Source organism: Sarcophilus harrisii, chromosome 1 (assembly GCF_902635505.1).
Source record: "Sarcophilus harrisii chromosome 1, mSarHar1.11, whole genome shotgun sequence".
Lineage (NCBI taxonomy): Eukaryota > Metazoa > Chordata > Mammalia > Dasyuromorphia > Dasyuridae > Sarcophilus > Sarcophilus harrisii.
This window is the reverse complement of record NC_045426.1, coordinates 650,902,587-651,046,765: the sequence shown is the minus strand read 5'-3', so window position 1 is coordinate 651,046,765 and position 144,179 is coordinate 650,902,587. Positions and strand designations below refer to the sequence as shown.

General features: G+C 37.5%; 1 protein-coding gene across 4 annotated transcripts; it reads left to right on the top strand.

The window, feature by feature from the left end:
• The first annotated feature begins 54,700 nt into the window (after positions 1–54,700).
• Positions 54,701–130,775, top strand: LOC105749625 (adhesion G protein-coupled receptor E1). Of its 4 annotated transcripts, none has more exons than XM_031947719.1 (24): positions 54,701–54,863; positions 68,417–68,461; positions 74,746–74,874; positions 78,349–78,504; positions 85,402–85,536; positions 88,956–89,111; positions 93,909–94,073; positions 96,465–96,599; positions 100,601–100,729; positions 100,861–100,980; positions 104,808–104,954; positions 108,004–108,092; positions 109,670–109,759; positions 111,180–111,357; positions 112,576–112,701; positions 115,086–115,285; positions 116,322–116,492; positions 117,808–118,002; positions 120,777–121,012; positions 123,286–123,352; positions 124,603–124,694; positions 126,824–126,992; positions 127,097–127,201; positions 130,627–130,775. In XM_031947719.1, exons 1-24 carry the CDS (start codon positions 54,836–54,838, stop codon positions 130,630–130,632), a joined length of 3,069 nt encoding a protein of 1,022 aa, XP_031803579.1. In that variant the 5' UTR covers positions 54,701–54,835; the 3' UTR covers positions 130,633–130,775. The 4 variants fall into 4 exon arrangements, with proteins under 4 accessions (XP_031803579.1, XP_031803578.1, XP_031803580.1 ...); XM_031947718.1 differs by having other exon boundaries at positions 100,601–100,756; XM_031947720.1 differs by lacking the exon at positions 88,956–89,111 and having other exon boundaries at positions 100,601–100,756.
• Positions 130,776–144,179: the final 13,404 nt, after the last annotated feature.

Here is a 144,179-nt window from a genome sequence, read left to right as displayed (position 1 = left end):
TAAATTACCATTTCATCCTTATTATATATTATTCTCTTTTACACACATGATTCAGCCAAATTGGCTTCCTTATGTTTCAATTTGTGAAAATCTTTGAGACAGGATCAAGATTAAAATTGCTCTCCCTTTCATCACTGTGAAAGGTGCTTAACCTAGTTTTCTTTTCATTTTTAATGATATGACCTTTTATATACAGCTTGAGTATCAGTTTTGAGTTTATTGTTGTTCAGCTAGGCCCCAATTAGTGAGAATAATGAGCCCCATGAAGTAGTCACAGTTTTCTAATTCAAACTCCATATTTTCATTGGGCTGGAAGCAATTAACATATTTTACATAATTGTAACTCTCAATAGTCCAAACTAGAGTGCAGCTACCACTTCATAGGATTCATTATTCACATTGATTATGGTAGGAGATACTGACCTAATTTGGTTTCCCCAGATTTTCTTCTCTAATATGGAGTTCTTTGGTCAGCAGTTTTGGTGCTTGGATTTATCAAATGCTGATTATTGTTTTTTACCTGCTTTTTCTTTCTTACTTTTAAATAAAATAGCCCTTATCTAATTTTTTCTGGGATTTTGAATCCAGTACCAAATAGTTTTGATAATTTTGTTGTTCAGTAATTTTGGTAGTGTGTAACTCTGTGACCCATTTTTGGGTTTTCTTTGCAAAGATACTGGAACAGTTTGCTGTATCCTGTTGGAATCTTTACAAAGTGTTAAGCCATTAGAGTTGATAGAGACAATAATTATCTAATTTGGCATGGTTCAATGATTGATTTGATCTTGGAAGGAGCTGTTTTGGTCCGGAACTTGAAACAAGGTACTAAGTACAATTGATAGACAATAATGCTTGTGTTCACAACTCCCTTGAAGTTCTTGGGGCCAGAGAGCACTCTGGGAGATAACCCAGAATCCCATTCTCTCTAGAAGGAGGAGTTAACCTTTGGGAGATCATATATATTTACATGAAACTCTTAGAGCTGAAAAGAATTTCTCCAGAACATTGACTAGTGTTGGAGAGGAGCACTCTGGGAGGAAGCCCACAAGCCTCTCTTTGAGGCAAGAGAGATTCATTGCATCTTCCACCTTGGTGCTGGCTGGAGTCTGAAGGACAAACATTTGGATTTGGAGATATTCGGAGGGAGCTCTTGGAACCAAGCAGAGAGATAGGTCTCAACTAACCGGGCTATTTTGGAAGGAGAAAATAAACGTTTTGCATTTTTACCAGCTGGCTGCATTTTGTAGTAATTATTGATTGTAACTGAAAGTAAAGCTGCCTCCAGAAAATCTCCCCAGAAACCTGCTTTCTCCCAGAGAGAATTTTCATATTATTATTTTAAAGAAGAAAAACACCAACAGTATCTTTCTCCAGTTCATTTTACAAGTGAAGAAACTGGGGTACACAGGGTTAAATGACTTCCCCAGTGTCACACAGACAGTAAGATTTGAACTCAGGAAGATGAGTCTTCCTGTTCAGGTATACCACTGGTCCACTGTACACTTAGCTACCCTAATTTAGATAATCACTACCTTCTAAAAATAGTTTGAAGTCTGTTAATGCAATCTAGGGCACAAATCTTTTTATTTGTATTTTTTCCTCATTATTTCCATGGAGACTCTAATGCATTTTATTTTATCTAATACATAATGTTCTTATTTTGTCTAGTTTTATACAGTAGCTAGCTCCTTAGTACCCTGATTAGTATATCATTAACTGTAAATTAACTTAGGGAATATTTTCATTTTTCTTGTTTTGGTTTTTATTTCTATTCTGCCTTCATGCAAAAAGAAAAAAAACAAAACTGTGACAGAAAGATTAAGTGACTTTTCTATAGTTACAACAGCTAATAAATGTCACCCCACGCTCTGGATACCTCATTTTCTTTTTGTTTTTTGAGTTGGGTAGGGCCTGCCAGAGTTTGTTGAGTAATCAGGGTTTCCTCTACACCAAAAGGCAACATCAGAAGAAAAGTTAGCTTAGTAATGCCAGCTTCATCAATCTACAAGTATTTATCAAGTACCTACTGTATTCCCAAACACTGTACTAGAAATTGTTAATGAACATACAAGATATGAAATAAATCTTACTGGCTAAGAACTTACATTACAATGGAAGAGATGACAAGCATATTGAAAAATGTATACAACATAAATAAAAAGTAAATAAATAAATACAAGAGCAGCTAGGTCACACAGTGGATAGAGTGCTGACTCTGGGGTCAGGAGAACCGGAGTTCAAATTTGATCTCACATACTTAGCTATGTGATCCTTGGTAAGTCACTCAACACTGTTTGCCTCAGGTCTTCATCTGTAAAAATGAGCTTGAGAAGAAAATGGCAAAATACGTCTGTGTCTTTGCCAACATAACCCCCAAAGTAGACACAACTCAAAACAAAACAAAATAAATACAAATATATTAAGTATAAAGTAATTTGGGGAAGAAGCTGTTGGGATATAAAGACCCCAGCAAAATACTATGTTCCTGGCTTTAACACGGTATCTAAGTGGGACCCAGTGAGAAATGCTAGCTCTTATCTCCTCTTGATCTGGGAACAAACTCACCTTATAGAATTTCTTGTTTTGAAAAAATTTTATCTTATACAGACAGAACTACTTTGTATCAATGCCACAGTAACTGTATACATTCATGAAGTCAAGCTATGTATGTCATTTTTGAAGGCTATCTCACATAAACCAGATCTAAACTATCATATTCTGTAACTTAATTGACACAACTAGTATAGTTAGCATTTTTTGTTTAGGGTCTTTTCTCGTAAAAAATTCAACTCTAACCCTAACACTCCCCCCCCTCCCTTTTTTTGCCCATTCATTAGAACTTTGCCTGCTTGCTAAGCATCACAATAAAATTATCCTCCTCCTCTCCATGAGCACATCAGCTTCCAATGCCATAAGAAGGGCTACTGGTCCTCCCAGTGTAAACAAGAAACTGGAGAAGGAACTGTCTCCAACTTGGGAAGGGTGGTCAAACTGCCTCCTCTTAGTAACTTGTATTCCACTCTACATTCTATGATGGGGTCTGAGGTCTGGCCAGGCTCCCTCTCTTATCATCATCGTGATTGAACCCAGGGCAACTGTGGATGGATGTGGTAGGTAAGACCCTCAATTTTCTCTCTTTCTTTTTCTCTCTCTTTTTTAAAATCAGTCTTATTTTTTTATTAAAGCTTTTTTATTTTCAAAACATATGCGTAGATCATTTTAAACATTCATCTTTGCAAACCTTGTATTCCAAACTTTTTTCTCCCTTCCTTTCCCCTGCCCCTGGCCCTAGATAGCAAGTAATCCAATATATGTTAAACATGTGCAATTCTTATTTCCACAATTATGCTGCAGAAAAATTATCACATCAAAAAGAAAAAAAGTGAGAAAGAAAACAAAATGTAAGCAAACTACAATAAAAAGGTGAAAATACTCTGTTGTGATTCACACTCAATTCCCTCAGTCTTCTTTCTGGGTGTAGATGACTATCTTCATCACGAGACCATTGGAATTGTTGAGGTGTAGACCAAATGTTGAGGTCTAGATTTCGGGTACCTAAATGAAATTAGGGTTTAATTGAGGTCTAGTGGCAGGTTTGGGGTACAGGAAGTCAAACAGAGCTCCTCTGCAACCCCCTTGGATTCGGCGCAAGGATACGGCGGTATATGAGGTCTAGTAGCGGCATGGAATTCCCAATAAAAGCATTTATTGGCCCGGAGAGCTAGATTGATATAAGAGGTTTATTATTGAGTTTAGAAGTAGGGGATAGGTGAAGGTAGAGATAAGGAGGGCACTGGACAGAGGGTCCAGTGGACAGAGCGTCCTCACATGGCTACCATATTTGGAATCTCTGCAAAGAGGGGGTTCCCAGCGTGGCCCTTTTAAATTGGAGACTTAGCTCGAGAGGCTTTGGGGTGTAGCCCCAAAGTTGGCTCAGATCCGGGTGGGGCTGGGACAGGTCCGGATCTTCTATTGGAATTCAAAGGGACCAGGATTTTTTGAGTAAAGGATAATTTACATTAACTAGGGGGGGTTGGGAATCAAAGATTGGAATCTTTCCTGCATCATTACTGGCCTGAATCATCTTGCTGTTGAAAAGAACCACATCCATCAGAACTGATCATTGTACAATCTTGCTGTTGCTCTGTACAATGTTCTCCTGGTTCTACTCACTTCATTCAGTATCAGTTAATGTAAGTCTCTTTAGGACTCTTTAAAATCATCTTGCTGATTGTTTCTTATAGAACAATAATATTCCATAACATTCCTATACCATAATTTATTTAGCCATTTTCCAACTAATGGGCATCCAATCAGTTTCCAGTTCCTTTTTACTACAAAAAAAGGCTACTACAAACATTTTTGCACACGTGCCCTTTTCCCTCCTTTAAGATCTCTTTGGGATACAGACCCAGTGGAGACACTGCTGGATCAAAGGATATGCACAATTTGACAACTCTTTGGGCATAGTTCTATATTGCTCTCCAGAATGGTTGGATCCATTCACAGTTCTGCCAACAATGTATCAGTGTCCCTGTTTTCCTACATCCCCTCTAACATTTATTATCTTTTCCTGTCATCTTACCCAATCTGAGAGGTGTGTAGTGGTATTTCAGAATTGTCTTCATTTGTATTCCTCTGATCACTAGTGAGTTAGAGCATTTTTTCACATGACTAGAAGTTGTTTTAATTTCTTCATCTGAAAATTATTCATATTCTTTGACCATTTATCAGTTGGAAAATGACTTGTATTGCTATATATTTGAATCAGTTTCCTATATATTTTAGAAATGAGGACTTTATCAGAACCTTGGATATAAATTCCACCCCCATCCCCTCCCCACCTCCCCACCCCCCCCATCCCTGCCCAGTTTACTGCTTCCCTTCTAATCTTATCTGCATTGGTTTTGTCTGCACAAAAACTTTTAAACCTAATATAATGAAAACTATCCATTTTTGCATTCCATAATGTACTCTAGTTCTTCTTTGGCCACAAATTCCTTCCTTCTCCCCAGATCTGAGAGGTAGAATATACTTTGTTCTTCTAATTTGCTTATAGTACACTCTTTATGTCTAAATCAGGAACTTATTTTGACCTTATCTTGGAATAGGGGTTAGGTGTGGGTGAATGCCTAGATTCAGCCATACTAATTTCCAATTTTCCCAGCAATTTTTGCAAAAAGTGAGTACTTTCCCAGAAGTTGGGAACTCCCAATTTTCTAACTGATACAGGAGCCACTTTGTATATCCTACTGCAGCATTTTAACTTTCCTGAGTAATGGGCATTGAAGGGACACTAAGGGAGTATTCCAACTCATACTCCCAGCCTTATCAGTTTAAGGATCTGTTGTTTTTAATCACTCCTTCCTAGTCTTTTTTTTTTTCCTGACCTGCCCCCTTGATGGTGAAATTGGGCACTTAATTTCCTTTACTTAAGTCCTTTACTTCCCTTTTGCCCCTGCTCACCAGACCCTCCCTTGTTCCCCAGGAAGTTTAGGAGATAGTTGAGTTTATTGTTTGGGATCAGGGAATCCTCGGATGAGCTACTCATGTAGCTCTGCCTGTGTCTGTCTTAAAGATCCTCACACTTTTTCCCATCAACATCACACCCTATAAAACCCAAAGCTTAGAAGGGTTTACAACCTCTGTTTTACAAGTTTCTTAACTGTGGTTTCCTTGTCTCTTGTCAGTCCCATCTCTAATACCTTCATTCTTCCTAGGGAGCCAAATGGGGATTATTGCATGGTTCAAGATCTCAGGTCTATGTGAAGACCGTGTATTTTTAAATCAGCAGGAGTCAGGAATTCAGGTTAGGGGAAAATCAGTCTTTATTCTCAGTGAAGAAGGATCGGAGGTGGAAGAGAATCAGCGATAGCAATGTGTGTAGCTGAGTCAAGGAGCTAGCTCGACCAGCAGCCACAGGACCAGCAGGTAGGAGTATGGAATCAAGGTCAATCTCTCCCAGCTTCCCTTCCTGTCTCTCTGTCTCCACCCACCAAAATCATCATTTCCTATACAACACATCAGGACTTGCACAGAGAGTGGGCAGGGACCATTCTTTATCCAGTCATGTATATTAATAGAGTATAGTCCCATTACTATTTAGCCTCATGTACTTGGGACCTCAGTGCATCAACTCAAACCTCAGCCCATTACAGTCTATTAATGAAGCTGTTATTCCTATTCATTTCATAGTTCCTATTTCCTACACCACACTTACCTAAATCCCTGGGAATACCCAATGGTTTTTCACTTTGAATCTTAAAAATACTTTCTTTTGTATACCTCTTCAAGAGTATTCACAATTTAGTTTTGCTTTTGAGTGGGCATGCTCAGGAAAATCAAAGCCATGCCAATTGATGTGGACAGTTTTGCCCCAAGACTTCAAGGATAGCACCCATTTATTTGCTTAAGTTTTGAGAAAAGACTTAAGGGAGTCTAAGACAGTCTAATACAATATGTGGATGATATTCTTATCTGTAGCCTGATTTGGGATGCCTCTCTGGCCACTTTCATTAAAACTCTCAATTTCTTGGGCACCCATGATACAACAGAGGTCTAAATACCTCATCACACCATGAGTTATTTAGGCCATGACCTAACTTCCACCACTTGCTTCTTAATCCCAGAAAGGAAACAAGCAATTCTGTCTATGCCTCTTCCAGTCACTAAAAAGTACTTACGTACCCTTTTGGACATGGTTGTAGACCTAATCCAGAGTAGACTCTGGATTCCTAGTTTTGGTCTTTTTGCAAAATCCTTTTATAATTCCACTTTGGGCCCTGCATACCCTTTAGACTGGGGGTCTGACTAGGCTGAGACTTCTAAAACCACATTGACCACTGCCCCCACAATAGTCCTTACTCATTTAGAAAAATCTTTTACTCTCTATGTTGGTGAAAGGAAGAGCCAAGTCTTGGGAGTTTTAACTTAGCTTCTGCAGCTGAATCTCAGTCCTGTGGTTTACTTTTTTAAACAACCTGTTTCTATGGCCTCTGGGTAGCTTTTGTGTCACAGATCAATGGCTGCTACAGTCCTTTTAATTGAGGAAGCCTCCAAACTTAGATTTGGCTAACCTTTAGAGGTTCTAACTCCTCACCAAGTTCAGAGCATACTGGAAGCAAAAGATCACCAGTGATTGCCTAGTGGTAGGCTCATTAAATAGTAGACTCTGCTTTCAATTTAACTCTGATATTCATTCTCTTAATCTGGTGACCCTCTTCTGGACAGTGCACAATTGTACACAATTACGGGGAGACCTTCTACTCAGACTATTTTGGTTGGCCTGGTCTTAAGGATCTCCCACTTTCTGATCCTGATGAGTTCAGCTTTATTGAAGAAGGAATGAAGAGAGCAGGGTATGCAATATTCAGGCTCCACTGCACCACAGAAATCAAATCCTTGCTTCCTCCACTCAGAAAACAGAATTAATAGCACTCAGAGCTCTAGAGCTAGGGAAAAACAAAAGAGTGAATATTTTTACTGATTCAAAATATACCTTCCATGCTTTGTATGCCCATAGGCAATCTGGAAGAAAAGAGGATGTCTAATAGCAAAAAAACTCCCCCATTAAATATTCACAGAAAAATTTAAACCTCCTCCCGGCTATTCAGGAACCATTCAAAGTAACATATTTTGCAAAGACCACTAGAAGGGACTGATGACTCAGGCAGTAGAAAGGAAGCTTCCTGCCAGCCAATTACACTGACACCATTACTCCCACAACTCTCTGAATCCTATAAGCCCTACTATATTACCCCAATACAGATTTTTGCTAAAGGAAGACAACTTGTACTTTCTGCCTCTGGATGGTTTCAGACACCCTTAGACAGACCAGAAGGAAGTCAGTGGAAACTTCTTCTTGGCTTATACCAAGCCACACACCTGGGAAATAATGTCCTCCATTCTCTGGTAAAGTCCAGCGTCATTGGCCACAAGCTGGGAAAAACTACCAACCTAGACCGCTTGGTTTGCTGGGCTTGCCCAACTTGTGCCCTAGTGAATGCTGAAGGGGCTTTCAGATCCTGGCCCCCTCTTTTAAAACCTATTTAGAGGAGGGGTACCTATTCAGCAGGAGAAGATGGGCAGATTGTCTTTACATACATATCCTATACAGGAGTTTCAAATTACTTTTAGTTTTTGTTGCCATCTTTACTAACTGGGAATTTCCTTGCAGGACTGAAAAGGTTCAAGAGCTATCAAAGTTTCTCCTAAAAGACATTAAGCCTCACTTTGCTCTATCTAGCTCTTTACAGAGTGACAACAATAATCCAGTCTTCACTTCACAAGTAATTCAGGGAGTGGCAGAGCACTTAACATTACCTATCATCTTCACTCTGCCTGGCACCCCCAGTCCTCTGGGAAGATTGAAAAAATGAATCACATCCTCAAGGGAGTCCTTCTTAAACTCTGCTTAGTAACTCAAGAGGGCAAGGTGAAAAATCTCCTGATTGGAGAGTTTAGAGTCTGTATCACACCCTAAACTTTAAGTTTAGCCCGTTTGAGCTGCTCTATGGGAGATCTTTTCTAATCTTTGATATGCTTATAGACCTAGAACGGTACTTAGTCACTCAATTTGCAACTCAGTTTGGAGCAGTCAACAATGCCTTAACAAAATATGCCAACAGAAATCTTCTGAAACTTTTGGATAAGAAAAAGGAAAACTTTTCTCTGGTACAGCCAGGAGATTGGGTATACTTAAAGTCCAGGAAAATCCCCAAAGGGGAACACCTTGGATGTCAACTGGAAGGGACCCTACAGAGTCATACTCACCACTGCAATAGCAGTAAAACTTGAGGATCTCACCAGATGGATTCATAACTCTAGGATTAAGCTTGTGTCACCTCTTGCTCCCCCCTGTAAACTCTAGGATGTACCTGTGAACCCACAAAGGAACTCAAACTACTGTTTAGAAGAATTCCAAACCCCTCTGACAAACAGGTAGATAGAAAGAGGTGAAATCACATTCGACATTTTTCCTATTATATCTTAGCTTTCCTAATGTCATCTTTCATTTTTTTAGAGCAACAGCCTTCTTTCTCCTTCTTGGATCCATTTCATCTATGCCAACAATGATAATACTACTTTTCATCTTTCTTTCTACTGATTTTTCAAGCTCCTGTGGCTCTACAAGTGGTAAGAGTACTCTTCAATCAAACTGGGAAACTCAGTAGTTGGGTGGGGTAGGGGGCAGAATTGTTGGGTATGTCATACATACCCACAGGGTAACTATCATCTCCCACCAAATGCAGTTTTTTGCAAAAAACCCTCTCCTTAATATAATCTCTTGGAAGATCTTTGCTTCCCCACTTGTGCTGGCCACTCCTTTATGAGCAAATCTTTCTGTTTCAGCGCCCGGTTTCTTGACAGGATTTTATCCTTTGCTTGGGAAACAAGCTCCATGGCCACTGAAAAAGTTAAGCTACCTCTTGGATGGGGGAGGGGAAGGGAGGTGTGTTTGTGAATGTCTCTATTAGCCTTTTGAGTTGTACTATTTGTGTACTACTAGTGATGAGCATCTTGGGCAGCTGTAGCAATTGCACTGAAGAAATGCTTCCTATTTGTGCCTATCACCATATCTCCTCTGCTACTTTCCTAGTGGGATCTCTCATTTTAAGCATTACCTCTGTGTTAAATCATAATGCCTCAGTCCCCTCTCATTATAAAACTCTTATTGATCTTTTGAAAACATCCCTGTCAGGGGAGTGGAGCCAAGATGGTGGAGAATAGACAAGTCTTTCTTCTTGGTTTCTTCTGGTTTCCCTCAAATCAACACCAGGTCAAGCTTCTTGAATGGGATAAACTGAGTGAAGACCTCTCAGAAGAATGTAGCCTTGACTTTTACCCTAATTATAACTTGAAACTTTCCAATAACAAATTGTGCTATAGCCAAAAGCCTCAGGTGTTTGCTTATCTTAGATAAACATAATTTCTCTCCTGTTCCTCCCATCCTTTTTGCCACAATTAGCATTAAATTCCTAATATGGTAAAGAGTATGTTATTGGCTGGTATTCTTTGTCTCTGGGTAGATTTTTAGTTTCTGGGTAGATGTCCATATTTAGAATGGTAAGCCTGGACTCCTCAGCAAATGACAGGAAAAGTCAAAAGGGGATGGGGGCTTCCACATTAGAGTCTATATAATCTTGTGTTTTTCAGGTTATGCTTTGCAGTCCTATACCAACACTGCTGTCACTGTGAGCTGCCCTTTCTGGTGACATTGTAAAAGTTCTTCTTGCTTTTTACCTAGAGAGTTTCTGATTTTAATTTGGGTAAGAGTCACTGTCCTACACACTCTGAACGAGTTTTGGAGTGTAATAAATTTCCAGCAAAGATATTTTGGAAGAACTTCAGGAAAGGTCTGTCTCAATTTGGCAGGGGGGAATACAGTCCAGTGCAGGTTGCAGGGCAGGGCAGGGAGACCCAGGGCAGAGAGGGATCTGAGTGCTGGGAGAATCTAGTTGGAAGCTCTTAGTCAAAAGATAGCAGTGTTGGTTACCCTGTTTTGGTTCAGAACACATCCCTCTCTCAAGGGATCCTGATATGCTATTTTTCTGATCCCTAGGGCTCTTATACTCAAAGCATTTCATGAGTTAATACATCTGTGTCCGAAAATTCTGGGGAAAAGGTGAAATAAAACAACTATCTGACAAAATCCTAGACTCACTGTTTTAGAAATCCAATGTTTACCACTTGAGAAAAATTTTAGTGTGTGCACTCTTGGATTGTGAGCACCTCCTTTTCCATTTTTAATACCTCAAAACTTAGAAGCACCACTTTGAAAATGGTAAAACATGGGTTCTGGGGAAATGCTGTTTCCTTAAAAGGGAGAAGAATATCTTGTCTTGGTATAGACACTTACAACATGAACTCATTCTCTCTGACTTAACAGAGACCATTCACCAGTTGGCCGTTTGGGGAAGATTTCTTGTTCTTGACTCCAGTTTCTATCATACAGCAGGAAGGAACCTAAGAGGTCAAATTCCATCTCCTCACTTTATAGTTGAGGAAACTAAAGCCCAATGGAGTTAATGGATTTCCCTGGAAAAGACAGTTAAGCAGTGTCTGAAGCAAAATTTGAATCCAGATCTTTCTGACGCCAAGTCCACTGTTCTTATCCATTATGCTATTATGCCTTTTTCCTTCCAGATCATAAAAGAGAATGTTCAGGGACAGTCATGAATTAATTAAAAGAAAATATTTGTTCTGGCAATAATCAAGCAAACATAGTAAGAGAAAAATGTGAAGGAATTTCTTATAGCATTGAAGACAAAAACCCCATTGAATGAGATGGGGCAGTGATTTCACTGCTTTTACAGACAACATTTTGTTTATAAGAACAAGACAATCCTTATAGGTATATGTTTCCAAAAGGAGATGGGCTAATAGTATCTCAGGCACAAGTTTAGAATGCTGGCAGTAACATATTTCTAAAAGGAGTTCAAAGCTCACATGGCTGCCTTTCCTATTCTCAGGCTGTCACATAATGCTTCAGCCCCTTATGAGAGAGATGGCTCATACAACCAGAAGAGGGGGATGGGAAATCACGGAATCACTCCAATTAACTTGACCATAGTGGTTAAATTCTGTACAAGTCAACATCCGAGTGTTATGTAGAGTAGTATCAGGACACATGAATTCAAATCCTGTCTCTGACCCTTACTGAATGTATTCCCTTGTACATATTCTCTCTGTACATCTATTTCATCAATTATAAAACTGAAAGGGGGGGGAGAGCTCTAAGACCCTGTGAAGTTGGTTCGTCTATTACTGCTCTATGGCGTTCAGCTGAAGTGTGAGTCATGGTTCATAGTTTGAAAGAATTCAAAGAGACTCTCTTATAATCACAGAAGAGTTATTTATGCCACAGCTAACAGATTAGTTTCTAAGAGAGTCTAACAATTAGAAAGAGTTTTGGGAGACTTTTATGCATTAAAAATTTGAGGCTTAGATAGCAATCTAATAGCTTACATGATTGCAAATTATAAAAGAAAGACAAGGAAAGATCGAGGAAGAAGCTTTTCAGTCAGGTAAGGAGAGAGAATTTCTTTTAGCAAGGTATTGTCAATCAGATATAGTGGAGTTTTTACAGGATACATATAAGAAGCAACAGATAAGAGATTTTATTGCTCCACAGTCCTTAGGTTAGATATGTAATTTTGAGTAGACCTTGGACTCTGACCCTATATTTTCCCCCTTTCTTTTGGGGAGAGGAAATTCTGGAGAAAAGGGCTGGGACCCATCAATATCACCTCATTAGAGCCTGGACCACTGCCAAAACATTACTTCCTCAGTGTCCTTTTCCAGATTGGAAAAATCTTACACACTACCACCACCAATTTCATTGCTTTAGACAACTTTCTCTATCTAGCTGTTAGCAGGAAAGTGCCCTAAGCTGGGTGACTTTACCTCTTTGTTTTTTTTTTATTTATTTTTTTTTTTTTCTGAAGCAATTGGGGTTGAGTGACTTGCCTAGGGTCACACAGCTAGGAAGTGTTAAGTGTCTGAGGTCAGATTTGAACTCAGGTCCTCCTGAGTTTAGGGCTGGTGGTGCTCTACCCACTGCACCAACTAGCTGCCCCTGTTAACTTTTGCTATTGTCAAATAGTGTGAGCTTGGTGGAGTTCCCTCTCTGTGTCTCAATTTTCCTATCTGTAAAATGAGCAATCTATACTGCATAATCTCCAAGGTCTCTTTCAATTCTGACTTGACATCCAACTCTACATTCTACATTCAATTCACCCAAAATTAATTATTTAGCATCCATTGTGTATAAGTCACATTCTAAATTTCAATCTTCCCTTCCAGTTCTGACATTCTGCATTTGGGGCTCAAAGAGTCCTCCTTGATGCAACATTCTATGTTCATTGAACTAAATTCTCTTCTAACTGACATTCTCTCTACCATAAATCTCTCAACCTTGACAATATATGTTCTGTCCCTCCCAGCTCAGCCATCCTATGTTCTAAGAGCCCCTACAGCTCTGACAATCTGTGTCCTGTTTGCTGGTTCTAACATTCTAACCTCCATACACTCCTTTAGAGTTTTGAAATTTCCCACCAACACTCGTTCCACCTCATGGCATTGACTGGAATTTGACTCTCCCCCTGGACATCGTATCCCTGGCATTCCTCTCCATTAGAGACCACTCCTCTGACTCCCCCTGACTAGAAGATTCTGTACAAGATTTACATATAGAACATTTCTGTCCATTGCCCAGCCTAGCACAATATCTGATATAACAATTGCTTTAATGCCTATTAAATTGAATTATTAAATCTTCAAGAAAATGTTTCTGCCCGGAATTGTGGGAATTGAAAGAACCAAAAAGGGATTATTTATTTATTCCCCCACCTCAGAAAGAAAGAAAACAAAATTATTTATTAAGCATCTACTATGTGCCAGGCACTCATACTAAGTGCATAACAAATATTAACTCTGATGAGGTCCTGGGTCACTGGGTGGGACTGACAGAGAAAGCCTGAAATACTGATATGATTACTTCCTGAGGCAAGTGGGAAGTAATCTTATCAGGTCTGCCTTATGGTCTCACCCTCTGTGGAGGTCCTGGGTGGCTCCACCTCGATGTGTCCAGTAAGAAATCCAAGGTATATGAAATACCCAAGATTAAATTTCCCCAATAAACCTATCCAGCCCCTTTACTGAACTTCTTTTGGGTTATTTCCACCATGACATTCTGCCTAGTGTCTTTCTTCTTATCTCTTCCCCATGCCTCATGATATCTTTCTCCTTACCTCATCCCCTGTCATGTTTGATGGAGTCTTTCTCCTTCTCATAGTTAACCAACTACATGCTCTCCCAAATCTATTTCATATTTATCATTCCTGTTGTCTGTTGTATCTCTTTATTTTATCTGTAACCTCTTCTCTTAAGTAAACCTATCTTTTGCCCAAGATAATGACCACTGTGAATTCTTCACATGACCAACCCCAACATTTGGTCCTGAACATCAATCTCATCATTTGGGTATGAATCCTAAATTCATCCACTCATCTGATCCTTACCACAACTCTGGGAGGTAGTGTAATTATTATTCATATATAGCAGTTGAGGAAGCTAAGATTGACAGAAGTTCAATGACTTTCCTAGAGTCATAAACAGCTAGTAAGTATCTAGGGAGAATTAGAACTCAGGTTTTCCTGACTCTTGGCTCAGTGTTCCAACTGCCTAGAGGATTAGGTTTGTCCTGGTTGGCCCCATAGGCAAGAAGTAGGAAAGAGAGGGAAAACACCAGGGTGAAGAATATGGGGAAAATTTAAGAAAATTTCTCTCTTTCTCTTCTGATATTACTCCAGTATCATCTTTGGCTTCCCATCAGCATCCTGTTTATATGGGACCTTAGCTTTCTGTTTATGGCTACCGTATTGCCTCACAAGAGAAATTATGGTATATATCCTTGAACAATAGTAATATGGAGGGGTGGATATGAAACCAGGGTAATACACTTTCAAATAATGGAAGGTAATGTATTTGGAAAAGTCTCCTTCTCCTCTCTGGGTCTCAGTTTCTTCCTGTGTTAAATGAAATGAGTTTTAATACTTGATCCAGACACAGGCAGTTACCAGCTGGTGATTCTGAACAATTACTTCTTTAATTCTGGTCCGAAACTTTTTCAGTAAATGACATGAGACCTGTTAGATGGCTTCTCACTGTCTAATAGTTTATTCTAACAAAAGCATTTACTCAAGATTGTGCCTCAGTTTTCTCTTCTTAAAATGGAGATGGTAGTAGCTACATGGGCAGCTAGATGGAACAGTGTATAGAGTCCTAGATCTGGAGTCAGAAAGAACTGAGTTCAAATTCAATCTGAGACAGAGACACTAGTTGTATGATCATTGGCAAGTCACTTAACTTATGTTTGCCTGAATTCACTGGAGAAGGAAGCAGCAAGCCATTCTAGTGTCTTTGCCAAGAAAATCCCAAAGACAATATTGATGTGCTCTGGTCCACAGGGACACAAAGAGTTAAACAGAAATGAACAACTGGAGAACTTGAGGGAATTAGGACAGCAAGTGGTTAATTTTGGGAATCAAGTGAACCACAGTGACTCCATCAAGTGACTCAAAGCTCAGCTCCCTTTCTATTTAATCATTATTAGTCTAGTACAATTTCTGCCTTGTGAGAAAACTTTATTCCACTGTGGGAATTGGAAGAAAGGCTTATTGCACTGTTTAGACCTGCATGGCTGTACAGCTGGACCACCACTCTTTATTATTTACACAAGGATCTAGGTTATGCTGACCAGAAACTCTGGCAGATCCAAAGACTGATGCAAATTTTCTCACAATTGTATATCACAAGCAACACTTATATATCTTATCTGAAAACTTCACTCATAGTAATCAATCAGCTATTGTTTCCATATTCCTTTGATTTTATACAAAGATTTGGGAGGAGAGGGAAACCTCTTTTTCTGAATTCAGGGAACTGCTCCTGTTCACCCCCAACTTGTAAAGTCCTTAATCTTTCCTCCAATTAGAAATCAGATTACCTAATGCTGTATTGTTTCCCTTTAATGATTTTGCCTTATTTAATTGCTTTAAATGTCTAAGAATTTGTCTGCCCCTGTACTGGAGTCCAACTTTAAGCTGAGGAAGGGACTTAGTCCTGGTTTGTTGAGCAATGGGCATGCATTGCTTGATAAATCAATACACTCAGAAGATGGAACTTTTGTTTCCTTTGTCATTTCATCTTTTATCAAATAGAGTTTTTGAAAGATCCATCTAGATGAAATTATAATACTGAATCCCAACTTCCAAATAGCACCAGTTTCCCTTGGGCCACCAGGTGGTATAGTGGAGAAAGTGCTAGGCCTGCCATAAGGAAGACATGAGTTCAAATCCAACTTCAGACACTTGCTAGCTGTGTGATCCTAGGCAAGTCATTTAACCCTATTTGCCTCAGTTGCCTCAACTGTCAGATGAATTGGAAAAAGAAATAGCAAATTTTCTTTCTTAAGAAAATTTAAAGTGGGGTTACAAAGAGTCAGAAACCACTGAAAAATGATGCAACAAAAACATTTGTGTCAACCCTTTTTTGTAGTGGCAAGAAACTGGAAACTGAGTGGATGCCCATCAGTTGGACAATGGTTGAATAAGTTATAGTATATGAATGTTATAGAATATTATTGTTCTATAAGAAAGGATCTGCAGGGTGATTTCACAGAAGCCTGGAGAAATTTACATGAATGATGCTAAGTGAAATGAGAAGAACCAGGAAATCATTGTACATGGAAACAAAAAAATTAAATGATAATCAATTCTGATGGACATGGCTCTCTTCAACAATGAGATGATTCTGGCCAGTTCCAATGATCTTGTGATGAAGAGAGCCATCTATACCCAGAGAGGACTGTGGGAACTGAGTGTGGATCACAACATACCATTTTCACTTTTTGATGTTTTCTTTCTCATTTTTTCTTTTTTGATCTGATTTTTCTTATACAGCAAGATAATTGTATAAATATGTATACATAATATTGGATTTAACATATATATTTTAACATGTTTAACATATATTAGATTATTTGCCATCTAGGGGAGGGTGTGGGAGAAGGAAGGGGAAAATTGAAACACAAGGTTTTGCAAGGGTCAGTGTTAAAAAATTATCCTTGTATATGTTTTGAAAATAAAAAACTTAAAAAAAAGAAAAATGATAACAACAAATATGAAAATTCTTATTGGTGTGAAACAGGCATAATTTCTCAAATAGAAATGGAGGACATGACTAAATAACAGAGCTACCAAATTATGCTAAAATATATGAAAATCCAAAGGTCCCAAAATTTGCCTGAAGAAGAGGCCTTCAACTAATACAAGTTTTGGGGAACTGTGTGCAATATCCTTTTCTGTCTTAATCATTTTGATTGTATTTTTTTGTTTCTGTAAAATATAGGATCTGATCCTAAAGGTGAAACGGAGCCATTGGAGTTTTCTGACTGGGAGGTGGGGCAAGAGATGATGTGGTCAGATCTGCTCCTTAGGAAAATCACTTCGATAGCTGAGTGCAAGACAGACTGAAATGGGCAAAAATCTGAGGTGGGCAAGACCAACAAGCAGACTATTTCAATAGTCTTTCAATATTTCAATAGGGTGATGAGAAAATATATTAGAGTGATGGCAGCATCAGAGAAGAAAATGGAACATATTAAAAAATCAGAATTTGGCAATAGATTGGATATGGAATAGGACTGAGAGAAAGATGACAGACACCCAGATTCCAAGTCTTGGTGACTAGGAAAATGGTGATGCTCTTGGTAGAGGGAAGTTAAGAAGAAGAGAGGATTTGAAGAAGGGAAAGTTAATGAGTTCAATTTTCAACATGTGGAATTTATTATATTTATGGCACATATATTTTAATATGCCCAATGGGCATTTGGAGATGTGAAGTTGAAAGAAAATCTGGGGTTATATAAAAAAATTTAAGAACTATCAAGACAGGGAATATAATTTGAACCATGGGAGCCCAATAAAAAAATGGCAGGAGATGAATAATATGCATCCTCTTCATTCTTTAGGATTTGTGGCTCATCATTACATTTATCAGAATTTTAAAGCCTTTCAAATATGTTTTCTCTATAATGTTATTTATAAATTGTTCCTTCAATTTTGCTTACTTCATTCTGATCTGTTCATAGAAGCCTTCCAAGTTCCATTGAAACTATTCATTTCATCATTTCTATGGCACAATAATTTTCCATTACATTCAGATAACACATTTTGTTTAGCCATTCCCCAATAGGAGAATATTACCTTAGTTTCTAGATTTAGACCAAGAATATAAATATATGTGTGTCTTTTTTTTTTACTTCTGATTATTTTGACATAGTTGAATCAAAGTTTAGTTGACTTCAGTGGCATATTTCCAAAATTGTGTTCCAGATTGTCAGGAATAATTCAAACTCTACCAATAGTACCTTACATGTTCAGGTATTTCAGTTATGTCCAACTCTTCAAGACTCCATTTAGAATTTTATTGGCAAAAATCTGGAGTGATTTGCCATTTGGTAAGTGGTAAGTCACAGAGGCAAGTGACTTGCCCACAGAGCTAATAAGTGTCCGAGATCAGTTTTGAACTCATGAAGATGAATTTTCCTGATTCTAAACCCAATATTTTATCCACTGTGCCATCTAGCTGCCCCAACAATGCATTAGTATATCTAATGGCCTCTCTAACATTTGTCACTTTCCTCTTCTGTCATCTTGATTAATTTGATATTAATCTAATATGAGTTAGAACTTCAGAGTTGCTTTTATTTTTCTAGTGATTTGTTATTGAAAGCATTTTTTCGTATGGCTGCTAATAGCTTGAATTTCTTCCTTTGAAAATTGCCTGTTCATATCCTTTGATCATTTATCTGTTGGGGAATAACTCTTAGTTACTTAAGTTTGAATTAATTTCTTATATCCTTTGGATATGAGAGTTTTTGTTTAATTGACTTCCTCCAAAGATTTTTTTCCCCTCAGTTACCTGTTTCGCTTCTAACTACATTAGATTTGTTTGTGCAAATGAGAAAGCACTTCAGAAACAAGATCTGCATTAAAGATACATGAGCATTATTATAGTATGTAATTTGCTATCTCATCAGGAATTCTAGGGAGACATCAATGTTCTGATCATTAGATCACAAAGGGTCTATTTCTTGTTTGAAGAAAATAAGGTACTTTCCACTTAAACTAAAAAAAATGGAGCCAACTTTTAGCCACAGCCCCTGATTGCCATTGACTGATAACCAAATGGGGAACTGAGCCTTCTCTGACCTTCCTCAGATATTTCTTGAGACTATGGGGCAAAGTTCAGTGCATCTCTTAATATGTATCTATTAATTTATCCTTTGTTATGAATATGAACCAAACCTGTGACTTTTTTGGCTTAATTTAATCTTGGAGAGGAAAGTCCATCTATCAATGCAAATTTGTATCTTCCCCACAATTTAAATCTTCAAAAGGTTGCACAGAGCACCAGGGATTTAAGTGCCATGTCCCAGAATCACACAGGCAACAGGTCTTCTTTAGGAGGATAGATTTGCTTTTGAATTTTTATCTAGATGTAGAGTTAGAAGGAACTTTAAAGATCATCTAGTTTAAGCCCTTCATTTTATAGATGAAGAGACCTAGTCACATATTAAGATCACACAAATAATAAGCATCAGAGGTGTTCTCTGACTCCATGGCTAGGAGTTATATCTTTCTGCTATGAAAGAATCTATATAATCCCCACTTTCTCTGATTTCCTCAAAAAATAATCAAAGATGTCCAAAAATGTAGCTGATAAGATGAATGATCACTTTTCCCCCAAAAAAAATTCCTTTGGAAAGGGATCTTGCATCAGGTAGAAGCTTGAACTAAATATCTTGACTGTATCTTCCAGCTTTAAGATTCAATGGTCCTCTAATTTTAAAACATTTGATCAAACTACTATATCATTAAATTTGTGCAATAGAACCCATGCCAGAGTTGTGCAGGAGGCAGCTCTTATACAGATTCTCTGAGAGCCAATTATGAAATTTTCAGCATGAGCATTTACATCATAGAAATCATCCAGCATGACAAAGCAAAGTTTGATTTACTGTTTTGTTGATGATCTGGACTTAAGTGATGAACTAAGGATCAATAAATGCAGATTAAGTTTAAAAGTGTGTCATTGATACATTTTGGGGGTTTTTGGAGAGCTGATTATTAAACATCACTAGCATACAACTAGATTGTCCAATATTAAATTCAGATGTAAAGACACAGGAAGAGCAAACATGGCCAATGCTAAACATACTTACTTATAAACACACATACATTTACATGTACATATGTAAATATTCACACACAGAGAGACAGAGATGGGGAAAAGGAAGGAGAGAGGAGAGAGATTACAAAGGGAGTTGTTGATGTTTATTTTTGAGACATAGAAAAGGATAAACGTATCTATGAAAACATGTGGAGTCACTGGGGACTGACTTATCTAAAAGCAGAACTGCGGTTCCATCTGATAAAATCTGGCCTGAAACTAACTATCTATGTGACATTGGGCCAGTTACTTGATCTGTGTTTGCCTCATTTTTCTCAACTATAAAATCAGATCAGCCATAGCACTTACTTTGAAAGTGGTTGTGGGGATCCAATAAAATAATATCTGTTAAGAGCTTAATACAGTGATACACAATAGATACTGTATCAATGATAACTATTATAGTAAGTAATATACAATTTGATATGTAGATTTCAGGAGAGATACTTTAAGAATACGCATAACAATATTAACAAAAACTTGCCATAATGCAAGGCAAAATTGTCTATTAAAAATGGAAGGTTAGGGGTAACAAAGTGTCACAGTGGAGAGAGCATTAGTCTTGGAGTCAGGAGAATCTGAATTCAAATTTGACCTCAGACATTTTTTCTCCCTGCCCCCCTCCCAAAAAAAAAGTGAAGGGAGTACTTTGATCTAGATGGATTTATAGAGGAATTCTATAAAACATTTTTTAAAAAATAACTTTTTATTGACAGAACCCATGCCAGGGTAATTTTTTACATTATCCCTTGCACTCACTTCTGTTCCGACTTTTCCCCTCTCTCCCTCCACCCCCTCTCCTATGGCAAGCAGTCCTATACATGTTAAATAGATTACAGTATATCCTAGATACAATATATGTGTGCAGAACTGAACAGTTCCCTTGTTGCACAGGGAGAATTGGATTCAGAACGTATAAATAACCTGGGAAGAAAAACCAAAATGCAAACAGTTTACACTCATTTCCCAGTGTTCTTTCTTTGGGTGTAGCTGCTTCTGTCCATCCTTGATCAATTGAAACTGAGTTAAATCTTCTCTTTGTCGAAGAAATCCACTTCCATCAGAATACATCTTCATACAGTATCGTTGTTGAGGTATATAATGATCTCCTGGTTCTGCTCATTTCACTCAGCATCAGTTCATGTAAGTCTCTCCAAGCCTTTCTGTATTCATCCTGCTGGTCATTTCTTACAGAACAATAATATTCCATAACATTCATATACCACAATTTACTCAACCATTCTCCAATTGATGGAGATCCATTCATTTTTCCAGTTTCTAGCCACTACAAACAGGGCTGCCACAAACATTTTGGCACATACAGGCCCCTTTCCCTTCATTAGTATCTCTTTGGGGTAGGAGCCCAATAGTAGCACTGCTGGATCAAAAGGTATGCACAGTTTGATAATTTTTTGGGCATAATTCCAGAATGCTCTCCAGAATGGTTGGATTCATTCACAACTCCACCAACAATGCATAAGTGTCCCAGTTTTCCCGCATCCCCTCCAACATTCGTTGTTATTTTTTCCTGTCATCTTAGCCAATCTGACAGGTATGTAGGGGTATCTCAGAGTTGTCTTAATTTGCATTTCTCTAATCAATAGTGATTTGGAACACTCTTTCATATGAGTGGAAATAGTTTCAATTTCATCATCTGAAAATTGTCTGTTCATATCCTTTGACCATTTATCAATTGGAGAATGGCTTGATTTCTTATAAATTAGAGTCAATTCTCTATATATTTTGAAAATGAGGCTTTTATCATAACCTTTAACTGTGAAAAAGTTTTCTCAGTTTGTTGCTTCCCTTCTAATCTTGTTTGCATTAGTTTTGTTTATATAAAGGCCTTTTAATTTGATGTAATCAAAATTTTCTATTTTGTGATCAATAATGGTCTCTAGTTCATCTTTGGTCACAAATTTCTTCCTCCTTCACAAGTCTGAGAGATTAACTATCCTATGTTCCTCTAATTTATTTATAATCTCATTCTTTATGCCTAAATCATGGACCCATTTTGATCTTATCTTGGTATACTGTGAAGACCGCGTATTTTAAAATCAGCCGGAGTCAGGAATTCAGGTTAGGGGAAAATCATCAGTCTTTATTCTCAGTGAAGAAAGATCAGAGGTGGAAGAGAATGGGCGATAGCAATGTGTGTAGCTGAGTCAAGAAGCTAGCTAGACCAGCAGCCACACGACCAGCAGCTAGGAGTATGGAACCCAGACTCAATCTCTCCCAGCCTCTCTTCCTGTCTCTCTCTGCCTCCACCCACCAAAATCATCATTTCCTATGCAACGCATCAGGACTTGCACAGAGAGTGGGCGGGGGCCATTCTTTATCCAAGCATGTATATTAATATAGTCTAATTACTATTTAGTCTCACATGCTTGGGACCTCAGTGCATCAACTCAAGCCTCAGCCCATTACAGTATACAGTGTTAAGTGTGGGTCCATGCCTAATTTCTGCCATACTAATTTCCAGTTTTCCCAGCAGTTTTTGTCAAATAATGAATTCTTATCCCCAAAATTAGGATCTTTGGGTTTGTCAAACACTAGTTTGCTATGGTTGACTGTTTTATCTTGTAAACCTAACCTATTCCACTGATCAACTAATCTATTTCTTAGCAAATACCAAATGGTTTTGGTGACTGCTGCTTTATAATATAGTTTTAGATCAGGTACAGCTAGGCCACTTTCATTTGATTTTTTTTTTTTTCATTAATTCCCTTGAGAGTCTCAATCTTTTGTTCTTCCATATGAATTTTATTGTTATTTTTTCTAGATCATTAAAATATTTTCTTGGAAGTCTGATTGATATAGCACTAAATAAATAGATTAGTTTAGGGAGTATTGTCATCTTTATTATATTCACTCGGCCTATCCAAGAGCACTTAATATTTTCCCAATTATTTAGGTCTGACTTTATTTGTGAGGAAAGTTTTTTTGTAATTTTGCTCATATAATTCCTGACTTTCCTTTGGTAGATAGATTCCCAAATATTTTGTTGTCGACAGTTATTTTGAATGGAATTTCTCTTTGTACCTCTTGCTGTTGGATTTTGTGGGTGATATATAAAAATGCTGAGGATTTATGGGGATTTATTTTGTATCTATAAAACATTTAAAGAGCAATTAATACCTAGGTAGGGATTGGCCAAGTGCTATATGTTTGGCATGAGTAATTGCCCTAACAAGCAAAAGTTAATATTCTTTACAGCCACTGGCTTATTTCTTCTTTAAGTTTTTCTCCCAGTTCAAAAGACAATAGAGTAAACTCTGGGATATTACTAAAATTGCAGAAACCCTCTCTCTAATCAGACTATCATTCCTAGCCACAACTCACTAAAGCTTAAGCTAGGGAAAATCTCTTTTCCTTTTGACTTAGTATATTTTCTCTCAATATTAAATCACACTCATAAATTTAGAGCAGAATCATGATGAATGGTCATATACTTTAAGAGAAATTTAATATGGCATAAAAACTTAGACAAGTATAAAAGTATAATGAAATGTAATATGACTTGTAACTGAAGGGGGAGTTGAATCTCTCCCTTCCCCTATATATAGTTCTTCTTTTTCCTCGTCAGAGAGGGAACTTGGAAGAAAATGGATACAAGAAGAAAGGTGCTATATGGTAACATCAGCCCCAAGACTAATCTTTATTTCAGGTTCACTCCACTGCTCTGTATAACTGTGTCTTCTCTCATTTGGTTATTTCTTTGCTTCTGCTTCTAGTCTGATCATCTACATTGCTTCTTCCCTTCTATTTCAGGCATGGTAATGGGGAGAAATACCCTATCCCATTTCTCCAACCAGCATAGCAGGAGGAACTAGGACCAAGCCACAGCCAGTACTCCACCTTCTGTGCTGAGCTGAGTGGCTTTCTTGTTTAGTAAAAAAAAATTATTAAGCACCTACTTTGTGCCAGTACATTAAAATTGTATCTCTGACAAGCCTCTTCCTTTCTAGTCAGTATAGTGAGTTTATAAGTAGCCAATATAAAAAGCAATAGCAGGAAATGAGATTGCACAGTGAAACCTGGAAGTCATTTACAAATCATGACAAGGTCAAAAGAGCCTATTTTACAAATTATATCATATATCATCCCAAAGCTACATCATGGTAATACATGCTGAATCAGGAAAAAACTATCTGGGTACTGTTTGTTTAGGTTCTGGTCCTGTGACATGTAAGTTCTAGACAAAATCTAGACCTCTGCAGCTACAGACCAGCAGAACTCAGAGAAGGGGTTGAAAACTTTGAAATGACAACTTAAAAATTTTACTGATAACTTTTAAATGATCTAGTTATGGTAATGAACTAACCCCAAGGGGGCACACATAGTAGTTGATCTATTTCCTCCCTATAAAAAGGAGACCTCAAACTCCTGCTGCCTTTGGGTCCATGCTGCCTAGTGTTCCCAAGTCTAATGCATAGTTACCTGAGAGCCTCCCCCCTCTCCAGCCTCCTCTTCTTCAGGCTTCCCTCCACCACTTCATCCCCAGATAGGCTGTGTGCCTCTGTATCCCTCCCCACTTTTGGCCATTTGTCCCTGTATTTTCTGTTCTATCTGTTCTCATTCTCCTTGTGCTAATTAAAATGTGACTGCCACTTTGTTTTCCACTACCAATTGTGGGCTTTCTCATAGAGTACTCAAAGAACAAGGCATTCTTGCCCCCCCCCCCCATTTCATAGTGTCATAAATTAATTATTAGTTCAATCAGACATCATGCTAAGAGCTGGAGATACAAAGAAAGACTAAAGACAGTGCTACTCTCAAAGAGCTCAAAGTCTACTGGGAGAGGCAACATGCAAACATTTATGTACAAATTAGCTAGATAAATTGAAAATAAATTACAAAGGAAAAGCACTAGCAATAACGGGGGATCAGCAAAGGCTTCTTAAGGAATAAGCACTCAGAAGCTAGCACATGCCTGCTCCTCAGGCACCTCCCTTGTCCCACTCTCTCAACTGAGAACTTTATATTTTACTGATGAAACTGAAGCCATTAACTGTGAGTTCTTAAACTCTCCTTTTCTCCTCATTTCATATCCCCCAGATGCCTTTTTGCCACTCTCTGCTTCTTCACTTAGTCTCACATAATGAGATCTCTTCTTGCCAAAAAAAAAACAAAAAACCCAACAAATCTTCTTCATGCTCAAACAATCCCATTGCATCTCATCCTTTCCAGAAGATTGCTTCCCCTCATCACACTCATTCTTATTTATCTTCAATCTCTCCCTGTCTACTAGCTATTCTCCTGCTGTCTACAAACATATCCTTATCTCCCCCTCCTCAAAAAGTTCTCAATCATCCACCCCCACAAGCTATGACACCATATCGCTCTTCCCTTTTTGGCTAATTTTCTTGAGAAGGCTGTCAACAATAGATGTCTCCACTTCCTTATTTCTCATTCTCTTAACTCTCTATAGTCTGACTTCCAGCCTCGTCATTTCATCCAAACTGCTCTCTCTAAAGTTACAATGATCTCTTAATTACCCAATTTAATGGTCTGTTCTCAATCCTCCTTCTTCTTGACCTCTCTGCAGACCAGTACTGTCAATCACCCTCTTCTCCTTGAGACCTTTTTCTTTCTAGGTTTTTATGATGCCACTTTCTTCTGGTTTTCCTCCTATCCACCTGCCTGCTCCTTCTCTGTCTCCCTTGGTAGATCTTCCAGGTTAACTCTACTAATCTAAAGGATCCCATAAGACTCTATCCTGGCTCCTCTTCTCTTTTTCCTTTATACTATTTCATTTGGTGATTTCATCAGCTCTCATGCATTTATTATCATCTTTATGCTAATGATTCTTAAAGCTAACTCTCTGAGGGCCTCCAGGCTCCTATCTCCAATTGCCTATTGGACATAATAAACAGGATATCCTGTAGATATATTAAGCCCAACATGTCCAAAACTAAACTCATTATCTTTTCCCAGATCCTCCCCTATTGAGGGTACCATCATTCTCCCAGTTACCCTGAATCACCACCTGGATGTCATCCTTAACTTCTCACTTTCTCAATCCTCATATCCAAACTTTTGCCAAGTTTTGTAGACTTCACTTTCATGAGAATTCTCATATACCATTCCTTCTCTCTTTTCACAATGCCATCTCCCTCATGCAGAACTTTATCACCCCAGACTTAGACAACTGCAGTAGCTTGGTGGCCACAGATCTCTCCATCCTCCACTCAGCCAACAGAAGTGATCTTCTACAAGTACAGGTCTCACCACATGCCCCCTGTTCTTACTCAATAAACTCCAGGGGCTCCCTATTACTTCTAAGACTGCTTCTAATGAAATCATCTTTTTGCCATTCGAAGGTCTCCACACACATACATACATTTTCTAAATGTACATCTTAGATTGCTTCACACATACATATATACACACTTAATTTCTGCTATTTGTTGAACCTGACATACTATCTCCCAACTCTGGGAATTTTCACTGGCTGTCTCTCACATTTCAAGAAACCTAGATATACTTTGTATTAGAGATATTTTTCCCCTTGAAGAACTCCAATGGAGGCAGCCAAAGAGAAGAAAGGATCTAATTCAAGTCTCATAGGATCTTTGGAGATCTCAGGACCACAGGCAACAAAAATAAATCTGAAAAGACTAATAAAAAATTAATTTAAAATGAAAAACAAAGCAGAGGTGAAAGAATAGTATATATATTAATTAGAATCACATGAAATGAAAAGTGAATGAGAAAAGGTAGTCAATCAACAAGAAACAAGCATTTTTACTAAATAACTACTATGTGCCAGGCACTGGGTTAGGTAATATGGATGCAAATACAAAAGTGAGACAGTAGCTGCCCTCAGGTAACTTACATTCTACCAGATATTCAATATGCTCACAGATAAGTATACATAGGTTATATACCAAATAAATACATAATGATTAAGGGGCAGGAGATGATTGAAACTGTGAAAATCAACAAGGCCTCTGCAAAGATCTGAAACAGGACTTAGGAATTCCAAGGGACAGAGGTCAATGGGGTGAATATTCCTGGTATAGAATCTGTGCAAAGGCAAAGGAGATGGAATGCTATGAACGAGGAATAGAAGGTACGCTAGTATGACTGAGATCCACATTATGCATGAGGGAGGGCAAAAGTATGTGAAATCAGTCTGGACAAGTAGGTTAGAGTAAGACTGGAATGGGCTTTAAATGCCAGGCCGGGGAGATTGCATTTTACCTTAGGGAAAACTCCCAAGCAGACTGCAAGATGGTCAGACCTGCACTTTAGAAATATCAATTTGAGATCTATGTGGAAAATAAATTAGTAAAGTGAGACCCTCAAGACAGAGAGTGACTGAAAAATTATTCTGATGTTAATTAATTAATTCATTGAAGTGTAAAAAAAAATAAGTTTAGTCAGTTGTTTTGATGTTGAATTTTCTTTCTAAATTTCTAAGTTTCTTTCTAAATGTCTTTCTAAGTTTCTTTTTTTCTAAAAAATTCTTTTTTTCTTTCTAAATTTCTTTCTTTCTTTCTCTTTCTTCTTCTTCTTCTTCTTCTTTTTTTTTTTTTTGATGAGGCAATTGGGGTTAAATGACTTGCCCAGGTTCACATAGCCAGGAAGTGTTAAGTGTCTGAGGCCAGATTTGAACTCAGGTCTTCCTGACTTCAGGACTGGCGCTCTATCTGTTATACCAACCAGCCGCCCCTAAATTATTTTTTCAATAAAATATTATAAAACTATATTATCAATAATGAAAACAACATAATTATGTAACAATCCCTCCAGGTTACTCCCACAACTTGCTCTTCTAATTAAGGATTGGGTCCTCCAAGAGCAATTGATACCTTGGCTTCTAATTTTGTCAGTCTATGTTTCCAGCACTGTAGCTTATAAGCTCCTATTAATGTGTTTTTCATTAATGATCAGTTACTAGATTAAATTAGTTCTTAATAAAGGCATCTTCTCAGAGCAGGAAGGATATTAACAGACTTCTTCTTAGATCACATGATTTTGGAGATGCTAAAATCTTCAGGTGCCAAGACTAAACTGTGAACGTAGTGGAGGATGAAAAAGGACAGAAGTTCAGACCAGATATCCAGATATCACCTACACACATACATATACTACAAGGTGAGTAGAGTCCAATGTTGACCTAAAGTACAAAATCAAGAAGGAGTCTGGGATTGGGAATGCAAACAAAATAAAGGAATTCAAGCAGAAAGAGCTACTGTGGTGACAGGAAAGAACAAGACACAAAAATAGAAGTGAATGGCATTAAAACATCTATAAGCAAAGCTTCAAGGAAAAAATAAGATTGGACACAAGCCCAACAAGAATTCCTATAATAGTTAAAGAAAGAGATTTTTAAAAAGAGGCAAAAATTATCTAAAAATCAAATACAAGTAGAGGGGGAAATGCAAAAAAAAATGCAACCTAAGAAAGTTATGAAAGAAAATTAATAGCTTGATAAGAGAGGTACAAATCTCGCTAAAAAAACAAAACAAACAAAAACAAAAACAAATCCTTAAAAATTAAAATTGACCAAATGGAAGCTAGTGACTTCATGAGACATCAAGAAATAACATAAAGTCCTAAGACTGAAAAAAAAGAAGAAAATACAAAATACAAAAAAAGGAAAAAATCTAATTTGGAAAAGAAACCAGGAGAAATCATTTAAAAATCATTAAAAGCTATGAATAAAAAAGAGTTAGATTTCATACTTAAAGGAATTATAGTAGAAAACTGATTGGATACCTTAGAACCGGAAGGAACAATAGAAGTTGAAGGAACATTTGCAAAACCTTGTGTTCCAATTTTTTTCTCCCTCTCTTCTTCTCACCCTTTTCCCCTAGACAGCAAGTAATCCAATATATGTTAAACATTTGCAATTCTTCTATGCATATTTCCACAATTATCATGCCACATGAGAAAATTCAGATCAAAAAAGAAAAACAATGAGAAAGAAAACAAAACGCAAGCAAACAACAACAAAAGGGTGAAGAAACTATGTTGTGATCCACATTCAATCCTCACAGTTCTCTTTCTTTTCTTTTTTTTTTTTTAGGTACTTTGTGAACTTTATTATTATTATTTTTAATAATTATAACCTTTTATTGACAGAACCCATGCCAGGGTAATTTTTTTTACAACATAATCCCTTGCACTCACTTCTGTTCCGATTTTTCCCCTCCTTCCCTCCATCTCCTCCCCCAGATGGCAAGCAGTCCTATCTATACATGTTAAATATGCCACAGCATATCCTAGATACAATATATGTGTGCAAAACCAAACAGTTCTCTTATTGCACAGGAAGAATTGGATTCAGAAGGTAAAAATAACCCAGGAAGAAAAACAAAAATGCAAACAGTTTACATTCATTTCCCAGTGTTCTTTCTTTGGGTGTAGCTGCTTCTGTCCATCACTGATCAATTGAAACTGAGTTAGATCTTTTCTTTGTTAAAGAAATCCACAGTTCTCTTTCTGAATGAAGATAACTCTCATCATCACAAGTCTATTGGAATTGGCCTGAATTACCTCATTGTTGAAAAGAGCCAATTCCAGCACAGTTGATTATCATATAATCTTGTTGTTGCTATGTACAATGTTCTCGTAGTTCTTCTCACTTCACTTAGCATCAGTTCATGCAAGTCTCTCTAAACCGTTATGAAATCATCCTGCCGATTGTTTCTTATAGAACAATAATATTCCATAACATTCATATGCCATAACTTATTCAGTCATTCTCAAACTGATGGGCATCCACTCAGTTTGCAGTTCCAAAAAGAGTTGCTATAAACATTTTTGCATGTGGATCCTTTTCCCTTTTTAATGATCTCTTTGGGATATGGGCCCAGTAGAGATAATGCTGGATAAAAAAGTATGCACATTGTGATAGCCCTTTGGGCATAGTTCCAAATTGCTCTCCAGGATGGTTGGATAAGTTCACAACTTCATAAGCAAATATAGTAGTGTCCCAGTTTATCCACAACTTTTCCTACATTTATCATTATCTTTTTCTGTCATCTTAGCCAATCTGAGAGATGTGTAGTGATACTTCAGAGTTGTCTTAATTTTCATTTCTCTGATCAACAGTAATTTGGAGCATTTTTTCATGCATAGAAAATTTGACATCCAAATATAGAATTCAAAGTATGAATGATAATTCATATGTGACTAAATAAAGTTAAATTGTTTACATTTCTGAGTAGGAAGATGATACATATATAATCCCTTAGAACTTTAACATCATTAGCTATCACTTAGAAGAAGACTACTTAGAGAGCCTAAATATAGTTTTATTAGGATAATATTATCTCAATTAAAAAAAAGAACAAAAAGGTGAGGAAGTGGAGTGCACAATTGTGGAGGAAGAAAAAGGAAGAAGGGGAAAAGTTGTCTTATATAAATGGAATTCACAAAGAAGAGTTTATGCAAGGGAAGTTAAAAAGAGTATGAGGGCATGAGAAATACTTGAAACTCATTCTCATCTGAACTGGTTCAAGGAGGGAAGACTATACATATACATGATTGGATACAGAAATTCATCTTATCCAATAGGAAAACAGAAGGTAAAAGGTTAAGAGAAAGAGAAGGGAAGAATGAGGGAAAGGATCCATTAAGGGAGACAGTGTGAGAAGCAAAACAGACTCTTAGAGAGAGAATAGGGTAAAAAAAGAGAATTGTAAGTATAACAGAATAGAATAGAGAGAAATATGCATTTAACAATCCTAAATGTGAATCTGAATGGGAGGAACTCACCCATAAAATGGAAGAGGATATCAGAGTTGACTAGATATCAGAAACCAACACTAGCTTGGTTTTAAGAAATATACTTCAAACAGAAAAATACAGATAAAGTTAAAATAAGGTGCTGGAGCACAATATATTCTGTTTTAGTTGAAGTAACAAGAGTATAAGAAGAGATAAACCAAGAAACAGATTTTTCCTAAAAGGTACTATAGACATTGAATTAATATTAATACTGAATATATATTCTGTAAATGGCATTCATATAAATTTTCAAAAGAAGAATTAAATGAGTTAAAGGAGGAAACAGATAGTCAAACTATACTAGTGAGGGTATCTCAATTTATCCCGTTTTAGATTTTTGATAAATAAATCCACTCCAAAAATAAATGAGAAAAAAGTTAAGAAATGGAATTGATTTTTAGAAAATTTGGAACATATTTAATGAGAAGAGAAAGGAGTGCTCCTATTTCTTAGCTGCATGACACCTTCACAAAAATTGACTATGTATTAGGGCATAAAAACCTTATAAACAAATGGAAAAGAGCAAACATATTAAATGCATCCTTTTCTAACCATAATGCAATAAAACTATATGCAACAAAGAGTTTTTGAAATATATAGATAGTTTTCACTTTTCATTCTATAGTAATTCCAGAGACTACTATATAAAGTGATTCTTCCATAATGCAAATTTACCCACAAACATGAGGAAGGGAGAGACGGAAGCAAGAAGAGACCAGCACATGGTTGAAGGACATATGGGGTCCGGGGAAGAGAACTAAGAGCACGAGGGAGATTACATGGGGCTGGAGTCATCCACATGGAGTCTTCGCTAGACCCAAGAGGCAGAACACAAGGGAAGCAGACACATAAATGTCAGACATGGACACAGACAGAAGATAATATGTGACATATTGGAGCTGAGGACAGACAGGTAGTATCAAAGTATGGATAGTAGGAAGAAAGACATGCAGTAGCTAGACGCACAGACAAATGGGTAGAGCAAGACAAAGGTGTTTTCTTTGCCAGAGATTTCAAGTCAACACTTCAGAGGTAGCAATGATGGTCTCTCAGCAAATCCTTTCTTCTGATGTCACTTGGAGGGCTTTTAAAAAAGGATTTTTAAAGATTTTTTTCCTTTGACGGGAGGGTTTGGGAGGTCACAGAACAGAACCAAGACAAGGAACAAGAAAGGAGAGAGAGAGAGAGAGAGAAACACAGACAGACAGACAGATGCATTTACAGACACAGACAGACACAGACAGAAATCAGTACTGTATAGTAAAATTAATATAAGCAGGTTTTTTGGAATGCAGATTTCTTTTAGAACTCTTGATGTAAAGTCAAATTTGTGTAATGTGAATTCATATAAAGTGAGAATCACTGAAAAATGGAAAACTAAATAAACAATTCAAGTAGTGAATAGTTCAAAGAATACATCACAGAAACAATAATTTCATTAAAGTTAATGACAGCATTAACAAAGATTACTGAGGAAAGCAATTTGGGAGAAATTAGACATAGAAAAACATTTTATACCTATACAAGATATAGACAAAATGGGAATATTATTTAGACATAAAAGGCAATATCTTTAGGGGAACAAGGGACATTTTACTTGTCAGATCTATTAATAAAGGAAGAGTTCTTGACCAAACAAGAGAGAAATCACAGGAAGCAAAACAATTTTGACTACATAAAATACAAAGGTTTCATACAAACAAAACCAAAACAGCTAAAATTAGAAGGAAAGCAAAAAATTGCCAGAAACAATTTCACAGCAAGTTTCTTGATAAGAACATCATTTCTCAAATAGCCATATCTTAGAAAATGAAATTAAATACACATTAATTGAACTCTCTAAGCAAAAACTGTGCAGGATCAGATAGATTTATAAGTAAATTCTGACAAAATATTTAAAGAATAAATAATTCTAATATTACATGGACTGTTTCCAAAAAATAGGTAAAGAAACAATTCTTTCAAATTCCTTCTATGGTGGAAATTTAGTTTTGGTACCTAACTTAGGGAGATTTAAAATAGGAAAAGAAAACTTACAGACAAATATCTCTTGTGAATATTGAGGCAAATATGTTAATAAAACACTAGCAGGGAGATTGAAGTAATATATTACAAAGATTATACATTACAATAAGACAATTCATATCAAGAATGTAGGGCTGGTTGAATATTAAGAAAATGTAAGTATTTAATAACAAAAACAGCAAAAAGTTATATATTTCAGTTGATGCAAAAAAAAAAAAGCTTTTGGCAAAATATAGTATCAATTTCTGTTAAAATTCCAGAAAACAGGAAAAAAGCTTTCATTAAAATGATAAAAAAGTATTTATCTAAAACCAAGATTAAGTATTATCTGTAATGGGGATAAGCTAGAAGCTTTTCCAGTAAGAGCAGGAGTGAAGGAAGAATATCTAGTATCATCATTACTAAGTTTGTTATTAGTAATTGAGTAGTCCAAAAGAAGTATTGGAGTAGAATTGTAATGTGATATGGACTCTAAAAAGCAAAAACCATGTAGGAAAAGGTAAAAATGGTAATTATGGCATATGAAACAGGTTCAAGAGCAAGAACTGATGCAGAGAAATTAGGGGAGTATAGCTGATAGTTCTGAAATCCTACTTTTATCAGGAATGGGTTAAAGAGGGAATACACACACACACACACACACACACACACACACACACATTTTAATAATGATATAGAACCATCCAAAATTTATAAAGAAATAAGAGGGGGAGGTAATCAGATAAGGAGGGATAAAAAGGGTATGTAAATTAACAGGAGTGGAATAAGATGTGTATATTATTGGGAAGAAGATAAATGAAGGTTCATTGTGGGAGTAGGGGGAATGGGGTAAGGAGGGCAGGGGATGGGAGGAGAAGGACAAATAATAGCAAGACAAGTTACTGGTAGAAATAAAGTAGAAAAATTAGTAGGAGTAGAAAGCAACAGGTATACATAAACATAATAACAATGATCAGAACTAGGATTTATTAGAAAAAAGTAGGGGTAATAATAAAAAAAGGACAATACTACCTAAATTAATTTGCTTCTTTAGTGCCATACCAATTAAACTATCAAAGAAAAATAATCAAATTGTTTTGGAGAAACAAAAAGTCAAGAATACCAAGGGATTCAAAGAAAAAAAAACAAACAGGAAGGAAGGAGACCTGACAGTAGCAGATCTCAAACTATACTACAAAGTGGTATTAGTAGAAACAATTTAGTATTGGGTAAGAAACAGAGAGGTTGATCAATGGAATAAGTTAGGTATAAAGTATACAGAATCAAATGAGGACAGTAACCTAGTGTTTGATAAACTTAAAATCCCAGCTATTGGGGAAAAACTTACTATTTGGCAAAAAAAAAAAAAAAAAATTGGGAAAACTGGAAAGTAGTCTGGCAGAAATTAGGCTTAGAACACTATTTCATACCATATACTAAGATAAGCTCAAAAAGGTTACATTATTTAAACATAAAGGTGATATCATAAGTAAATTATTGGAGCATGGAAGAAATGATCTGTCAAATCTATGGTTAGTAGAAGAATTAATGAAAAAAGAGAGATTCAGAAGAGGTAAAGTGGATGTTTTTGATTACATAAAATTAAAATTTTTGTAAAAACAGAACTAATGCAGTTAACATTAGAATGAAAAGATGAAAGTGGGAGGGGGGGAAGCAAAAATCTTTGCAACAAGTTTCTTTGTAGGGAACTGAATCAAATTTATAAAAATTAGTGCTATCTTCCCCACCAATGGTCAAAGAATATGAATAGGCAGTTTTCAGAAGAAGAAATCCAACCTATCAATAGCGAAAAAAAAATTCTCTAAATCACCAAATAAAGAAATGCAGATTAAAACAATTTGCTGGTATATTACTTGCTGGTAAAGATTATCAATTGTAAAAAAAACTTAGAAATTTTTATCAATACAATAACCATCACAGTTTCAAAGGAGTCATGATGAAATTTGCTATCATCTCCAGATAGTGTGAAGATTTTTTTCTCTTGCCTTTTCTGGGAGGGCAAGGAAGAGGAAAATAGATAACATGAAAATTTATTTCGGGTAATTATACATATTTGTAATAGAATTTGTTTTTCTTCCCTTCTCCATGGGTGGGAGAATAGGAAGTGAAAGGGAGAGAATTTGGAACTGAAAATAAAATTAAACTGACTTTTAAAAAGAACATGAATGACAAAATCAGCAATACAATATAACCAACATTGAATGCTACAAAAGTATAATGACCAAAGTTGACCCCCCCAAAGAAGAGATATGAAGATGAGATTTCACTTTAAAAAATTACTAAAAAATTTTTTACTGAGTAAGAAAAATTTTTCTTAACAAATTTCATTTGCAAGAACAAAAACTATTACAAGGTAAGACCATTGCTGAAGTATAAAAAAGAATAATTTTGATTATTTTATATTAAAATTTTCTTATATAAATAAAAAGTATATGCCAAAGAACAAAAGGAATGCTGAAAATTGGGGGGGAAACTTTCTTGAACAATCTTTTAGATGAAATGTAATTGGGATGGAATTTTGCTGTAGTATAGGAAATGATAAGCTGGTTGACTTAGTAAAGCATGGAAAGACTCATTGGACTTATGAAAGAAGATGCTATCCACCTCTAGAGAAAAAGATGATAGGAGGAAATAAGCATAGTATAGACTTACATATATGTGTATGTTTGTTGTGTTTATAGATATTTATGTAAATGTGTATGTATATCCAAGCTTAATTATAGTCAAAAAAGGCTACAAAAAAGTAGAATCCTGGTGGGAGGGAAGGAGAAAAAAAATAAAATAAAAAGCCTCTAGCAGAAAAAAAAAAAAAAAAGAAAATCTTGGCAGCTTTGGAAACAATGTGAAGTATTTATTATACAGGTTTTTTTTTTTTAAATGGAAATTTATTATTTTAAATTGAATCCTTCCTTAACGGTCTGCTATGTACATCCATCACAATGTTTTCCCCCCTCTTATTTTGTGTGCATCTACAAAAAAACATTTACCAAAAGCAGAGATAATCATATGATTTCTGTTAGTTTTGTTATTGATTTATTCAATTATTCTTATAGCTTTCCTAATACTTTATCAGCCATTCATTTGTGATATTAATCCCACCTACACACAGTGTATTATCATCATGATAAATTGTTATCACCTCTTTGCTAATATTCTTTGCTAAAAATTAAAAATTTTCAGCAATATTCATTAGGGAAGTTTGTCTATAATTTTCTTTCTCTGTTTTGGCTCTTCTGTGTTTAAGATATTAGCACTATGTTTGTCTTATAAAAAAATTTGATAGAACTCCTTTTTTGCCTATTTTCCCAAATAGTTTGTATAGTACTGGAATTAATTGTTCTTTAATGTTTGATTAAATTCACATGTAAATACATCTAAGTCTGGATATTTTTTCTTGTGGTATTTATTGATGACTTCTTCAATTTCTTTTTCTAAAATGGGGTATATTTGTAATCTTTGTAAATATTTGTTCATTTCACTTAGACTGTCAGATTTATTGGCATACAGTCAGGTAAATAGCTCCTAATTATTGGTTTAATTTCTTTTACATTGATGATGAATGTAACCTTTTCATTTTTGATACTAGTAATTTGGTTTTCTTTTTCCTTTTTTCAAAATCAAATTAATCAAAGATTTATCTATTTAATTATGCTTTAAAAAAATAAAACCAGCTCAGTTTTATTTATTAGTTCAATAGTTTTCTTATTTTCATTTTTTTTTATTACTCTCTCCTTTGATTCTCAGAATTTGCAATTTAGTGCTTAATTGGGAATTTCTAATTTGTTCTTCTTCTAGCTTTTAAAATTTCATGTCTAATTCATCGATTTCCTTTTATTCCTGTTTTTTAGAAATAGAAAATTTCCCTCAGTACTCATTATTGTCATCCTCTTTGATGAAATTATTGGTTATTCCTATGATTTCTTGACTGACCCACCCATTCTTTAGGATTAGATTAGTTAGTTCCCAATTAATTTTTAGTCTACCTTTCCATGGCACATGCAAATTTTATTGCAACATGAATGGAAAAGATGCATTTAATATTTCTGCTTTTCTGCATTTCATTGTGAGGTTTTTATGGCTTAATTCATGATCATTCCTTTCTGTGTAGGTTTCATGTGCTGCTGAGAAAAAGGCACATTTCTTTTGACCTCCTTCCAGTTTTCTCCAGAGGTCTATCATATCTAATTTTTTTCTAAAATTCTATTCACTTCTTTCTTATTTATTTTGTAGTTAGATTTATTTAGTTCTGAGAGGGGGAGATTGAGGTCCCCCAGTAGTATGGGTTTGCTATCTATTTCTTCCTGTAATTCACTTAATTTCTCTAAGAATTTGAATGTTATATCACTTGGTATGTGTTTAATATAGATATTACTTCATTGTCTATAGTACCTTTTAGCAAGATGTAGTTTCCTTCTTATGTCTTTTAATTAGATCTAGTTTTCTTTTTGCTTTATCTGAGATCAGGATTGCTACCTCTCTTTTTTTTTTTTTTAACTTCAGCAGAAGCATTATTGTTCTGTTCAAGCCTTTTACCTTTATCCTGTGTGTATCCTTCTGCTTCAAATGTATTTCTTTTAAACACATATTGTAGAATTCTGGTTTTTAATCCACTCTGTCATCTGCTTTTGTTTTATGGGAGAGTTCATTCCATTCATATTCACAATTATGATTATTAACTGTGCATTTCCTTATATATTATTTCTTCTCCTTAATACTTTTTTTTTCTTTTCACCCTCTCCTCCTTCATCAGCATTTTCCTTTCGACCAATGTCTCCTCCAACCTACTCTCCCTTGAATTAGTGCCTCTCTCTTTTCTTTCCTATTTACCCGTATACTTCTGCTTTCTTCTATTAGCCTCCACCTTTCTTTTCTTCTCACTTCCCCTCCTACTTCCCTATTACAGGATAAGATGGATTTTTTTTTATCCAACTAAATATGTAAATTATTCCCTCTTTGAATCAATTCTAATAAGATTAAGGTTAAATCAGTACTCATTCCCTATCTTCTTTCTCTTCTGTAATTACCTTCTGTAATAGGTAATTTCATTCCTTTTCATGTGATATAATTTATACCATTCTGACTCCTCCTTTCTTCTTCTCCCAGTACAATCCTTTTTTTTTTTTTCATTTTTTAATTAATTTTTTCCCCTGAGGCAATTGGGGTTAAGTGACTTGCCCAGGTACACACAGCTAGGAAATATTAAGTGTCTGAGGCTGGATTTGAACTCAGGTCTTCCTGACTTCAGGGCTAATGCTCTATCCACTGTGCCATCTAGCTACCCCCCTTAAATAATTTTTTAAATCCCATTAAAGTCTACTTATACCCATACCCTCTGTAAGTATATTTTTTCTAACTGCCCTAATAGAGATATAGTTCTTTTTTTTTAATTTATTAATTCATTTATTTATTTAATAGCCTTTTATTTACAGGTTATATGCATGGGTAACTTTACAGCATTAACAATTGCCAAACCTCTTGTTCCAATTTTTCACCTCTTACCCCCACCCCCTCCCCCAGATGGCAGGATGACCAGTAGATGTTAAATATATTAAAATATAAATTAGATACACAATAAGTATACATGACCAAACCGTTATTTTGCTGCACAAAAAGAATCAGACTCTGAAATATTGTACAATTAGCTTGTGAAGGAAATCAAAAATGCAGGTGGGCATAAATATAGGGATTGGGAGTTACATCTAAATGGTCAAAGTATATGAACAAACAATTTTCAGATGAAAAAATTAGAGCCATTCCTAGTCATATGAAAAAAATGCTCTAAATCACTATTGATTGGAGAAATGCAAATTAAGACAGTACTCTGAGATAGTACTTCACACCTTTCAGATTGGCTAAGAACAGGGAAAAGATAATGATAAATGTTGGAGGGGATATGGGAAAACTGGGACACCAATGCATTGTTGGTGTAATTATGAAATGATCCAACTAATCTGGAGAGCAATTTGAAACTATGCCCAAAGACCTATAAAACTGTGCATATCCTTTGATATAACAATGGCACTACTGGGTCTGCATCCCAAAGAGATCATAAAAGTGGAAAAGGAGCCACATGTGCAAAAATGTTTGTAGCACTTTTTATGTAGTGATAAGGAATTGGAAAATGAATGGATACCCATCAATTGTGGAATGGTTGAATAAGTTATGGAAGATGAATGTAATGGAATATTATTGCTCTATAAGAAATGATGAGCAGGCTAATTTCAGAAAAGCCTGGAAAGACTTAAAGGAACTGACACTGAGTGAAGTGAGCAGAACCAAGAGAACATTGCACACAGTAACAGCAAGATTGTGTGATGATCAGCTGTGATGGACCTGGCTCTTCTCAACAATGCAATTCAAAGACATTCCAATAGACTTATGATGGAAAATACCTTCTGCATCCAAAGAAAGAATAGAGATTGAATGTGGATCAAAGCATAGTTTTTTCACCTTTTGTTGTCTTTGTTGCTGCTTTCTCTTTTTTTCAGTTTCTTCACCCTTTTGTTTTGATCTTTCTTGTGCAGCATGATAAATATGTTAGAAGAATTGCTCGTTTGACCTATGTTAGATTGCTTGCTGTTTTGGGGAGGGGGAAAAGAGGATGGAGGGAGAAAAATTTATAACATAAGGTTTCACAAAAGTTAAAAACGATCTTTGCCTCATGTAGGAATGTAAGCAGCTTAACGTTACTGAACACTATGGTTTTTTCTTTCCTATTTACCTTTTTATGCTTTTTTATTGTTTGAAATTACATTTTATGTTCAGCTCTGTTCTCTTCATTAGAAAAGTCTGAAAGTTCCCTATTTTATTGACAGATCTTTTCCCCTGGAAGATTATACTCAATTTTGTTGAGTAATTTATTTTTGCTGGTAATTCAACTTCTTTTGTATTCTTTAATATCCTATTCTATGCCTCTTTATCCTTTAATGTAGAAATTATTAAGTCCTGTGTAATCTTGATTGTGGTTCCTTGATATTTTAATTGTTTCTTTATGGCCAATTGCAGTATTATTCCTTGATTTGGTAGTTCTGAAATTTGGTTACAATATTCCTTGGGACTTTCATTTTATGGTCTCTTTTAGGACATGATCAGTGGGGTTTTTAAATGAATATTTTATCCTCTGGTTATGAGACATCAGGGCAGTTTTCCTTGATTTAAGGAGTTTTCTCTTCTTGGAAGATGCTATCTAGGCTCCATTTTTTTATTTTGACTTTAAGACATTCCAATAATTCTTAAATTCTCTTTCCTCTATTTATTTTCCAGATCAGTTATTTTTAATTTCAGGTATTTTACATTTTCTTCTATTTTTTCATTCTTTTGATTTTGTTTGATTGATTCTTTATGTCTTATAGGGTCATTAGTTTCCACTTACCCAATTCTCATATTTAAGGAATCATTTTCTTCAGTTAGCTTTTGTACCTCCTTTTTCATTTGGCCAATTTTATTTTTCAAGGAGTTGTTTTCTTCAGTGGATTTTTTTTTTCCTTTAGTCAGTGTTTGTGCTTTCTTTTCCAAGCTGTTGATTCTTTTTTTCATAATTGTTTGACAAAACTCTCGTTTTTTTCTCTCAATATTTCTTCTATCTCTCTTACTTGTTTTAAAAAATCCCCTTTGGGGACACTAGGTGGTGCAGTGCATAGAGCACTATCCTGAAGTCAGGAGGTCCTGAGTTCAAATCTGACCTCAGACACTTAACACTTCCTAGCTGTGTGACCCTGGGTAAGTCACTTAATTCCAATTGCCTCAGGGGGAAAAAAAATCCCCTTTAAACTCTTCCAAGAGGACTTTCTGGGCTTGAGACCAACACATATTCCTTTTTCCAACATTATTGTCCTTTTCTGAGTTTATGTTTTGATCTTTTCTGTCACTATGGTAGATTTCTATGGTCAGGGCTCTTTTTGTTTTTTTACTCATTTTTAAAAGTTGAGTTTTTAGCTATGCCCAGAAAAAGAACTCTGGGAGATGACTAAAAACCATTACATTGAATTCCCAATCCCTATATTTATGCACACCTGCATTTTTGATTTCCTTCACAAGCTAATTGTACAATATTTCAGAGTCTGAATCTTTTTATACAACAAAATAACGTTTTGGTCATGTATACTTATTGTGTATCTAAGTTATATTTTAATATATTTAACATCTACTGGTCATCCTGCCATCTAGGGGAGGGGGTGGGGGGGTAAGAGGTGAAAAATTGGAACAAGAGGTTTGGCAATTGTTAATGCTGTAAAGTTACCCATGTATATATCCTGTAAATAAAAGGCTATTAAATAAAAAATAAAAATAAAAATAACTCTAAAAAAAAAAACAAACAAAAAAAAGTTAAGTTCTGCTCCTGGGTTAGAGAAGAGATGTACAAGCTTCTCGTGCTGGGTCTAGGAGTCTAATCACTGGTTTTTTACCCTGCATCCTCTGGGACTTAAGGCTTGCCCACTACATTAGTGTAGCATTGCATAGTCATCCCTATAGTTCCTTGGATTCCAGGGCTGGCATTTTGCTTGCTGCACTGGGTCTGGAGGCTTCACAGCTGTCTTGCTCTGCCACTAGCTGGCTGAACCTGAATTGCAGGAATTTGGTTGCTGATCTGTGTTGTGGTTAAGAGCATTCAAGTGACTTGCCTGGACACTACCTGCGTGGGTCTGTGGTCCCCTTTTATCCCAGTGAGACCAACTTTCTCTGAAGTCCTTCAAGTTATCTTGGGCTAGAAAATTGTTTCACTCCAGCCTTTTGTGGATTTAGTCAACCCAGAATTCTTTTAAAGATTTGATTAATTGTTGTTTCTGAGGGAAATCAAAGAAAACTCACACAACTTTCTGACTTCTCCCAGCCATCTTAACTATACCCCTAAGAGGAAGGAATTTATCCAGCATCACCATCTAGTTACTGCCTAAGTACCTGGACCAAATATTAAAACTCATTTCATTTAATATAGGAAGAAACTGAGACCCAGAGAGGAGAAGGAGACATCCAAATATATTGTCTTCCATTATTTGAAAGTGTATTACTCTGGTTTCATATCCACCTCTCTATATTGCTTTTGTTCAAGGATATGAACCATGGCCTCCCCTGTGGAGCAAAATATCAGCCATCAACACTGGAAAGCTAAGATGCTATATAAACAGGGTGCTAATGGGAAGCCTAAGGTGATGTTGGGAACATGGCAGAAATAGCAGAAGAAAGAGAGAGAAAGAGACACTGAATTTGAAATTACCTGTACATTCTTCACACTCGTGTTTTGCCTTTCTTCCTAGTTCTTTCCTGGTCAACCAGGACACACCTAATCCTCTGTACAATTAAGTGGTTCAGTGAATAGAGCACTGATCCAGAAGTCAGGAAAACCGGAGTTCCAATCCTCCTGACACTAACTAGCTGTGTATGACTCTGTGGAGGTCACTGAACCTCTGTCAATGTCAGCTTCCTCAACTGCTATATAGGAATAATAATAGCACTATCTCCCAGGGTTGTGATAAGGAGCAGATGAGTTAATATTTGTTAAGCACTTGGCAGAATGCCTAGCATACAGTAGGTGTTTAATAAATGGGTTGTTTTTTTCCTTTCTGAGGTGAGGGAAATAAATAAAACAATCTTTTTTTGTTGGTTTTTTCAGCTCTCACAGTTCCCTGAAGGGAAATTTTCTTGAAGATTTAATACTACAATTCAATATGAATTTAAATGACCATTAATATGTCAGATATGGTATTAGCCTGGATAGTGGACAGTGTTAGGTTTGGAGTCAGGAAGACTCAGCTTCCTGATTTTAAATCTCGTCTAAGACACTTACTAGCTGAATAACCCTGGGCAAGTCACTTAACTATTTCCTTTAGTTCCTCATCTGTAAAATGAACTGAAGAAGTGAAAACTCCAGCATCTTTGCTCAAAAGCCCCAAATGGGATTACAGAGAATAATCCACAAATGAAACAACTAAGCAACAAGAATTGCATGCCCTTAGAGAGAGCTGGTCTCAAATAATACCTGGACCAGACTCTTCCTGTACATTAATTTATTCAATACTAGCCCTCTATAGCAGTGGGTTAAGTACATGGAAAGTACATGGAAAGACTAGCTAAGTTCTCTACTGGAACTCCCAACTAACAAGGGGGAAGTAGACTAAGTTTCCAAAGAACTTGCTGCTGTAAAACAGGCAGTTCCTAAAGAACCCACTATTGCGATGTTTAAACTAAGTTCCTAAAAGGAGTTAATAATGGGGTGGAAAACTAGTAGTTTCTATTATACAAGAAGAATAATCTCAAGGGTTGACATTTGTTGCTTAACCTTCTGATTGGATGCAGTAACTGTGGGGTCATGATAATTTTTTCAAGGCAAGGAATTCAACAAGAGCCCATTTAAAGACAACAAAAAACCTACTTACTTTGTGGTTTTGTCGTTACAAAAACTGCTACTACAAACATTTTGGAACCTGTGGGTGCTTTTCTTTCTTTTATGATGTCATTGGTATGACACCTAGTAGTGGGGTCTCTGAATCAAAGAGTATGCACAGTTTTATAGCTTTTGGGCATAGCTCCAAATTGTTCTTCAGAATGGTTGGATCAATTCACAACCTCACCAATAATGAATTAGTGTGATCTGGGGTCTGTTTCCTGAGATCTTATTTATCTTATCAATACCATTTGGGATATTGATTTCTATAGAATTTAACCATTATGATCATGTGACTTCACTCTCTCAGAGGAGGTGTCAACCTTTGGATTCATACCTTTAAGAGATCATATATAAGAAGTTTTTAGAGTCAGTGAAGTCAATCAGTGAGAAGTCAGTTGAGGAGATTGAGAAGCTAGAGACTGCATTTGGGCAGAATTGGGAATTCGGAAGAGGAGAGGCTGAAGCTGGCAGAAGCAGAGGCAAAGGACTAGCAACAAGAGTTGTCGGAACCAAGGAAAGCTTACCGAGCTATTTTGGAAGAGACAATAAAGAACTACTTTAACATCTGGCTGCATTTGAGGTGATTTGAACTGAAACTAAGGCTGCCTCCAGAAACCCCCCAAGAACCTGCTCCCCCAGAGAACAATCATATTTTAGAAAAGAAGAGAACACCACACAGAGCTATTGTGCTGACCTCATCGTTGTATTCCTGTGAAACCTGGACAACATACCAGCACCATGCCAGGAAACTGAATTGCTTCCATTGGATTGTTTTAGGAAGATTCAGAAAATCACCTGGCAAGATAAGATAACAGACACTGAGGGCCTTTCTCAAACTAAACTGCCAAGCATTCCATACTGCAGAGAGCGCAATTCCATTGAGCTGTGTGAGAAATGCTGAAAGGATGGGTTTCCACAGTGTTGCAAGCTTTGAGGTAGTATGGGATTGGGATAGTGGGTACCACTGACCAAGAAGTTTTCAGAATATGAGAGGTTAAGGAAGATTAGGATTCACAGAACAATTAAGTGATCAACAGAAGCCTTGAGCAAACAAGAAATTGGTGGGGCTAGGAAGGCAAGGTGGATTCATCCAATCAGAAAGTCTTGTGGTTTTGAGAAAACCCCAAATTTAAGATAATAGCCCATCCAGCCCAAACTAGTTGGGGTCAATGACCTGACTTAACTAAATCACTAATGCACCTGCTTAATAGGCTAATTGAATGTTAAACAACCCACTCCAGAGTTTTCTGCCATTTTTGAACATGGGGTATAAGATGGGGGGGGGGGGGGGGCATCTTTTATACATATTAAGGGGAAACTTACTGGGAGAATCAGAAAAACTAACCCGAATAAAACGTACCATTCTGTTCTCTGAAGGGAGCCGTGTCACACAAGCAAATATAAAGGTTCCCCCATTTCTATACTCAGTGCTCTCTCTTCCCAAAGAGGAGTGGGGCCCGCTTCTGGCCAAAAATGTTAAGACAATTCCTTGAGATTCTTCTTTAATAAATTTTCCTTGATATCTGATTTTCATTGTCAACAGTGTTATTTCTAACAGCTGGCCACATTGTTCAAATGCCAAATGAATACTTGACAAAAAGACTATTTTATGGAAAACTCACACAGAGCAAGCATTCAAAAAGTGGTCAGAAAAAAACATTACAAGAACACTCTCAAGGTCTCGCTTGGGAAGGTTAGAATTAATTGTATGAAATGAGAGACACTGGCATGGACCACCTAGCATGGTATGCCCTCATCAGAGAAAGTGCCATGTTCTATGAACAAAGCAGAATTGAATTAGCTCAGAAGAAATATGAGGTGTAAAAGTTGGGGAATCCATCCCACATATTCAGAGGAACTTTTTGTGACTTATCTGTGGCAGAGTATATGAGCTCATATTGGTCTGATCTGCCACAGTTGGATACATTGTAACCTGATTGTAACACAGTGATGCCTTTTGGGTCTTTTTCAAGAATGAAGGACAACAACCAAGTAACTAAAGATATGCTAATCAAGACAGTCTCAGAAATTGGACAGGACAGAGGGATTAGCATTACTAACAATGGAGTTGGGTGAGTTCCAGGTTCATAACATTATATGCTAACAAGAGTCTGGAAAAATTGACCTCTAGCATTTCTTGACAAAGAGAACAGAATGGGTCCCATCATAATGGATAAGAATAGTAGACATGGAGTTAGAAAGACATGTATTCAAATCCTGCATCAGACACTGCTTAGTTTGTGACCCAGGCAAATAATTTGACTTCACTGGGCTTTAGTTTCTTCAAGTGTAGAATGAGATTAGACTTGACATCCTGCACTATGATAGAAACTGGAGAAATGGCCCTGAATGTTGGGTTCAGGCATTTCTCCAACTATGAACTATTGAATCTGGGAGTGGCGGAATGCACAGAGGTCACAGGCATACTTCCTTCAATCTTGTGACAAAAAAGTAGTGCCCCAGCTTTTGTAATTTTGCTACATGAATTTGCTTCTACAAGAGGAGGGTTTTTAGAGGAAGTGAGGGCTGAAAGAGAGGAGAGAAAGGAGGGTGAAATCCCATTAGGGAAGGCAGATATTTCCTTCTCCCCTCCCCATTGAGCTCTTTCCTATAGAACCAGTGGTGGCAACTGAACAAGAAATTTTTCCCAGTCTGTCTCAGTACCTGGAGAGCTGACTGTCTGGGAAATCTCTCCTTAGACCCTTCTTTTTCCACAAGTGCTCTGGAGTCCACAACAGCCAAAGCTGAAAAAGATGTCCAAGTTAGCCGGTGATGATGTTAAGGTTGGGGTTCAAGCAGACTTTCTATACCAGGCCGCCAAAATAATGGGGTTGAGTCACCAAATGATGGGAGATGGAGTGATGCCCCAAAAGTATATTGGAGTTATGGGCCTGTGTCATAAGTAGTCTTTTTTTTTTTTCCTGAGGAAATGGGAGTTAAGTGACTTACCCAGGGTCACATAGCTAGAAGTGTTAAATGTCTGAGATCAAATTTGAACTCAGGTCCTCCTGACTTCAGGGCTGGTGCTCTATTCACTATGCCACCTAGCTGCCATGAGTAGACTTAAAAGAATGTGCAGACTTAGCCATCTTCCAAATAAAGAAACAAAGATTTCATCATGCTGTTAAGAGCAGGCTAAATCCATAATTATCTTTAACAAGGAAAAGGAGACTTTAGCAATTAACAAGGAGGAAGACAAGTTCCCTAGCAATAACCAGGAGGAAGACACAATTAAAGGAAAGATATGTCATGATGGTGGAGTACACCATGGCAGGTTAACACTAAAAAGAAGTTTAGCAAGATTCTATTATATGGACAGATCTTTTAGAAAGGAAATATAATCTGGGGGTTTGACATCATAACTTAACTTTCTGATTGGATATAGTAAAGATAAAGTTTCCAGAGACCTCCACTTGCAGTGGGACTGTAATCAAAGTCCACTTGAATAAAAAGTCTAGTAAGAACAAAAGATCCACTTAAGGCTGAAATGATCTTAATCACTTCTCTTCCCTTCTTGCCTCAGGGAGTACTGTAATTCTATCAATACTTCAGACTTTCTCAGCTAACGTTCACCTGGATTCCTAAGACCACATTCCTGGGAGTTCCCTACCCTGTCCCTCAGACAACTGCCCTCCCATGCTGAACAGCTCACTCCCATTCTGACATACTCTTCCTGTACTGGATATCAGGTTCTTATGATCAGGCAACAGGTTTTCTGTTGCTTCTTCCCAAAAGTCCCTATTTTATCTTTTAGACTAAGCAGATTAAAGCTAATCCCCTACCCCATGATAGCCATTTAGTTCTTGTAAAGCAACTTTGTCCTCTCTCTCCCACCATCCCCAAGTCTTCTTTTCCAGGCTGAACATCACTAGTTTCTTCAAATGATATTCAAATACAACAGGATTTTCAGTACCCACACCATGGGGAGTGGGGGGGGGGGGGTGGAGGGAAAGAAGGGGACTCTTTTGTGTGTTCTTCAGCTTTCCAGAATCTCTCTTGAAATGAAACTCCCCAAATGGAATTCAGGACCCAAGGTGTTCCAGAATAGAGAAAACTGTTGTTTTTTCTGTTTTATATTATTACCTTCTTCATTCTAGATGTTGACCTTCTATAAATTAATGATCAAAGACTCTCTGACTAATCAATTTCTCTATCTCCCCATTGCCTCTTAGCTTTTAAAACCCTAGACTTATTCTTCTAAAATCAATGGATATTCCTCTAATCCCTGCACCTTGAACCTTAGACAAATTGGCCTTCTCTCTGTTCCTCACTCTGGATACCCCATCTCCTGCCTCTTGGCTTCTGCTCTGTCTGTCCTTCATGTCTGACATTCCTTGACCTCTTTGCCTTAAGTTCAGAAAGTCTCCCTAATTTTTAAAAAAGATAAGCTCCACCATGTAGGTGAGAACTTCCTAATTTCCCCCCAACTCCTAGTAGCTTCTTCCCCAAATTACCTGGTACTTGAATGATTTACATTTATTTTGTTGCTGTTGTTAAGTCATTTGAGTTATGTTTAAATTGCTTGATGCTATTTGAGATTATATTGGCAAAGATACTAGAGTGGTTTCCCATTTTTTTCTCCAGCTTATTTTACAGGTGAAGAATTGAGGCAAGCAGGTTTGAGTGACTTGTACAGAATCATGAAGTTAGTTGGTATGAACTCAGTTCCTCCTGATCCCAGACTCCACACATTATGCACTGTGTGATCTTTATTTACTTTCTATTTATTTGCTTCTATGCATACAGTTGTCCTATGTATTTGTCATATCTTCCATTAGAATGTGAGTTTTTTGCCAGTAGGGATTGTTTCATATGTTGTATGTTCATTAATGTGCCTAGCATGTTACTCAGCATAGAATAGAAGCTTAATAAATGCTTGTAGATTGATGAAGTTGGAATTTCTACACTAATGTTCTTCTGATGTTGCCTTTTGGGGGTGGAAGAAACCCTGGACACAACAAACTCAACAAATTATCTAGTTGGAAAAACAGAGAAAAAGTGTTATACTGTGTGCAGTGATGTCCAGAGGCCTAAGTGCAAATCTTGGATCTGATATTTATCAATTGTTGTGACTGTAGATTCTGAGTCACAATTTTTTTTTTTTTTTGATGTGAGCAGAATAAGAAATAAAAACCAAAACAAGAAAAAGGAAAATACTTCCTAAGTGAATTTATCGAGTTAATGGCATACTAATCAAATTACTCTGTAAAACTAGATAAAATGAGAACATTATGTATTAGAAAGAATAAAAAGCATTAAAATCTCCATGGAAACAATGAGAAAAAATACAAATCAAAGGACTTGTGCTCCAGATTGCATTAACAGACTTCAAATTATTTTTAGAATTTAGTAAAGATCTAAACTTGGATGGCTAAATGGTACAGTGGGGAGAGTAGTAGTCCTGGACAGAAAGACTCATCTTCCTGAGTTCAAATCTGCTCTCAGACACTTATTGGCTGTAAGTCATTAACCAGGGTAAGTCATTAACCCTGTGTGCCTCAGTTTCTTCACTTGTAAAACTGGAATTGGAGAAGCACATGGCAAACCATTCGGATATCTTTGCCAAAAAAACCCAAAAATGAGTCACAGAGAGTTGCACACCATTGAAATGACTGAATAACAACAAAATTATCAAAACTCTTTAGAATTGGATTCAAAATTCCAGAAAAATAGATGAAGAATATTTTATTTAAAAATAAGAAAAAAAAAAAAGCCAATAAAAACAGTAATCTAAATTTAAGAATCTAAGTTACTGATAGAACAACTCCCTATTGGACAAAAAAAATCTGGGGAAATCAGATTAGGCCAATGTCTCCTATCATAAACAGTGTGAATAATGAATCCTGTGAAGGGGTAGCATATATTCAAATTTGGCCTATTGAGAGTTACAATTATGTAAAATATGTTAATTGCTTCTAGTCCAATGGAACTTTGTAGTTTGAATCAGAAAAATGTGACTACTTCATGGGACTTACTATTCTCATTAATTGGAACCTATCTAAACCACAATAAACTCAAAACTGAAGCTCAAGCTACATTATTCACACACACACACACACACACACACACACACACACAAGGTCATATCATAAAAAATGAGAAGAAAACTAGGTCAAGTACCTTTCACAGTGATGAAGGGGAGAACACAATTTTAATCTTGACCCTTTCTTGAAGATTTTTAAAAATTGAAAGCATAAGAAAGTTAATTTGGCTGAATTCTAAGTGTGTAGAGAAGAACAATATATGATAAGGATGAATTGGTAATTTAGGGTTAGGTTGTGAAATTTTAAAAAATTATTTTACTTTAAAATTAACTAGTATTTATTTTCTCCTTAAATTTTTCCTCTTCACTTAAAAGGGGGAAAAAACCCTTCTAACAAATGTGTCTAGTAAGGCAAAACAAATTCCCACATTGACCATGTTCAAAAATCTGTCTTATTCTGCACCACAAATTCATTCCCTCCTGGTAGGCAGCACAGATTAGCCTCAGTCTTCTGGAACCATGGTTGCTCCTTATATTTGTAGGAGACTTTTAAGTCTTTCAAAGTCCTTTGTCTTTATAGTGTAGCTGTTACTGTAACAATCATCCTTCTATTTTTGTTTACACTGCATCATGTAATACAATACCATACTAACATACAATATTAACCAGGTTCTTTTGAACTCTTTCTTTTCCTTATTTCTTAGTAATATTGGAAAAGTTTTAAATGCCAAACAGAGGAGCCAGTACTTGATCCTGGACCCAGAGAAGTGCATTGAGTAGGGAAATGATGTGGTCAGATGTCTGCTTGACCTACTTTGTCCTCAACACTCCCTTAGCCACATTGGTTCTTCCCTTTCTTAGGATCATTTTTCATAATAAAGAATATGACAGCAAAACAGGGTTGTGCAATTTTTATTTATAAATATTATGCCATCAGCTGTAAATAGTCTCTTTCATGTTCCTCTTCTTGTCTTCTGTTCTATATCCCTTCTTGTCCCAAAATAGCTCTGTTACCTTCTGGTCCTTCACATTTTTAATCGAGTTTCAGTTCATCCTAAACTTTGGCTTTCGTGATACTAGTCTTATAGAATCATGGCACTCTTTTGTGTTTCCTCTCCTATGGGTCCTGCCTTAGCTTTCTATGTTTTTCCAAAATCTGAGTTCAGAGAGCAACCTCTGTTGAGATATGAGAGCATATCTGTGTCTTTAGATACCTTTCTCTTTTTTTTTTCCTCATTGAGATCATATATAGTTGCATTCTGCAGAGGAGGGAGAGGTACTCCAGATTTTGAAGGCTCCCATCTCTCTTGGGCATTGCCCTCTATGGCCTCTAGGTGGAGCAACACTCATTCTTGTGAGTTCAAATCAGGCTTCAGATTCACTAGCTGTGTAATCCTGGGCAAGTCACTTATCCCTGTTTGCTTTAGTTTTTCATCTGTTAGATGAACTGGAGAAGGAAATGGCACACCATTCCAATATCTTTGCCAACAAAACCCCAAATGGGGCCACAAAGAGTTGAACCTGACTGAAATGACTGAACAACAACAGCAATGATCTTTTTTCTTTTAGCTTCTTTTTTTCTTCTCCCACCATATCGTAAGTTCCTTGAGGTTAAGGACTGTCATTCTTTTTTTTTTTTTTTTTGAATCTCCAGCCCTAAATAAGCATTCCCCCCCCCCCCATACTAGAAGCATTTTCTTTTTATTTGAATTGTTTTTTTCTTTCTAGGGAAAACATGTATTTTATAGTTTCTGTTAACACAATATGTTTACACTGACTTTGAACTCATTACACTGTAGAATGTTGGAATATTCATCAAACAATATAAACAGCAAAAGAGAGGAATACATTAGATTAAGACATTTTATAGTTAACAATACTTATAACAGCTATCTTTGAAAGATTTTATTAAATCAAATTATTATACTTGGTAATTTTATTGCTATAGCAAAATAAGTTAATTTTATTATTATAACACCTTTCATTTCTGAGTTTAACTAATTGTGATGACTGCACTAGCCCAGGACACCCCAGAATCAGCCAGAGTCAGGATAAGCAAAAGTCCTTAGTCTTTAGATGCAGGGTAGAACAGGATGGAAGCAGATTCTCAACAACCACTTTCTCCCTCGTCTACTGCCAAGAGTGTCTCTGGCTAGTCTTACCCCACCCCCTAGTCCCTCCTACAATCCTCTACACACCAATCATTGAACCAGTACGGATAGTTGGAAAGGACCATTTTCCAAGCATATTCCCATAGAGTATTGTCCAATCGATAGTTAGTCTCAAGTGCTCAGCAGTCCTGACCTCAGTGTATTGACTCAATAGTTTCAGCTTTCTACAACTAATTACCTTATTCTGCTTATCCAGTATAAGTTTTCACATGGACAAAATGTTTAAAGATTTGGAGCACATTTCTTTGTGCTATGATCACAGTAAGAAAAGAGAAAATGAAATTTCTATACCATCAGGCCTACTTTTCCATTTTCATCAAAGACATCATGACACTTGTGAAGAAAAAATATTAGACACAATAAATATTTTTTAAATTGAGGGTGTTCATTTTTGTTAAAAAGTGATTATTAAATTGAATTGATGGTAAAAGCACTGTTCTTAGGAACATCTTATCTTTTTGACTCTTAAAAATGTTATTAGTATATTTTGCTTCTCTGTCAACAATGTTCCCTAATAAATCCCTTTTCCTTATTCTAGAGAGCCATTTGTTATTACAAAATATAAAAAAATAAAAAGAAAGAAAGAAATCCACTACTTTGGCGAAATAGCCAAAAATAATGTCAACCAAGTCTGACATTATATGAGGAATGTGATCATATTTTTCCTACTTTCCACTTTTAGAAACCTTTTTTTCCTAAATAAAATAATAATTATATATCACATTTGCAAAAGTTTAAAAAGTTTACAAAATTTAAGTTTACAAAGCAATTTTTTCACAACTACCTTGAAGTTCTCATAATAATAGTAACAACACATAATAGCTCATTTATTTAGTGCTTTAAGATTTACAAAAACTCATTCAGAAATTATCCTTTTTAATTAATTTCCACAGCTCTGTGAAGTAACTCCTATTATTGTCACCTATTTGATAGAGGAGAAAATAGAGGCTAGGGATTATGGTGATGGTGAGTGTTTATGGTTTTCAATCTAATCAATGTTGGAAATATGATTCAAGCTTCCTCTACTCCTCTGTCCTAGGAGAACTACTCCTTTTCCAGCTTGTCTTTACTTCCACATCTCATTCAATTGCTTATAATCAGAAAAGAGGCCAGAGAAGCATTTTCCCTCATTGCTTCTTCTACTTTCTGAAAGTGGAAATGGCCAGCAAAGCAAAAAAGTGTCAGATGGTGGGTGAATCCCTGAAGACTGTGCCTTTCAGCAGCCTCGGGTGAGATGAAGTCATGAGAGAGAAGGCTGCTGCCTCCCTGGGCAGACTATTACATACTTGGCAATGCCTAGGATTTCCCCTAATGATTAAGAATATTTTCTTGACTCTACACTAAATCTCTAGCTTCTTTACTTCTACTCCACAGCTCCCGGGCATCTTTAGGGCCAGTCAGAGCAAAACTAATCTCTGTTCTACTTGTTTGCCCTTGAACTGTTTGAAGACCTATTGCCCCTTCCCCAGGATCCACTCTCTGTTTTTTCCAGACTAAATATCCCTGGTTTTCCCCTCCAGCCTCTCTGCTCCAGTCCATTCTACAGGCTGCAGAAATCTCTTTCCTAGTCCTTAGCTCTCATCATGTTTCATTACATTTGTAGCTTGTTCAAATTCTTCAGTAGCTCCCTGTCCCTGAGAGGTTCTTTAACTGACCCAATGACCTACTTAAACTCCAAGAGTTCAGTTAAACCATCATCATCATCATCATAAAACAATTATAATGTGTATATATAAAACTATAATATAGTAACTATTATTATTGTTATTTTATTGTGGGCAGTTGGGGAGAAGTGACTTACAAAGGGCCACAGAGCTAGTAGGTATCTGAGGTCACATTAGATCTCAGGTGTTCTTGACTCCCAACTGTATTACCTCAGTCACTGTATTATCTAGCTAATCCTACATCATTATTTTTGCTGAGCAAAGGTATCTAATGAACAGCACTTCCTTCAGTTTTTTGTGAACCCTTGCTCAAGATCCCTCAGAGAAAAAGCAGCCCCAAGGAAAGAGCTATCAGTCTGAGAAGCCCTAGGCCACAAGGTAGAGCAAGCCAATTCAGGCTTCAGAACAATCCACCTGTGGGGGAGTTAACTTGGGCTCCCCCTAGGTTTGGGTTGCAGCATCCTGGCCTGCCCTGCTCTTCATGACCCCCAGTGATTCAGGGCATACATACTCTTCTGTTTGGAGTTCAACACCCTCTGTACATTAATTCCACCTGGATGTTGAAAGGATCCCAGGGCACAGAAGATATTTAAATGACCATTTGGTCTAGACAGTTGTTGGTACGTAAAGCAAGTATAGGGGTTACACAGTAGAGTCAGGTATCCCATTCTACTTGTTCATCATCCATGTTATTATCACAAAACTCTCTGACCTACGTCGAGTTTTTATATTTTCCTCATATGAAACCCACAGTTGCCATCTTTTGTTTCTGGGATAAAAACCCTAATAGATCTTCCCCAGATTACTTCTCTAGTCTTATTTCACTCTACAGACAGCAAGGTCATAGAGTAAATAGAGTCTTGGACTTGATTTCAAGACCATCTGATTCTCCATAAATTATTTGACCTTCCTAAGCTTCAGTTTCCAAGTCTGTAAAAGGAAGATAATAACAACACTTATCTTACAGAGTTATTGTGAGGATCAAATGAGATACTGCTTGTATGCCTTATAAATGTTAACTGATGTTATTTTTATTGTTACAATCCCTTTCCCTTAATGTATTCTACTTTCCATCCAAATTGGACTTTGAACAGTGCCCCTGTGGCATCCTGTACTATTCTGGCTATGGACTTGGGCATTTTGCTAAGCCATCTCCTTTGTCAGTCAATAAACATTTATTCAGTACCTACTATGAGTCAGGAACTGTGTGCTAAGCTCTAGAGATGGAAAGAGAAATAAAAGACGGTCCCTGTTCCCAAAGGGGTTACAGTCCAATGTGAGACAACATGAAACAATCTGTGCAAACAAGCTCTATGTAGGAGGAATTGGAAATAATACATGGAGGGAAGACATTAGCATTAAAGGGGATGGAGAAAAGTTTCTTGTAAAAGAGGTTTTTACCAGGCCTGGCAGGAAGCAGAGAAGCCATGAGCTGAAGAGGAGAGAGAGCATTCTAGGCATGGGGGCAGTCAGGGACAATCCCTAGACAATGCCTTTTGAGAGGAATAGCTAAGGGACCAGTCTCACTGAATTGCAAGGGACATGTTTGCAAACACGGTTGATGTCTCCTTTAAGATTTTAAGCTCTTTTCAAGCCTGGGATTCACCTCTTTTTACCACAATTCCAGGAGCCTAGCAAATGGATTTGATAAATGTCTGTGAAGTTTGGTATAGTTAGGATTAGAAGTCAGGCTCCTTCCATTGTCTGGGACTGAGGGTAGTGTATCAGAAGATCATCTCTCTAGTCCACTATGAGAGTTGCACTCTCCTACCTGGGCCCTACTGCTTTAGACCAAAGGAGACTCAGTCTTAGCAGTCACATTTTGCTCAAAGAACCACTTCCCTTGGGCACAGAGCCATTTTTTCATGGGGGAAAAGTAGAGTTGACTATAAATGCCTGTGTTGCAATCAAAAACTTTTAGAGGCAGTACTCAGCAAAACAAGACTGCTCCACTGCTAGGACTCTTTTGGGTGTCAAGAATTGGGTAACTCTTTTCCGGCCCTCTCATTTATCACTCAAAAGCTAGCAAGAGAAGGAGAAGGTTCCTCTTTGAAGACGCAGATCCACCATGCAGGGCAGAGGAATTGTTCTTCTGGGTAAGTGTGAAGTCAGCTTGATAATTTGATTCTGGTAGGCTTAGTGGTAGAGAGGGAGCTACTCATTCATCATATGATATGGGACAGAGCTCTTTCCTTTCTTTGAATCTGAGTTCTCTCAGTCTTGGTAACAGAGGTTCCTAAAACTGTCCTTTTAGAATTGGAAGGACATTTAACCCAACCTCTTCATTTTAGAGAGAAAAAATCAGGGCCAACTTCTCTACATTCTTCTTGGACCCCATCCCATACTGTCTTCTCCAGATTGTCCTCACTATCTTCCCCTTCCTCATTCTTGCCTTCTCTGATGCCCACAAACATGTCCACGTCTCTCCCATCCTTAAAAGACCCTCATTAGAGCTTATTTTCTTCACTATATACTATTTTCTCCTCCCTTTTTCAATCAAACTCTGAAAAATCAGCCTATATTTATTATTTGTCTTTTTTAATTCCTTGCAATTTGTCTTTTCATCTCATCACAACTGAAATTGTACTCTCTAGAGTTAACAACAGTCTCTGTGTCTGTCTGTCTGTCTGTTTGTCTCTCATATACAGTTGGAATTAAGAGACTTGCTCAGGGTCATATAGCTAGTAAGTCTAATGGCACATTTCAACTCAGATCCTCTCAACTTCAGGGCTGGCCTCTATCCACTGTACCACCAAACTATACTCCTCCAAAAATTTCTTAATGAAATCAAATGGCCTTTTCCCAATCCTCCTGCTTCTTGGACTTTTTACATCATCTGATACTTTTGACTATTTCCTCTTAGATACTCTGTGTTTCTGGGATTTTAGGATACCCCTCTCTCCTAGTTCTTCTTCTCTTATATTATTAGTGTTTCCTTTTCTGGTTCCTTTTCTGGTTTTTCATATTTGTAATCTCCACTAATGGTAGATAAACCCCAAAGCTCTTTCCTGATTCGTCTTTCTCTTTTCTTTCTATACTTTCTTTCTTTCTGACTTCATGAGGTCCCAGGATGGCACAATGGATAAAGAGTGTACCCTGAGCTCAAATCTAATTGTGGATACTTCCTAGCTGTGTTATGGGCAAAGTCACAATTTCAGTTTCCTAAGCTATAAAAATGGGGATAATGGTAGTACCTACCTGTTATGATACTGGAGTCACCTGCCAGTGGCTGCTGGAGGTTTAACTCAGACCTGTAGAATGGATCTCTTCATGTGAGAGGATGATGATGATACAAGGAGATGACCTCTGACCTCCCCACTGAGAGGCAGTTGTGTTGTCTGACCTCTCTCCTCTTCCCTCTGCTTCCGATTTATTTCATTCCCAATTCACAAGAAACATCTGTGTAAGTAAAGGCTACTTTGCAACTCCTTTAAGTGTTATAATTCACAGCTGCAGAGGCTCTCAGAAAATTGACCTGCTCCTTTACCCAGGCATGGTCCTTAACAATTCCCCATTTTTTGTTTTGTAGGAGTGTGATTATTTGTTCCCCACAGCATGGTCAATAAGTTTATGCTTTAGCTGTTATCTAAATCCACATGCTAAGGTATCTGAGTCTGCATGCTAGGGAGTGCAAACAGCACTACAGCAGGTGTTGCATCTTGTGAGATGTAATGGAGGCAAACTTTCAAATGGAGAAGAGGATTGTAGTCAGAACAAGCTTTTTTTATAAGTATCTTATCAGTCTCCTGACTTGGCCCTTTGCGGTGTTGGTCCATTTAATTACCCTGACTAAGAAAGTCTTACCGGGTCTCTTCTCCCTTTCCTTCCCCATGGATTACTGAAGGAACTCTGGGAGGATCCTACTCACAAACAGCTCTCAAGTGCTGCTCCTTATGTCCCATGTTTGGGTGCCATATGTTGTGATATGGGAGGCACCTGCCTGTGGCTGCTGGAAGTCTAACTCAGACCTGTAGAATGGATCTCCTCTTTTGAGAGGATGATACAAGGAGACTGAAAGGCAGTTGCTGTTTGCTGACCTCCCCACTGAGAGGCAGTTGCGTTGTCTGACCTCTCTCCTCTTCCCTTTGCCTCCAATTTATTTCATTCCCAATCCACAAGGAACATTTGCATTAGTAAAGACTGCTTTGCAACTCCTTCAGATGTTATGATTCACAACTGTGGAGGCTCTCAGAGAATTGACCTGCCCCTTCACTTAGGCATGGTTCTTAACGCCTACCTCCCACAGTAGTATGAAGATTCAATAAGAAATTGTTTGTAAAATTACCTAGCACAATACCTGACATATAGTAAATATTTAAAAAATGCTTGTAATCTTCCTTCCATGGACTCAGTTATTATTTCTATTCAGATGACTTTCAGATCTAGATATTCAGCCCTAGTCTCTCTCTCCCCCAAGTGACAATCTAGAATTGCAAACTACCTTTTTGATATTTCCAATTAAATATCTCAGAGATTTCTCAATCTCAACATACCCAAAACAGAATTCACTATATTTTCCCCAAATCCACCTACCTAACTTACCTATTACAATGAAGGTTACTACCATTCCCTCAGTGACTCAGATTTACAAACATAGATATCATCCTCCTTACTCTTTCTCACCCCACATCCCAATCTCTTGTCAAACTTTTTTGTTTCTCTCTACATTTATTGTGTCCTGCTTTCTAGAGCCCCCATGCCGGGGTGATTAAAATAACCTTCTAGTGGAGAAGTGATGAGGTGGGACTCCTGAGGAAGGTGGGAAAATGGAGTCCATTTATTTCCAGGGCTTTCTCCTTTTTATAATGTAACAAAAACAACTTTGAGCACATAGAACCACATAAACAACTTGATATTGTAGTTTGCCACCTGGTATCACTCTTCCACTTGCCATCATTCTGCTTCAATCTCAACACAGGTTGTCACTCCCCCTGACTTCTCAGGAAGGCCAAGAGCCTGTACGGGAAATGGGGAGCTGAACCAGACATTGTTAGCAGGTTCCCTCTGGGCTGAAGGGTCTTATACCTTACCCAGAGTTTCCCCACTGACTGTGACCCTTTACAAACATCTCTCACATATGTCCCATTGGTCCTCTCTACTTACACAGTCATCCCCTTAATTCAGACCCTCATTACCACTGAAATAGATTATTGCAATAGTCTTTTCTTTAGTCTCCCTGTCTCAAGCTTGCCACTGCTCCATTTCATCTTCCCAACAGCTTCCAAAGAGAGTTTCCCTAATCTCAGGCTTCGTTCTGCTCCTTCCTTCCAGGCTTTTGCTTAATAAACTTTGGTGGCTCTCTATTACTCCAAGAATTATTTGATCTTGCCCTTTCTTATGTTTCCAGTCTTCTTGTACCTCACTTCCCTTGTTGCTCTAGGAAATTCAACCATACTGATTGACAACTTCCCATAATTTATCATCTCTGTACCTTTGCATTGCCTATATAATAGTCCTTTTCTGCCATCTCCTGGAAATCTTGTTTTCAAAATTCAGTTCAAGGACCACCTTTGACACCTTTCCCCATTTTTCCAGTTTCTAGAGGCTTCTTTTCCCAAAAGAAACTGTGTACATTTAGTATGTGTTCCCTATGTATATGTTGCTGCTGTCAATAGAATCCTTTCTTATAATAATATAGAATCCTTACTTATAATGGCTAATGTGGGAATGTGTTTTTGCCAGATTAGTCAGCTATGTATTGAGGGATTTATTTTTAATTTATTTAATGGGGAGGGAGTCGTTGGAAAAACAGATGACTAAAAAAACTTGTTACTTGAAAACAAACTATTAAAAAGCATGATCTTCTTTAATATTAATAATAATAATTTTGTCTTCATATCTTCATCATTTAAAAACCATCTCATGCACTTTTCCTTTGACCAATTAAGTGACTAATCCAAGATCACACAGCTAGGAAGTTAGTGTCAGGTCCTTTGATTCCTGAGCCCTGCTTTCTACTGAAAGCCCTACTGATCCTGAGGATGCTTTCTACTATACTATGCTGATTCCCTACAAGTGAAGAATGAATTGGATTAAAACTTTGAATGGGAACAGCCTTCAAAGGGCATCTGGTCCAACACATTTTAGAGCCAGAATTTTTTTTAACAACAGGTTATCAAGCCTCTGCTTAAATCAAGCTTTCTAATTTCATAAAGATCATGACCTTCTGAAGCAGTCCATTTAGCTTTTGGTTAGCTCTAATAGTCAGGCAATTGATATCTATGGTCTGCACCTTCTTACATTTCTTGACTCACAGGAGTCCAGATGATCCCTTTAGCTCAATATTCTATAATGCTGATGCCTGGTCAGAGTATGATGATGAACTTAGAAAGTGGGGGGGGGGGGCGGGGCGGGAGGTAGATAACTTCAGAGCAAAAGAGAAATCTCTGATTTGGAGGCAGGGCATTTGGATGCTCATCATCCAGGAGTGCTTAGTCTCTTATGTGGGGTCATATCTTCCAAGAGCTAGTGAGCTGTGGGTTTTTAGAACTTGGAAAGAACATCCAGTCAATTCCCTTTACAATAAGAGAAACTGAGTCCCAGAGAAAGAAAAGGAATGCCCCAGGGTTATGAAGCTAGTAAGGCAAAGAGCCAGTACTCAGTCTCAGGACTCCTGATTTTCAGTCCAATGTCATTTCTGTCACAGAATATTTACACTTCCAGGAAAGATTTTTTTTTTTTTCTGATTCCACTGAATATCAGGTATTGGGACTGAATGAAATATAAAATTTAGTTGGAGTTTGATTATTTTCTCTCCACTTAATATTATTTTCCCCAATTACATGAAAATATAGTTTTCAACATTCATTTTTAGTTTGAAATTTTTCTCTCTTCCTCTCTACTTTCCTACTTCCTAAGAGAGCACACAATCTGATATAGGCTTTACATGTACAATAATATTGAATGTATTTCCACATTAGTCATGTTGTGAAAAAAGAATCAGAGCAAAAGGAAAACACCATTAGAAGGAAAAAAAAATTAATATAGCATTCTTCAATCTGCATTCAGATTCCACAATTCTTTCTCTTATGTGGATCGCATTCTCCATCTTGAATCTCTTGGAATTGAATTGGATCATTATATTGCTAAGAGCTAATTTCATCATAGATGATCCTTACTAATGTTGCAATGTTCTCCTAGTTATGCTCACTTCATTCCACATCAGTTCATGTTTGTCTTTCTGAAATCCACCTGCTCATTATTCTTTATTAAATAGTAGTATTCCACAAAATTGATATATCACAACTTGTTCAGCCATTCTCCAATTGATGGGCTTTCCTTCAATTTGCAATTCTTTGCCACTACAAAAAGAGCTACTGTAAATATTTTTGTATATGTGGGTTCTTTTACCATTTTTAAAAAATGATTTCTTTGGTATGTAGCCCTAGTAGAGGTGTTGCTGTATCAAAGGATATGCACAGTTTGATTGCACTTTTGGTATAGTTCCAAATTGGTCTCCAAAAAGACTGGATAAGTTCACAACTTCACCAATAATGCTTGGTGTTCCAAATTTCCCACATCTTCTCTAACATTTATCATTTTCCTTTTCTATCACATTAACCAATTTGGTAAGTATGATGTGGCACCTCAGAATTCACTTATCAATATTGATTTAAAGTATTTTTTCATATGATCATAGGCAGCTTTAATTTCTTCATCTGAAACTATCTCTTCACATCCTTTGACCATTTATCAATTGGGGAATAATTTGTATTCTTATAAATTTGACTCAGTTCTCTGTATATTTGAGAAATGAAGTCTTATCAGAAACACTGGCTGTAAAATTTGTTTCCCTTCTTTCTGCTTTCCTTCAAATCTCGGTTGCATTGATTTTGTTTGTACAAAGCCTTTTAAGCCTTTTAAATTTAATGCAATCAAAATTATCCATTTTTGCACTTTTTAAATTCTTCCCTTTTCCATAGATACTGATAGGTAGATTATTCTTTGTTCTCCTAATTTATTTATGGTCTCCCCTTTACATTTAAATTATGTACCTATTTTGACTTGGTATAGGATCTTGGTATATATCTTGGTATAGGATGTGAGATATTGGCATACACATATTTTCCACCATACTTTTTTCCAGTTTTCCCAGCAGCTGTTGTCAGATAATGTGTTCTTATCCTAGAAGCTGGTCTTTGTGTTTATCAAAGAATAGATCACTGTGATCATTCTACTGTCTTTTGCACCTAATAGATTTTACTGATCTACCCACTGTATTTCTTAGGCAGTATCAAACAGTTTTGATGATTGCTGCTTTATAATACAGTTGCAGATCTGGTATGGCTAGGCCACCTTCCTTTGCATTTATTTTCTCTTTAATTTGATATTCTTGATGATTTGTTCTTTCAGATGAGTTTTGTCACTATTTTTTCTAGCTCTATGAAATATTTTTTTGGTATTTTGATTGGTATGGCACTAAAAATTAATTTAGATAGTCATAATTTTTACTATATTAGCTTGACTTATCTATGAGTAATTGATATTTTTCCAATTGTTTAGATTTGACTTTACATGTGTGAAAAGTGTTTTGTAAATGTGTTCATATGGTTCCTAAGCTTGTCTTGACAAGTAAGACTTTGAAATATTTTATATTGTCTACAATTACTTTAAATGGAATTTCTCTTTCAATCTCTTGCTTTTGAGTTTTGCTGATAATATATAGAAATACCAAGGATTTATGTAATTTTATTTAATGTCCTGCAACTTTGCTAAAGTTGTTAATTGCTTCAAGTAGTTTTTAGTTGATTCTCTAAGATTCTTTGAATATACAATTATATCATTTGCAAAGAATGATAGTCTTGTTTCCTATTTTGTTTTCTGCCTATTCTAATTCCTTTAACTTCTTTTTCTTCTCTTATCACTAAAGCTAACAATTATAGTACAATATTGAATGATAATAATAATAATGGGCATCTTTGTTTCACCCCTGGTCTTACTGGTAATGCTTCTAGCTTTTCCCAGTTACATATAATGCTTACTAATGAAAACTCCTTATTAAGGAAAGCTCCATTTTTTCCTATTCTCTCTAGTGCTTTTTTTTTTTTTTTTTTTTTTTTTTTTTTTTTGCTGAGGCAATTAGGGTTAAGTGACTTATCCAGGGTTACACAGCTAGGAAGTGCTAAGTGTCTAAGACCAAATTTGAACTTAGGTCCTCCTGACTTCAGAGATGGTGCTCTATTCACTGTGCCACCTAGCTGCCCCTTTCTAGTGTTTTTAATAGGAATTGGATGCTATATTTTGTCAAAATATTTTCTGCATCTATTGAGATAATCATATGGTTTGTTAGTTTTCTTATTGATATGGTCAATTACTCTGATAATATTGCCTCAACTCTCCATTCCTGGTATATGAATATGAATGGGTCATAGTGCATTATCCATGTCATAAATTATTGCAATCTCTTTGCTAACGTTTTATTTAAAAGTTTTGCATCGATATTCATTAAGGACATTGATCTATATTTTTTTTTACTGTTTTGGTTGATCCTAATTTAGGTATCAGTACCATCAGTACCATGTCATAAAAAGAATTTGGGTAGAACTCCATCTTTGCCTATTTTTTCAAATGGTATGGCATTTAAGTTAATTGTTTTTTAAATATTTGGTAGAGTTCATTTGTGAATCCATCTGATCTTGAGATTTTTTTTTCTCACAGAGTTCCTAGATGTATTCAATTTCTTTTTCTAAAATGGGGTTATTTAAGAATTTTATTTCCTCTTCTATGAAACTGAACAATTTATGTTTTTGTAAAGTATTTATATATTTCACTTAGATTGTCCTATTTATTGGAATGCAGTTGGGCAAATAGTTCCTAATTATTGCTTTGGTTTCCCCTTCATTGATGTTAAATTCACTCTTTTAATTTTTGATAGGGGTAATTTGGTTGTCTTTCTTTTTTAAAAATCAAATTAACCAAAGATTTCTCTAATTCATTGGTTTTTTTTTTCATAAAACCAACTTCATTTTTGATTTTTTAGTTCAATAATTTTCTTACTTTCAATTTTTAAGATCTGTATTTTTTTAAAGAATTTCTAATTTGCTATTTCATTGAGAATTTTAAATTTGTTCTTTTTCTATATTTTTTAATTGAATCACCAATTCATAGATCTCCTCTTTCTCTATTTTATTCATGTCAGAATTTAGAGATAGAGATTTTCCCCTAAGAACTGCTTTGGCTGCATCCCTTAAGTTTTGGTATGTTGGATTATTATTGTCGTTCTCTCTGATGAAATTATTGGTTGTTTCTATGATGTGTTATTTGACCCACTCTTTTTTAGAATTATATTATTTAGTTTCCAATTAAATTTTAGGCTATCTTTCCATGACACTTTATTATATGTAATTTTTATTGCATCATGATCTGAAAAGGATGTATTTACTATTTCTTGTTTTTGTTTTTGTTTTTGAGGTTTTTATGGCATGATACCTGATCTATTTTTTGATAGGTACCTACCATGTACTGCTGAGAGAAAGGTATATTAATATCTATCTCCATTCAGTTTCCTCTGGAGGTCTATCATGTCTAACATTCCTACAATTTTAATCACCTCCTTAACTTCATCCTTGCTTATTTTGTAGATAGTTTTGTCTAGTTTTGAGAGGTCCCCCACTTGTATAATTTTGCTATTTCTTACTGTAATTAACTTAACTTGTGCTTTAAAATTTTGAATATTATATTATATGTACATATATGCTTATTATTATTATTAAAACTTCATTATCTTTAATATCTTTTAGCAAGATATAGCTTCCTTCTTAATCTCTCTTAATTAGGTCTAGTTTTGCTTTTGCTTTGTCTGAGATCAGGATTGCTATTCCTACTTGAGTTTTTACTTCAGCTAAAGCATAATATGTTCTACTCCAGCCTTTACTCTTAGTGTATCCCTCTGCTTCATATGTGTTTCTTTTAAATAACATATTGTAGGATTTTGTTTTTTAATTCATTCTGCCATCTTTTGTTTTTTGGGGGGGAGTTTATCCTATTCACATTCACAGTTATGATTGCTAACTGGGTATTTCCCTCCATCCTACCTTTCCCATTTATATTTTTTTCTGTATTTTCCATTCTCACTAGTGTTTTGCTTCTGACCACCATTTCCCTCAATGTGCTCTGCCTTCTATCAGCCCCATCCTTCTCTTTTTTTCCCCCTTTCCCCTCCTACTTCCTGTTGAGATAAAAGAAATTCTTTAGCCAATTGATGTGTATGTTATTCCATCTTTGAAAAAATCCAATGAGAGTAAGGTTCAAATAAAGGTTACCTCCTCCCTTCCTTCTCTCCAATGTAATAGGTTATTTCTGTCTCTTCCTGTAATGTAATTTACCTTATACTGCCCCACCCTTTCCTCTTCTCCCAGTACAATCTTCAATTTTAAAAAATATATCATCATGAAATTGAAACTATTTCCTCTCATATGAAAGAGTGTTCCAAATCACTATTGATAAGAGAAATCCAAATTAAGACAATTCTGAAATACCACTACATACCTGGCAGATTGGCTAACATGACAGGAAAAAATAATAATGAATGTTGGAGGGGATGCGGGAAAACTGGGACACTGATGCATTGTTGGTGGAGTTGTGAACGAATCCAACCATTCTGAAGACAATTTGGAACTATGCGCAAAAAAGTTATCAAACTATGCATACCCTTTGATCCAGCAGTGCTACTATTGGGTTTATATCCCAAAGAGATACTAAAGAAAGGAAAGGGACCTGTATGTGCCAAAATGTTTGTGCCAGCCCAGCAGTGCTACTATTGGGCTCCTACCCCAAAGAGATACAAATGAAGGGAAAGGGGCCTGTATGTGCCAAAATGTTTGTGGCAGCCCTTTTTATAGTGGCTAGAAACTGGAAAATGAATGGATGCCCATCATTGGAGAATGGTTAGGTAAATTGTGGTATATGAATGTTATGGAATATTATTCTTCTGTAAGAAATGACCAGCAGGATGAATACAGAGAGGCTTGGAGAGACTTATATGAACTGATGCTAAGTGAAATGAGCAGAACCAGGAGATCATTATATACCTCAACAATGATACTGTATAAGGATGTATTCTGATGGAAGTGGATTTCTTCAACAAAGAGAAGATCTAATTCAGTTCCAGTTGATCAGTGATGGACAGAAGCAGCTACACCCAGAGAAGGAACACTGGGAAATGAGTGTAAACTGTTTTCATTTTTGTTTTTCTTCCCAGGTTATTTTTACCTTCTGAATCCAATTCTCCCTGTGCAACAAGAGAACTGTTCGGTTCTGCACACATATATTGTATCTAGGATATACTATAACATGTTTAACATGTATAAGACTGCTTGCCATTTAGGGAAGGGGGGGGGAAGGAGGGAAGGGAAAAGTCAGAACAGAAATGAGTGCAAGGGATAATGTAAAAAATTACCCAGGCATATGGTCTGTCAATAAAAAATTATAATAAAAAATATATCATCACATCAAAGTCAATTTATACTCACAATCTCTGTCTATTACCCCCTCTAACTGCCCAAATAGGGATGCAGTTTTCAAGAATTACAGATATCATCTTCCCATGTAGGGATGTAAACCGTATAGTCTTAGTGAAAAACATGAGTTGTTTCTTTTTCTTCACCTTTTTGTGCTTCTCTCGAGTCTTGTATTTGAAGACTGAATGATGTTTTCAGCTCTGGTCTTTTCATCAGGAAAGTCTAAAAGACTTTATCCATCTTTTCCCTAGAAAGATTATGCTCAATTTTCTGGATAGTTGGTTCTTGGTTGTAATTCCAACTCTTTTTGCCTTCTGGAATCTCCTATTTCAAGCCCTTAGATTCTTTAATGCAGAAGTTGCTAAGTCTTATATAATCTTGACTGGCTTTTTTTGTTTGAATTGTTTTTATTTTTTAATTGTTTGAATTTATTTTGAATTGCTTTTTTCTGTTTTTTTTCAACATTTTCTCTTTGACCTGACAGTTCTGGAATTTGGCTACAATATTTCTTGGAGTTTTCATTTTGAGATTTCTTTCAGGAGGTGATTGGTGGATTTATTTCAATAACTATCATACCCTCTGGTTCTAGGATTTCCAAGACAGTTTTCCTTGACAATTTCTTGAAAGATGGTATTCAGGCTCTTCCTTTGATAATGACTTTTAGGCGTGCCAATAATTCTTAAATTCTCTCTTTTGAATCTACCAGGTCAGTTGATTTTTCACTGAGCCATTTTACAATTTCTTCTATTTTTTCAATTTTTTCTATTTTGTTTGATTGCTTCTTGATGTCTGAGAGAGTCATTAGCTTCTAATTGCACAGTTCTCATTTTTAAGGAATTATTTTCTTCAGTTAGCTTTTGTACTCTTTCTTCCATTTTGTCAGTTCTCCTTTTCAGGGAGTTGTTTTCTTCAGTGAATTTTTTTTTTTATTTGATCAATTCTATTTTTTTTCTTCACTTAATTTTTGGGCTTCCTCTTTAAACTCAAGGCATCCTTGGGCTGGTTTTCCCCCCATAATTTTCTTCTGTAATTCTAATTGCTTTTTCCAATTTTTCTTCTCCTCTTACTTGATTTATAAACCCTTTTTGAGATGTTCCAAGAGGACTTTAAGGGCTTGAGACCAATTCATATTCCCTTTGAAACTTCAAATGCAGGCATTTCAACATTATTGCCCTTGTGTGAGTTTTTGTTTTGATCTTCCCTATCACTACAGTAGCTTTCCATGGTTAGGGATCTTTTTTGTTTTTTTGCTCATTTGAAAAAATGAGCTCTGCTCCTGGGCCACAGGAGACTGTCCCAAGCTTTTTGTTCTGGGGGTCAGGGACATGGTCCTGGTTTCCATGACAAGGCCTTAGGTTCTTGTGGCTTATTTGTGGGGTTGGGCTGGCCTAGTCTAGTCATTCCTGTTGTGCTGGCATCCTTGGGCTGGTAATTTGCCTTATGGTCTGGATTGGCAGTCTCATAACTGACCTGTTGTGCCACTAGCCTACTGAGCCAGAATTTTGATAACTTGGTTGCTGATCTATGCTGTGGCTAAGAGCCGCCAGCTGACTTGACTGGATGCTATCTGCACTGAACTTCATTGGAAACACATTTTCTGAAATCCTTTTAATTTATCTTAAACTGGAAAATTATTTCACAAACTGGAAAGATATGAAATGATGCAAAGTGAAATGAGCAAAATCCGGAGAACATTGTACATAGGTCATTAGGTCAAACCTCCTGATTTTAAAGATGAGAAGATGCATTTTTTTTTTCCCTTTTTGATTTGATTTTTCTTATGCAGCAAGATAATTGTATAAATGTATATACATATATTGGATTTAACGTATATTTTTACCATGTTTAACATATATTGGATTACTTGCCAGCTAGGGAAGGGGATAAGAAAAGAGGGGGGAATTAGAGCACAAAGTTTTGCAAGGGTTAATGTTGAAAAACTATCCATGCATATATTTTGAAAATAAAAAGCTTTAATTTTAAAAAATTGTCACAAGGAAAAAAAAGATGAGAATATGGAGACTAAGATTGATACATAAATCCATACATAGTTTGTTGTTATTCAGTCATTTCAACCATGTTCTGACTCTTTATGAGCCCATTTGGGTTTTCTTGGCACAGGTGCTGGAGTGCTTTGCCATTTCCTTCTCTAGCTCATTATATAGAGGGGTAAATTCTGGCAAATAGGGTGAAATGAATTCTTAAGGTCACATAGTCAATAAATATCTACAAATGAATGTGAAGTCAGGTCTTTCTAACTTCAGACTTGGTCTTCTATCCATTATACTGTATAGTTAGTAATAAAACCTAAGTTTCAATCAGGTCTTCTGAATCCAAGTCAAGGAGTCTTACTACTTCTGTCTAAGCTAACTCCCACCATGAACTTCTCTTCCTTCCAAACCAAGCTCCATAGTCATCAAAAGCTAATTGGAGATGGAGCCAGCTCTCTGTCAGTGAAAAAGTATTGTGATTTTAAGGTTGCATTAAGAGATGCAAATAGTCTAGGACTAGAGAAGAAAGGAAGGATTTGTTAAGGATTCATTTGTATTTATCTGTGCTAAGCATAAATAAGGCATTGTGCCAAGTGCTTTTCCAAACATCTCAGTCCTCAAAACCCCCTTAGTGGGTAGGTTTTATTCTCATTTTACAGTTGAAGAAAGTGTGGCAAGGAGATATTAGGTGACTGACTTACCCAGGATCACACAGCTAGCAAGTATCTAAGGTTACATTAGGACTCAAGTCTTCCTGACTCCAGGCCTAGAGCTCTATGGTCCATCTAATGGCTCAAAGTACACAGGTTTTCCTTGATCAAACAATATCTGGCATATTGTAGTCAGTTCTGGCTGCTCATTGGTTGGCTGAATCTTGATGTTCCCCTACCTTCCCCACCAAATTCTTGCTCCTTGCCATCCATACACTTATCAGAACTTTATGTCTCTGAACACTGTTGTTATTTGTGGAGTGAATGAATAGATGAATGGATGATCTGATCCCCCCGACATATACATGGTCCTGTGAGAGTAGAGAACTCCTCAACCCTTGAGACCTCACAAGAAACAGTGTAGAACTCCCTATGCTGAGGTTTTTGTTGTGACAGTATATACTATATTATCTGGCATACAGAAGGCACTTAATAAATGCTTATTGATGACTTGATGGCTATAAGATGATGCTTTTCTATCTTTTCCTAGGCTTGATCTGTCTCACTTCCAGGATAAGGACACAAACAAATAAAGGTAAGTTGTTTCCTTCAACTAGGAATTAGAGGTTGGTGGAATAATTAGGGCTGGGGAGTGTAGAAAAAGATAGCAATCTCTAGGAAGTTCATTGATAGTGAATAGTTCCCCAGGCCCCTTGCTAAGCTTCTAATTATCCTTCTACTCTGGAATGAAGTGAAACACTTTGGAGTTATCCATGATATGAGACAATATCCAGATTCACAGTTGGAAGACACTTAATCTGGTCTATGGGATTAGAATTTCTTCTACAATATTCCTGGCAAATATCTATCTGACATCTTTTTGAAGAATTCCTCTGATCAGGAACTCACTAATTCACAAAGCAGACTCATCCACTTTGGGGTATCTCTCTCATTGTTACTAATTTATTTCTTTTCATAGAAATTGACTTTGTATGTGACTCACATTATTCCTAATTTTTTCCCTTCTCTTTTGGTTTTACCTTTCCTGCATGGCAATGCTTCTCCAATTAGACAGTGATTTTGTTGACCTCTAAATTTTTTCTTTCTTAATTGCATAAGCTAATTTTTGTATGGTTTGAACTCACCATTTTGATCACTCTGTTCTAGAAATGTTTTTGTTCATCATTAAAAGAATTAAAGAAAGTGGAAATGAGGTAAATCTTTCTTTGAAAGATCAAAGAAAGGAGATAAGGCTTTTATTCAATTCTTTGGCTCAATGTACTCCCCCTTTAAAAAAATCTCTAAAACAAAGCCTGGGCATGATTCATGTCTAGGGATTTTCTCAAAGGGATTTCCTAAAAGGGACTGAACAGAGATTCTTCTAGGAAAATTACTAAATGAGTAGAGTAATGGATAATAGATATAGGACAATTATCTATTTCTTCCACCAGAAAGAGATGCTTAAAATGCAAAAGATTCATAAGAACTCACTGACAAATATGTAAAATAGGAAAAAGCAATTACTATTATACTTTACTGGAGGTAGAAAGGAATCTTTCAGGATTGCTGAACCCACTATATTTGAGCATCAAGTCCAAGTCAAAGTCTTTATCTCCTTGTCAAACAGGCATGACTCATTCCTCTGGCAAGAGTCATCTTTTCTACTGAGAAGGATTTAGTTTCAGAGAATACTTCCTGCTGGGCAACTAACATTCAATTAAATGACTGTATCATTTGAGCTCATGATTAAACCAATATTAGAAACACTCATCTCTCAGGATTAATATCTATACATTTGTACTCACAGAAAGAAACATAGAATAGAGAAGGCAATTGAAACAGTCTCAGGCTGACAAGGCAAGCACATGTACTCACTGCCACAGACCTGTAGTTGCTATTGGGAAGGATGTGAGAACAGAATGTATTGCCAATCCACATATTTAGAAAGAGAGAAGAGATTGAAAGCATACCTTGTGTATTTTTTTCTTTTTTTTGCTGAGGCCATTGGGGTTAAGTGACTTGCCCAGGGTCACACAGTTAGGAAGTGTTAAGTGTCTGAAATCAGATTTGAACTCAGGTCCTCCTGACTTCAGGACTGGTGCTCTATCCACTGCACCATCTAGCTGCCCCACCTTGTGTATTTCTTTAAAGCCAACTAAGTGGACACTCTTCTGACCCAGTAACCAGTCATTTGCAAAAGAGGAAAATGGGGAACCCATCTGGATCATCTGGTCGTATATGCCCTTTAAGAAGTGGGGAGAACACACCAGGCACCGGAAGTAGCCCCATAGCATGACCAGCTCCTGGGGAAGGGCTGTAATACAACCCCTTACAAACAGGCTTGGTAGGCTTTAAATGATTCTAGAACATAATCATCAAATTGGAATTGTAATGAAAATAATTATTAATAATTAATAATATAAGCACACCAACACATCAATATTATATTAATAAAACCATATCAATATCAATAACTAATATGACAACATGACATGATATTCATATATTAATAACTTTAAAAAGATGGAGCCAGAGCATACATGTTACTGGATGTGGCCTAAAAGTATGACTGGTTCCTGGGGAAGGGCTTCAATACAAACATCTTCTTAGAGATAAGAATTAGAAGGGATTCTTCAAATTGGACTACAATTCCATTGATGGCTTTTATGGTTCTGAAATTCTGGGCTTATGTGAAGTAAATGAAAGTGAATTTGATGAGGGAAAGGACATTGACAATTGGAAGGATCAACTATGATTTCTCAGAGGAAGGGATCTCTGAGCTGAAGGAATCTGAGTATTCTAAGAATCACAGGTGAGGAAGGGATGATGTATTCCATACATGGGACTTGTGATTCATTATTATTGCCACACAATTTTTTTATGAAAGCTTTTTATTCTCAAAACATTTGCATGGATAATTTTTCAACATTGACCTTAGCAAAACCTTGTGCTCCAAATTTTCCCCTCCTTCCCTTCACTCCCATCCCTAAATGGCAAGTAATCCAATATATGTTAAACATGTTAAATATATATGTTAAACGCAATACATGCATATATAGCTATACAATTATCTTTCTGAACAAGAAAAATCAGATGAAAAAGAAAAAAATGAGAAAGAAAACAAAATGCAAGCAAACAACAGCAAAAAAGTAAAAATGCTATATTGTGATCCACTCAGTTCTCACAGTCCTCTCTCTGTCACACTTAAATGTGGAGAGCCCCACGTAACCTACCTGCATCTGAGTGTCTCATGGGTTTCCTGGATCTAGGCCCTCCACCTTTTTCCAACATCCAGCAACTGTCTAGACCCCATAACCTGCCCTAATAATTCAAGGTACACAGATACAGGAAAGGGTTACTACTGTTCCTGTAATCCTGGATTTGCACTGGCCTCTGGAGAGCAAATCTTCACTGACCCAAATGAGAAATGTGAAGGTGAGAGATAGTGGAACTAGGAGTGGGGGTAGGTGGGAGTGGGTGCAGACTCTTGGATAACCTAACCTAGATTTATCATGTGGACAAGTCAAGAGACATTGAGGGTCCATGGGCAGAAACCTGCTCCTAAGAGAGACAGACAGGGGCTGGTAGTTGACACAGGATTGTCTGCGGACAAGTTAAGTCAAAAGACATTTATTAAGTATTCACTATGGGCCACGAATAATACTAAGTGCTGGGGATGCCAAAAAAAGAGAAGAAAAAATGTGGTCTCTGGTCCACAAGAAGCTCACAATCTAATGGGAGAGACAGCAGCTAAGTAAATAAATGTATAGAGAGAGCAGAGTATCTCATATGGGAAGGACTTCTGGATGTGCAAAAAGGGGAAATCTTGTAGAGGAGCTGAGTCTTGGGAAGGAGACATTAGATGGAGATGAGGAAGGAGAACATTCTAGGTACTGAGAACAGCTGGGAAGAAGCAGAGAATTGGGAGAGCAAGTGCCTTGCATTAAGAAGCTAGTATCAGTAGATACTCGAGGGAGAATAAAGAATAAGAAAATTGGAAAGTTAAGAAGAGTCCAGGTTGAGAAGGGCTTTAAAAGTCAGATCTAATTTTCTTAGTCCAGAAACTTTAAGGCAGAAAGATACTCTGATTGGCTTAGTAGCAGTTGCTAACTCTGGAAGAGTGCCTAAGAGATGAAGAAAGAGAAATGGTCAGGGATTTCAAGGTCTTTCAGGGTCTAGGGAAGAAGAATTTGAATTGTTCTGATTGGTCTTAGAAGGAAAAACTAGAAACAATGAGTGAGGCAGGCAGAGGGAAAGGTGCAAAGGCAAATTTCAGCTCAGTCTAAGGAGCTATCCAGCACTGAAGCAGGCTCTTGAAGAGTCCCCGAGTTCCCCATCATTTGAGGTCTTCCAGGAGATCCTGGTGATCACTTATTAGAGAAGACCTCTTGCTCTGGTCTGTGTCAGACTAGTTGACCTCTAAGGTCTACTCCAACTCAGAGAGAGACTCAGGCTCTGGATTTCCTTCTTGGTGCCTTAGAAGAATACTAACTTTTCTGTGGATACTTTGATTTTCATATGCAACAATAAGCCCAGCTGTCTTGGTGTAGATAGTTCTTTTGACCAAATTTACCTTCTGTCTTGATGTGGTTGCATTGTCCCCAGATCTCCATCCTTTGGATCCCAATTCAAATTGGACTAACATCTAGGCTGATACAACTCTACCTGTAGTGCCAGCTTCATCTTCAGAAAATCTATGAAGGTGCAGGAGAAACTGAGACATTATTCTTGGATTCATTTATTTATTCTGCAGAAGGACAAACAACATTAACAATTGAGTAGAATAGTGATTCGAGTACTGGACTTGGAGTCAAGAAGACCAGAATTCAAATTCTGCTTTAAACACTTAATTAGCTATGTGACAATGAATATAACCTCTTTCAGCCTCAGTCTATCCGGGAATAAAAATAATACCTACTTGACAGAATTAATGTAAGGGCCAAATAAAATAATGCATATTTAGTACTTTGCAGACTTGAAAGTGCTCTATAAATGCAAACTTTTATTATTATTTATTTACTTTTTTGCATCAATTCTGTTGTGGGGAGGTTGGAGAGGTGAGTTTTGGGCAAAGTGTCTACTTTCCATCATCTTATTGTTCATGTGACACAGAAGTGTAATACTATCATCCATCATCTAAATGTTTATTTCCTAAGTACCAACAATGTGACTTATAGTAGGGCCTTAGAGACCATACAAACAAGTGTGAGATACAATTTTCATACAGAAAGAGATTTCAATCTAGTTGGAGATATCATAGTATTAATTTCAACATAATTGTAAGGACGTGATAAGAATTGTGAGGGTTTATATAGCACTTATTATTTGAAAAGCACTTTGTAAATACTATCTCATTTGATTCTCACAACAACCCTGGGAGGTAAGTGCTGTTATTGTCTCCATATTACATATGAGGAAACAGAGGCAGAGAGAAGTTAAATTACTTGTCCAGAGTCACACAATTAGCAAGTGCCTGAAGCAAGATTTGAGTTTCAGGTGTTTCTGACTTCTAAATTCAATACCCAGTCCACTATTACACCCAGCTGCCTATAGTATTAACAATACCAGTAGTTGGGGCTGAGGCAGAATGATGTGGTTCTAAGAAGAGCACTGGATTTAGGAGCAGAAGACCTGTGTCGTCCTAGGTGCTGTTACTTATAACCTGGCTGACTTCATGCAATTCTCTTAACATATCTTAGCCTCAGTTTCCTTATTTGTAGATAACAAATGAACACCTGTAAAAGGATAGATCCAAATACATAATAGGCAGTGCTGCCTGCATATGGGGAGCTCTTATAGATTAATTCAGGCTGAAGGCACATAGAAGATCTATGATGGACACATCCTAGACTCTCCCTGTGGTTAGTTTTCAGTCACTGATTCTCATCCATTGGTAACTCTTCTCAATCTAAGCAATCAATAATACTCACACCTCAAATTTGTGGTTAAATAGTCAATTTAATTAAATTTGTAAATTTATAGTTTTAAAAAAAATAAAGCACTGAGTGGATGAAGGGACCATTAAAACCCAAGACTTGGAGAACACATTGGAACCCTTGCCTGACAACTAGTTCCAGGTAGGCATTGTCCCACTATTTCCCTGCTTTTCAGGGCCATTCACACACATGTCCTTTATATCCATTTGGGCTCATTCCTTATGCTCCCTACCTAGTAAGTCTCAGAATTCTGGTGGGTCTCCCTGGCGCAAGTCTCTATCCTAATTCATTCTCCACTCAACTATCAAAGTGATATACCTAGATCACAGATCTGATCATGTCTGCCTTCCAGCTCAATAAATTACAATGTCTTCTTTCCACCTCCAGGATCAAATATAAAATGTTCCATTTGGTTTTCAAAGTCCTTCATAATCTTCTCCCCCTTCCAGTTTTCTTACTCTTTATACTCTATACGTATACTCTGTACGTATTCTTCAAGCCACTGATACTGACCTTGCTTGTCCTAGCAGAAGACACTCAATTTCTAGACTCAGAGCATTTCACTGACTCTCTCCTATACCTGGAAGGCACTTTCTTCTCTTTTCCTGCCTTCCCTAGCTTCCCTCAAGTCCCAGATAAAATTTCACCTTCTACAGGAAGCCTTCTCCAATCCTCCTAAATTACAGCAACTTCCTTCTTTGAATGATTTCCTGTTTATCCTCTATATAGCTGGTCTGTTCACATTTGTTTTGCACGTTGTCTTCCTGATTAGACTGTGAGCTCCCTATGGGAAGAGAGTATCTTTTTTTTTTTTCTATCTTCAGTGTTTAGTACAGTACCTGGAACATAATAAGCATTTAATCAATATTTATTGACTCACTGAGGGGTTACATTGTAGTACTCATACTCCAGCTGTTGTATAATCCTTCTTTCTATATTCTAGATCAGGATAAGTGTGCAGATTCCACAGTGTGCCCACCATATTCCATCTGTATCAATACCCCAGGAAGCTACAGATGTAACTGCAAACCTGGTTTTGTAATGATGAAAAGTAACAGAATGGAGTGCCAAGGTAAGGAGGGGTGGAGGGGATTCCTATAAAATGTAAGCCCAGTTTTAATAACATAAGATCTGGAAATGAAAGAATTTGAAACTGGCTCTAATTAGATGGTTCCTAAATTCTTCTCTGTCTCTGTCTCTGTCTTTGAGTTTTCTATATGGATCACATCTTTTTCTTGCCTTCACATCCCAGGTGACTCTTATTGGTGGCATCTTGTGAATTCTGCACAAAAGAGTAATTCAGTGCACTAAAAAATTCCTCAAGGATTTTTTATCTTTTATTTGTCAGATACCCACAAAGTACTTAAATTTTTATATTAATATAACAATAGTAATATCCTTTATCCTTCCTTTTTGCATCATGATTGGTTCATCTCTTTTCACACATTCTCCATCCTTCCATTGTTCATAGGGTCACTTGTAAAATGAATTCCTCTAAAATTGGGAAGTTCCATGATTGGCAGTCATATTGTATCACCAAGGGAATAGAAGTATAAAAGCTATGGGCCTTCGTGGCAGTGAACATCAAGAGAGCAGTATGGGACAAGAGGAAGAAGGCTGGATTTGGAATCAGGAGTCTTCAATTCTTTTGCTTTTTAAAGTTTTAAAAATTAATCTAATTTTAAAAAAGACTAGATTCCCCTATCTCACTCAGTTGATGTTTGAAATCACTCTCACTATTGACTGGCCCAGCAACTTTGACATTCTTTATTTCTCACTTAATCTCATTTGTCCCTCCTTAGTCAATCTGGTAGCCCCTCCTTCTGGGGACTCAATATATTGGTGCTGGACTTAGTGCGGACCCTCTCTCTTCTTCTCTCCCTGCAGCTCAGAATTGCTGAGCTCAAGATCCACTACCTCAACCTCTTTGGCATTTGGGATTATAGATCTGGGCTACTAAACCCAGCTGTCCTGAATTCTAATCCCTGCTCTGACACTTATATGTGTGTTCCTGTGTCTCATTTTTCTCAGCTATAAAATGAAGGAGTTGTATTCATTGACTTCTAAGGTCTTTTCAAGTTTTAAATCTATAATCCTAGGATCATTGAAAATGCTGCACTATTTCTCCAAAGGTTCTCCTCTCCTGTTCAGTTACATAGCTAGTTCAAGGTTAAATGTACTGATAGACTAACTCCAAGGTTATCCCTCTATTCATGATCAGACTGCTTTTTTAATTTATAAAATGTGCATTCTTGATTCACTTTGCTTTTTCCAGTGTGGATGATTATGTTTAATTCTTTTAAATGATCATGGGTGTTATTGAGAAAATTCTGTAATATTGGAAAACAAAACTCCACTGTCAACAGAATGAACAATCAGCTAGGATTGAATTTGTTTGGTTTGCAGTTTTAGCTGAACTTTTCCTGACCACATTTGGGGGTTTTTCAGTAAAGTTACTAGAGTGGTTTGCCATTTCCTTCTCTGGCTCAATTTTTTTTCAGATGAATAAATGGAAACAACTGATTGATTTAACTCTTAATAAAGCCATTTGCTTAAGTGGCATAGCAATTACTAGATATAAAGCAGCCTCCCCCTTCAAAAACCTGTAGTACAGTCTTTGACAAATACATGCCATGTCCATGGAGATAGAGGGCATGATCTTGAAGTGCAGTGGCTAGAAGGTATATGTTTTTGTAATAAAACTGCCATGGGCAATTCACAAGTCAGGGGCCTCTACATTCATACTGTATGGGTACCTCAGCTGGCCTTGTCTTCATCTTCAATGGACTCTCTGGGCTTGCCCCTTGATGAGCCCAGCCCAGCTTGAATCTTTGACTGAGGCTCTGCTGTGTTCTTCTAGAAAGATCTTTGGCTCAGGTCTGTTTAAGGCCTAGATTCTGAGGGTTATCAATTATCTGAAGATCACTTGGTAGTTAAGGTGCCAGATATTATGGTTTTTTTTTTTTCAATTAAATTGCCAAGTGTTCAACCACTACAGCAGAGATCTCAATCCTGATGGACTGGCCACCTACTCTGTGGGCAAAAGAGATTTGCAGTAGCTTGAAAGGAAAATGAGAAATGCAGATTTAGAGACATCTCCACTCCAAATGTTCCTGTGCACTATCTGTGCTCAATGTGTGGTAGAGCCTTCCAAGCTCCTATTTGTCTGAGCAGTCACAATTGGACACGTTGTACTTGGACTCCACTCTAGTGAGGTTATTTGGGTCCTTTTAAGATAAAGGACAGTGACCAATCAACTACCACTTACTAGGTTGGACATGGGAGAATTAAAGTTTAGTCTTTTCACTTGACAACTCCTCCTGCTTTAGGGCTTAGTGACAGAGCTCCCCCTAACTTGGGGGAGTCACCCAGAACCTTTCCCCTGTCTTCATCTCTGCAGGCTAGACCATAACCAGGCAATGACCATTTGTCTGATAATCACTAATTTCTCTAAGATTCAATGTTCCCACTAAAACACAAAACAAAACAAAACAAAACAAGCAATTAACAACTCCAAGGTTTTCCTATTAGTGAATGCAAAAGAAGGATTTCAGAAAAGGTACAAAGATGATCTATGTCCTTGAGGCAAATCTTTCTCTGTCTCTTTCTCTCTCTATCTCTGTCTGTCTGAGATTTTCTTTGTGTCTCTGTCTCTCTCTGTGTCTCTCTCTCTATGTCTCTGTCTCTGTCTCTGTCTCTGTCTCTCTGTCTCTCTCTCTCTCTCTTTCTTCCCCCACTCCCTCAAAAAAAAAAAAAGTTCCTCAAAACCTCACATCCTGTAAAATGTATGGAAATGATTTATACCACAAAGAGCCTAACTCTTTAGTCAATTCTAAATATAGTATAAGTAAGGAGGCAGTTTTACTTCTTTGTAATTTGCCTTTATGACCTGTTAATTTGCTGAAGTCTTAAAGGGCACAGATTTACTTAAGAAAAAAAACTTCCTTACAACTTGAGCTCTCCAGAAATGAATGTGCTAGCATAGGAGTCACTGATTTTCCCAATCACCCAAGATCTCTCAATAGCATCTGGATGACCACTTGTTGGAAATATTATGAAAGGGATTCTTGCTTTGGTTTGGGTTCCATTAGGGAGTCTTTGAGGTCTCTTCCAACTTAGAGATCTTGACATTTTATGAGTTTCTTTCTTAGCTCTATAAAGGAGAATTACCAATACTAACTTTTCTGTAAATGCTTCCATAGCACATTGGATAGCTATGCACTGGATAGCGGGCACTGGATAAAGTACTAGGATGGAAGCAAGAAGACTCATTTTCTTGAGTTTAAATCTGACCTCAGATACTCACTAGCTGGGCAAGTCACTTCACCCTGTTTGCCTCAGTTTCTGCATCTGTAAAATGACCTGGGGAAGGAAATGGCCAACCACTCGAGTATCTTTCTCAAGAAAATCCCAAATGGGATCGTGAACAATCAGATATGACTGAAATAATTAAACAGAAAATTGTTTTAATTCCCATTCACAATAATAATTAACCTTGGCAGATTTAATGTGGGGAACTCTTTTGACCAAATTTACTTCTGCCTAGATGTGGATGAATGTTCTGAGAATCCCCATCGTTGTGGTCCCAATACCCAATGCACCAACACCTTTGGAAGTTATATATGTAGCTGTTTGTCTGGATTCTCTTCTCCCAGTGGAAACTCTTGGAAGCCTGGAAAGACACGGCCTTTCCAATGTACAGGTAATATTCATGGTGCCACTGATGACTTGATCTGGTGTCTAGGATTGTCTCAACTGGCCTTGAAACAGCCTGACCCTAGAATTATATCTGTTGGGACAGCCCAGGGAGTTATGACACTACCTGCAGGGTTGGCATCATCTTTGGAAACTCTCAAGATGAAAATCCCAAGAACAGTAAGATATGATCTATCTTGCAGCTTTCTTGGGTTCATTTATTTATTCACTTTAAAAATAATGTTTTATCTCTGGAGTGCCTTCTCTCTGAGAAGCCTCATGTATAGAAACAAATGTGGGAGATGGTCCTTGTTTTCAGAGAGGTTGTAAATTAACCAGAAAGAAAAAGATATATTTTCTACAATCTCCTTGGAAGAACATGAATTAATAAAATAAATACTTCAAGATTCTGGGATTATGTTGGCCTGTGGATGGAAGAAGGTGACACAGAAAGAAACACAATTTGGAATCAGAGAATTTAGGTTCAGATTCTCTCATGACTTCCTTCTTTCACTAAAATACCTAATTTGTGTGATTAGAAAAGTCTTGATATATTTTTTCTCTTTGCTTTCAGGTGTAAAATTGTTTCAACAATTAATTAATTGATTGAACAATTAATCTTTTTAGCACTTCTTAAATATTGCAAAGGTTAATTCTTTGAGCATCCTCATGGATCATGCTTGACTGCCAAAAATATAACATAGTTGCCAGCAGGGCATATTCCTGCCCGTGCTGTTGCCTAGCTGCTATTTCTTTTTCCTCCATTTACTGCAGTTTCCTGGTGATGTTCTTGTTTCTTCATGCTCACAAATCCAACGAATCCAGATAATCCAGCATCAAAATGGACTGAAGGAAGTAACATTAGAGGAAACACTATCCCCCTAAATTCTAGGATTATATTCTAATAGATGATTCCATATAAAAAAGATTTATTCCATAAAAAATATTCCATATATTCCATATTAAAAGGCATACTTGTAAATATTTAACAATCAGCTCTCTGTCCAATGTAATCTCAATAGATTTTGGACAGAAAATGCCATCTGCATCCAGAAAAAGAACTATGGAGAGTAAATGTAAATCAACACAAGCTATATTCACTTCTTTTTTCTGTTTTTTTTTTCTCTCCCATGATTTTTCCCTTTTGTTCTGATTTTTCTCTCCCAACACAATTCATAAATCAATGTATATTAAAAATAAATTAATTAGTTTAGAATGAAACAAAAAAAGGAAAAAGCAATCAGCTTTCCATAAAAAGATTGTAGGGATGGCACACTTTAACTTTAAACTGTACAATTAACACTTTTGCCATCATTTTCTTAAGTGTAGACTACCAACAAAATAATTAGTCAAGTCCTGATTTGTAGCATTTGTACTGAAATTTGAACAATTAGCTGTGGGTAGCTACTCTACCTCCAGAATATCTCTGCTATAAAATGAAGGAGCTGTGGTAGGTGATTTCTCTAGTGTTTACCTGGTGGAGATCCATGATGCTTGGATGATACTACCAATGCAGATGCCATGATATAGATGTATTAATCATGGTACATTTGGGCTGCTTGTGGCAGAACATGCCTGAGAGTAGCCAGAAGCAGACTAAAATATAGCTGGGAAATATTCAATAAAATAAACAGAAAACATTACATTTACAAACTAAGTCAATATATGGAGAATAGGGATACTTATTGATCCCTATTTTTATCTGAGCTTCATATTACTGACGTCATAGATAGCTTCCTAAATTGTTGTAGACCTCTTCCCTCTCTTCCATCCCCAATCTATCACTTGGTAGTCAATTACCTGATGATAATGTTCTCTGCCCTTAGCTAGATTAATCTCCAGCAACTTACTAAACTGAACATCTTCCATAGTTGGCAGGATCTGCCAAAACTTGTGAATTCTTGGTATAGCCTTTGCAAAGCTACGAGTGACCTCTATGTCTTGGTAAGTCATCAGAGAAGGACTTTAGGAAAGGAAGAGCATGCATTCCCATGACCATGTATGAGAGCCTTTTAGCACACTATTTGACTTGTTCCACCCCCACTCAGAATACAACTTTAGAAAAAAAATCTCTGTACAAAGCTAGGGTATGATTCACGTCTAGGGATTTTCCCAAAGGGATTTCCTAAAAGGATTGTAACTGAGATCCTTCTAGGAAAATTCCTCAAAGAGCAGAAAGTAGACAACCCATATAGAAGAGTTATTTATTTCTTCCATCACAAAAAAGATGATTAAAATACAAAATCCTCATAAGCACACACTCACAAACATATAAAATATGAAATTGTAATTTCCATTATCCTCTACAAGAAGGCAGAAAGGAGTCTTTCAGGAGACCTTTAGGATTTAATAGGTGTTTCACATTCACCACGGATCTGAAGTTTTTGAACAACAAGTCAAGGTCTATATTTCCTTGTCAGCCAGACATGCATGACTCACCCCTTTGGCAGAGATCATCTTTTCTTCTCAGAAGGGTTTAGTTGCAGGGAATATTTCCTGCCAGGCAACTTACAGTCAAGTAGTCAATTAGCTCTGTATCTCTTGAGCTCATGATTTAAATAATACCAGAAACAGCTCTCTCAGCACAAAGAAAGAAATACAGAGTAGAAATGGCAGTTAAAATAATAGTCTCAGATCTACTGCCCCAAGCATGTAGCTACCTTAACTTCTCTTGGGAAGGATGAGGGAATAGAGTCAAATGTATTGCCAATCCACACACTGAGAAGGGGAGAAGACAGTGAGAGTAGACCTAGTTTCTTCTTTAAAAGCTCACTAAGTGGACATTCTTTTGGTCTAGTAGCTAGTCATCTGCAAAAGAGCTCCTGGAGTGGGGATAATAAGGAACCAACCTGAGCCTTCTCTTCCGATAGAAGAGAAGATATGATTTATCTTGCAAAGATAGATCTTTAAGAAGGGGTCAGAAATTCAATGGTCTAGTGATGGAGAGAGCCATTCACATCCAAAGAGAGGTCTATGGGGACTAAATGTGGATCAAAATATGGGATTTTCAACTTTATTGATGTTATTGTTTGCTTGCTTATTATTTTCTTCTCATTTTTCCCTTTTTGATCTGATTTTTCTTGTTCATCATGATAAATATGGAAATATGTTTAGTAGAATTGCATGTTTAATCTATATTGATTACTTATTGTCTAGAGTTGGGGGGGAAGAAGAGAGGAAGGGAGAAAAATTTGGGAGTTGAGGTTTTACAAGAGTGAATGTTAAAAAGTATCTTTGCATATATTTTGAAAAATAATAAAGATATTAATTTTTAAAAAGCAGAGGAAACTGGAGGATGCCTCATAAAGTAATGAGTTCTTCATCCTTCAGGAAGTCCTCAAGCAAAGGCTGTATCCGGCACTTGTCAGGGATGTTTTAAGAGATTCCTATTCAGGTCCCGTTAGGCTCAATGACCTATAAGTTTTCCCCCAATACTGTGATGACATGATTCTAATGAAATGATTACTTCACTAATTTGAGGAAAGTAAATCTTAGTAGGCTTTAAATGATTCTAGAATGTGACTTATAATCAATAAATTATAATTGTAATGAAATTTGGAATTATAATAATAATTAAAATTAAAAAAGAAAAAGACAGAGCCAAAGCACACTTGTCACTGGAAAAGGCCTAAAAGTATGACCAGCTCCTGAGGAAGGACTTCAATTTAAACACCTTCTTCGAGATAGAGATTAGAAGGGATTCTTCTTCAGGTTGGACTACAAGTCCATTGATAACCTTTCTGGTTCTGAAATTCTGGGCTCATGTGAAGTCAATGAAAGTGAATTTGATGAGGGAGGGGACATTGACAATGGCAAGGATCAGCTATGATTTCTCAGAGGAAGGGATCTCTGAGCTGAACCTTAGAGGAATCGGTGTATTCTAAGAATCAGGTGAGGAAAGGATGATGTATTCCAGGCATGGGACTTGTGATTTATTATAATTACCACACAAATTTTTTTATGAAAGCTTTTTATTCTCAAAACATTTGCATGGATAATTTTTCAACATTGACCTTTGCAAAACCTTGTGTTCCAAATTTTCCCCTCTTTCCCCCCACGACTTCCTCTAGATAGCAAGTAATCCAATATATGTTAAACATATTAAAATCCAATATATGTATACATAGCTATACAATTATTTTGCTGCCCAAGAAAAATCAGATCAAAAAAGAAAAAAATGAGAAAGAAAACAAAAAGCAAGCAAACAACAATAAACAGAGTTAAAATGCTATGTTGCAATCCACATTCAGTTCCCATAGTCCCCTCTCTGGCACACTTAAGTTTGGAGAGCCCCATGTAACCTATGAGCAGCTGAATGTCTCATGGGTTTCCTAGATCTAGGCCCTCCACTTTTTCCAACATCCAACAACTTTCTGGACCCCATGACCTGCCCTAATAATTCAAGGTGCACAGATACAGGAAAGGATTACTACTATTCCTGTAACGCTGGATTCGGCCTTTGGAGACCGAATCTTCACTGACCCAAATGAGAAATGTGAAGATGAGAGATAGTGGAACTGGGAATGGGGGGTACATGGGAGTGGATGTAGATTCTTGGATAACCTAACCCAGATTTATCATGTGGACAAGCCAGGAGATCCTGAGGCTTCATAGGCAGAAACCTGCTCCTAAGAGAGACAAGACAGGGCCTGGTGGGTGACACAAGCTTGTCTGGGGAGAAGTCAAGTCAAAAGGCATTTATTAAGTAACTACTATGTGCCAGGAACAGTACTAAATGCTAAGGATACAAACAAAGGCAAAAATGTGGTCTCTTGTCCACAAGAAGCTCACAGTGTAATGGGTGAGACAACAACTAAATAATTAGATACATACAGAATATTTAGAAGGTATCTCAGAGGTAAGGAACTTGTGGATGTGAAGAGTGGGGGACAGGAATCTTGTAAAGGAGATGAGTTTTGGAAGTAGACATTAGGTGGAGATGAGGGAGAACATTCTAGTTACAGAGAACAGCCAGTAAAAAGGCAGAGAATGAGGAGAGTGAGTGCTTTGTATTAGGAAGCTAATGTCAGCAGATACTGGAGCACATGGAAGGGAGAGTAAAAGGATAGGAAAACTGGAAAAATGGGAAGGATCCAGGTGGATTGAGAAGGGCTTTAAAAGTCAAACAAAGATGATCTTCTCAGCCCAGAAACTCTCAGGCAGAAAGGCTTCTGTGGTTTAGTAGCATTTGCTGATTCTAGAAGAGTGTCTAAGAAGAGATGGAAAGAAATATGGTCAGAGATTTCAAAGTCTTCCAGGGTCACATGGGAAAGAAGAATTTGAAGTGTTCTGATTGGTCCTAGAAGGAAAAAGTAGAAACAGAGGGTGAGAGGCAGGCAGAGAAGGTGCAGAAAGGCAATTTTCAGCTTAGTCTAAGGAGCTCTCCAGTATTGCAGCAAGCTCCTGAGGAGTCCTGAGTTTCCCATACTTGAGCTTTTCCAGGAGATGCTGATGACCATTTATTAGAGGGCAGTCTTGCTCCGGTCTAGGTCAGATCAGGTGACCTCTAAGTTTTTTCCAACTCAGAGACTCAGGTTCTGGATTTCCTTCTTGGCACCTTAGAGAGATAGTAACTTCTGTGAATACTTTGATTTCCTTATGCAACAATCAGCCCAGCTACCTTGGTGGATATTTTGACTAAATTTATCTTCTGTGTTGATGCAGTTGTATTTTCCCAAAGTTTCCATCTTTAGAGTCCCAGTTCCAAGTGGATCAGTATCTGGGCAGGTAAAACTCTATCTGTGGTGCCAGCTCAGGAGAAGGTACAGGACAAACTCAGACATTATTAGTTTGGAAGTTTCTTGGATTCATTTATTTATTCAGTAGCTGGGTAGTATAGTGGATAGAACATTGGACTTGAAGTGAAGAAAACCTGAATTCAAATCCTGCTTACAATACTTAACTTGGTTTGAGACTATGAGAACAATCTCTTTCAGCCTCAATCTTCTCAATTCCAATATATTGGAATAATAATAATATGTATTTCACAGAATTGATGTATCAAATAATAATACTTTGTATTGAAATCAAATTAAGAAACACATATTATGTACTTTACAAGCTTGAAAGTGCTCTATAATGCATACTATTATTATTATTATTATTACTATCTATCAATTCTGTTGTGGGTAAGTTGGAGAAATTGTGAGATTTGGGGAAACTATCTATATTTCACCATGTTGTTGTTCATATGATCCAGAAGTCTCTTATTATCTATCATCAAAATGATTCCTTCCTGAGTGCCAACTATGTGACCAGTTGTGTGCAAGTGTTTGGGAGAGGATCCAGACAAGTGTGAGAGATAATTTTCCTACTGAGAGGAGTTTCAGTCTACTTGGACATATGGTAGTACTACTTCAATATAATTACAGGTCATAGTGAGAATTGTGAGAATTTATATAGTACTTAAGATTTGCAAAGCCCTTGTAAACACTATCTCATTACCCTGATAGGTAGGTGCTATTATCCCCATTTACAGTTGAGGAAACTGAAGCTGAGAAAGGTTGTGTCAATCAGCTGCCTCTCCATCTCTAGGCTCAGGGCATTTCATTGACTATTCTCCTACCTGGAAGACTCTCCCTTCTCATCTTTGCCTCCTAGCTTCCCTAGCTTACTTCAAATTCCAGATGAAATCCCATCTTCTACTGAATACCTTCCCCAATCCTCTTAATTTACAACAACTTCCTTCTATTTATCCTGAATATAACTGGTCTGTACATATTCGTTTTGTATGTTGTCTCCCTAATTAGACTGTGAGCTCCTAAGGGAAGAGTTTTTTTTCTCCTATCTCCAGTGTTTAGTACAGTGCCTGTCACATAATAAGCATTGAATTAATACTTATTGACTCAATGAGGGGTTTCATTATACTACTCATATTCCAGCTGTGATATAATCTTTATTCTAGATCAGGATGAGTGTGCAGATTCCACAGTGTGCCCATCATACTCCATCTGTATCAACACCCCAGGAAACTACACTTGTAACTGCAAACGTGGTTTTTTAATGATAAAAAGTCATGATAACAGAATGGAGTGTCAAGGTAAGGAGGGATGGAGGGGATTCCTATAAAATGTTAATCTAGTTTTAATATTATGTTAATAAGATCTAGAAATGCAAGAATTTGAACCTGGCTCTATTTAGATGGTTGGTTAGCTTCCCCTCCTCTCCATTTGTCTGTCTGTCTGTCTCTGCCTCTGTCTCTGTCTGCCTCTCTTTGTCTCTCTCTGTCTGTCTGTCTCTCCCTCTGTCTGTGTTTCTCTTTCCCAGTCTCTGTTTCTCTCTCAGTTTGCTGTATGGATCACATTCCTTTTATACTTTCAAATCCCAGATCACTCTGGTAGCATCCTATGAATTCTCCACAGAGGTGTCATGCAGTCCATTAGAGAATTCCCCATTGATTTTTTAAAAAAACTTTTATTTTTCACTACTCACAAAGTATTTGAATGCTTATAATAATGTAATATAATAATAACATCCTTCATCCTTCATTCTGGTGCAATGATTGATTCATTTTTTAAAAAAATACATTCTACATTCTTCCATTAGTCTTAGGATAACTTGTAATGTAAATTCCTCTAAGACTGGGATGTTTCATGATTGTCAGTCATATTGTATCACTGAGGAGAATATAAGTATAAAACTATGGGTCTTTATGACAGTGAGAATCCTGAGACATAGCATGAGACAAGAGGAAGAAGGATGGATTTGAAGTCACAAGAATTTAATTCTTTTTCTTTTTAAATTTAAAAAATTAATCTAATTTTTAAAAAGACTGGATTTTCTGATCTCAGCCAGACTGGAAGTTCAGTTGCTACTCATGGGGTCAATAGTCCTTTTTAGATGTTTCATTTTTTATTTGATCTGCTTTGTCCTTCCTTAGTCAATCAGGTAGTCCCTCTATCTGAGGACTCAACTTATTGGTGCTAGACTTAGTGTGGACACTCAGTCTTCTTAGTTAATGCAACTCAGAACTCCTAAATTTGAGATCCACTAGCTTCCACCTCTCTGGCAGATTATGTGGGATTATAAATCTGAGTCACTGCCCTCAGCTGTCCTGAATTCTAATCCTTGCTCTGCCACTTTATGTCTGATATTGTGCCTCAGTTTTCTAACTGTAAAATGAAGTGGTTGTACTCAATAACTTTCAAAGTCCTTTCTAGTTTTCAAACTATGATCCTAGGATCACTGAAAATGCTGCACCATTTCTCCAAAGGTTCTCCTCTTTTGTTCAGTTTCAGTACTAGTTCAAAGTTAAATGTAGTGGTAGACTAAGTCCAAGGTCATCCCTCTATTCACGATCAGATTGCCTTTTTAATATGTAAAATGTGCATTCTTGCTTCACTTTGTTTTTCCAGTGTGGATGATTGTGCTTAATTCTTTTGAATGATCATGGGTGTGCTTGAGAAAATTCTAATGTTGGAGAACAAAATTCTACTATCATCAAAATGAACTATCAATTAGTAGATTGAATTTCAATGGTGTCCGATTTTGTGTGACCCCATTTGGGGTCTTCTTGGCAAAGATAGTGGAGTGATTTACCCTTTCCTTCTCCAGGACATTTTTAGATGAATAAACAAAAGCACCTGACTGATTTGGCTTAGTAAGGCCATTTGGTTTGTCTTTGTTATAAAGCAGATCCCCCTTGAAAAATCTGGAGCGCATTCATTCAAAAATGCATGCCATGTCCATGGGGATAGAGGGAATGATCTTGAAGTGCAGTAGTGGGAAGGTACCTATTGATGCAATATATGTGGCTAAGGCAACTCATAACTTCAGGGGTCTGTACTGTGTGGATTTCTCAGCTGGGCATCTCTTCATATGTTATGGTGGTTCCAATGAACTTCCTGGGTGTGGGATGCAGTGACCACTAACACAATCAATCAGGAGTCTGTGTTTAAGTGCAGAAAAAAGTTTATTTTTTTCTCAGGAGAAAGGTGCACAGTTTCTGAAACACAAAGCGTGGTTCGAGACAGAGACACACATATATAAGTAAGGGGCAGTGCCATAATGCAAGCTCCCCTCCCCAGTCCCCTGGTTCCTTTTCCCAGTGGTTGGGATTTCCAATGGATTCTTCCTAAAAATGTAAGGCAAGAAAATCTGAAGGTGTCAAACGCTTAACAGAGCAGTGTTTCCCACTCAGTCCAGTTCTTGCTCCCAAGGAGATTCCATTCTAGAGGGGAAGATAATAGTGGAAAGCTAGGAGCAAAGAACAAAGTATTCTTTTCCAATCTCAGGCTCCTATCCCTGATTGCAACATCCAATCCCTGACCCTAAGGAATTTACATTCTTACATTCTTTTAGGGTAGATAACTTGTACCCCTGAACACACTCTATGTCCCTGTGGGTTTCAGTCCTCCAATTCAAGTCCCATTTATCCAATTCAACCTTCATAAGTGTGGAAACCAAACAAATGCCCATCCATTTCTCACACTGACTTTGCCCTTTGATTCCAAGAAGGACTTCAGAAAAGATACAGAGATGCTCTGTGCTCTTTAGGCACATACCTCTCTCTCCTCTCTCTCTCTCTTTCTCTCTCTCCTCTCTTTCTCTCTCTTCTCTCCTCTCTCTCTCTCTCTCTCTCTCTCTCTCTCTCTCTCTCTGTGTGTGTGTCAGTCTCTCTCTTCTCTCTTTCTCTCTGTCTCTGTTTCTTTCTCATTCTCTGTCTCTGTCTCTTCTTCTCTTTTTTCTCTTATTTCCCTCTCTCCCTTTTGATGAAAATGATTTCCTCAAAGCTTCACATCCTGTATACAGTATGAAAAGATTCATTCACACCACAAGTGTCTCTATCTTTAGTAAATTCTAAGTGTAGTCAGAATTGGAGATATGTTTACTTCTTTGTAATATGACCATTATGGCTGCAAATTTGCTTTAGTCTTAAAGGATACACACTTCAAAAATATCTTCCTTACAATTTGGCTCTTCAGAAATGAATGTGCTAGCATAGGAGTCACTGATTTTCCCCATCACCTAAGATCTCTCAACAGTATCTGGATGACCACTTGTTGGAAATATTATGAAAGGGATTCCTGCTTTAGTCTAGATTGCATTAGGGAGCTTTTGAGGTCTCTTCCAATTTAGAGATCCTGACTTATTCTGGGGTTTCCCATACTAACTTTTCAGCAAATGCTTTGATAGATGGCAGTGAATACAGTATTAGTCTAGAGTCAGGAAGACTTATCTTCCTCAGGTTAAATCTGATCTCAGACATTCATTAGCTGTATGATCTTGGGCAAGTCACTTCCCCTTGTTTGGCTCAGTTTCCTCATCTATAAAACCACCTGAAGAAGGAAATGGCAAACAACTTTAGTATCTTTGCCAAGAAAACCCCAAATGGGATCATGAACAATCAAATATTACAAAAATGACGAAACAATAAAATGCTTTGTTTCCCATTTACAACAATAACTTTGGCAACCTTGGTCTGGGCAATTCTTTTGACCAAATTCATCTTCTACCTAGATGTGGATGAATGTTCTGAGAATCCCTTTCGTTGTGGTCCCAATACCAAATGCACCAACACCTTTGGAAGTTATATATGCAGGTGTTTGTATGGATTCTCTTCTCCCAGTGGAAACTCTTGGAAGCCTGGTAGGACAAAGCCCTTGAAATGTACAGGTAATACTCATGGTGCCACTGATGACTTCATCTGGTATCGAGGATTGTCTCAACTGGCCTTGAAACAGGCTGCCCCTAGAATTATACCTGTTGGGACAGCCCAGGGAGTTATGACGGTACCTGCAGTTTTGGCGTCACCTTTGGGAACTCTCAAGATGAAAATCCCAAGAACAGTAAGATATGATCTATCTTGCAGCTTTCTTGGGTTCATTTATTTATTCATTTTAAAATAATGTTTTATCTCCTGAATGCCTCCTCTCTGAGAAGCCTCATGAAAGTATACAAACAAATATGGGAGATGGTCCTTGTCTTCAGAGAGGTTGTAAATTAACTGGAAAGAAAAGATATATTTTCTACAATCTCCTTAGAAGAACATGAATTAATAAAATAAATACTTCAAGATTATGTTGGTCTGTGGATGGAAGAAGGTGACATAGAAAGAAACACAATTTGGAATCAGAGAATTTAGGTTCAGATTCTCTCATGACTTCCTTCTTTCATTAAAACACCTAATTTGTGTGATTAGAAAAGACTTGATATATTTTTTCTCTTTGCTTTCAGTTGTAAAATTGATTCAACAATTAATTAATTGATTGAACAATTAATTTTTTTAGTACTTCTTAAATATTGCAAAGATTAATTCTTTGGGCACCCTCATGGATCCTGCTTGACTGCCAAAAATATAACATAGCTCCCAGCAGGGCATATTCTGCCCATGTTGTTGCTTTCATTTACTATAGTTTCCTAGTGTTGCTCTTGTTTCTTCATGCTCACAAATCCAACTAATCCAGATTATTTTGCATCAAAATGGGCTGAAGGAAGTAACATTAATTAAAGGAAATACCCTCCCTCTAAATTCTAGGATTATATTGTAATAGATTATTCCATGTAAAAAGATATACTTGTAAATGTTTAACAATCAGCTCTCTGTCCAAAGTAATCCCAATAGATTTTGGACAGAAAATGCCATCTGCATCCAGAAAAAGAACTATGGAGAGTAAATGTAAATCAACACAAACTATGTTCACTTCTTTTTTATGTTTTTTATTCTCTCCCATAATTTTTCCCTTTTGTTCTGATTTTTCTCTCCCAACACAATTCATAAATCAATGTATATTAAAAATAAATTAATTAGTTTAGAATGAAACAAAAAAAGGAAAAAGCAATCAGTTTTCCAAAAAAAGATTGTAGTGATGGCACACTTTAACTTTAAACTGTACAATTAACAGTTTTGTCATCATTTTCTTAAGTGTAGACCACCAACAAAATAATTAGTCAAGTCCTGATTTGTAACATTTGCACTGAAATTTGAACAATTAGCTGTGGTTAGCTACTCTACCTCCACAATATCTCTGCTATAAAACGAAGGAACTGTGGTAGGTGATTTCTCTGGTGTTTACCTGCTGGAGATCTATGATGCTTGGATGATACTGCCAATGCAGATGCCATGATATATAGATGTGTCATGGCACATTTGGGCTGCTTGTGGCAGAACATGCCTCTCTCTCATGCCTGAGAGTAGCCAGAAGCAGACTAAAATATAGCTGGGAAATATTCAATAAAATAAATAAAAATAAAATAAAACAGAAAACATTACATTTACAAACTAAGTCAATATGTGGAGAATAGGGATACTTATTGATCCCTATTTTTATCTGAGCTTCATATTACTGACTTCATAGACAGCTTCCTAAATTGTTACAGACCTCTTCCCTCTCTTCCATTCCCAATCTATCACTTGGCAGTCAATTACCTGATGATAGTGTTCTCTGCCCTTAGCTAGATTAATCTCCAGCAACTTACTAAACTGAACATCTTCCATAGTTGGCAGGATCTGCCAAAACTTGTGATTTCTTGGTATAGCCTTTGCAAAGCTACGAGTGACCTCTATGTCTTGGTAAGTCATCAAAGAAGGACTTTAGGAAAGGAAGAGCATTCATTCCCATGACCATGTATGAGAGCCTTTTAGCACACTATTTGACTCGTTCCACTCCCATTCAGAATACAACTTTAGAAAAAAAATCTCTGTAACAAAGCTAGGGTATGATTCATGTCTAGGGATTTTTCCAAAGGGATTTCCTAAAAGGATTGTAACTGAGATCCTTCTAGGAAAATTCCTCAAAGAGCAGAAAGTATATAACTCATATAGGAGAGTTATTTATTTCTTCCATCACAAAAAGATGATTAAAATAAAAAAGTCTCATAAGCACACACTCACAAACATAAAAAATATGAAATTGTAATTTCCATTATCCTCTACAAGAAGGCAGAAAGGAGTCTTTCAGGAGACCTTTAGGATTTAATAGGTGTTTCACATTCACCACGGATCTGAAGTTTTTGAACAGCAAGTCAAAGTCTATATTTCCTTGTCAGCCAGACATGCATGACTCACCCCTTTGGCAGGGATCATCTTTTCTTCTCAGAAGGGTTTAGTTGCAGGGAATATTTCCTGCCAGGCAACTTACAGTCAAGTAGTCAATTAGCTCTGTATCTCTTGAGCTCATGATTTAAATAATACCAGAAACAGCTCTCTCAGCACAAAGAAAGAAATACAGAGCAGAAATGGCAGTTAAAATAATAGTCTCAGACCTACTGCCCCAAGCATGTAGCTACCTTAGCTTCTCTTGGGAAGGATGAGGGAATAGAGTCAAATGTATTGCCAATCCACACACTGAGAAGGGGAGAAGACAGTGAGAGTAGACCTAGTTTCTTCTTTAAAAACTCACTAAGTGGGCATTCTTCTGGTCTAGTAGCTAGTCATCTGCAAAAGAGCTCCTGGAGTGGGGATAATAAGGAAACAACCTGAGCCTTCTCTTCTGATATGCCCTTTAAGAAGGGGCCAGAAATTCAATGGTCTAGTGATGGAGAGAGCCATTCACATCCAAAGAGAAGTCTATGGGGACTAAATGTGGATCAAAATATGGGATTTTCAACTTTATTGATGTTATTGTTTGCTTACTTATTATTTTCTTCTCATTTTTCCCTTTTTGATCTGATTTTTCTTGTTCATCATGATAAATATGGAAATATGTTTAGAAGAATTGCATGTTTAATCTATATTGAATTACTTATTGTCTAGAGTGGGGGGGGGAAGAAGAGAGGAAGGGAGAAAAATTTGGGAGTTGAGGTTTTACAAGAGTGAATGTTAAAAAGTATCTTTGCATATATTTTGAAAAATAATAAAGATATTAATTTTTAAAAAGCAGAGGAAACTGGAGGATGCCTCATAAAGTAATGAGTTCTTCATCCCTCAGGAAGTCCTCAGGCAAAGGCTGTATCCAGCACTTGTCAGGGATACTTTAAGAGATTCCTATTCAGGTCCTGTTAGACTCAATGACCTATAAGTTTTCCCCCAATGCTGTGATGACATGATTCTAATGAAATAATTACTTCATTAATTTGAGGAAAGTAAACCTTGGTAGGCTTTAAATGATTCTAGAATGTGATTTATAATGATCAAGTTATAATTTTAATGAAATTTGGAATTATAATAATTGTGGTGTTCTTTTTTAAAATATAATGGTTCTCTAGGAGCAGGTTTCTTGGGGAGGTTTTATGGAGGCAGCCTTAGTTTCAGTTCAGATCAATAATCACCTCAAAAGCAGCCAGCTGATAAAATCCAAACGTTTATTTTCTCCTTCCAAGTGTTGTCTCTTTCCTTGGTCCCGGTTAGCTTTCTTAGAGGTCTCTCTCCCTCCTTGGTTCCAAGAGCTCTTGCAGCTTGTCTTTTAGCTCTTCCAGCTTCTGCCTCTAGCTCAACTCTGATTCGTGGCTTCTCAATCTCCAACTGACGCTCCTTTCTGTCAATCTTCCGAAGTGACTGACTTCACTAACTCAGCTCCTTTTTATGCTCTTTTAGAGGTGTGAACTCAAAGGTTGACTCTTCCTCTGAGATTGGGATTATGGGAGGTGTGAATTCACAAAGTTACAAAGTTAACTGTGTATCTCCCATACTTGTGAACTCCAATGTGTGAGCCAATGTATGAATTCTCAAAGGAGTAAACTCAAGCATTGTTTCTACCAATTCCAGTGAGTTTTCACTAGGATTCTAACAAATAATAATTAAAATTCCCTGGAAAAGGCCTAAAAGTATGACCAGCTCCTGAGGAAGGACTTCAATTTAAACACCTTCTTCGAGATAGGGATTAGAAGGGATTCTTCTTCAGGTTGGACTACAAGTCCATTGATGACCTTTCTGGTTCTGAAATTCTGGGCTTATGTGAAGTCAATGAAAGTGAATTTGATGAGGGAGGGGACATTGACAATGGGAAGCATCAGCTATGATTTTTCAGAGGAAGGGATCTCTGAGCTGAACCTCAGAGGAACCTGAGTATTCTAAGAATCATAGGTGAGGAAGGGATGGATGTATTCCAGGCATGGGACTTGTGATTTATTATTATTACCAAACAAATTTTTTATGAAAGCTTTTTATTCTCAAAACATTTGCATGGATAATTTTTCAACACTGACCTTTGCAAAACTTTATGTTCCAAAATTTCCCCTCCTTCCCCCCATTCCCTTCCCTAGGTAGCAAGTAATCCAATATATGTTAAACATGTTAAAATCCAACATATGCCTACATAGCTATACAATTATTTTGCTGCCCAAGAAAAATCAGATCAAAAAAGAAAAAATGAGAAAGAAAACAAAATGCAAGCAAACAACAATGAACAGAGTTAAAATGCTATGTTGTGATCCACACTCAGTTCCCATAGTCCCCTCTCTGGCACACTTAAGTTTGGAAAGCCCCATGTAACCTACCTGCATCTGAGTGTCTCATGGGTTTCTCCGATCTAGGCCTTCCACTTTTTCCAACATCCAACAACTGTCTGGACCCCATGACCTGCCCTAATAATTCAAGGTGCACAGATACAGGAAAGGGTTACTACTGTTCCTGTAACCCTGGATTTGCACTGGCCTCTGGAGAACGAATCTTCACTGACCCAGATGAGAAATGTGAAGGTGAGAGATAGTGGAACTGGGAATGGGGGGTACATGGGAGTGAATGTAAACCCTTGGTTAACCTAACCCAGATTTATCATGTGGACAACCCAGGAGATGCTGAAGCTTCATAGGCAGAAATCTGCTCCTAAGAGAGACAGACAGGGCCTGGTGGGTCACAAGCTTGTCTGGGGAGAAGTCAAGTCAAAAGGCATTTATTAAGTAACTACTATGTGCCAGGAACAGTACTAAATGCTGAGGATACAAACAAAGGCAAAAATGTGATCTCTGGTCCACAAGGAGCTCACAGTGTAATGGATGAGACAACAACTAAATAAGTAGATACATATAGAATATTTAGAAAGTATCTCAGAGGTAAGGAACTTGTGGATGTGAAGCGTGGGGGACAGGAATCTTGTAAAGGAGATGAGTTTTGGAAGTAGACATTAGGTGGAGATGAGGGAGAACATTCTAGTTACAGAGAACAGCTAGTAAAAAGGCAGAGAATGAGGAGAGTGAGTGCTTTGCTTTAGGAAGCTAATGTCAGCAGATACTGGAGCACATGGAAGGGAGAGTAAAAGGATAGGAAAACTGGAAAAGTGGGAAGGATCCAGGTGGATTGAGAAGGGCTTTAAAAGTCAAACAAAGATGATCTTCTCAGCCCAGAAACTCTCAGGCAGAAAGGCTTCTGTGGTTTAGTAGCAGTTGCTGATTCTAGAAGAGTGTCTAAGAAGAGATGGAAAGAAATCTGGTTAGAGATTTCAAAGTCTTCCAGGGTCACATTGGAAAGAAGAATTTGAAGTGTTCTGTTTGGTCCTAGAAGGAAAAAGTAGAAACAGAGGGTGAGAGGCAGGCAGAGAAGGTACAGAAAGGCAATTTTCAGCTCAGTCTAAGGAGCTCTCCAGCACTGCAGCAGGCTCCTGAGGAGTCCTGAGTTCCCCAGTACTTGAGGTTTTTCAGGAAATGTTGATGACCATTTATTAGAGGGTAGTCTTGCTCGGGTCTAGGTCAGATCAGGTGACCTCTAAGTTTTTTCCAACTCAGAGACCCAGGTTCTGGATTTCCTTCTTGGCACCTTAGAAAGATAGTAACTTCTCTGTGAATACTTTGATTTCCTTATGCAACAATCAGCCCAGCTACCTTGGTGTAAATCTTGACCAAATTTACTTTCTGTGTTGATGTAGTTATATTTTCCCAAAGTTTCCATCTTTAGAGTCCCAGTTCCAAGTGGATCAGTATTTGGGCAGGTAAAACTCTACCTGTGATGCCAGCTCAGGAACTCTATGAAGGTAAAGGAGAAACTAAGATATTATTAGTTTGGAAGTTTCTTTGATTTTGTTTATCTATCTATCTATTCAGTAACTGGATAATGTAGGATAGAACATTGGACTTGAAGTGAAGAAAATCTGAATTGAAATCCTGCGTACAACACTTAACTTGGTTTGAGACTATGAGAACAACCTCTTTCAGCCTCAATCTTCATATCTATAATATTGGAATAATGATAGTATGTATTTCACAAAATTGATGTGAGGATCAAATTAGAAAATATGTATTATGTTCTTTGGAAGCCTTAAAGTGCTTTATAAATGCATATTATTATAATTATTACTACTATATATCAATTCTCTTGTGGGTAACTTGGAGAAATTGTGAGATTTGGGGAAACTGTCTACATTTCACTATGTTGTTGTTCATATGATCCAGAAGTCTCTTATTTATCATCAAAATGATTCCTTCCTGAGTGCCAGCTATGTGACCAGTTGTGTGCAAGTGTTTGAGAGAGTATTCAGACAAGTGTGAGAGATAATTTTCCCACTGAGAGGAATTTCAGTCTACTTGGACATATGGTAGTACTAATTTCAATATAATTATCAGGACATAGTAAGAATTGTGAGAATTAATATAGCACTTAAGATTTGCAAAGTCCTTTGTAAACACTATGTCATTTCATTCTCACAACAACCCTGGAAGGTAGGTCCTATTATTATCCCCATTTATAGTTGAGAAACTGAGGCTGAGAAAGGTTATACCAATCAGCTGCCTCTCCATCTCAGGGCATTTCATGGCCTGTTCTCTTATCTGGAATGCTCTCCCTTCTGATCTTTGCCTCCTAGCTTCCCTGGCTTACTTCAAGTTCCAGGTAAAATCCCATCTTCTACTGAATACCTTCCCCAATCCTCTTAACTTACAACAACTTCCTTCTATTTATCCTGACTATGACTGGTCTGTACATATTCGTTTTGCATGTTGTCTCCCTAATTAGACTGTGAGCTCCTAAGGGAAGAGTTTTTTTCCTCCTATCTCCAGTGTTTAGTACAGTGCCTGTCACATTGAATTAATACTTATTGACTCAATGAGGGGTTTTATTATACTATTCATATTCCAGTTGTGATATAATCTTTATTCCAGATCAGGATGAGTGTGCAGATTCTACAGTGTGCCCATCATATTCTATCTGTATCAACACCCCAGGAAACTACACTTGTAACTGCAAACGTGGTTTTTTAATGATGAAAAGTAATGATAACAGAATGGAGTGTCAAGGTAAGGAGGGATGGAGGGGATTCCTATAAAATGTTAATCTAGTTTTAATATTATGTTATAAGTTCTAGAAATGCAAGAATTTGAACCTGGCTCTATTTAGATGGTTGGTTAGCTTCCCCTCCTCTACTTCTGTCTGTTTGTCTGTCTGTCTCTGCCTCTGTCTCTGTCTGCCTCTCTTTGAATCTCTGTCTGTCTGTCTGTCTGTCTGTCTCTGTCTGTGTCTCTCTTTCCCACTTTCTGTTTCTCTCTCAGTTTGCTGTATGGACAACATCCCTTTTATACTTTCAAACCCCAGACCACTCTGGTAGCATCCTATGAATTCTCCATAGAGGTTTCATTCAGTCCACTAGAGAATTTCCCATTGAGTTTTTTAAACTTTTGTTTTTCAGGTAAGCACAAAATATTTGAACTCTTATAATAATATACTATAATAATAACATCCTTTTCCCTCGTTCTTGTGCAATGATTGACTCATTTTTTTTTTTTTTTAATACACTCTATTCTTCCATTAGTCTTAGGGTAACTTGTAATGTGAATTCCTCTCAGACTGGGATGTTTCATGATTATCAGTATAAAACTATGGGTCTTCATGGCAGTGAATACCCTGAGTCACAGCATGAGACAAGAGGAAGAAGGATGGATTTAAAGTCATGAGAATTTCTTTTTCTTTTTAAATTTAAAAAAATTAATCTAATTTTTAAAAAGACTGGATTTTCTGATCTCAGCCAGACTGGAAGTTCAGTTGTTACTCATGGGGTTAATATCCCTTTTTAGATGTTTTATTTTTTATTTGATCTGGTTTGTCCCTCCTTAGTCAATCAGGTGGTCCCTCTATCTGGGGACTCAACTTATTGGTGCTAGACTTAGTGTGGACACTCAGTCTTCTTAGTTAATTGCAACTCAGAACTCCTGAACTTGAGATCCACTAGCTCCCACCTCTCTGGCAGATTATATGGGATTATAAATCTGAGTCACTGCCCTCAGCTGTCCTGAATTCTAATCCTTGCTCTGCCACTTTATGTCTGATATTGTGCCTCAGTTTTCTAACTGTAAAATGAAGTGGTTGTACTCAATAACTTTCAAAGTCCTTTCTAGTTTTCAAACTATGATCCTAGGATCACTGAAAATGCTGCACCATTTCTCCAAAGGTTCTCCTCTTTTGTTAAGTTTCAGTACTAGTTCAAAGTTAAATGTAGTGGTAGACTAAGTCCAAGGTCATCCCTCTATTCACGATCAGATTGCCTTTTTAATATGTAAAATGTGCATTCTTGCTTCACTTTGTTTTTCCAGTATGGATGATTGTGCTTAATTCTTTTGAATGATCATGGGTGTGCTTGAGAAAATTCTAGTGTTGGAGAACAAAATTCCACTATCATCAAAATGAACTATCAATTAGTAGATTGAATTTCAATGGTGTCCGATTTTGTGTGACCCCATTTGGGGTCTTCTTGGCAAAGATAGTGGAGTGATTTACCCTTTCCTTCTCTAGGACATTTTTCAGATGAATAAACAAAAGCACCTGACTGATTTGGCTTAGTAAGGCCATTTGGTTTGTCTTTGTTACAAAGCAGATCCCCCTTGAAAAATCTGGAGCACATTCATTCAAAAATACGTGCCATGTCCATGGGGATAGAGGGAATGATCTTGAAGTGCAGTAGTGGGAAGGTACCTATTGATGCAATATATGTGGCTAAGGCAACTCATAACTTCAGGGGTCTGTACTGTGTGGATTTCTCAGCTGGGCATCTCTTCATATGTTATGGTGGTTCCAATGAATATCACGGGTGTGTGGGATACAGTGACCACTAACAATCAATCTGCACTGTGTTTAAGTGCAGAAAAAAGTTTATTTTTTTTTCTCAGGAGAAAGGGTGCACAATTTCTGAAACACAAAGCATGGTTTGAGACAAAGATAAGCAAGGGACATTCCCATAATGCAAGCTCCCTTCCCCAACCTCCTGGTTCCTTTCCCCAGTGGCTGGGATTTCCAATGGGCCCTTCCTAAAAATGTGAGGCAAGAAAATCTGTAGGTATCAAACACTTAATAGAGCTGTATTTCCCACTTAGTCCAGCCCCTGCTCCCAAGGAGATTCCATTCTAGAGGGGAAGATAACAGAGGAAAGATAGGAGCAAAGAACAAAGGATTCTTTTCCAATCTCAGGTTGCCATCCCTGATTGTGAAATTCAGTCCCTGACTCTAAGGAGTTTACATTCTTACATTCTTTTAGGGGAGATAACTTGTAATGTGAATGTCCCTGTGGGTTTCAGTCCTCCAATTCAAGTCTCATTTCTCCAATTCAATCTTCATAAGTGTGGAAACCAAACAAATGCCCATCCATTTTCTCACACTGACTTTACCCTTTGATGAGCCCAAGCCTAGAGCTGATCCTTGGCTGGGGTTCTACTGTATTCTTCTAGAAAGATCTTTAGCCCAGGATTGACAAAAGCATGTTTAAGGCCTGGATTCTGAAGGTTATTACTTATATGAAGATCACTTGGCTGGTTTAGGTGTCGGACATTAAGGTCCTTTTTCAATTAAACTGCCAAGTATTTAACCACTACTACAGAGATCTCAACCCTGATGGAGAGGTCACCTCTTCTATGAGCAGAGCAGAATTGCAGTAGTTTAAAAGGAAAGTGAGATGTGCACTTTTAGAGACACATTCACTCCAAATGTTCCTGTGCACTATCTGTGCTAGATGTGTGGTAGAGCCTTCCAAGCTCCTATTGGTTTGATCAATCACAATTGGATATGCTGTACTTTGACTCCACCATAGTGATGTTATTTGGGTTCTTTTAAGATAAAGGATAATGATTAACCAACTTCCATTGGACATGGGAGAATTGAAGTTTAGTCTTTTCTCTTGACAACTCTTCCTGCTTTGGGGCTAGGTCTCCTTGGTGACTGAGCTCCCCCTGACATGGGGTAATCATCCAGAATCTGTTCCTAATCTTTATCTCTGCAGGCTAGACTATAATCAGACAATGACCATTTGTCTGATAACCACCAGTGTTTCCATTAAAAACCAACAAATTCCAAGATTTTCCTATTAGTGTATGCAGAAAAACATACACACAGAGAGAGATTCTTATGTTCAACAACCATCTCTCTCTCTCTCTCTCTCCCCCCTTTTCCCTCTCTCTGTTCCTGTCTCTTTCTCACTCTCTCTGTGTCTCTGCCTCTCTGTCTCTCTCTTCTTCTCTTTCTTTCTCTCCAGTTCCCCTCTCTTTTCATGAAAATGAGTTCCTCAAAGCCTCACATCCTGTATAAAGTTTGAAAAGATTCACTCACACCACAAGAATTTCTGTCTTTAGTAAATCTGAAATATAGTTAAAATTGTAGGTATGTTTACTTCTTTATAATGTGCCCGTTATGGCCTGAAAATTTGCTTTAGTCTTAAAGGGCACACACTTAAAAAAAAAAAACAACAAACAAACAAACCTTCCTTACAATTTGGCTCTTCAGAAATGAATGTGTTAGCACAGGAGTCACTGATTTCTCCATCACCCAAGATCTCTCAACAGCATCTGCATGACCACTTGTTGGGAAATATTATGAAAGGGATTACTGTTTTGGTCTGGGTTGCATTAGGGAGTCTTTGAGGTCTCTTCCAATTTAGAGATCCTGACATGTTCTGGGATTCCCAACACTAACTTTTCAGCAAATGCTTTGATAGATGGCACAGTGGATAAAGTATTAGTCTAGAGTCAGGAAGACTCATCTTCCTCAGGTTAAATCCGACCTCAGACACTCATTAGCTCTTGATCCTGGGCAAGTCATCCCCCTTGTTTGACTAAGTTTCCTCATCTGTAAAACGACCTGAAGAAGGAAATGGCAAGCCACTTTAGTATCTTTGCCAAGAAAACCCCAAATGGGATCATGAACAATCAGATATTACAGAAATGACTGAAAAATAAAATGCTTTGTTTCCCATTTACAACAATAACCTTGGCAACCTTAGTCTGGGCAACTCTTTTGACCAAATTCATCTTCTACTTAGATGTGGATGAATGTTCTGAGAATCCCTTTCGTTGTGGTCCCAATACCAAATGCACCAACATCTTTGGAAGTTATACATGCAGCTGTTTGTCTGGATTCTCTTCTCCCAATGGAACCTCTTGGAAGCCTGGTAGGACAGGGCCTTTCCAATGTACAGGTAACACTCATGGTAGCCCTGATGACTTGATCTGGTGTCTAGGATTATTTCATCTGGCTTGGGGTTTAGTGACTTATTGAAAACATCTCCTCCATGCTCTACAGATATCAATGAGTGTCTCAGTGAAACAGCTTGCCCCCAGCATTATACCTGTTGGAATACTCCAGGAAGTTTTGATTGTACCTGCGGAGCTGGATTCACCTTTATTAACTCTCAATGTGAAGGTACCAAGAACATTAAGTTATGATCTGTTTTGCAGCTTTCTTGAGTTCATTTGTTCAGCCATTGTAAAAATAATATTTTGTTTTCTGAGTGTCTCCTTTCTGAGAGGTCGCCTGAAAGTATACAAACAAATGAGGGAGCTGATCCTTGTCTTCAGCGAGATTGTAATCTAATTAGAAAGACAAGATTTATTTTCTACAATATACTTGGAAGAACATGCATTAAGAAAATAAATACTTCAAGGTTCTGGGATTATGTTGGATTATATCTGGATATGCATTTCTCTCTTTGCTTTCAGAAGTTATAATAATAATTCAACAATTAATTCTCTTTTTAGCACTCCAAAGGTTAACTCTTTGTGTATCCTCATGGATCCTGCTTGACTGACAGAAATATAACACCAGCCAGCAGCAGGGCACATTGCTGTCTTCAGCTAAACAATTAATACTTTCTCCATCACTTTCTTATGTCTAGACAATCAACAGAGGACTTATTCAAGCCCTAATTTGTAGCATTTTCACTAAAAATTGAACAATTTGCTCTGGTTAGCGAGTCTAAGTTGCTTCCAGAACCTACCTGCATATCAAATAAAGAGATGGGAATAGGCAATTTCTCCAGTATTTACCAGGCAGAAATCCATGATGTTTGGATAATATTTCCAGTGCAGATGCCATAAAATAGAAGTGTCAATTATGGCATATGTGGGCTGCTTGTGGCATAACACTCCTGATTGTAGCCAGAAGCAGATACAAATGTAACTGGGAAATATTCAACAAAACAAATAAATACACAATAACATATATAAAACATTACTTACAAAACACTACAAAGTCAACATGCAGACAATAGGAATTCCTATTGGCTTCTCTTTTTATTTGAGCTGATACCTCTAACTTAATAGACATCTTCCTGTACTGATGTGGACTCCCCACCCGCCCCTAAATCTATTATTTTCTCTGCACTTAGCTAGACTAATCCCCGGGAGTTTGCCAAATTCATATGAACATCTTTACTGGTTGACAGGATCTGCCAAAACGTGTGATCTCTTGGTATAGCCTTTGCAAAGCTAAGAGTGACTTTCATGTGTTGGAAAGTCACCAGAGAAGGACCTTAAGAAAGGAAAGGTATGCATTCCCATGACAGAAAAAAACAAACAAACAAACAAAAAAAAAACCTTTCAGAGAGTGACATCTTTTGTAAGAGAAACTAGGTAATGTGAAACAGTAAATGATACTACCCAACAAAAATCCCAAAGATGTCACGGGGTGGATGGTTCAGCACTTAAGGTTTCAGGGAAGGGAAAGAGCAAAAGCTCAGTGAGTTGAAGGTGGTTATTTGGTGAAAAATAAGAGTTGAGAGGGATCTCAGAGAGGACCCTCTGTGCTAGATTGAGCAGGAGACATAGTCAAATCCCAAGGCTCCATCTTAATAACTGTGTGACTTTGGACACATCCAGTGTCTCTAAGTTTCAGTTTTCTTATTTGTTGTGTGGAGATAATAATAGCTGTGGTATCAACCTCACATGTAAGAACAAGTGATTATGGATCACCATTTTAGAGTATCAAGTTTTTTTTTTAAATATTTTAACATTTTTATTTTCTTCAGTTACATGTTGAGTTCCAGATTCTCTCCCTTTCTCCCCAAATTCCCCCATTAGGTGAAGTTGAGCAAAACATTTCCATAAAAGTCATGTTGTAAAAGAAAACATACCCCCCTGCCCCCCAAAAAACCCAAACCTTGAAAAAAAATAAAGTTAAAAAAGGTATGCTTTAGCCTGTATTCAGATACAATCAGTTCTTTCTCTGAGCATGGATAACTGTATTGTTGAGAATACAACAAGTCATTCTTGACATTGTCATTCACAGCTGTTCATCTCACAACTTTGCTATTACTCTGTACACATTACATTTCATTTTGCTTGATCTCATGGAGGAATTTCCAGGTTTTTCTGAGAGTATCCTGCTCATCATTTCTCATAGGACAATAATTATCCACCATAATTGCATAGCACAATTTATTCAGCCATTCTCCAGTTGATGGGCATCCCCTGAATTTTTAGTTTTTTGTCCTGAAAAAAGAGTAGGCAGGGGATTTTAGAAGTCATTTAATCCTATACTTCTTTTCCTATTCCTCTCCCAGGCAGAAAGTACAACATAGAGTGATGTGTGATTTGCTCAAGATAGCACGGATAATGATGGAGTCAGGATTTAAACCCAGTTCCTGCTTTCCTCTTCAGGGCTCTTCCCACTATGCCATGCTCAGTTCAGGTATAAAAAGTACTTTGTAAATTAATTATTGAAGAATGAAGAGAAAGGGAGCAGAAGAGAGAGGGCATTCTAGGTAGAGAAAGTGAAGTTTCAATTATGTGTCCAAATTGTCATTATAATATTTATACTGATGACTACCTAATAGTAATTATTATTTTAAATTAACATGAAAACAAATTAACATTAAAAAAGAAATGTTTTTTTTTTGTTTGTTTTTGTTTTTGTTTTTTTTGGAGAGGCAGTATGGTATATATAATGTTTCTGTTACACATTGGTTGGGTGATCCCTGGACATGTACACCATAGACAATTTTCTAAGACTCTGGAGCAATTGCTAATTATTATTAGAGGAAGTTTCCTGTCTGGGAGTTCCACATATCAGTTGAAGCATAGGTTTAGATTCTCTTCTTCCTCATTAGATACTTAACACTAAACATGAAAAACAAATCTATCCTGTACCTTCAATGGTATAGAAAATTCTTTGCATTGAAGAAATTCCTTTAACCAATATAGATTGATTTTTGTTGTCAACTTATAATTTTGGAACAGTGGGGTTTAAGTTAGATAGAAATGAGAATCATTAAGCCATGTGTGAGGATCCCTACAGTTGCATGTTAACTTTGTTTACACATGTACTTATCCATATTTTATTGTATTTTTTTTTATTTATTCTGGTCACTATTTCCCAAATGTAGTTGGGTTGCACTCTGGAGTTTTCTAGGCTGTGAATTTTGACACATCTTATCTGAGAGACTGTTATCTATGTTTTATTGCATTTTTTATCTATTCTGGTCACAATTTCCCAAGTACATTTTAAATGTAGTTGGACAACACTCTGGAGTGTTCCAGCCTGTGATTTTTGACACTTCTTATCTGAGAGGCAAAATCTGAGAGGAAAAATACTTGCTTAGAGTCCTCTCACAGCACGCACCAAGACTGACCGTAGGTCTTCCTGAAGATTCAGTTCTGTTAACTATAGAACCTAGAACTTGAGAGAGAATTCTAGTTATTATAGGCAGGGAAGCAGGAAGGACAGGCTCTGGTGAGAGAAAAAGGAAGGAGGGTATAGGAGAAGAGAGAAGATAAAGAACTTATCCCCTGACAGAGTCACATTCTGTATAGTCTCTAGGTAGTGATCATTTACTAACTTTTCTATTATTTATTCCCTTAGAGTACCCCCTCCTCAACCACACTAGCAGAAAGAATTTTGTTAGGCTCAAAACAGCTGGAAGAATGAGCTGTTTTATTGACTCTAAATAGAGAAGAGATAGGTACAATTACACAAGTAAAATATTTCCCAAAATTCCCTTTCCCTCCTCCCAGAGAGCCATCCCTTATAACAAAGTATAAAAGAGGAAAAAAAGAAAAAGGAAAAACCACTACTTTGGTAAAACTATCCAAAAATAATGTCAACCAAATCTGATGTTATTTGAGGAGTCTGATCATATTTCCCCTACTCTGGACTTGGAGGTACATAGAGATTGTCTTGCTTTGGGGTTCCAAGGGCATTTGGTTGCAATGGCCAATTTGTGGAATGATGGCATTTTCTTCTTCAATCCCCAGATGTGGATGAATGTATGGATGTCACAGCTTGTCCAGCACATGCTATGTGTACCAACACACCAGGAAACTATTCTTGCACCTGCAACCTTGGCTATAAGTCTAGTACTTCAGAAGTGAGCTTCCAAAACCAAGGAACACAGTGCAAAAGTGAGTAAAGGCATTCCTGTGAATCTGTCTGGGATCTTTAACAAAGTAGGGCAGGGAATTTGGACCTTGAGGACTCTTTAGCCAGGAGTGATGGAAGTAGAAAGGAAAACCATGATTTTAGTCCATAAAAAAGATGATATTTGGATGAGGTAAAAGGTATCTTATCCATCCACTTGTGGAACACCAGAACTAGAGAGTACCCTGGGGGCTTCATCCAGGGGCTGGGCTGCAGCATAAAAGCAAGTGAGCATCTCTTCTGTTCTGGTTATGCCATTTTGGGAAGGGCAAAGATAAAGTAGAGAAAAAAAGCTCTAATCCACATTCAAAAGGAGACTGACATTTCCACTTTGGGGCAGAACAATAGATGATGGCTTCTCTAATTTTTTTTATCTCCAGAATGTATATTGGGCTAGAATTACATCCGTTATAAATTTGATATTTGCATTTAAGAGGTGCACTTTTATTTTTTAATAATAGATTTTTATTCTCAAAATATATGCAAAAATAGCTTTCAACATTCACCCTTGCAAAACCTTACATTTCAAATTTTTTCTCCCTCCTTTCCCTCTCCCCTCTCTCCTAGACAGCAGGTAATCCATTATATATTAAACATGTGCAATTCTTCTAAACATATTTTCACATTTATCATACTGCACAAGAAAAATCAGATCAAAAAGGAAAAAAAGAGAGAAAGAAAACAAAAAGTAAACAAACAACAACAAAAAGGTGAAAATGCTATGTGATGATCCACATTCATTGCCCATAGTCCTCTCTCTGGATGCAGATGACTCTTTCCATCACAAGTCTATTGGAATTGGCCTGAATGACCTTGTTTAAAAGAGCCATGTCTATCAGAATTGATCATAGAATGCACTTTTAGCAGCTCAAGGTGAAAATGACTTTTCCTTATTTCTCTAAAGTGAAAGATAAGAATGAGTTTATTATTAACCAAATTAGACAGTTCTCTCCCACCAAATACTTATTACACAAAATATAATCAAAAGTAGTGAAAAAGATTTAACTAAGTAAGCAGCAACATAGAAATTTGGAGAAATTATGCAGAATAAATAGACTCTATTAGTACTGAAGTAAAACCTCAGTTCAGTCAAGGAGGGAACAATATCACCAGAGATACCTCTCTTAGCAGCCTCTGGGAATGTAGGGAAATGTTGGGGAGGAGGAAGAGTTGAGTTTCTCCATAGGTCTACAACTCCTTTACCCATTCCAAATTTTGCATCTTTCATCTCTCAGTCTGTTTTTTTTTTTTCAAACTCTGAGTTTTCTTCTTTTCTAAATGCAAAGTCATGTCTCCCCCTGTTTGGAACATCTCATGCTCAGAAGTATCTCAGTCACTCAGTGTCATATCTCCTTATTTATACGATGCATAGCATTCAGTGTCACAGGACTATCCTTCAGGAAGCCACCAAACCTAGCCTGGCCAGATTGTTACAGCCAAAACTCCTTTCAAGTATGGTTTCATTAGATTGCTGCTGATATTCCCTTCAATTCTGAGACTCTAGATTTCTGTGGATCTGTAATATGTTGCAGCAATCAGTGAATAATTAATGCTGAATTAGTGATCTGAACAGAAAGTGAGGAAGGAGCTGAAAGGAGGGAGATAGTCTTTGAGATGGTGTGATCAAGGAAAGCATCCTAGAATAAGGAACCTGGAGGAGGGAGACTTGCTCTGATTCTAGAAACAAAGTGCTTTAATTAAAATGGTCAAATGAAGTAAACAGAGTAAGGAAGGACTGCTATAAGCAAATACTTCCAAAGAGGAAAGGGATCATGTCCTCAGATTCATCTGAGCTATTGTGTTTTTAGTTGTTTGTTTTCCCATTTCTCCTTTCTATGCCCACCATTCCCTAGTTCCAAAAGTTTGAAGTTAGATTTCTCCTAAGTTAATAGGCATTTATTAGGCACCTACTATGTGTCAGACACTGTGTTAAATGTTGAAGATAGAAAGGAAAAAAAAATTCCCTGTTCTCAAGGAGCTTACACTCTAATATTCTCAGTTAGACAATATGTAAATAATTAGGTATATACAACATTTATATAGAATAGATGTAAGTTAGTCTGAGAAGTCCTAACCTTGAAGGGAAAAAAAAAAGGATTCTAAGAGGTAGACATGATAAGAGAGTGTGTTTAATATAGGAAGGATAGTTTAGAGGGGAGATATGGAATAATGAGTCTTCCTAAAAGCTAATAATTCAGTTTATTCATTAACAAATAGGGAATGAAGAGGAGTAAATTCCTATAAACTATAAAAATGATTATGTAGATATGTTGGGCCCAAATTTTGGTCCATTGAACCCTAGGCTGAGGACTTCATATTTTACTGCATTCTAAAAGCAACAGGGAGCCTTTTTGAGAAGGGGAATCACATGGCCAAATCTAATTTGAAAAAGACTTTTCTGGCTATCAAGTAAAAGAACAATAATGGCAATTCCCATGTATACAGTAACTCTGGGTTTGCAAAGTGCTTTAATTAAAATGACCAAAGGAAGTAGACAGAATAAGCATTATCCTACATCAACAGTCAATAAACATTTACTAAGCACCTACTTTGTGTTAAGCACTAGAAATACAACTAAGAAAAAAGATGGTCCCTGCCTTCAAGGAGTTTACAATCCAATCAGGGAAGACATTATACAAAAACTATGAAAAATGGGGAGTGGGGAGGAGCGTTCCAGAGGGTACAGGACACAGGGACCCTAGATATTTACAGAGGTAAAAGCGAGCCAAGCAGCTGGCTTGAAATTCTCAACCCTCTATAGCATTCTTTCCCCAATACAATTTAGAACACAGATTTGATAGGTGGGCTGAGTAGCGTGGGTAGGGACAGTCATGGACCAGTCTCCTTTCCTGAGACAATGAGGTGTCTAACCACATGGAGGGAGGCATACAATTCCTCTCTTTTCCCTCCTTGCCCACCCATACCCCATGGCCACCCTCACTTCCCCTGTACCTTGGCCTGACTGATGCTTTGGGACTTTTAATTAAGCTTCACCTTGCTGAAGCATAAACATGCTTATTTGGGGCCTCCTAGGGGTTCTTGTCAAGTGCAAAGAAGACTTGGATCAGGAACAGGTGCAGCATTGCCACAGCAACTCAACTCTCCCTGGACTCCCAGAATATGTAAGTGATGATTTTCCTAAAAAGTGATTTAGAAGTCTTTCCTTTGAAGGAATTACTGTGGTCAGAAGCGAAAACCCCCTTGGGTATGGAGGGAAGGAGAGAGCAGGACCTGGTCCTAAATGAAGGTTTTCTCTAAAAGACGGACAATAGATCTATGAGGCAGAGAGGCAGTTCTAGGTGTTTAGTGGGTAAAATCTTGCTTCACTCTTTGTAACTCCATGGATCAGAATATTCCAGTTTGGCAGATCCTGGAGTGGATTGTCCTTTCTTGTTCCAGTGAATCAAGGCAAACAGGCTAAGTGACTGTCCAGCAAGTGTCTGAGGTTGCATTTGAACTTGGTTCTTACTGACTCCAGGCTCAGTACTCTACCTCCTGAGTCATCCAGTTGCTGCCAAAAGCCCTGAGTTGAGTACTTGGTTTTTTACTACTCTTAGTCAGTAGATAAAAAGAAGGAGAATAGTATTTAACTTGGGACATTGCATTATAGTGGTTAAAGTGAGAGTTTTAGAATAAAGGCAAGCAAAAGATTTGGGTAAAATGTCATCATGGCAAAGAAATCCCCCTGTAGAGAATAATGAGCCTTGGCTAGTTTCCCATGATGCTTTTAGGTTGTTGTTTCTCTGTACTGTGGGTATCTCTGAGTAACCCTTGTTAGTGAGGGTGCCAGAAGCTGCCTAAGGATTAGGCACAAAATATATTGAAGGACTGGTCACATGCTCAACAACATTTTCATCCTTGACATCTTCTGAAACCTTTTTTATTCCTGGGTTATTCTTGGGTCAAAGGTGATGGAACCCTGAAATCTATGGTTTTTTAGACCCTAAAAAATGGCAAGCCAAGTTGTCTATTGTTCACTTTATTGGTCACTTGTTATGTGCCACATGCTGTGCTAGGCTCTAAGATATAAAGAAAGGCCAAAAAATTCGGTCCTGCCCTCAAGAAGCTTACATTCCAATGGGAAGAAAATGAGAAAAACAACTATGTTCTCTACAAGATGTGTACAGAGTAAAGGGAGGTAATCTTAGAGAGACTGCAATAGCAGTGTGATGGAAGGGGGATTACAAGACAGTTGTTTGGGCTTCCTAGTAATGTAATGGATCAGTTTCAAGGACCATGAGTCCATGGCAGCTTTTGGGGAAGGATTAATGACCACTATTGCAAAAGTAACTGTGTAATTTCCTCAGGGAAGCTTATGTACTCTGTTTCTTATGATTTGCTCAAGTTGTCCCTCTTAGGGTCCTATTTACATAGTTTTCCATAGTTGGAGATGAGTTTTACATATTTGCTAAATGGCAAAGATCCAGCTTTCATCAATTGGTGAGCTTTGACTTCTTTACATGACATTTTCTCTTCTGCCATCTTTCTCCAAAGTCTCATCATCTTAGTGAGGTAATCTCTAGCTCTCAAGGGCAATTCCAAGGAAAGGCAGCTAGGATTTGAATCCAAGAACTCTGCCTCCAAATCCAGGGTTCTCTTCATTGCATCATGCTATCTATGGATTGAGAGGTTGGACTCAAGGTTTCAAAGTTTTAGTGACCTCAAATTTAACATAACCCTTGTATTTTTCCTCTTTTAGACACAGACTTCCTTCTGCACGCTAGTGGACTCCATCTTCAATGTTCTGGAAGACACCTGTGAAAATAAGACCACCACTGTGTCTTTAGAGGTAAGAGCTGAGTTAGAGGAGTCATGGGAGTTCATTGAGACATGAACAAAGAAGCTTAGTAAGAGCTGACCAGCATTGAAATTAAGGTGGGGTAACAAGTACTTTGAGCCAGGGACAGAAATAAGGAGAGTGCAAAAATGTAATGGGTACTCTACTTCAACAGTGTAGTAGGTGAGGTGAAATGATACTCTGGGAAGATGCCAGAGAAGTACGGGAAGAGGACTTTTAGGGACCAAAAGGTATAGGGACCATGGGCTGCAGTTTGTACTCTCCATTCCACAGAGACATCCACAATCTGTCTCATCCAGATCCTTCCCTAATCAAGTCAAGTGCCTATGGACTTAACTCCTCAGAGTTCCTTCTCCTTCCTTGCTTCCTTTTTAGGTGTGTTACCCTCTTTCCTTCTTTAAGCAGTATTTTTTCATCCCAGAAAAGGCAAGTGTGGGAGGAAGCAAAAAGATTATGTGAGATCCCCAAAGTCATGGATTGAACTAGATGACCTCTGAAATCTCTTCCAACGCTAAGATCCTATTCCCTAATGTACTAGTAATGGATTTCACTCTCCCTCCCCTCCCAACCAAGTTGTTCTCAATTATTAATTACATAATTGTATCATTCTTTTGTTTTTACATTGCCTTCATTTTCAAATATATCCACCCCTTTTCTGCTATCTAATGAATAATCCCTTGTAACAGAGGATGAAAAAGTGAAGGGTGAGAGGAGCAATTCAGCATCAACCCTATCTGACAGTATATGGAACATTCCATACCCATAGGCTCCCACCTCTGCAATATTTTCTATGAGTCTCCAAGCTTTGTCATTACATTAATCCCTCTTTGAATTTTGAGGGTATATTTCACATTGCTTGCCCTACTTTTTGCCTCTTGTTCTGAGTAGTGGAAACCCTGGTACTCACTTCTTCATTTACAATTCTATGTCTGGATTAAGTATTTGGTTTAAACCATCATTTTATTGATGAGCTTGAAGGGAGCAAGATGGAAGTGGGTTAGGGCTATGGCTCTGAGACTATTTCAGAGTTATGGAAAGATTCAGTTCACCCCCTACTCTCCTCCCCTGCCTCTGTCTCAACCTCCTCCCCTCTCCTTTCCTTTCTTTCCATCTTTCTGTGTGTCTCTCTCTTTCCCCGCCCTCCCCTTCCTATTTTTTCCTTTCATTGTCTTTATTCCCTCACATAGAGGTAATAGATTGTACTAGAAGTTGATCAGAATTGCCTTTGAGATGACATTGTAGGCAGAAGAAATCAAAAGGAGAATGAATACCTTTTCCTGTCCCTAAGGGTCTGTTGCCTTTCTCAGTGACTAAGTTTAGATGATGCTGAATGGACTCCTGTGCACACTTGAGTCTCTCATTACATAAAAATCAGTAAGTGTGTATTGAGAAAAGTCTTTTCTTCTGACAGAAAGCTGCTGAGAAGTTGACATCTGTTCTCGAAGACGCATCCACATGGCACAACTTGAATAAGAAGGAGACCTCAACCCTGGCAATAATTTTTCTGGACAGTGTGGAGAGTGCCACATTGGAAGCTTTTGACAGTCTTTCTGGGAATGCCAGTCAGACAGTGACAAATGAATATCTAGGTAGAAATAACTACCATTGATCAGCTGAAGGCCATTTCTTTTTATTCTCCTTCCTTCCTTCCTTCCTTCCTTCCTTCCTTCCTTCCTTCCTTCCTTCCTTCCTTCTTTCCTTCCTTCCTTCCCTCCCTTCTTCCCTTCCTTCCTTCCTTTCCTCCCTTCTTTTCTTCCCTCCCTTCTTTCCTTCTCTCCCTTCTTTCCTTCCCTCCCTTCCTTCCCTTTCTCTCCTTCCTTCCTTTCCTTTCTCTCCTTCCTTCCTATATTCATTCAGCACACCACATGTAGTCACTCTCTCTAAAGATTCTGAAGAAATACAAAGTTTATATAAAACAGAGCTTCTACTCTTGTCAAATTCAATATGAATGGGACATAAATCTAGATAAATCATGGCACAAAATAATACAAGAGAAGGTCATCAAAGAGATACAAAATCAAGTGTTATTTGAAGTCTGTAGAGGGAAAAGTTATTACTGACTAGGGGGATGTGATCAAGTAAGGCTTTATGAAGGAAATGGTATTCCCATTTCTAGGATTCTGTGATTCCCAGCACTCTGGATCTGACCAAGCCAGAAACCTGTAGTCACAGCAGAGAGCTCCCAGAAAGTGACTGCCCCCTGCCTCTGCTCCAAGCTGTTGCCATAGGGTTTTAAAGCATTTATAGATTTGGGCCAAACTGTCAAGTAGACCGTGCCTCTCTCTACTTGCAGTGCTCTTGACTTAGCTCCAGCTTCTTCCTCCTAATTTGTCTCCTCCTAGTTCCATCCCTTAGGTTGGAGAGTTTTCTGTAGCCTCCTTCCTCCAGCCTCTGCCTTCATTTCTCTGCTATCTTTGACACTTCCCTTGAATTCAAAATCAAAGCCCTCTGGAATCTGTTCTCAGACATCAGCTGACCCTCCACTTCCTTCCTTTTACTGAAAATTTGAGTCATAAGATCCTAGGTTTTAAAGCTGTGAGGGCCTTTAGTGGTCATTTTATCTAACTCCCCTTATTTTACAGAAGAGGAAACTGAGACACAGAGAAATGAATGGCTTGCCCTAGGTCACACAGTAAGTGGAAAGTATAGGATTTGAAACCCAGGTTTTTCTGAGTCCAAATCCTGTGCTCTTCCCGTGACACATAGTCTGGCTCTTTCTTGGAATGAAACTGAATTCTTTGGAGCATTCCAGGTTATTGTGTTGCTGGGAAATGTTCTCTAAGATGAGCTCTTCCCTCTCTTTCTAGAGATTGAGAGCAAAGTTATTCAAGATGACTGCTTGGCCAAAAACTTAGTCTTGTCAGCCAAAGGTGATTCCATGAAGATTGAGTGCAGTACCATCAATGAATCTATATCCTCGGGCACATTGTCAGGTGGGTCCATACTTTGGGGGACTCTAGGAGAGGGTCTGAGACAGAAAGAAGGAAATAGAATGATATAACTGCAAGGCAGAAAGAGGTCCATTTTAATGTCATTACTGTGGGTCTGTTATTGGTCACACCAGAAAACTCGGTTTATAGTCCTAATTTATTCCTTTCCTTCAGTGATAAATTTTGGCAGTAAAAATGCTACTAATAACTGGCCTTTGTGTAGGTACCAAAAGATTTTCTAAGCACCTTATGTGGAGTCATTTGATTGGTATAGCAACCTAATCAGGTAGAAATTATAAATATTATTGTTATTTTGTATACATGATGGAGATTTTCCAATGAAAGCTAAATCCTTAGAGAATTCTCAGTAGCCGTGTAGACTGGCCATAGGGATGGGACAAGTCCCAGTGAGCCACAACAAGAGATAAATCTTTTGTTGTTGTCCAGATCTTCATGGTCCTATTTGGGGTTTTCTTAGCAAAAATACCAGGGTGGTTTGACATTTCCTCCTCCAGCTCATTTTACACATGAGGAAACTGAGGTAAACAGAGAGAAGTGACTTAGTGTCACACAACTGATGACTGAGACCAGAGTTGAACTCAGGAATATGAGCCTTTCTGTTTCAAAATCTGGAACTCCTTCAACTGTAAGATCTAGCTATCCCAAATAGGGAGACCTAAATTCAAAACTAAAATTAAACACTGTCTGTCTCTGTTAGCTGGAAAGTTATATAGTTTTTACACTTCTAAAAACAGAATACTAATAGCATCTCTCTCCCCATGTCATTGTGAGGATCTATTAGGAGTGCCTGGTACATAGTAGGTACTATTTGGTGCCTATTATTAGTATTATTAATGTTCCTAGTTCCTATTGCTGGCTCTCTCTCTTCTCTCCTCAAATAATCACGAATGTAATTATGTGTTAATTTATAGCTTCCCAATGAAATGTAAGTTATTCTAATCAATCAATTAACTGAAAAGAATTTATTAAGTGTTTTATATGTGCCTAGCACTGTGTTGGGTTCTGGAGTTACAAAGTCTAGAGTCCCTTCTCTGAAGAAGCTTACATTCTAATAGAGGAGACAATATGAATAGAAATATTTGTATTCAAAATGGATGTAAAATAACTTTAAAAGAGAAAGCACTAGTGAGTTAGGTTAGGGGTATGGAGCAACCAGGAAAAGACTCATGCAGAAGGAGGGGCTTGAATTGAGTTTTGAAAGAAAGGAGTAATTCTAAGAGTTTCTTGGGACTGTTTAGTTGTGTCTGAATAGCACCAGTGCCTAACCAAATTCCCAGAAAACAGTGGAGCTTAATAAGTGCTGCTTGTTGGGTTCTCATAAAAGTTTCAGGAAAATTTCCTAATTGAATGGCTGGGCTTAAGAAAGGAGTTACTTTCCATTTGGGAAGTTTGTTCTTGAACAGAAAAGTGCCACCAAGACTGTAACTTTAATCATTTGGAATCAGCATTGTCCCTGGTTATTGCCACAAGTCTTGTAGCCTTCCAGAGTTGCCTTCATTGGCACAAGTTGTGGGCATTATATATATTTTCTCTTAGTTAGACTTCTTTCATTCTGCAGCATTTCCTACAAGGTTTTCCATGTTTCTCTCAATTCTACATATTTATTATTCTTACAGCTCATTAATATTCTATTGTATTCATCTATGATAACCTGTTCAGTCATTTCCTGTTTCCCAGTTTTGGCTTTTACAGATAATATTGCTATCTAGATCCCTAATTAAAAATTTTGGTAGGCTGGGAAATTCAGATGGGATTGAGATCCAAGAGACAGCAGTGTTGGAAGGTTTTAGGAGAGAGTCTGATAGAAAATACTGTTGTGGGTTATGAATATTTTTGATATATATAAGTGCTTTCATTTCATGTTGGTATATATAGGTGCTGCACTAAGAGAAAGGTATATTTTACAAAAACAAATAGAGAGACAGAGACAGAGACAGAAAGAGAAAGGGAGAAACGTAGAGAGAGAGAGAGAAAGAGAGAGAAAAACAGAGAGAAAGAGAGAGAGAGAGAAAGAGATTCTTCTTTTCAACAACCAATGAATGTTCAGGCTACTGTGTGAAATCTTGCTAAAAAAAAGATAGCTATGGTCACAGGATCTGCTCTTAAGGAGTTAACATCTAACTAGGGCAACTAGCTGGTACAATGGATGGAGTGCCAGGCTTGGAGGCAGGAAAACCTGAGTTCAAATCCAAAATCAGACATTTCCTACCTGGGTAACCCTGGTTTGTTTGTCTCAGTTTCCTCATCTGTAAAATGGGATCATAATTGTGAAATGCTTAGCACAGTTTCTAGCACATAGTAAGATCTAATAAATATTATTATTATTATTATTATTGATGGGGTGTTTCTCTATGGATGCTGGTCAGGTATCACAGGAGTAGCTTTTACCTCTCTCCTGGGCATGGAGTCCATTCTGGATGAAAATTTCTTCTACAATCCAGAGGCTAACTTGACCAGCTCTCCTCAGAGGCTTTGGATGAATTCTCACATTATAGGTGGTATTATCACTGGCAACAAGAAAGATGGTTTCTCCAATCCAATCATCTATACTTTGGAGAATCTCCAGGTAAGGATGGTTATCTCTGTCCTTGAACTGATCCTCCTGCAATCCCTGCTAAGAGCCCTTGATAAATCATTGATAGAATCTCTCCCCATCAGTCATTTCATAAATATGTACCAAATGCCTCCCCTGGGAAGTTACTAGGGATTTTTCTCCAAGACATCACAATTATAGGATGCTGATGGCTCTTATAATCCCTTGGCATTTAGGAATAGAGTTTAATAACCAGTTAGCTAAAGGAGGAAGCTATTGCATGATGGGCTATGGTGACCTCCAATTTTGCCTTATCTACCTCTGCCCTCCACATTGGTCACCTTGCCTCAGTAACCCAGGATCTTTCTTTCCCCTCCTTCCTCCACCCCCTGCCAGAGGAAGTGACTTGCATTTTGACTTACCTGATGACACACTCCTTTCAATTCATGGTTTGTAGTACTTGCCCCAGATGTAAAAAATTCCATTCTCTGCCTTCTACATGCCCAGCCCTAAATTCATGGCATTTCCCTCTGATACTACTAGATTTTGGGGTTCCCTTTCAGTTTTGTTAGTGGGAGGGATGGGTTGTGTTTAGAGATCTCAGTATTATCATTCTACCACATCTCCTATCCCCCTGCAGTCTCCAGGCAACTCTCATTGCCATTAACAATGCCTCCCACAGTACTTTACAGTTACAAAGTGATTTATGTGGGGCAACAATATGGCACAATAGAGCATCAGCCCTGAAGTCAGAAGGACCTGAATTCAAATTTGATCTCAGATACTTAACACTTCCTAGCTATGTGACCCTGGGCAAGGCACTTAACCACAATTGCCTCAGCAAAAACCAAACCAAACCAAACCAAAACAAAATTCAAAATGATTTATGTATACTATCCCCCTGAGGAAAATAAGACCCAGTGACAGGACACAGATCAGATGCAGTAACACAGCTATCTGGTACAGAAGTGAGCCTCAAATACAGTTTTTCTATCATGCTCCATTTGCTGTTAACATTGAATATATTAGGGATGAACTATTTTATCCATTTGGGCTTATACTTTTGTAGCCAAAGAAGAGATCGGACATATCCATCTGTGTCTCCTGGGATATAAATGTTGAAGGTGGGCGGTGGACACCTAAAGGCTGTGTGACACTTCATTCTACTGAAACACACACCCAGTGCAGCTGCAATCACCTGGCCAACATGGCTGTTATCATGGCCTCTGGGGAAATTACGGTCAGTGGGAATGACTGGGGGAGCAGCTCCAGGGTAATTTTTACTGGTCAAACAAATCAACTAACAAGTATCAAAGTGTCGATGATTTACTCATTTATTAATTCATTTGACAGAGATTTATTAAAGATCAACTAGATATCATTGTGATCCGTACTTTAGGAGATTCAAAGCTTAGATAAAACAGGGTCCCTGCCCTCATAGAACCTCTATTTTAGTGAGTACTAAAGACATAAGCCCAGATAAAACAATATACATATTGTTTGGCTTTAAATACTGAAATATATCAAAGTCCTGTTGGGGAGGGAAGAAAAGATTATTATTATTATTAAGGGGGTACCACAGGACGTTTCCTGGAGGAATCAGCATTTGAGGTGAGATTTACAGGATAAGAAGGTATTTAATATATCAAAAAGTGTAGGGGAGACATTCAAGGAATTAAGAGCAAAAGGAACTAGACAGGGACACCTGAAATTGTAAGTCATGATTTAGAGGCAGAGAGTGAGCCAATTTGAACAGATAAGGCTGAGAAGGTAAAATGGTGCCAGATTGTAGAGGGTCTTGAATACTGCACTATAGACTTTGAACTTGATTTGGAGGCGATAAAGAGCCCTTCAACATTTTTGAGGAGGTGAAATAATCAATTCTATGTATAAGAAAGATTCTTCTGAAAGTGCTACAAAAGGTGGATTAGAGAATACTGAGCTGGACAGTACAACTGTTCAGATAAGTGGTAATAAAAGACCAGGGTTGGATGGTGATAGTAAGTAGTAAGTGGATAGGTAGAAGAACGAGACAGGAGAGAAGTCACAGAAGTAGAATGAGGGGTAGGCAAGTAAACCAAGAACTGGTTAGATGTTGGTGGGTCTGTAGTTGGTACAAAAGAAGCATAAGACAAAGTCCTTGCCCTCAAAGAACTTAGGGTCTAGCTGGAAGACAAGTATTACCAAGAGATGATGTTCAGAGCTGTAGGAACTCAGAGGAGGAAGATTCTTTGGGGTTGGTGTGGCCCAGAAAGGCTCCCTGGGAGAGCTGGACCTTGAAGAATGGGTGAGATTTGGAGAGGGCAGAAATGAGAGGGAAATGGTGTGAGGAAAGAAGGAAATCTTTAGGAAAGTGACATCCTGGAGGGATAAAGAGGGAAATCAGACTTTTGATTTATTTTAACCAGTTTAGAATCCTTGCCAAGCTAGAGTATTTGCTATTTAGTGTGGCAGGAAGGTGGGTGGTGGAGCATGAGCCCTGAAAGTGCCTGTCTAGGAGGTACCTGTAAAGTTGGTGCTGTGTAAGTGACCTCTGTGGGCCACCTTCCTTTCAGATGGACTTTGCCTTGTTTGTGATAAGCCATGTGGGGATGATTCTTTCACTAGTGTGTCTTGCCTTGGCCATTGCCACTTTCCTGCTGTGCCGCTCCATCCAGAATCACAACACCACCCTCCACCTGCACCTGTGCATCTGCCTCTTCCTGGCTAAGCTCCTCTTCCTCACAGGAGTGGCCAAGACAGAGAATAAGGTATGTCCCAACTGCCTTGTGCCATGTGGCCCTCTCCCATTCTTCTGCTCAGGCTCCTCCCTGCTCCCCATCCTCAGGTGAGACTCCCTAACCACCCATTTCCTATATGTGTTTCACTCTTGGTACTTTAAGACCACAGGCAAATAGAGAGGCAGCATGGTGTGGTGGATAGGGCACCAGACTTGGAGTCAGAGGAACTGGACTCAAATCTTAAATATTGACTGGATCTCTGTTCTTAGACCAATAATATAACCTTTCTGTGCCTTGGTTTCTTCATTTGTAACACAAGAGGCTTAGGATACAAAGGTCTTGAAGGTTTCTTCCACCTCTAAGTAATTCTCCAATGAGATACCAATCCTCTTGGCCAAGGAAAGCCTGGCCCATTGCATCATGGAAGTTCAGCTGAGTGTGATGAACATATAGAAAAGTAAGAGTATCACCTGAGATCTTTTTATGGCAAAATGGATGAAGTCTGAGACGCAGGCAGTCTGAGGGATGTGTCTTCTGCATGTGTACCTGGATCTGTGTCCCCCCAGCCTCTCTGTGCCTGAGGACTCTGCTTCTTTGGCCTGTGCTGGACAAGCTCTTGGGCTGACGTGTCCACCTGAAGGAGCACTAGAGGTGAATCCAAAGACCTGTATTTGAATCCTGACTTGGTTATGTACTCTTTCTTTTTTTTTTTTTTTCAGATTGGATAAAACCACCTTTATTTCTTGTTCTACCCATTTTTCTTTTTTCTTTTTTAATTTTTTTTATTATAGTTTTTTATTTACAAAACATATGCATGGGTAATTTTCAACAATGACCCTTGCAAAATCTTCTGTTCCAAATTTTCTCCTCCTTCCACCCATCCCCTCCCCTAGGTAGTCCAATACATGTTAAATATGTTAAAATATATGTTAAATCCAATATATGTATTCATATTTATACAGTTATCTTGCTGCACAAGAAAAATCAGATCTAGAAAGAAAAAAAACCTAAGAAGGAAAATAAAAATGCAAGCAAACAACAACAGACAGAGTGAAAATGCTATGTTGTGGTCCAGACTTACTTCCCATAGTTCTTTCTCTGGGTGTAGCTGATTCTCTTCATTACTCAACAATTGGAACTAGTTTGAATCATCTCATTGTTGAAGAGAGCCACATCCATCAGAATTAATATGGTCTTCTTGTTCCCATGTATAATGACTTCCTGGTTCTGCTCATTTCACTTAGCATAAGTTCATGTAAGTCTCTCCAGGCTTTCCTGAAATCATCTTGCTGGTCATTTCTTTCTTTCTTTCTTTCTTTTTTTTTTTTTTTAATTTAATAGCCTTTTATTTACAGGTTATATGTATGGGTAACTTTACAGCATTAACAATTGCCAAACCTCTTGTTCCAATTTTTCACCTCTTACCCCCCACTCTCTCCCTCAGATGGCAGGATGACCAGTAGATGTTAAATATATTAAAATATAAATTAGATACACAATAAGTATACATGACCAGACCGTTATTTTGCTGTACAAAAAGAATCAGACTCTGAGATATTGTACAATTAGCTTGTGAAGGAAATCAAAAATGCAGGTGGGCATAAATATAGGGATTGGGAATTCAATGTAATGGTTTTTAGTCATCTCCTAGAGTTCTTTCTCTGGGCGTAGCTGGTTCAGTTCATTACTGCTCCATTGGAAATGATTTGGTTGATCTCATTGCTGAGGATGGCTTGCTGGTCATTTCTTACAGAACAATAATATTCCATAATATTGATATACCACAATTTATTCAGCCATTCTCCAATTGATGGACAGCCACTCAGTTTCCAGTTTCTGGCCTCTACAAACAGAGCTGCCACAAACATTCTTGCACATGTGGGTCCCTTTCCCTCCTTTAAGATCTCTTTGGGATATAAACCCAGTGGTAACATTGCTCGGTCAAAAGGCATGCACAGTTGGATAACTTTTTTTTTTCTTTTTCTTTTTCTTTTTTTTGCTGAGGCAATTGGGATTAAGTGACTTGCCCAGGGTCACACAGCCAGGAAGTATTAAGCACCTGAAGTCACATTTGAACTCAGGTCCTCCTGAATTCAGGGCTAGTACTCTATCTACTATGCCATCTAGCTGCCCAGTTGGATAACTTTTTGAGCCTAGTTCTATAATATAGGTCTATAATTTTCTTTCTCTGTTTTCGTCCTGCCTGGTTTAGGTATCATATCATGTCTGTGTCATAAAAGTTATTTGGTAGGACTCCTTCATTCCCTATTTTTTCAGATAGTTTATGTAGCATTGGAGTTAATTGTTCTTTAAATGTTTGGTAGAATATGGTTATATACTCTTTCTATGGCTCCAGGTCAGTCTTTCTGTTTTCCAAGCCTTGGTTTTCTCCTTTGTAACCTAAGGAATCTAGACTTCATTGCTCGTGTCTCTCCTAGCTCTTCAGCCTCTGACCCATCTAGACCTAGATGATCTTGTGATCCTTAGCCAAAAGGATAGTGATGGGGACAGCCTGAAACAACACCTACTGAGGGTCTCTACCTTTTGAGGGGAGTCTTGGGAGACCCTACCATCCTTTTGACCCAGGCCAAACCTACAACATCCCTTTCCCAGCTCTTTGGCCAGTAGAGGCACTTTGTCCTTGGGGTTACTATTGGTTTATTTGGCTGGGCACTTTCCACCATGACCCTGTGGAGGCAGAGAACATCATCTTGCATGTAGAGGCTATATGAGAGCTTTCTCCTCCTCCCCACCCTTCCCATGATGCTCTCAGGGGAGAATGACAGGATCTCCTTTCTTTGCAGATAGTGTGTGCAGTCATTGCTGGCCTGCTGCACTACTTCTTCCTGGCCTGCTTTGCCTGGATGCTGGTGGAGGCTGTGATGCTTTTCCTGATGGTCAGGAACCTCAAGGTTGTGAACTACTTTAGCTCCCGAAATATCAAAGTGATCTATCTCTGTGCCTTTGGTTATGGTCTTCCGGCACTGATTGTAGTGGTGGCTGCTGGAAGCCGGTGGGAAGGCTATGGGATGCATAACCGGTGAGTGTGGGGAAGGGAAGTTTATTGTGCTGGAGTGGGGAGTCAGAATTCTGAGGTCCAAATCTGGTCTCCATTGCTTACTAGTCCTGAAATCTACAGACAATCCCTTTCACTTTCTGGGTGGCAGGTCCCTTCTCAATTTTTATGGTTGAACTAAGTTATAGCTAAGCAAAGCTATTCAGAGATTTTTAAACTTTTCCCACTCATAACTCCTTTTCATTCAAAAACATTTTATGTAACCTTGACTATATTAAAATATGTTTGATTTGTTATACCTATATATATATATATATATATAAATATTATATATAAATAAATAATATACCTACTATACATATATATGTTTGATTTGTATACCTAAATGCATATTTAGGTATACAAATCAAACATTTACTTATAATAAGTCATAATTTTATGATGCCACATTGTTATATGACCCCATATTTGGTCATCACTTATAGTTTAAGAGGCTTTACACTATATTTTATGTTTTAATATCCCTTCTTCCTCTGTTCCAAGGCTCCTTCCAGCTCTGACATTCTGTTGGAGAGAAGAGGTTTGGATTTCAAAAGTATATTGGGGTCTTGGGCCAGTGTTGTAAGGTGTCTCAAAAGAATTTATCTCCAAATAAATCAAGAGGCAAATCTCCAAAATCAAGAGGCAAAGATTTTATTATTCCTCCAATTACTGGTGGTCTTAAATTCCAAAAGGGAGTTTTAGCCATTAACAAGGGGAAAGACACATGCTTGATTCCCTGATGGAACTCACCACTAACCAGGAGAAGATACTATTAGGCAGAGTAAGTTGTAATGAACTTGCTGCCATAAGGCAGGCACTTCCTAATGAACCCTCAATACCATAGGGCAGGCTAAATAACTAAAAAGGAATTTCGCATGGAACATGCCAGTCTGGTGGGCTAACCCTAAAAAGGACTGAGGGTCCCAACAGGAGTTAGTGGGGTATTGGAGTACCTGGAGTTTCTTTTATAAGAGAGAAATGACCTCAGGGTTTGACATCATAACTTAATATTCTGACTGGATGTAACTGTTGGATTGTGATGATTTTGTCAATGCAAGGAATTCAACCAGGGCTTATTGCAATAAAGACTTAGAATAATAAAAAGCCTAATCAAAATCAAAATGTCCACTTAAAGAGATAATCATATCAGATTGGCTCAAGAAGTAGCTTGGCTTCCAGATTGTTAATAGTAATTCAGTTTCTCACAGCCAATGCCTCTCCCTATGGCCCACCTAGACACTGGGTTGGTAGCAGGGACAGGGACTTTCTGCTAGGGGCTTATTTACCCTCATCAATTCCATTTTCTAAGGCTACTTTCAGCTCTGATTTTCTACGTTCTAAGAACTCTTCCAGTTCTGACAGTATTGCTTGGGGAATATTTATCCTACAACAGGAGAAGATTTTTTGGGAGACATGATATTTGAAGTGATATCATATAAAAGAGGGATTAGATGTGTTTTGCTTGACCCCAAGGGGCAGAAATAGGAGTGAGGGTGAAGGAAGTTGAAGAGAGAAGGGTTTAGACTAAAGATATAGAAGTCTTATCAATGAGAGAATCCCTAAAAGGGCTTTCTCTTCCTATCAGTCTTCAGTTAGGGATGTTAAAGATGGAATTCTTGCTCAAGCTTGGCTTGAACTGGATGCATTCTGAGACCCTTCCCAACTCTCAGTTTCTGATATTTGGGGGATTTTTTTTTTTTAGTCCTAACATTTTATGTTCTGCATCCCTCCTAAGTGCTAACATCCGTGTTATAAGAGCCTTTCTACCTTTGCCACGAATTTTTAATCTGGGGCCTGTGAACTCGTTTTTAAAAATATTTTTATTAATATATTTCAATGTAATTAGTTTCCTTTGTGAAGCTATGTTTTTTCCTTTTTTTTCCTTTTCTTTATATAAAAATATAATTTTGAGGAGTCTGTAGGTTTCTTCACTCACAATCACACACACACATACATATACACACAATTTAAGGGTCTCAAATCTAAGTTCTTTTCCACTTTAAAAAGTCTCTAAAAAAAAACCTTTTAGCTCTGGCATTCTGTGCTTAGAGTTCTAAGAAAACTTGTAGTTGTGACTTATATATCGTTATATAGCCCAGAGCCTGATTCTCCAGAGCAATAGTTACTCAGGAAATACAGCTGTTACATGAGGACTGGGGCAGGGTGGGGCTGGATTGTTTCACCCCCATTACTCGCCCCCCAACTCCCTAACTGACTGGATGATAAAATACTGACTTTCCTTTGTCATTTCCAAGCTGCTGGCTAAATACGGACACTGGATTCATCTGGAGTTTTCTGGGACCTGTTTGCACAATAATAATGGTATGTGAGTCACTAGTTGAAGTGTCTTCCTGAGGAAATTTGGGAGAAAGGAGTTGAGCCCAAGACCTGTGCTCCTTTTCATCATGACAAGGTTGGGAGATCACTGGGCTCTGGACTTGAATGGTTTAGTCTTATAAATCAGGCAAAAGGGCAGTTGGTCTAATGGCATGATTCTAGGGGTTCCAAGATGCTCTTCCATCTTTTCCGAGATTAGATGATTAGAAATTATTTTTTATTTTAATTTTTAAGACTGGGTCTCCCTATCTCATACAGATTGGAAGTATAGGGGTTTCTGATGGATCAGTTCCTTCTCTAATTGACAAGGGAACTTTGACCTGCTCTGAAGGTTTGCTTCTCCTCCCCATTCCCATGGATATCTTTGTATTAATGTCAAACTTAGAGTGGACATCCACTGGACTTCAAGTCCAGTCAAATACTAGTCTTCAAGTATTTGAAGGAGAATCACATGGAAGAAGGATCAGATTGATTCTTCTTGCCGGTGGAGGAAAGTATCAGGAGTGATAGGGAGACATTGGCAGATTTATGTCCAAAATAAGGGGAAAAAAATTCTTAAAAATTAGAATTATCCCAAAGTGGAATGGGCTACCTTGGGACAAAATACGTTTTCTCCCTACTAGGGATCTTTATAAGGATGAACACACATTAGGTTTGATGTGAAGCAATTTTTGTTCAATTATTGGATTAGTTAAATTTAGAGAGCACCTTTCAATGCTCAGACTTTGTAAATGAGATGATCAGATGACAGCAGCTTTGGATGGGAGGTGGGTGGGGACCAGAACCCTCTGAGAATTTAGTAAAGAGAACATGACCTTGGATGAGTGGTAAGGGATATAGCAAAGGTAAAGGGATATTTCTTTTGAGCAATATCTTGGGTTTTGAGATTTTTTGTTTTTTATATTTTTGGACTCTTTTGTGTCATTAACAATTTGATGAAGCTTCTGAACCCCTTTCAGAAAAATACTTTTAGACGCATGAAATCAAATGTACAAGATTATGAAGGAAATCAATAGACTGAAATGCAATTATCAAAATATTTGAAAAAACAAGCTCAGAGATTCCAGGTCAAGAACCCCTGGACTAGAGTTCTTTATAGACCTATTTTAGGTGTGAATCTATGATCTTGGGCTTTTACATTCTCTCATGAGAGAAGTCTAGGGAAAAATGGGATCTCCAGGCCCTTCCTCTATCCCAGCCCTAATTCCAGTCCAGCTTCTCTGATCTTCTTACAGATTAATTCAATACTCCTAGCATGGACCCTTTGGATTCTGAGAAAGAAGTTGTCCAGCGTCAATGCAGAAGTATCGACCCTCAAGGACAACAGGTGGGCTTAGTGAGAGGCCCAGTGGACCAAATGCTTCTGATCAAGATGGAGATACCACAGGAATGAGGGCTGGATAGTACGGATCCCCTCCTGCCACAGAGGGCTCGAATGGGACAAACCCACTTTGAGATTCTCCAATGTTCATCTTAGAACTCAGGCTCTCTTAGTACCTTCTCTCCATCATATTCCAAAGATGGTTGGGGTCACAGAATAATGTAGAGACTTTCTGTGGCGATTGTTAACTTGTGGTTAGAGAGTCTTCTTGCTTGCTCTATGGTCATCCTGTGGTTGAGATAGTCTCCTTTTCCGTGTTTGATGCTGAATATTGGTGCAAAAACAGATGCATCCTATCAGCTAAGCTCCTTGAACATAACTATAAACCTGATATGTATGTAAATCAGTTGTTGTATTAGTTCCTCTGACACTCAGCTGTGCTCCAACACATTTAGATACATGGACTTTTGCTCAATAAAAGAGAAAAAAGAGATGGAAGAAAGGGTTGACAGAGAGGAGTCAAAGAAGATATGTAAGTTATGAGCCTGGGAGATGGAAAAGATGGTGATGTCTGATAGGAACAGGAAAGTTTGGAAGTGAAGGAGATTTAGGGTAAAAGATAGAGAGTGCAACTTTGCATATGCTGAGTTTAAGATTCCTAATTTAAGATCTCCTGGAGATGTAATTCTCCAGGTCAGCAGAGACTTTAGGGCTGATGAGTAGATCTGTGAATTATCAGCATAGAAATAATTATTAGATCCTTGGGAACTGCTGAAATCACGTTGTGAAGTCATATAGAGGGAGAAGAACATAGCCCAGGATAGACCTCACAGGGACATTTACAGTTAAAGGATGTGATCTGGATAAGGAACCAGGAAAGTACCTTGAATAGTTAATAGATAAGGAGAGAACCAGGAGAGAAAAATTCTGGGGAAATCTAGAGAGAAAATCAAGAAGAGGGAGAGCCACAGCTATAGAGAAGTCAGGAATGAGGATTGAAAAAAGATCACTGAATTTAGCAATTGTAAGATCATTGATAACATTCCTTTCCGTATTTACCCAATTCTTTCTTCCTTGTTCATGTTTCTGGACTTCTTCTCATAAATATATTTGCTAATAGATAAAGTTACTTTGCTTCTTCTTTTATCTGTAGTCATGGGATTGTCACCATTGTTCTGACATTATTTAGTAGCAAAGACAAATTAACACCCATCATTATCTTCTCTGCTCATCATCTTATAATAAAGGATATTCTGAGAGTAGCTGCTAAGTTATCTTTGGCTCTCAGAGAGATTTTTATTTCTCCTTAGCTCTGGTATTATATGGAAACAATATTTATTTCATTTATCTTGATTTTGTGTGTGTGTGTATGTGTGTGTGTATGTGTTAGTCAAGTTTTGGCTCAGTCTCATCCTACTAGAAAAATTCTTTCTTTTCTTTCCCTGGTTCATGTTTCACTAATTCTCCTATGAGTCAAGGTTATATAGTAATAAACATTTAACTAAATTAAATTTAAAATAATACAAATGGAGGCATAAATCAGCATACAAAAAAAAAAAAAAGACATAGACATACATTAGAATTCTGGATCCATTCCCTTCCAAAGTTTTTGGGAATGAAATTTTTCTTTCCTTTTCTTATTAACCCCACAAGTTCAGTTCTCAGGTGCTTCTAAATGGGAACTGAGAAACAGAATTTCTCCATCTATATATCTCTGGATTGTGTCCAAAGTTAGACTGTCCATTGACATGAATTTTGGAGCCATTTGGGAGTCTTTCCTGAGGCTGATATAATTTGTTAAATAGGGTGGCACAGGTTGTTGGGCCTGAGTTCTCAAACCCAACCATCTTGCCTTAGGAAAATCTCTTCAAGGAACTTAGGAGAATGATTCCATTTCCAGTCTTCTCAACACTTGTCACTTCAGTGGGGTTGTTCCTTTGTCTACAACTAGCTATGTGTATAGAAAAAGAGGGGAATTTGACTGCTACATATTTACCAATTCTCTTTTGAATAATAAAAGCACTTCCCAAAGTTTCCAGTGACCAGTGGTTATTGTCCTTGGTGGTGGTTGTCCTTGGTACATCTCTTCAAGACATTTAGGGCAATGATTCCATTTCCCAATCTTCTCACCACAGGTTACTGACATTTAAAGCCTTTGCTCAACTCTTCATCCTGGGATGCTCCTGGATTCTGGGAATTTTTCAGATTGGTCCCATAGCTAGAACCATGGCTTACTTATTTACCATCATCAATAGCCTGCAAGGAACCTTCATTTTCATCATCCACTGTGTCCTCAATCGCCAGGTAAAAGCCATAGCTACCACATCCTCTTCCACGCAGCCTTCCCTTCATGAAAGCAGCTGAAACCCAGAAAGGTATATAATGTATAATTGTTTCTCAATCTCCAGGTACGAGAAGAATATAAAAAATGTTTCACAGGGAAAGTCAAATCTAGCACCATTTCTCAGTCTTCAGGAATCTTGTTATCCTCAGTACCATCCACTTCCAAAATGGTAAGGGATTTCTCATGCTCTTAGGGTTGGTCTGGGAAAGGAAAAGAATTCATCTCATAAGAGTACATGACTAGGAAGAAGATCAAGGCTTCTTAAATTTTTTTCCACTCAGGACCTCTTTCTCTCAAAAAAATTTTAATATGACCCTGCATATATAGTTATATAAAATAAGTATGTAAATCAAATATTTACTGATAATAATAATTTCATGACCCTCACATTCAGTTACAAGGCCCCATATGGGGTTGTAACCCACAGTTTAAGAAGCTTGGCCATAAAGGAAAAGGCTTCCAAAAGTTGGCAGGCAACACACTTTTATTAAGCACTTATGTGCTGACTCTGGGCTAAATGCTAGGGATACTAATACAGATATAAAGAAAGATAATCCTTGTCTTCAAGGAGCTTATATTCTAAAGTATGAAAACAACACAGAAAAAGGAGTTAAAGGGAGTAGGAGGAGTAGTAGGATCCTAAAAGGGACATAGTGTTAAAGTCTGTAAAGACAGAAAGAAGCACTAATAGAGGAATGAAGATAATGACTGAGGAGATAAAGATACCAAGCAATGTGATCCTTGCCCTTCATGTATATTCTAATAGAGATCTATAATAGATATAACAAACCAAATGTCAATGTTCACAAATATTTACTGAGCCTTATAATAAATCTGCTTATTAATTTATTCATTCAACAAGAAATTCTGAACCCTATTGTTAATTCATTCATCCATTCAACCATTGTTTCCTAAGCTTTATGGCTTGTTCATTCATTCATTCTTTCCTGTGCCTTATTCAAGGAAGTTAGCTGGGGTTTGGAACCAGTAAGACTCATCTTCACGAGTTCAAATTCCACCTCAGACTTGAACTAACTATGTAACCCTGGGCAATTCTTGTCACCCTGTTTAACCCAGTCTCCTTACCTGTAAAATGAGCTGGAGAAGGAAATGGCAAATCACGCCAGTATCTTTGCTAAGAAAATCTCAACTGGGAACATGAAGAGTCAGACACATGTGAAAAATGACTGAACAATAAAAGTCCTATTCTTTTTTTCATTGAACAAATATTTATTTATTTATTATGGTATGCTTCAGAAGAGGAAATATACAAAATTAAAGAAAGATCCTATTCTCATGGAATTTACAGTCTGATAGATGTATAAACAGAACTAATTCCTGTAAAAATATCACATAAGTCCAACAGATGAGTATAAGATCAAACTCTATTTTAGTTTAGAGGGGGAAGGGCTTTACTGTCAGGGGATTGAGGAATGACTTCATATAGGATATAGCTTATGATATGGATTTTAAAGAATGGGTAGAAATTCAATAGGCAAAGAGCTCTGCTCATCATTCATTCATTTATTCACCACCTGTCAACTAAGTCTTTCTAGTCATTTATTCAACAAGTGTGTATTGAATACTCATTATGTGCATATGGAGGTGCTACATTAAGTACTATTGGAGATACAAAGATGGGGTCTGAGCATTTCCATAATCTGATATGTAGGAAAAGTATTGTAAAGAATGATCAGAAAAAAATAGATGGGTCAGTGATGTAGTGAAAGAGAGAGAGAGGTAAATTGATGGCCATCCCATATACTCCATTGTTATGAAGAGGTGGCAAAAGAATTAGAAGAAAGTTTACATCCTATTAAACAAAATGATGTGTAATTTCCTGGAAAATCTTGGTCAAGTCCCTTAAATTTCTTGAACCTCAAAATATATATGTATAAAATGGCAGGTTAGTCTCATTGAACTCCGAGGCTTCTTTTAGCTCTAGGTATATGATCCTATATGGACAAGCAACACCAATGATGTCCAGGGATAAATGGGAAAGAGCACTGGAAAAAGCACCTTCCCTGATGAGTAAATGGGTCTAATGAAGTATAATCTAACTCCACTCAAGCCTATGTCTTGCTCTTCCTCTTATTCTCTTAAACTATTAAGTTTCTGCCAAATTGAACTTCTAGTCGTTATCTAGTCCTTCTCCTATATACTTGCATTCCTATAATACACCCTCCATGTCTGGAATGAGCTCCTTCCATGTTTCCACCCTTTTTATTACCCTCCCCCCAGGTTATTGGGAAAACATCAATAACAACCAAATCAGATGCCTATTCAGTCATAAATATCAAATCTTTATGAGGGTCATGTAGATACAAAACCAAGGCATTTTTTATGAAGCTTTTTAGTAAGGAACAAGCAGACTTTCACAGGCCATGGTCAACAACGGATTAAATATTTACGACCTCATGACCAATGAAAACTTTCAAGACCACGAGATTCCATTGTGCTTATTGTTGTTAATTATGAAAAAGCATTTGATTCACAAGATTCACCTGATAGGTTCTTTCAGAGCAAGGTATCTTCCATGTGAACATCAAGATCATTCTTTGGAAAATAAATAATAATGAAATAATTCTGTATAATGACTGATAATAAAGATCAGATATAGCATGAAACTGATGACTTGCTAAGCAAAAGTATTATTTATTCCTATGATGGAGGAGATCAAGTGCAGAATGCTAGGCCAAAAAGAAATTCCTTATAGATGGTGTGATCCTTTTGATGTTCCTAATTATGGATGAGACATCATCATGATTGACTCAATCCCTGCATCCTGGAAGAGATCTAATATTACTCAAAGGAGGTGGTGTGTTCATCTGCACTGGAAAAACTAAATGTATGAAAAATTCCAACTATCCAGATTTTAATATGCATACACTTGAACACCCGATAGAACTTGTTCAACAGTATATATATCTGGGACTCAACTCATTGTCCAGTACAATTGGACAATGAGTTGGACCCCGGGAATGAGGAAGAGCTTCAGCAAGTTAGCTGTTGTAAATTTGGGGGAGAATATGGACCAGAGTCACATAGGATGAGTAGGCATGAATGAGTTACAATCTGAATCATTCGAGGGAACGTTCATCAATGAGATCCCAGATCCCTTTCTGTATTTCAGCAAAATTGAACAGGACATGTTGCTTCAGGAATTTACATTTCAAATATGAATAAATATAATCCAAAGGAGAATGCTATTGTAGGTTGGAGCATTAGCAGAAAATGCTGAGAGATTAGAGGAAAGAGAGAACATTTTTGGCTGGGGGTAGGGGTGAAGATTTCCAGAAAAAGTTGGTTTTTGGATTTGACCTAAAAGAATGGATAGATCATTAGCAGACAGAGATGGTGGGAGACTATTTTGGGATACTGGACTGAGTAAGGTGTAGAGGCAGAAAAATCCCTAGGGCTGGTTAGGGTAAGTAAGAAGTCTAATTGGGTTGGAGTTCCCTGAATAGAGCTCAGTCTTTCCCAGTCAAAGTTTCACATGTGAAGATTGGAGGGATAGAAATTGGAGGATGGGGGAGGTGCTGTGATATTGGTACTTCTCTCTATAATCTGGGAAATTATTCTTTTCTTTCATAGGACTGAAGTCTCTTTTAGCTCCTGAAGATATTACAGAGTAACAAGGAATATGTCAGCAAAGACAAATTCAATGGGATTCTTTTGTAAGCTATTCAAAGCTTAATATGATAATACAGCAGGATAGTCACCTGGCACAGTTGTCAAGTACATAGAAGACATCTGAAACATCTGTCTCCCACTGTAATTCCCTTTGCCCACTTTGAAGTTATGACTTCTGCTTCAGGTATCCAAGGCTACAGAGACAGCTAATCCTTGTAACTTGAGAAAGCAAAACCCATACATCCCAAGTGATCAATTTTGTTAACAAATATTATTTCTATTTCTTTATTTTTTTTGCAAGATATCTTCCCTATCTAGTTGTTAAACATTTATTCTTTCCCCTTCATTCCCTTTCTTCTCCTAACTAAAAAAGAAAAGAAAAAAACCTTGGAATAATTATAGATAGATAGATAAATATAGATAGTAAATTCTCATAGTAATGAATTCTCATATCAGTCTTGTGAGAAAATTGAGTCTAATTCTACATATTTAATCTATCACCTCAGGATGTGATGAATTCTTTGTCAGTGATATTGAAAATAGGGTGCTCTCTGTGCTTCAGTTACCTTGTTCAGAGAAAGAAGGAGTTGGACCCAACCATATACTTCCTTAGATCTCGTCTGTCTCTAAATCCCCCTATTCTTTGATATGGGAGCATGTCATTTTAACTTTTATGGGCCTCAGTTTTCTAGCTGTAAAATTAGAGAATTATGCTAATGATCTCTAAAGTCCTTTCTAGCTCTGCACCTTAGGAGTTTTAAATTAGTGATGAATAGAAGAATCTCTTGACATTAATTTTCCCTCTGAGAAGTTTATTTGGAATAGCAGCAGTGATTCTGCTCTCCCCCAAGACAAATTTTCCATTGTTCTCAAAAATGGCCAATCCAATCCAAAGGCTCCATTTTACTTGCCCACAGGATTTCCCTTCAAACACTTGATGTTTCAGTCAAACTGAATGATTATCAATCCCCTTTTTTCATCTTTCCTTTCTCCTTCTCTGGGACTTTATTCAAACTACCCTCATGCCTCCAAATTAACTCCCTTTCCCATTTCCATCATCATCCATTAAATTTCCATTTTCTAAGCCTTTCATTATATGTCCAATTGGAAGAGATTTCCCCTTCTTTTGATTTCTCATAGTATTTTACCTGAGCCTTGCCTTTCTCCTTAACTCACAAGGGATTGCATCCTAATAATTTGTGCAACTGTCCTTCCCTATTGTTGTTATTGTTGTTCAATTTTCTTTTACTCGTGTCTGATTTTTTGTGACCCCACCTGGAGTTTTCTTGGCAGAAATATTGGAATGGTTTGCCATTTCCTTTTTCAACTCATTTTACAGATGAGAAAACTGAGGCAAACAGAGTTAAGGGACTTGTCCAGGGTCACACAGCCAGTGTCTGAGATCAGATTTGAACTCATGAAGATGAGTTTAGATTCCAGGCTGGAGTTCTGTGCACTATGGCACCACCTAGCTGTCTTTACTTCTCCTGTTAGAGTATAAATTAAATGAGAGCAAATGCTATGTCCTATTGATCTTTGTGTCCCTGACACTGGAATTTCATTGTGTATTTAATAAAGAGTTAATAAAATGTTTGAAAAAGAAATCTTAGTATGTGAAAAAAAATTAATTATTGTGTGGATGATGTATGGAATTACTACTGAGGCTGAATTTTTAAAAAGGAGTAACAGGTAATAATGGAACTGAATCCCTGCCTTTCAGTGAGAACTCTTTCAATCTCTGCCCCCACTTTCAGTAAGTGCTTTGAGCTCACAGGAAGGGAGAGAGACAGTGATTACTGATTACTCATATCCCTGCCTTGCATAGGGTACCTGCTCCCAGCCCACTCAGCCCAGCCAGTGTTCATCCCAAATACTTCAGCACCCAGGAAACTTAAAAGAACATTTTCACTGTTTCCCTGCACAAAGCTTTTAAATGCAGCTCTTTGCTTAATTCAGATAAGTTATTCTTTCTTCTGATCAGAGAAGACTAGGCAAGGTATGGGGCCCAGAATGAGACATCCAAGAAACAGGCTTCCCTTTTATGGACATCTTGTGATGTATCAGGGGATGGACTGTGTTAAGTAGTGACTGTATTTTATTGGAGTTCCTGCCAAACCATGTGCTAAGATCATAGAATTGCCAAATTGGAAAGAAGAGAATTACAGCCTCTTAGAGACAGGTGGGACCTCAGAGCAGAACTGTAACAAAGGTGAGGCAAATGGGGCAGTTCTCCTGAGTGCACAAAGCTGAGGGGCACAGAGAAAAATATGATACTAACAAGATGACAAATGTTCAGGACAGGGTATCTGGGTAGAGAGCATTGAAGACTATGTCATAGGAGGATCAATTAAAATAGAAAAAGAGAAGGGAATGAGTCTTTATTTAGCACCTAATATGTCAGGCTCAGTGCTCCATATTTTACTCATATTATAGCATTTGACCTGAGATGTAGGTGCTGTTATTATACTTATTTTATATTGAAGAAACTAGGGTTGAGAGAAATTCAGTGACTTGCCCAGAACACAACTATTAAGTGTCTCTTAAGTGGATTTGAACTCAGATCTTCCTGACTTCAGACACAATGCTTTATCCGCCATGACTCACCCAGCATAGATAAGGGAGGAGGCAACAGCAAGCACATCAGCCAGTAGGAGATGGGGGAGGGGCCTTCTCTTTATATTCTCGCATATAGGTGGGACTACACTAATCACAAATTAGGATAATTTAACAGTTCACCCCATTACATTAGTGAACTTTCTGAGGCAAACCAAACCAACTCCTTCCTGAGCAGGAATCTCTTTAATGACATATGGCAAGAGGCCATATGGCTCCTGAATGCAAACTTTCAGGGCCAGAGAGCCCCCAATTCTGCAGGCTGCCCACACCTCTTCTGGACAGCTCCAGTTGGCAGGAAGTTTTTCCTGATATCAAGTCCCATTTGGCTCTTTCACAACTTCCAGTAAGGACTGTCACCACTCAGATAATGAATAGCTCAGCCACCTTCATTTCCAGTGGTCAGAGCCTCTTGGAACTTAATTCTTCATTTTCCCCAAGGGCACAACTTGGTTTGGGCTCCCCATTCCCTGCTTCCTTTCTTCAATACTTGTAACCAGACCACACCTAATTTATGCGGAAGCCCTCCCAGCATCCTGTGCCTTGCAGGCAAGGACACAATTTCTTTTTATATATAATAATAATAACTTTTTATTTTTCAAAATACATGCAAAGGTAGTTTTCAACATTCATCCTTGTGAAACCCTGTGTTACAATTTTTTCTCCTTCCCTCCTCATCTCTCCTCTCCCCCCTAGATAGCAAGTAACCCAATAAAATTAAATGTATCCAATTTTTCTAAACATATTTCCACATTTATCATGCTACTAAAAAACATCGGGGGGAAAACGAAAAAGAAAAATAAACAAACAACAACAAAAAAAAGTTGGAAGTACTATGCTGTGATCCACATTCAGTCTCCATAGTCTTCTGGATGTAAATGGCACTTTCCATCACCAGTCCATTGGAATTTCTCAAGGACAAAATTTTGAAGAGAAAGAAAAAGACTACTTTCACTCAAACCTAATCCAGCTGCTGAAGGAAGAGAATTTCAGCCTGCTCACTCTGCTATCCTAAAGAGCTTCTTGCCTATTGAGCAAAGTTGCCCTGTGGGCAGCTGCTAGCCTAGAGACAACTAGGTGGCTTCTTGGACAGAGAGCTGGGCCCAGAGCCAGGAGGACCTATGTCAAATCTGGCCTCTCACTCTTCCTAGTTGTGTGACTCAGGACTAATCTATTGGTTTTTTCAACTATCATATGGGGATAGTCATAGCACCTCCCTAATTCCCAGGATTCTTGTGGAGATCAAATAGAATATTTATAAAGTAAGTGCTTTAGCACAGGACCTGGGATCTAGTGGATACTTGATAAATCTTTCCTTCCTTCCTAGCAGTTCTTAGACGGCCATCTCTAAGAACATTTTCACTGTTTCCCTGCACAAAGCTTTTAAATACAGCTCTTTGCTTAATTCAGATAAGGTATTCTTCTCATCAGAGAAGACTAGGCAAGGTATAGGGCCCAGAACGAGGCATCCAAGAAACAGGCTTCCCATCTATGGACATCTTGTGATATATCAGGAGATGGATTGTGTTAAGTAGTGACTGTATTTTATTGGAATTCCTGCCAACCCATGAGCTTGTCTAAGAGAAATATCTAAGAGAAAGCAATAGAGTCAAGTAGGACAGGAGATTGAGAAGAGAATTGTAAGGTTATAGACTTGGATGCACCTTAGAGACCATCTCATTCAATATATCCTCCCCATTGTAGAGATGAAGAAACTGAGGGAAGTTAGAGAGAAAAGGAGCAGTCTCTGACCACACTGCACTATTCATGTAATTTCTCTCCAGTATGTCCCTTCCTTGTGTCAAAAAAAGCAGTCAATTGTGTTTTAAAAGTCTCATTCAGTGTAATACTTAGACACTGTGTCCCTGCATTTCTATTCCAGATGTCTTGCATTTCTCACTCCTACAGTGCCCTCTTCTGAGTGGACACCAGAGGAATGAGAAGGAAAGATCTACTTGCCCACCTGAGTGGGCACCCTGCTGTTCTAGGATCTCTCCTTATTCTTCCCAGTTCTCCCTACCGGAGCCAAGTGGAAGTAATCTAATCCCTATTCCATGGAACAGCTTTCTAGATAATTGAAAATGCTAGGTGATTCTGGGCAAATCACTTAATCTGGTTTATTTCAGTTTCTTCATCTGTAAAATGGCCGGGGAAGGAAATGGAAACTCTTCTAGTATCTATGCTTAGGAATTTCCAATTGGACAAGTCTAATTGACTAAACACCATCAGTGATAATTACATATATTTGGTTCTGCAAATGGTTCTGATTATTGCATTTAGAGCATTCCTTTGTTTAATAGTTCCACTGTCACAAACCTATCAGAAAAGGAAATAAGAATATAATGCCATGACTTATTCTTGATGAAACTAGGCCAGTTCTTGGAGCTTGCTGCTTCCTTTTCCAGATGATCATTATCTTCCTTTTAACAATATGGTCTAGAATCTGCCCAGAAATCTAAATCACTTTTAAAATCCAACCAAAACATATTCTCTCCCTTCACTCTTCTTATGGTAACTTTTCTAATCTTTAAGATCATACATAGATCACCAAGAGTGACTCGGTCATCATGGGCCCTCTGCTTTGTTTGAGATTCTGGGAAATACTCTTTGTCAAAGGCTGTTGTGACAATACTGGACATTCATGTGGGAGGGACAGGAGTGGAACAATGGCTCATAGACACTGACTCCTTTTCACCCTTATGTGGGAGGAACATTTATGTAGTATTTATGTGTGTGAATGAACATGTGCACATGTGGTTCTGTGTGGTTCAAAGAAGAAAAATTAATATTTATTGGTTCATGGGATGTCTGGCTGACCCTTGGCAGTCATGTTTCTGGGAAAATCTGTCAGTCTTCTTTGTCATCCCCATGCTCTTCTTTCTCTCCAATAAAATATATAAAACATATTTTATATACATTTATAAAATTATAAAACTATAAAGGAGATGAATACATTTGTACCAGAGTAGCCAAAGAGTGTCTAGCCTCAGAGTTAACTATCTACTACTGTCCAGAGACCTGGTGGAATTCCACATGGAATTCCCCCTATGCCAAACCTAGTCAGTCTGTCCTCCCTACTACTGTTTCCTCCAGCCTCTTCCTCCCTCCCCACACTGCTCCTGACCCATGTTCTCATTGTGACCAGATAAGGCAATTCACAGATTTGGAGCAGGAAATACCTTAGAGATCATTTACTTCAGCATCTAAATGGTCTCCTGATCTTTAAGATCATACATAGATTACTGACAGTGACTCAATCATCACGTAGGCTCTCTGCTTTATCTGAGATTCTGGGAAAAACTCTTTGTCAAAGGCGGTTGTGGCAATACTGGGTATTCATGTGGGAGGGACAGGGGTGGAACAACAGGCTCAAAGACATTGACTCCTCACCCTTCTGAGGGAGGAACACCTGTGTAATGTAAGTGTGTATGCACATGTGCTCCTGTGTGGTTCATAGGGCCAAGAAAGACTAAGATGATGCTAAAAATATAAAGGAGGTGAGCATATTTGTGCCAGAGTAGCCAAAGGATAGCTCGCTCCAGAGTTAACTATCTACTGTCCAGAGATCCGGTGCAACTCCACGTGGAGCTCCCTTCATGGCAAATCTAGTCAGTCTGTCCTCCAGCCTCTCCCTCCTTCCCTACACTGCTCCTGACCCATGTTCTTTGTTGTGACCAGACAAGGCAATTCACAGATTTGGAGCAGGAAGTACCTTAGAGGTCATTTTCTTCAGCATCTAAATGGTCTAGAGGAAGTAACAGTATTCAAGATAGAGGAAGTGACAGGCTGGTGGCAGCATAGTGGGTAATGTTCAGTATTCAGTTGACTCCAAATCTAGCGTGATTTCCATACCACATTGCCCAGCTCTTTGCCTTCCTCATCACGATCCTCTCTTTCACTTCCTGAGCATCCAATACTCCTACACTGTGTGGAACAAGACTTTGTTGAATAGAAAGAAGAGCATGGGGATGACAGGGAAGATTGACAGATTTTCCCAGGAACATAACTGCCAAAGGTCAGCCGGACAACCCATGAAGCAATGACATAAAAATGCTTCAGTCCTTTCATCTAGCACTTCCTTCCTGCACCATTTACTTTCCTGAGGTGGAAGGAAAAAATATAACATTTTCTACTGTCTAGTGGTTAAGTTTACCTAAAGCAATCCAACCAGGCAAGTGAGCCAGGTGCCATTTTAGAGAGGAGGCTCAGAGGAGGGAGTGAGGCTGCATTAGAAGTCACATGCCCAAAGCCACACAGGTAATCAGTGGCAAAAATGGGGTTCAAACTGTAGTCTTCTGGCTCTTCACTTGCAGCTCTTCTCCATTCTCCAGACTTCTCCATCTCCTCATCATCTCCACCTTTCCCTTAGATGTGTATACCCTCAGCTCCTTCCCCACCCTTTCTATTCTTCCTTGATTATTTTCCTCCCTTAGAGAGTAAGTTCTTTGAGGACAATGATTGTCTTTTCTACTTTTTTTTGTTCCCTAAGCACTTAGCACAATGCTTATGCTTAATAAGGAGAGCTTGTGCTCTCCTTTCTTTTTGTCTCTCCATTTCTCTGTTTCTCCCTTTGTCTCTCTATCTAGTCTCTATCTTTATCTCTGTCTTTTTGTCCCTTTGTTTCTATCTACCCATAATTATATCTTGACATATATGTACATATACGTAGATATAAAGACGGGTTTATCTATCTCCTTCCACTTTGCCATGCTGTTCCTTTATTAGTGTAATATAATCCCCCAAATCCTTTAAACAAACATTGATGGATCACCTGTGTGCAGAGAAACATACAATATGATGAGGGAGGAGCAAATTTCAAAGACCTAGTTCCAACCCTCATGGAACTTATAGTTTAATAGAGGAATAAGGCACTAACAAAGATAACTATTGTAACTAGTGTTTATTCTGTACCCTCTGCTTAGACTGTGCCCTCTGCCCTGTTCTGCTTCCTGTCATGTTTTACTCTCTTTTGAATTGCTATTATCAAAGTTCCTTGGATGGTATTAATTTGAGGCACAGGAAAAGGGCTTCTAGAGCATTCTGATGGTGGTGACTGGATCAAATGGGCTATCACAATCCTCAGTGAACTGTGCAACAGGAAAAGGCTAATGGAAATTAGTTGCTGTCAGTTGGGCTGGTTTTCTTTCCTTCTTTCCTTCCTTTGCCTTATGGGATCTTTCCCAATGGCCATACTGGATACAGGCAGCAGGGAGTTTCAGTACTTGCATTAATACTGCAGGTATGTCCATGGCTCCCACTTTGGGGGCTCATAATGATGAGTTGTGCCAATCTTAAGGCCTGAGACCCTAGGAAACAGTTGATGAGAGTGGGACAAGCAAACCTGGCACTATTTCCACATTTTACTTACTATTAAGACCATTGATTTCATATCTGAAAAATTCTTATAGCTTAAATCACTGAGTTCCTCAATGTGAATTCCTAAGGAGGAGGAAAAAATAAAAGGATGAAGATGGGGTATAGTATTTCAATTTTCAAAGTAGGTATGAACAGCACTTTCCCACCTAATTTCATTCTTATTCTTAATCTAATACCAAAGTATTCTAAATTAAAAGGTTTAACTTTCAGTCTATTTAACCTTCTGTACACAAGCCCTGATTTCCCCTCAGGCAGAGTTCCAGGAAAAGAGGGAACCTTTTCCATGGCCTGTAAGAAAAGTGGGAGAGGTGAATGTTCTTTGGTACCTCCTCTGGAGCCCTGGAAAGAGAAACTGAGATGGTAAACAGAAAGAGGCTTGGGATGTGGTTGGATGCACAACTCGTGGAGGAGTGCTGAAACCTTTTCCTTCGCATTTTCCCGAGGTTTAGTAAATTATGTGGCTAGAGCCTGTTGATGGCCTCTGGGCATCCAATCCAAAAGAATAAAGTCAGGTTTCAGAATATAGTTTTTTAAGTTCTGTAACCATAGATTTCATATTTTACTATTTTGAGGAATATCACATCAGTTCCTAGTCTAAATTCAAAAAGCAGGCAGCAAGGATTTCATCCTACACAGTCACTTGTTGCCATACAACTTGGAGGTGGTTAAAGTTGAATATACTCTCCAGAAAGATGCCAATGAGCCTTCTTGGTTAATGGCTTGGGAACAGTGCCCCCTCGTAGACAATATAGATATTACATCCCTTGCTGAATGAGGTGTATAGTGGTACACTCTTGTTCTGTAAGCTTAAAGGAAGGTTGCACCTGAGCCAGTGTAGGCTACTTCTTCTACCACATGTATCCCAAGTGTCATATGTGGTGTTTACAAAGTATCACATTATAATATACAAACATAATAAGTTCCTTAGAGAAGTGTGAGGGAGTGGGATTTTATATGGTGGAATAGCAAAAACAAAACAAAACAAAACAAAAAAACAAAATGAAACAAAAAAAGAACTGAATTCAAGTGTTGGTTTCCCCCACATTTATTCTGGGAAGCAGAGCAATTTATGACAATCAGCAAGTGGAGAAAATGTTTAAAAAAGAGAAGGAAATGCACTTTCCCCCAGAAGTACATCTTAGAAAATGAGAAGTTCAAAGCCACTTCCCCATTTAGCAGCCCTAGGAATCTCCAGCTTTAAAGAGAGACCAGCTAGTCCACATGGGTGGGATGGAGGTACAGGAATAGAGTTGAACTCATTTAACAGAGGTAAAAAATGAGGGCCAAAGAGGTGATTGGGTAGCAGCATTCCACCCTTTGTGGGGAAGACAAATCACTTCTTCTCTTGAAAGTTATGTATCTATTTAACATGTATAGGACTGCTTGCCATCTGGGGAAGGAGGGGGAGAGAGGGAGGGGAAAAGTCGAAACAGAAGTGAGTGCAAGAGATAATGTTATAAAAAATTACCCAGGCATGGGTTCTGTCAATAAAAAGTTATAATTATGAAAAAAAAAGAAAGTTATGTATCCTATTATTTGTTACTTATTTCTATTCTCCATATGTGCTGGATTTCATCAATGAGAATGCTATCTCTGGCAATTTAAACTGTAATCTCTCTGCAACTGAGAATTGCCAGGACCTCCCTAAAATTACCATCTTGGTAATGATTTTCTTCACAGTTAAATGGAATGGTCCTCAGACAAGCAGATACACATTCTATCATTGAAGTCATTCCTGAAGTATCCTGACCACACTTGGTTGGACCTTCAAAAACTTATGTTAAGGTGGCACAACCTTCAGGAGCCCAAAGTCATCATTCTGCCATAGAGAAAAAAGATTACAAATGGAAGTGAGGAGAAGTGACTTTTAATAGCTCTTTGTTGGGGTTAATCTTGGTGGTTGTAACATTCCATGTTGATTATTTTGTCATTGCTAATCTTTTCATTCATACTATTTTGAAAAATCAGTTTGATTTTATTTTCAGTTTTAAATTCTTTTCTTTTCACTTTCCCTCTCCTCACCCATTAAGAAGATCCAAATATATTACATATATGAATAATTATCCAAAATAAATGTCCATGTTAGTTATTCCCCCCCCAAAAAAAGAAAAAATATATACTTTAGAATCCACACTGAGTCAATGAGCTCACTATCTGAAGATTAATAATATCTTTCATGACTCCTTTGAAATTGTGATAGATCATTGTGTTGATCAGAATTTCTAAGTCTTTTACAGATAGTAATCCCTAAAATATTGATATTTTTGTGTAAATTGTTTTAGTTTAGCTCATTTCATTTTGCATCAGTTCATTCAAGTCTTCCCAGATTTTTTGGAAACAATCCTCTCCATCATTTCAGCACAAAAGTATCCTATCACATTCATACACCACAATTTGTTCAGCCAATTAATGAGTACCACTCAATTTTCAATTCTTTGCCACTACAAAAAAATTGGCTATAAGTTTTTTGGTACATATAAGCCTTTATTGTTGTTGTTTTCCTGTTAAATCTTTAAGATACAAGTTTAGAAGTGGCATTGCTGGTTTAAAGGATATTCATAGCATTTATAGCATTTTAGTCATAATTCCAAATTGTTCTCCAGAATGATTAGACCAGTTGATGGTTTTACCAATAGTAAATTAGTATCTCCTTTCCCCCCACATGCCCTCCAGAATTTGTCCTTTTCCTTATCTTTCATGTTAGCCAATCTAGCAGATATGAAGTGGTTCTTCAAAGTTGTTTTAATGTGCATTTTTCTAATTAAGAGTGATTTAAAGTTGTTCATATTCTTTGATCCAGCAGAGCCACTATTGGGTCTGTGACCCCAAAAGATCATTAAAAAAAGGAAAGGAAAACAAAAATCTTTGTAGTAGCTTTTTGTAGCAGTGGCAAGGAATTGGAAATTAAGGGAATGCCCATCAATTGGGAAATAACTGAATAAGTTGTGGTATATGAACATAATCAAATACTGTTACACTATAAGAAATGCTGAGCAATACAGTAATCCAAGACAAATAAACTTGGGATAGAAAATGCCATCCACATTCAGAAAAAAAAAAAAAAAAAAAAAAAAAAACCAAAAAAAAAAAACTAGGGAGACTGAATGTAGACCAAAGCATATTATTTTGACTGCTACAAAATTTTTTGTACATGTGGGTTCTTTTCTCTACTTTATAATTTTTTTTGGGAATAGAGATCCCGTGGTGGCACTGCTGGATCAAAGAGCATGCAGTTTTACATCTCTTTGGGCATAGTCCCAAATGGGTCTTTAGAATGGTTGGATCATTTCACAACTCCTGCAACAATGCATTAGTATCCCAATTTTCCCACATACTCTCCAATATTTATCATTATTTTTTTCCTGTCATCTTAGCCAATCTGAGAGGTGTGAGGTGGAACCTCAGAGCTGTTTTAATTTTTCATTTTTCTAATCAATAGTGTCTCAGAGCATTTTTTCATATGACTATAGATGGCTTTAATTTCTTCATCTGAAAATTGTCTGTTCATAGACCATTTATCAATTGGGTAATGATTTGCATTTTTATAAATTTGACACAGTTATTTATATATTGTTAAAAGGAGGCCTTTATCAGAAACATTGGCTGTAAAAATTTTTTCCCAGCTTTGTTCTTTGCTTCTAATTTTGGTTGTATTGGTTTTGTTTGTACAAAAACTTTTTAGTTTATTTTTCTATGAGTATGATCTAAAAACTTACAGCCTTCCTTAAGGGAAAACTGCCACAATGTCTTCAAAATTATTTTATAACATGGTTTTCATGTATGGATTCCATACACTATAAGAGAAAACTGCCATGGTAGTCTCAAAACCACCAAGCCTAAGCTTATAGCCCCTATATTTGAGAAATGACGCCTTCTCCTGCTCTCAGTTCTCTGCCCTAGTCCCTATGTGTCCCTGAACTATACACTTCCTCCTTTTCTCCATCCCTTTGCTATGTCTGGTGGCAAATTTGCAATATGTAAGAATTACTTTGAATAGAGTTCTGTGAAATAGTCCTCTTTTGTAAAGTGAAAACTGTTTGTATATTTCAAAGGATCTATGTTACCTATGGATTTATTGCATTATCAATAATTATATTATATAATAATTATATAATAAATTGTATTATCAGAACAAGAGGCATTTGACATTTCTGCTTTTTTTCATTTTCTTCTCACCCCCCCCTCCAGCTCCCCCGCCCCCGCTCAATTTTTGTGAAGATGTCATGTATAATTAAGAAATAGGAACACTTCTTTCTATGCCTATTAAATATACTCTGGAAGTCCTGTACATCACAGTTTTCTAAAAATCTCTTCAGCTCTTTTAACTTTTTTCTTTTGTTTTTGGTTGGATTTTTCTAGGTATAAGAGGATTAAATAGAGGTACTCCATTAGTGTAGTTAGAGACTGTCTATTTCCTCCTGTAACTTATTTAGCTTTTCCTTTAATAATTTATATGCATGCCATTTACAGTATATATATGCAGTATTGATTAATTCATTGCCTGTAGTGCCTTTTAAGAAAACATTTCTCTGTTTTTCTTTTTAAAGTAGATCTATTTTTGTTTTTCTTTTATCTGAGATCATGATTGTCACCCTTATTTTTGTTATCTCAGCTACAGGAGAATAGATTCTTCTTCAGCACCCTATTTTAATTTTAATTTTATGTATATCTTTTTCTGTTTTGTTTTTTTTTGAAAACAACATTTTGTTGGACTCTAGTTTTTAATTAATTTTGATATCCTCTTCCATTTAATGAGTTAAGTTCATCCCATTTATGTTCACATTTACAATTGTTAAATGTGTATTTCCCTGCATCTTACTATACTTACTCTTCTTTTTTTCATCTTATCCTCTCTTTAAGAATCTGTTTTGTTTCTGACAACTGTCTCACTTAGTCTATCCTTTCTTTTATTTTCTCCTCCTCTTTCTCTTAACCTCTTTCCTATCTACTTCCCTATTTGTTAAGGTAAATTTTTCTACTCAACCATGTATATGTATATTCTTTCCTTCTTGAACCAGTTCAGATGAGAATGGGTTTCAAGTGTTGCTCATGCCCCAACACTCATTCTACCCTCCAATGCAAAAACTCTTCCTTGTGTGCTCCATTTATATGAGACAACTTTTCCCTTCTTCCTGTTCCTTCCCTGCCTCTCAGTACATTCCTCTTCCTCACCTTTGCATTCTTTTTTGGAGATAAAACAACAATAAAATTACATTTAGGTTTTCTGTCTAAATAGATTTCTTCTAAGTGCTAGTAATGCTAAAGTTCTAAAAGCTTATATGTATATCATCTTTCCACATAGAGATCAAACAGTTTGACTTCATTAAGTCCCATAGGGTTTGTCACTCACATTTACTTTTTTATGATTCTTTTGAATCCTGTTTTTGGATGTCAAATTTACTATTCAGCTCCATTTTTTTTCATCAGGAATGCTTGAAAGTTTTAAATTTAATCTATTCCCACCCTCATTAGGTTATACTTAGTTTTTCAAGTAGATTATTCATGCTTGTTATCCTAGATCCTAT

Excerpts from the sequence above, each read along its gene's own strand:
- LOC105749625 (XM_031947718.1), top strand. The coding sequence starts at position 54,836 with ATGCAGGGCAGAGGAATTGTTCTTCTGG. Across the intron at positions 85,537-88,955 it reads TAACAGAATGGAGTGTCAAG|ATGTGGATGAATGTTCTGAG; the intron begins GTAAGGAGGGAT and ends TCTTCTACCTAG. Across the intron at positions 121,013-123,285 it reads GGCTATGGGATGCATAACCG|CTGCTGGCTAAATACGGACA; the intron begins GTGAGTGTGGGG and ends GTCATTTCCAAG.